Source organism: Carassius auratus, chromosome 41 (assembly GCF_003368295.1).
Source record: "Carassius auratus strain Wakin chromosome 41, ASM336829v1, whole genome shotgun sequence".
Lineage (NCBI taxonomy): Eukaryota > Metazoa > Chordata > Actinopteri > Cypriniformes > Cyprinidae > Carassius > Carassius auratus.
The window spans coordinates 23,424,060-23,541,385 of record NC_039283.1 but is presented as its reverse complement, the minus strand read 5'-3'; the positions used below and the strand labels follow the sequence as shown (position 1 = coordinate 23,541,385).

Genomic DNA, 117,326 nt, shown 5'->3' with positions numbered 1-117,326 from the left:
CACCATCTTTTCCCTGTCATAATAAATAAATCTTGCAGTCAGTGTTTGTTAAACTACCATTGTTAATGCCATTGTTAAACTACATTCAAGAACAAAACAGCATTCTGAAATTGCTATGTGATGATGGGTAATGCCTGACATTGCAGAGTTTTGGTAGCTTATAAAAAAGAAAGAAAAGTAACCGGCAGTCCTCTGGGGCCTAGAGGTCCGAGATCTCCCTGATCTCCAGGATCACCTGGCTGGCCCTGTAAGGCAAAAGCAAAATGAGCAGGTTTAATATTAAAAAGCTTACATTTATAAATGAAGAGGATGATTCTAAATGAGGTCACTCACCTTCTGTCCCCTGGACCCAGTGCTTCCTTTAAATCCTGCCTTTCCTAAAAAGCCAGGAGATCCCTGTGGAAAAGAGATCAACACAGTATCAATGGCTGTATGTGGTTTATTTGATATTAATGCCAACAGTAACCGAACAAAATGGTCAGTGCATTGTTTTTCAATATGCACCTGAGGTCCAGGAAGACCAATATATCCTTTCTGCCCAACTGGACCAGATGGACCGATAGCACCCTGAACAGAAAGAAAGACTCAATCCCAAACTCAAACATATATACATCCAATTTGGCATCTTTTGTTACTGTTAATAAACTGGCAAACAAATCAGCTACAGCTCTACATTTTTTTATCATTATGGGGTCCACCTTGTATTTATTGATAGTTTAAAAAAGGATTAGGATCAATTTGCACATTACCAGTGGACCTGTGGCCCCAGGGAGCCCTGGTAGTCCTGGTGCTCCTGCAGGCCCTCTGGGACCCTGAATTCACAGGCAATAATGTCATTTGGTATAACTTTTGTCGTGACCTAAATATTATGTATACAATTCTTTACCAGAGGACCTGATGTGCCTCTTCTACCATTAGGGCCCTAAAAATGGAGATAAAAATAAAAAAATAGAAATCAGGCTTTTATTAATGCTTCTGTACTATAATTACAAAATATAATTTTTAATTAATTAATTAATTTACTGGTCTGCCTTTATCACCAATTTTGCCTGAAAGACCATCTGGACCTGGTTCACCCTTTTAAGCACACGAAGAAAGAATGATAAGAAAATAAGATATTGATATTTGTTGTTAAAGCATTCACTCCATAAACTGTATATATATATATATATATATATATATATATATATATATATATATATATATATATATATATATATATATATATATATATATATATATATAAATGTTGTAGTCCTAATATTTCTATTAATACAATTAGACAAGTAAATGTAAAATGGCACTGTTAATGGTCAGTTGTTACTAAATAATCTCCCCATACCTGAATGCCTGGGCCACCGATGTCACCTTTAGGACCGCGGGAGTTGTTGTCTCGTCCTGGATTTCCCTGATTATAATTAAATGGTTTAACAAGGGTCAAAATTCAGCCAAACACTACTGGAAAATCTGCTGCTCTATTCGCTGTCCTTGCACCTGGTATTATTTCCCACCAATGCCCCAAAATTCCCTATTTTGCTTCAATAATCTAGGGACATTCTTTGCGACAAGAAACAATGTTAACCACAAACTATTCCTTTGGAACAGAGGGAGCTGGGCAATTTACTTTATGCAATCTATATGAATCAGTAGATCAATGGAAATTAAAAATCACCATTCTAATGATAGTATGAATAGTGTTTTGTTACATGAAATGATCATTTATTAAGATTATAATGTATCTCCTAACCGGATCTCCTCTCAGGCCTTGCTGTCCTTGGTTTCCAGGGTTTCCTTTGACACCTTTTGTACCCTGCGATTAAAGAACAGTGAAGATCATTGAAATCAGAGCACTTAAGAAAGAATATACAAAGAATATATTTGATGGATTTTACTGGGCTGCCTGGATCTCCTCGCTCCCCTGGGCTTCCTGCTGCTCCAGTCATGCCCTGAGGAGAACAAACAGATTTTTTTAATCAACCATGACTAAAGTTTTATGTTTTTTTTTTTTAGGTTTTTATAGATGTTTGCTTGGCAGTTACTTGGTCCTGTAAATGATAACTACATAACTACGTGTTACATAAATAAGTTTATTAATCATTATAATAGTGGAACACATCCATTTTACAGACAAGACAGGACAAATAACTGAACAAAACGAGGGAACTTATGAGATTAATTATTGAACACAGGTGGAAACGAATGACACCAGGGGAACTAGGTCATAGGAAAACATAGGACCATACATGTAACATGTATTATATATTTTAGATAACTTTTATTTATTTTATTTTGGATCATATCTGTCCTGGATTACTCACTGGATGTTAGAAGTACACCATCATTTTCTTACCTGAACACCATTTACCCCATCAAAACCATCTTCTCCATCATATCCCTATTAAAAAATAAAATTAAAGGAAACTTATGATATCAATAAGAACGCAGATTACATTACTTTCATTAAGAAGCCAAATGAAAGTGAAGGAGACAGGAGCACAATTTATATGCAACCTCATAAAAACAAGAATAAATAAACCACAGGCTATAACAAACCTTTCCAAATGGCAATCAAAACAGTTGTAAAACAACAATAACCATAGGCTACAAAAAAACTTTCCAGATGGCAATCAAAGACTGTAAACCAAACACCAATGCCAGATAGTAACTGCTGTCTGGTTATTATTAGGTAGACACTTGACAGCTTTCTCTCCAGAGCTTATTAAACGAATATGTGAACTTTATATGTCTGAGTAAAAATCCTTGTGGATGTACTCACATTGTCACCTCTGTAGCCTCTGCCCCCCTGAAGAAAAACAAATAACATCGGAAAATAAATATTGCAGTGTTTCAGCACTATAAGCCACATTTAAAACTTACTATTTAAACATATAGCACTACATGTTACCTTTATGCCTCTTCTTCCAATGCATCCCTGATGTCCTTGAGATCCATTCAAACCAGGAAGCCCTCTCTCACCCTGTAACACACATGTATAGCACATGAAAGTCATAGGACTTTAGTATTTTAGTATATTCAGTATATATTCCGGTATTAAAAGCGTTACAGTGTTTTGTTTTGTTTTTTGGGCAAAAATAAATAGTACCTTAAAACTAATGCAGTACCATTCAAACGGTAAGGTTCTTATGCTTGCCAAGGTTACATTTATTTGATAAAAAATACAGTAAAAAAACGTATATTGTGAAATATTATTACAGTTTAAAATTACTATTTATATTTTAATATATAATTTATTTCTGTGACAGCAAAGCTGAACTTTAGGCATCAGTTATACCAGTCTTCAATGTCACATCATGATCCTTCAGGAATCATTCTAATATGCTGATGAATTTCCTTTTTTCTCTCGTAATTTTTTTTTACATTTTCTTCTGTGAAGCTGAACAATAAGTACTGTAAACGTGCTATAAAATAAAACAGAAAATTATGTTTTTGCAATGGCTTAAAAAAGTTATTGATGACAGTTTTTAAGGATGATACATCCAGAGTAACAGTTTTACATTATTACAACAAACTGTGTTACCACTTAAAAATGTTAAGGATCCAAACACTAAAAACACAATGAGGTCTAAGGGCAGAGTAATGTAGCTTGCTTATCGCATGATAGTCAAACATTTAAACAAATAAAAATACATTTAAATTGAATAACTTACAGTTTCTCCTCCTTCTCCAGGGAAACCAGGATGTCCCTTTGGTCCAGGTGACCCCTGATAAGCAATACAGTGACAAATTAAACACTTATCTCCATTTTCAACTATTGTTCAGTAAATCTTGAGTCATAAATCTAATGACCTTAATCCCTGGAGGACCATAACTTCCACGTGCTCCCTCATGGCCTGTGCATTTACACATCACTTTACAGCACTCCCTTGAGGCAACAGTATCCTGAGGATTGGGAAAAAAAAGTGAGAAAGTGAGAAACACTTGAAGGAAGAAATTTTATGTTATGGAGATTACTGTTGACACATTGAACCAAACACTTGACATCCTGACATATTTCTTAAGTGCTCTTTAATAATTTACAGCTGTTTCTCTTCCTCTTAGAGTGCCTCACACTCCCTCCCACAGGAAGCCATTTATGTACACAGCGGTCAACACACTGTTGTAATAACTAAGGGAAACCATTTGGCTGCTAATATACTAAACCTGCAATGTACTTGCATGTGACAAATAAGGCCTGAATATTTTCAAAGCACCAAAATTATGAAATATAGATTGCCTCATTGCCATGATCAGATTTTCTCAGTTTCATCCTTTTGTCTATGATTTGGTGATGTAAATCAACTTACAATTTCTTTCTGCATGGCACTGGCCACATTCTGCATGCTGATAGAGAGAAGCTGCCTGTACTGCATCCCTCGACCAAACTCCAGCCTCTGCAGGTCAGCAGTGTTTTTAAATCCTTCTAGAGCCACAGTCATCAGCGCGTTTACACCTGTGAATGTCACAAAAGGAGTCTTACTAAACGCATATTTAACTGCCTTTGATTTGAAGCAGGCACATCTGTAACTGTAACTGCATAGTATGAAGTTGCTTTTGTTGAAAAGATATTGAACAGAGTGCAGGTTTTTAAGATTTTTGTTGTTTAGTCTTTGTACCACTCGTCCGGAGGCTGTTGACGGCAAGCAGTAGGTCCTCAACAGGTTCATCCAGCCCGTCTGTAAAGATGATCAGCACCTAAGAAGAGAAATCAAGGAAAAAAAGTTTAGGCCAACATGAATAGTTGAAGGTTCATGCTGATTTATGGCGGTCATTGCTGGTTTGATGGCGGTCTAACTGGTGGATAAGCATAGCAAATAAAATCATGTATTTTTCAGATGGGGCTGGTCTGGTAACTGCTATTCTCACCTTTACACCCGAATTTGAAGCTTTAAACTTTTCTTGAAAAGAGCGTAGAAGTTGGGAGTTGAATTTCAGAGACTGTGAAGTCCGAAGTGCCATAACTTTTTCCACCACACCTTCATCATACTCTCTGAAGGAAAAGTCATACAGCAAATTTCCATTAGCATCAACCAGTCGAAGGTCTACATTGGTACTGAGGGTTGGGCTGCTTAAACAGCACAGGTTGTGCACAACTGAAATGTAGCGGATGATCTCTGGCAGGTAGGACTGCAGCCTTTTCTGGTCTCTAAATATTGACAGAGAACTTGAACTGCTGCGCGAGTTATCAAATCCAATGCCAATGTCAATAGAGCAACCTAAGTAAAGAGAAACAGAATTTAAATGTGATAAATTAAATGCTGTCAGTGTTCTAATCACAACAATAATTATATGCATATATGAATAATTATTTTCATGATAAAGATAATAAATAGCTGATACTTAAAATTTATCCCATTTTGCCTAACATAATTTAAAAGAAAAACATCATTTTAAATGCTACAATTTAATTAAGGCATCAGAACATTTTAATGTGAAATATAAAAAATCTACATTTAGAGATTTGCTAGATTGCTAGATTTAACTTGACAGTAAATAATTAGTTAAATTATTAATGTTATGGTTAATAAAGATTAACTTTAAGTGGGTGTTAGATGATGGGTAAAATCTGGGAAATTAACAATTAATTATAACAATTAAGAATCCAATATCAAACAACCTGATAAATACAAAATAAATAAATAGATAAAAAACAGTGGCCAATAACCAATGTGGTACAAATATACTGTGGATTCCTAATTACTCTTAAAGGGATACTCCTGCCCAAAATACATTTTTTGTCATAAATCACTTACCGTAATGTTGTTCCAAACCTGAAAAAAGCTTTGTTCATCTTCAGAACATAATTTAAGATATTTTGGATGAAAACCAGGAGGCTTATGACTGTCCCATAGACTGCCATTCACAAGCCTCATGGTTTTTGTCCAAAATGTCTTATACTGAGTTCTGAAGATTTCAATTTGGGTAGGAGTATCCCTTTAAAGGTATTTAACTTTATTTTCAGTTCTTCAATTTAATATCACATAAAAATGGTACTTCAACTTACTTTTTGGAAAACAGAGGGCATCAACAAATATTTCTGTTGTCAGATTAAGGTAGTTGAAGTCTTGCACTTTGAATAACCTATCTGGTGACCCGGCAATATAGCTGAGCTGTTGCATCGAGACATCTCCAATTCCAATCACAAAAATTTCAATTTGCAGACCTCTGAGATAATCGGCTGCTTCGTTCACGCAGTCTGATGAAACACCATCAGTGATAAGTACAAGATTTTGTGGTACGCCGCTCTGTTTGCGACTCCCCTTGCTCTCATCGAAGAATTCCGCAACCTCATGCAGAGCTTTTCCAATTTTTGTCCCTTCTTTAATTTGCGTGAATTGCCGAATTGCTCTTTTCACATCATTCGCATTGTTGTACTTATTTAAGTAGAACTCCTTCTGATATACACTGCTGAACTGGGCTATACCAATTCTGTAAAGTTCTGGAGAAATACGGAGCTGGTTCACAACATTTTGCAAGAAATCAATCATGGTTCTCCATGACTCCTTGCTGATGCTTTCAGATCCATCGATCAGAAACACCAGGTCGGCTACCTCTTTCTGGCATTCTGCAAGACAGAACAATCAAACTGAGTCAAGCCAATTCTGATCATGTTAGATCTAAATCAAGAATTCATTCTGAAGCAAAATCTTTTACCTGGTTTGGTTGCATTGCAAAGCACTTTGGAGATGTTCGTCTGCAGTGATTGAAGACCCGCGTAATTATCAACGTAGAAGATTTTGGTTTTGTTCTGGATAATTATCTCCAGCTCACTCTCTTGTGCTCTGGCCACTCCAATTCCATACACATTTATATTTTTGGCTGCAAACCCATCAGCCCGTGCACGTAAGTTTACTTGGTCTGTAGCATTACCATCTGTAATTATGAACAGCATTTGAGGAGTGCCCCATTTCTGGCGCCCACCATACTCTTCACTGAAGTAATTGAGCGAGTATCCTAGAGCCTCAGCCGTGTTGTCATTTCCAGGTGGGGACTTCAAGGTTTTTATGGCTTCCACTACCTGACGTTTATTTTTGTACTGGTTTAAAGAGAATTGATTTGGAGTGCCTGAGTAGACAATGACGCCAATGCGAATTAGATTGTCAGCAACCTGTGTGCTGTTCACCACTGAAATTAAAAAGGTTTTAATGTTTTCAAACTCCTGAATACCAATCCGGCTGGTGCACTGCACCAAGAAGATCACATCAGCCACCTGTGTGCCTGGACAACCTACAAGTACAATGATAAAAAGGATTATTAAAAATCCATTAAATAAAATCATGTAACCCAAGACTAGATTAAAAGCAGCCCAAAAATCCCAGGCTGTTGTAAGATGGTTTATTCTAGTGCTTGCTTGAGTCTGGTTATATTAATGTTGTTCACTTGCAAAACTTTGTAGTCAAACAACTGGGTTTAAAAAGGGGTCTAAAAGGGTACGGAATTTTTCAATTCAACTAAAATAAGTGTATAATTTTTACCTAATTTTGACAATCTCTTAAAGCAAAATTGTTTCAAAACTGACCTATATAAATGTACATTTAAATTTACCAAGGGTGAAAACCCCTTCATTTCAGAATGCCAATACCTGTTGAATTTATTGAAAATATAAATCAATAAATTCAAACTTTCTGCAGAATTCACATTTCAACTCTTTAAACTAAAGAGAGAACATTTCAACATTTTGCCAAACTCTAAATAAACGTGGCATTCAGGAACATTTTAGGAATGTTTATGATTCACCTGTATCAGTGCTGCAGAGCTTGAATTTGAGGTTTTTGTCAATGGACTGAAGTGCATCAAAATCCCTCTCCACATATACTTTATCTCGAGTTCCACTGATCTCCAACAGCTGTGTGGTGTTTACACTGCCCACACCAACTGAGAAGATGGTGACACCCTTGTCTCTAATGTCCTTGGCGGGCGCAGCGACAGCATCATGAGCTTCACCATCTGTGATAACTACAAGGAACTGTGGAACATCAGGCCGACCGCCATTGGATTTGTCAAAATATTTAGAAATTAATTTGAGCGCCTTCCCTGTGTATGTGTTTCCTGTTAGCTGTTTAATGTTTTTGATCGCTTCCTCTACTTCATGTTTGTTGTAGGACGTATTCAGTGGAAACTGTATCTGTGGATTATCGCTGAACTGGACCACCCCAATGTGCACATGATCTTTTCCAATGACGGTACCATTCACAACTTTGGTAATAAATGTCTTCATTGATGTAAAGTCTGGACGATAAATGCTAGAAGAACCATCAATCAAAAACATGACATCTGCCACTTTGTTCTTGCAGGCTATAGAAAGCAGAAAAAAATCCAGTAAATATATCTAACATTTAAATAAATAAAATTGTGATATGTGGTTGATAGGATTTTTAAAATGTATTTATTTTTTATGTTTTTGAGTCTTCAGTTTTACAAGATACTTCAGAAATCAAATCAAGGAAACTATCATTTGTTTCCCCTAGATTCTTTGATGTACAGAAGGTTCAAAAGAACAGCATGTATTTGAAAAATTATTATTTTGTAATATTATAAATGTTACTGTCACACCAATTTACTGAGTCCTTGTTGAATAAAAGTATTGATTTCTATCAAAAAAGAAAACAAAAAAAGCTTACTGACCTCAAACTTTTGAATGGTAGTATATTTTTAACTGGCTTTTTAATGTGTCTCATTTTAAACCAGGCAAAAACATGCAATTTTTTGCAGTATATGTATGATTGATTAGTCTTACCCTCTTGTGAACAGATATCTGTGACAATTTCATCCTTGAGGGCATTCAGAGCATCATAGTCGCTCACATAGAACTGCCTAGTTGCATCAGCCGTCATTTTCAAGAGCTCATCCTTGTTAGCGTCCCCTACTCCAATGGCATAGACTGAAACACCTAGATTACTCAGTTCTGCCGCTGGTCCGCTCACGTCATCCAGGGATTTCTTATCAGTAATGACAATGAGAATCTCCTGCACCTTAGCTGAACGGGATGCTATTACCTGACTAAAGAGACTAGCCACATAAGTTAATGCTTTGCCTGTCTCTGTACCTCCATAGGGCTGATTAATGTTCTTCACAGCTGCTTCTAAAGAGACTCTGTTTTTATGCTCTGTCAGGCTGAACTGTAGAGTCGGATCATGCTCAACTTTCACAACTCCCACACGAACTTGATTGGGTCCAATGTTAAATAACTGCAGGAAGTCTAGGATAAATTTCTTCACGTCTTCAAAGTCGGTGCGAGTGCAGCTAGAGTGGTGCAACAGGAAATATATATCGGCTTCTTCTGTGTTCACACACCCTAAAAGTGAGAATTGAATTACAATAAATTATAAAGGAAAACCAAAGACATACTTGTAACATACTTATTAAACCATATAAAGATATTCAGCACAAGCTAAGGTTAAGTGTTTTATGTTATTAATTATATCATTATTTTATTTCTCTGAATCACCTTTAACCAGATATTTCTATCAAAAATTATGAGATAAAAAAAATCACGCTGACTTTAACTATTCTTTTTACCTAATTTATCTAACGTATCAATCAATTACTTTAGTATGTAATCCCTCAACATTGTAGGAAGTTAATGATACTTTTTAAACTCTTTTAACTCATTGACTACATGCTTTGTTTCTTTTACCTTGTTTTAGGATGAATCTATTGTTCTTGTCAAACCTCTTTCGACCACGACCTTACAAAGGCTCTTTCTGAGGCTTTTCTCCAGCGATGTAAGCATCTGAAAACTGTCCACGTTGAACACAAACTGCCGTTCAGGGTAAGATCCTATTTTTTTGAGCTCCTTGACACTAGCATTCTTCAGCCCTAGGGCATATACAGTGACCCCTGAGCGCCTCAGCTCAGCAGCAGGGCCAGTGACATCATCTTGTGACTTGCCATCAGTGATGACAACAGCAATCTGCTTAACACCTAAATCTTTCCTGCTGCCCCTCGTCTTAGTAAAGATGTTGTCCTTAACAAACTTCAGGGCTGCACCAGTTGAGGTTCCTCCACCTCTGTATGGTATGATTTTAATATAGTTCAAAATATCACTCTTGGTAATGAAAGTGTCCAAATAGATTTCAGCTCTGGGTTTGTCATTGTAAAGAATCATTCCAACCCTTCACGCTTTCAGAATTCACCTCGAGCCCACTAATTGTGCGGTGGAGGAATTGTTTCACTAGATCAAAGTTGCTTGTGGTTATACTACTTGATTCGTCCACAATAAACACAATATCTGCCACTTGGGCTGAACTGCAATCTGTTCAAAGAAAAATAAAAATACATTAATATAGATTAACAAGTGGAAAATAGTGTCGTGAAATTTAACAGTAACAGAAAAGTAATATATATACTATCACAAAATTATAAATAATATTAAAGTTATATTTTTATATTACAGTGTACACTGCTAGTTTTTAATCAAATAAGGTACTATTGGATTTCATTCAACTGGCTCTCCACAAGACAACAATACTACGCTCTCTGCTGCCCCCGTCAGCTCTGGAGTACAAATGGTGTTCGTGAGATGACTAATATGCTACATATGTTAAAGGGGATTTATTTGCTATTCATTTAATGTATTTGTTATTGAATGTTCAAATGCGGAGTTTTGCATGTCACGTGTGTGTGTATGTGTGCTCACGCATGTGTGACAGAGAGAGAGGGTCACACAGTGGAGTCAACTGTCTTAACCGTACGTGGCTTGTGTACTGCAAACATATACGAGCTTCTTTACTGTGTCTGTCACGCGACCCTGTTCCCCTTTTGAGCTTGAACTGAAGGTAAATCTAAGGACATTATTAACTTTCTTTACATTTATTTTGAAAGTTGAGGCTCGCGATTATGGAAAGGGGCATTACATTTATGACGAGTGCTTCCGGTATTCAACCAACCACAATGCAATGGTTCAGTTGGCCAATCAGGGCAGATAGTTGGAAAAAAGGACTTTGTAGAAAACTACAGTGTTTGAGAAAGGCGGGGCATAGAGGACCTACAAAATGTACAGTATTTGAAAAATAATGTGTTTTTTGAACATTAAAGCATGTCAACATATTCTGTTACACCAAATACACAAGATAAAGATCTTTAAAAAAAGCAATCATATGAAAATTTCTAAAAAATTATGTTTATTATTTGGTTAAACTGCAAAACATGGCTTGTCAACATGAGCCACCATGAGAGGGGAGGACCCACCTTACACAGAATAAAACAGCTTCACTGATATGACGGAGTCTTGGTCTCATTTTAATCAAAAACACTTAATTTTGTGTGTGTCAAACATACTTAATGCACCTTAAAGAAAATAACTTATAATGTGCTGTTATGTCAGCACTGATTTAGTTATAATAAGGCAAACTAACCTCCTGTAACACTGAAAACTTCTTTTTCCTGAATGATTTGCGTGATGTCTGCAGCAACATCAACGATATTCTGGTCAACCTGGAAAGTCCGTAGCAAAGGTGAAAGGTAGTGTAAATTTTCTTCCAATCTGATATCAATAACAGTCACATCCTCATTCTCGATTGTTCGTATGGCCCTCAGAGTGGAGTCAGAAGAGTTCCCTGTTCTCAGCACCAGCAGATACTGTTTGTAGCCTTTAGCAATTCTGCTGCCTGATGCGGTGTTCAGTAATTGAGTGCGAACATAATCTATGGTCTTTCCTAATTTTCGCTCTCCATTGGGCCTGGGCTCAAACCGGTTTATGTACCCTCTGGCTTTTTCTCTTACTTTGTAGTCATTGAACAGGAACTCCTTGACAACGTTCTCACCAAATTGAGCCAGTGCGATCTTATGAGATCCGTCACCCACATTGAGGTGCTCAGCCAGTAGGTTGAGGAGTTCCCTTATCTGCTGTGTTTTCCCCTGGGCCAAACTATCCACCAGGATAAAAACATCTGCAAACTTAGGGGCAATGGCTGAAACGAACACAAAATGGAAATGCACATATAAATACTTTAATATTCAATATATTACACAGTCACTGCTAAGAAATCATCCATTGATGATCTTTTCCTCAAAGTTAAGATAAAAGTCTATAACACAGAATGCTTTTAAAAACACAAAACAGGACAGAACTTCTTTCAACTTGAGCATCACATTTTTAGGATACTGGGTCATACTGTGCAAAACACTGCAAATATGAGATATGAGCACAACAAACATAATTAGTTTTTTTTGCCTTTTTATATATGTGTATAGCCCAATACGCCACAGCTCTGTCTAAAAAAGCATATATACATGCTTATGTATATACTTAATTGACTTGATGATTCTTCAACATGTTCGATATAAATTTCAATTCTTTCTTTTCATTTTGTATTTATTTACTGCTTTTGTGGGTATGTGTATTACCAATATAAAATAACACACAGTGAGGTGATATCACTGACTTAAAATATATAGTCATAATATCAGAGAGAGAGACCCATCACACTTGATCACAGGAGACACATTTGAGACGTGGGTTACTGCCAGGTCAATAAAGTTAATATTCTTAACTAAAACTAAAAATATTTTGGTAACTGAAAAAAAAAATAGCTTAAATTAAATCAAATATAAATATTAGATGAAAAACATATACTTATTTTAGCCTCTAATTTCTAGTTTTCTTTTTTAGGTTAAAGTAGTTAAGTTACTAAAAATAAAACTGAAAAAAAATAAATAAATAAAAAATAAAACTTAACTAAAATTAAAATGAAACCTTAAAGACAAATTAAAAGCTAATTCAAAATATTTATATTAAATATAACTGCACATAAATAGTACTAAAATAACACATAACAATAATCTTGCTTGACCACTTGTGATTGGATCACCAGAAACAGATTCAGATATCAGGTGTGTACAGGCTTGTGGACTTATGAACAAAGTTTTAAAAACTCAGTTTACCTTTCCCCTGATCCCTCATTAAGATGCACACTGTCTCCTTCATGGTTGTTGTCAGATCTTGCAGTGCTTGGTAATTGTCTATATTAACCACAAAACGCTCAGGTGGGCTGTTGGCGATGGCCTTTAACTCTGTCATATTGGTTGGACCAACACCAATAGCAAAGATGAGAATACCCATCTGTCGCAGATCTCCAGCAGGGCCCTTTATATCATCGGCTGAGTCTCCATCTGTGATCACCACAACAATCTGAGGCACTTTTTCATTGATACGGCTTCCACCCACACTCGTGAAATAGTTGTCCTTAAGGAAATTCATTGCTTTTCCCATGTATGTGCCTCCTGTTCGGTATGGAAGGTTATCTATTTTCTTAAACAGCTCCGCTTTGTTTGCATAGTCCCCGATCAGAAACTCTTTGTGGGGATCGTTGTTGAACTGAGCAATGCCAACTTGTACCTTTTTCATGTCGATATCCAAACCATCCACAAAAGTGTGCATGAACATTTTAACCTCCTGGAAGTCTTGAGTACTGATGTTGCTAGAACTATCCACGAGGAATACAATGTCATATGGCGGGTTTTCATCCAGGCATCCTATCATTGAGTATATAATAGACAACATGTGACAATCAATACATAAGGGACATAAATGACAGAAATATAAACTACTCTTAAATTTTTTTGTTTATGTTGTTTGATGTCTCTTATGACATCATGGCTGCATTTCTCTTTTCCAAGAGTTCATTTTATAATAACTGCTTTCTATTTTAATATAATTTTTATGCAGATTAGTCCTGTGATGGCAAAGCTGAATTTTCAGCATTCATAACTTCAGTCTTCAGTTTCAAATAATCCATCAGAAATCATTTTAATATGCTTTTTAGATATTCACATAACATTTCTTATTATAAATGTTGAAAAGAGCTTTGCTGCTTAATATTTTAGTAGGAAACATGATTAGATTTTTCAGAATTTTTGATGAATTGAAAGTATAAAAAATAATATATATTTATTTGAAATATATATATTTTTTGTAACAATGTAAGTCTGAACTGTCACTTTTGATGCATTCACCTAGCTGAATATTAATTTTGGGGTGGGGAGGGCCAAACTTTTGAATGTAACTTTTGAAAAACCACGATACAAACTACTACATAAATAAAATAGAAAATTAAATAGTTGTTGGTCAAAAACACTAAACATATCAATAGTATCAATAACTTTCATTTCATCTGTGGGATTTGGGTCATGTTAAAATAAAATTCCATATATTATTCAGTCAATTATTCATAGTCAGTAAACGGGTCATGTCAAGTATTTGTCTGGGAAGTCTTTACCTGTTTGCTGTGCAGTGCTTACAAGGAAACATGATATAATGATTAAACCAGAAAGAAACGCCCGTGTCTTCCCCATTGTCTGAGTATGTCCCGAAGACCTTTACAGAAAAAAAGCAGAAATAATTTTAGTATGAGAATTCTAATAAATTTAGTATCACCTGATACTAAACCTAACTTGACCCCTAACTTAACCAAATATAAAAATGTGGAATAAGGACATGTGGATGTGGATAGAAAAGCAATTATTCCTTAAAATACATATTTTGAAAACAAGGAACAATACAAAAATACAATAACATTAGTTAAGAATGATTATACTTATAGGTAATTATGAATAATATGTTTAAATGTGATTTGATTTATGGGTTGAATAAATATTATGTGATACATACTCACAGATCACTAATGAAGACAAATTCTTCTGATTCTCAAAATGATTCAGGGGACCTGTTACAACAACTTAAAATGGTTCACCATTCACACCTCCTGCATCCACCCTCTCCCCCACACCTGCAATTCAGATAAGCGAGGATGCGGTGCGCCAGGTCTTCCGGAGGCAGAAAAGGAAAAAAGCACCAGGCCCAGATTGTGTTACACCAGCCTGTCTGAAATCCTGTGCTGACCAGCTGGACCCCAACTTCACACAGATCTTCAACAGATCGCTGGAACTGTGAGAAGTCCCTTCATGCTTCAAACGCTCCAACATCATCCCAAGACATCACTGGACCCTTGCTAGATCCTCTTCAGTTTGCCTACAGAGCAACAGGTCTGTGTACGATGCAGTAAACATCGGACTGCATTATGTTCTGCAACACCTAGACAGACCGGGGTCTTATGTGAGGATCCTGTTTGTGGACTTCAGCTCGGCCTTCAACACGATCATCCCACACCTCCTCCTGCCCAAACTAACTCAGCTCTCCGTGCCCACCTCTGTCTGTCAGTGGATCAACAGCTTCCTGACAGGCAGCAGCTAGTGAGGCTGGGAAAATACACATCCAGCACCCGTACAATCTGCACCGGAGCTCCCCAGGGCTGCGTTCTCTCCCCACTGCTCTTCTCCCTGTACACTAACGATTGCACATCCAAGGACCCTTCTGTCAAGCTCCTGAAGTTTGCAGATGACACCACACTCATCGGCCTCATTCAGGATGGTGACGAGTCTGCTTACAGACAGGAGGTTAAAGAGCTGGCTGTCTGGTGCACTCTCAACAACCTGGAGCTTAACACGCTCAAAACAGTGGAGATGATCGTGGACTTCAGGAGAAACACCCCTGCACTTCCCCCACTCACCATCATGAACAGCACTTTGACTGCAGTGGAGACATTCAGGTTCCTGGGCACCACTATCTCTCAGGACCTGAAGTGGGACAATCACATTGACTCCATTGTGAAAAAGGCCCAGTAGAGGTTGTACTTCCTTCGCCAGCTGAGGAAGTTTAACCTGCCACAGGAGCTGCTGAAACAGTTCTACTCCACCATCATCGAAACCATCCTCTGCACTTCAGTAACTGTCTGGTTCAGCTCAGCTTCTAAATCTGACCTCAGAAGACTACAGAGGGTAGTCCGGACTGCTGAGAGAATCAACGGTACAACCTTCCCTTCTATTCAAGAACTGTACTTATCCAGAGTGAGCAAAAGGGCTGTTAAAATCACTCTGGACCCCTCACATCCAGCACACTCTCTCCTTGAACTGTTGCCATCTGGTCGACGCTACAGAGCACTGAGCACTAGAACGACCAGACACAGGACCAGTTTCTTCCCTCAGGCAATCCATCTTATGAACAGCTGATAATAACTGTGGAACACACTACACTATTTATATTTATATACACATACACTTATTTATCTAACACACATACTTAGCGTACACTTACATTTTTTGCACATAATATACATGTACATACATAAATGCTCATTGTAATATACCTGCCATACATTGTCAATTTGTATATTGTCATTCCTTACCCACCTATTTGTATTTTTTATTCCTTATTGTGTTTTTTGTTCTGTCACTGTTAACGTTGCACTGCGGAGCTTCTGTCACAAAAAAAAATTCTCGTATGTGTGAACATACCTGGCAATAAAGCTCATTCTGATTCTTCTGATTCTGATTCTGATTAAAAATGTAATTAAACCTTTTAGTTACAAACAATATTTTGTTGAGTTCATTTGACATAATAATGTTGCTTAATGCTTGACATGCTTAATGTTGCTTAACTTATGTTGCTTAACTAATGTTGTGCGTAATTGAAACTTAAATTTCATTAAAAATTAAGTTGTCATAACTCAATAAAATTGCCTTGTTAACTTTGGAAATTTGGTTCCCAGCATGCTTTGCATAAGACTGGATAAGGAGAGTAAATGTTGAAATTAAACGTTATTTTTCTTTTTTTGTTTTTTAGTGAAGGGAACTGTTTATGATTGACATGCTGAAGTTTTTGTGGTTACCATTGTGCTGAAGAAAAGAAGGTAAACATTAATTCTATTAGCGATAAGTTTGTGTTACAATGTGTAATGTGTTTATGTAAATTATTAAGTTCTTCTAACTCAGTGTAGTTTGCTGATTGAACTTAATTTCATTAGAAGTTTTCAAACTGTCGCATTAATATTTTTTGTTGAGCTAACACATTATTTTTTAGAGTGTTGAATAAACCCCACAATTATTGATGTTCAGATAAAAATTTACCAAAACTATAGCAATTTAATAAATGTGGTAAAATGAGTCTGCCTGTCTGTTAGTCTGATATACAGATGAAGTAAAAACACAACAATGTCCTAATAAATGATCTACTAGTGAAGCAAACAAAAGTGTTTATTTTTTCCTGTTATATTCTAAAACTATTCTAGTTTAATCGCTGTTAAAATGAAGAATATATTTTGTATGCGAGGAGTTTAGTCATGTTCCTCAGGAACTGTTGCAACAAATCTTTAAACCCCCCCTCCCTCCCCCAATTTCCAAATCAGAACAGGCCCCTACCTGACTGGCGACACTCCTTCGGGACTGAAGGAAATTCCTGCTAATGTGATGGTGTATTTCAGGCCATCTCTGAACAGGCAACAAATCTACCACATTCAAGTATGGAGAAAAAGACATTGCACCACATTAAACAAATGCTTACAACAGGCTTATCCACTCAAAGTTCAAGTGTCAGCGTCCGGTCTGTGTTCCCTGGGTGTCCACTAGTGGTCTCACTTCCCCATAGTCACCCCACTGCAGACACTACAGTTTCCTACAAGCCTTTGTCCCATTCATCACTGTTAATTGCACACCTGTTATTTCACTCAGCTTTCTCCACTTTCATCGTTTTCACCAGTCCATATATACCAGCCTGTCTCATTCTGTTTCATGGACTCCTTGTTTTCCGTCACCCCGGCTTTCTCGTGTTCCCTTGTGTTTTTCTTGTTTTGGACTAAATGTGTGGCCTCTTTCCTGTTTTTTGGATGTGATTTTGGATGCCCCATTAAATACTGCGATTGGATCTCTCGTTTCCTGTGTGCATTCGTGACAGAAGGACTCCATCAATGCCCAGATCCAGCAGTGTGGGATTTTCTGTCTGTTCGCCAGCAAGCATGGAGGAGTGGATGGGGAGATTCCTAAATTTGATCGCCCTCCATCAAGAGGGAAGTGAGGTGGGTGGTTTGGCACAAGTATTCTGGACCCTGGCGGTAGGATTGGGATACAATGAATAAGCACTTAAAGACCTTTTTAATGCTTGCTTGAATAACTCTGTGCCTGAGTGGTAGATGAAGGAGCTGGAGATCCTGGATTTTTGGGGGTTCATCATGTACCTACAACATCGGTCTAAGTGGGATACCCCAGCCACACCTGTCTCTCCAGGTGTGATGGGCGACTCTAGACCTGTGTCTCCAGACAGGAGGACCGCCAGCCCAGCGCCACTGCGCAAGGTGGCCGCCGGCCCAGCGCCACTGCTCAAGATAGACAGCCACAGGTGAACGTCCAGAGTTAAGTCAGGTCCCCACTGACCAGGTCCTCGTTGACCCTCCAGAGTTGAGTCAGGTCCCCGGTGACCCTCCAGAGTCAAGTCAGGTCCCCGTAGAGCTTAGATTCTCTGCCCGAGCCCGAGCTCGGGCTGGGCCGGGCCAATATTTCCCGCCACTGTCCTCGGGCCGGGTCGGGTCGGGCCCTTGATAAAGCACGTCACGTGTCATGCGCAGCGTCTCGTCGACTCGCAGTCTCGCATGCGTGACGCATCACACCTGCTGTGTGCGCTGTAGCCTACTATTCAGTAGATTAAGTGCAACATGGAGCTTGAAGAAGCAAAGAAAAAAAACAGGAGAATTAACTTTGAGCAAGTTTGGAGGAAACTTGAAGGTATGGAAACATTTTAAAATAGTCGTGGGGAGTGACAACATGTGTTGGCTTTGTCTCATGCATTAAATGCGGCACGCATATATATATAGCTCCCCCGTAGCACAGCAGCACCTGCGGTAAAAAAAAAAACAAAAAAAACAAAAAAAAATCTGGCGCTGCCCCTGGTTATAACGGCCCATATATTTAAAATGGTTGGGTTTAAATCGGGCTCGGGCTCATAATTACAGTGAACGTGTCGGGTCGGGTCGGGCCGGGCCGGGCTCGGACACAACGTGCTCGGGCTCGGGTAGGGTCGTGCTTGATTTGTTGGGCCCGATCTAAGCTCTAGGTCCCTGTTGACCCTCCAGAGTAGAGTCCGGTCAAGTCACCATTAACACTCGTGAGTCAAGCACTACCACAGTTAGACCTCAGGTCTATGGCCATGGAGGCCGTCCAGGAACTCACCGCCTGCCCTGTCATGGCCATGGAGACCATCTACCATCTCATCAGGGCCACGGAGGCCACCCTTAACTTGTTCATGTTCTCTATTTCAGGCTTACCTAACCAGACTTGCTCTCCTGTGCCATCGATCCCACTGTGGTGGTCTTCTGTGTCGCCCTGGTGGGCTTCTGTCTCGATCACACGGCTACGGTGGTCCTCTGCGCCGCCCTGGTGGGCTTCTGTCTCGACCACACGGCTACGGTGGTCCTCTGCGCCGCCCTGGTGGGCTTCTGTCTCGACCACACGGCTACGGTGGTCCTCTGCGCCGCCCTGGTGGGCTTCTGTCTCGACCACACGGCTGTGGTGGTCTTCTGCACCGCCCTAGTGGGCCTCTGTCTTGACCACACGGAGGTGGTGGTCCTCTGCGCTGCCCTGGTGGACATCTGTCTTGTCTGCTCGGCTGTGGTGGCCCTTCTGTGCTGCCTTGGTGAGCCTCTGTCTCGACCACAAGGCGGTGGTGGTTCTCTGCACCGACCTGTTGGGCGTCAGTCCCGTCTCCTCGGCTGTGGTGGGCTCCAGTTCCACCTGTGCCACCCTGGATTCCTGGTCTGTCAGCTCTGCCCTGGGCCCTTGAACTTTCCGTTACCTCCTGGCCTCTTTGTTTTGTTTTTGTTTTTCTCTGTTTCCCACTATGGACCTGGCCCTCCGTCACTCCCCCTTATCCTCCAACAATCCACCTCCCTCCTTGTCTCTGTGTACCTCGGTCTGTTCTTGTGTTCGGTGGAGCATCTGGTAGCTGCTCCTAAGAGGGGGGGTATTGTCACAGTGTCTGATCTGTGTTCCCTGGGTGTCCACTGGTGGTGTCCATTAGTGATTTTGGATGCCCCATTAAATACTGCGATTGGATCTCTCGTTTCCTGTGAGCATTCATGACAACAACGTATGCTTTAGCAGCTTTAAGTAGTATTTTCTCAATTAATGTTTAAGAAAATATTTATTTTTATTAGATAATGTATGAAACGACGACTAAACTCTCATATACACCATCTGGTTGCAAGAAGCTTTCTTCAGTGACGACCATAGGAAAGTTGCTCTGTAAACGTAATGTAAATATTTCATTATATTATGGTAGCCTATAATAACAGTACTATTATTTTTTTGTGAATATACTCTTTTTTTCCGCTTCTCTATACTACTACTCACGTCATATAACAAGATCGTAGCTTTGCACAGACCTCAAAAAAAAAAAAAAACCTACAATAATATCACGAAATAACTGCTATTTATATATATGACTTGAAAAAGTACATTACATAATAAAATACTAAAATTTAAGTCAGAATATGTGCATAACTTGCATCTATGTGAAAGGAGACGTTTAACTGCTAAACAATATCTCTATAATCATTATAAAAGTATAACCCTAATTCCCGAAAAATTAATTAACACATTTTTAAATACCGTTTTACATAAAATGTAGAGAGAGCTTTGGTATAAACCCGTTTCCAAATAGTTAATCAAACTCTCTTATTTCTAGCAGTGCTTATAACCCTCTCCAAACACTTTTCACCCACGACAACCCATCATATCTTATTATTTAAAAAAAACAATTTCTATAAACAATGCAAGCAATGCCTCTGCATGAAATAGTGAAGCGCGTGCACTTACTTTACAGCTGTCGGAGCGCAACACAACAATCCCACTGCACGAGCGAGTCTGTAAAATAGTCAGTGCGACACTCATCACTGAACCACACCCCCTCCGTTTCTTCATTCTTTTCATGTTTTTTGTTAATATCTACACCAAGTTTTGAATATAGTTCAGAGCATTTGGAAGATTGTATCAAAACAATGTTCGTTTTATAGGGCTTATTAAAAGAACAACGATCTTGTTTAGTTTAGTTTAGTTGAGTTTATTTGTTTACAGGGACAATGCACATTAATGAACATAACTGTAAATGTGCCAGAATTTGCCAAAAAAGGCTATTTTTCATCTGTAGTCCCTTGACAGAATGTTAAAAGGTCCCCCAAAACAAAGACAAAGCATCATTACACATATACACATCAAATGAGAAAATTACAAATACATAAATGCAGAGGAGAGAGAGAGAGAGAGAGAGAGATGGCAACAGGATAAGGCAACATAGACAAGAGCAATTAGTACAAAGAACTCTATTGTCAAGAATAAAATAGTAACCATTTTTAAAATGAAACTGAAAAGATCCTAAAGTATGTAATATTCTAATTACTGATGGGATGGAATTCCATTCCCTTGCAGTTTTGATTGAAAATACAGACTGACTGAATTTACATCTTTTAAGTGGTATAATATAGCTCCCTATAGCAGTTCTAATATTAACAAACTGTTTTAGTGGTGAGGTTGGGCTGACAGTAGACAAATATGTACATAATTGATCAAGTTATCCCAACTTAGCAAATAATATATTTTTTAATATTGAACAACGATGAAACTGAACTGATTTCCGATAAAGATTTTTTAGTGATTGTTTATACAAAGACTCTAATGGTTTCAGAGTAGTAGTACTAGCATGCGACCAAGCAATTAAACAATAAGTAATATGAGAAATAATCATGGAATGCACATACATCAAAGTGGCCTCGGATGACATGTAATCACGAATAAATCAAAAAATTGATAGACTAAATCTGACCCAGTAACAGATCTTTTTTACCTGAGCCTTAAGTGAAAGTTTGGAATCAATCAAAATACTGAGGTATTTGTATTCAGATACAACTTGTAATTTGTCCCCTGATACAAATACATCTGGCACTACACTTAAACTATTATATTTGGTAAAGAACATACTCACTGTTTTAGATATGTTTAACTGTAAACAGCATTTTCCTAGCCAAGCTGTGACATTAACCAGAGATTGTGTAAGTTAATTTGCAACTTGTGACACACTACTTCTGTGTATATAAATAACAGTGTCATCTGCATACATTTGAATGTTAGTGTAACGACAGACGGATGAAAGATCATTGATTTTCAATGTAAAGAGTAGTGGACCCAAAATAGAACCTTGTAGAACACCAGTGGATATACTGTATAATTCTGTATACTAACATACTGTGTGCGACCTGACAAATATGATTCAATCCATCAAAGTATGTGGAGAAAAATGTAAACTTAAAAATTTTGACATAAAAATTCTGTGGTTTAGAGTGTCAAAGGCCTTCCTGAGGTCAAAAAACACAGCCCCAACAACCCCTACTTTATCTAAAAGAGACTTTACTTTTTCAGTGAAGTAACAATTTGCCATCTCAGTTTAATAATTTGCCAGTTAGTCAGCTTCCTATTTACCATCAATTCAACTGATGACCTATCTTTTCCTTTTAAGTAGTTCAACTGATTCCAGATTGTTTTAGAATTACCTCTTGCCTCTTCAATTATTCTCATGAAAAAATCTGCCTTTGCTCTTCTCAGGGTCTTTACCACTTTTTTCCGTAATGTAACAAAATTTAGTCTATCAAGACTTAACTTTGATCTATTAGCAGTTTTTAAAGCAAGATCCCGTTTTTTCATTAGATCTAAAATACCAGAATTAATCCAAGGGACAGTATTTTTATTTTATTTTTAGGATTAAATTTACAACTTAAATCTTTAATAGGGATCTCTAATTTTTTGGAGAATATTCGACTGTCATCCTACTGATCTTGATCCCATTTAATCTTCTAATATACTTCTAATATTCACTTTTTATTTTATTGGGCGATAAAAAAAAAAAAATTGCTGTTACTCTATTCTCTAAGTTGGGTTGAGAGCTGGGTCTATACTTGGCGAGCAATGGTGACTTTCACCTTGATATTTTAGCGCAGATGTATGCCTAACCAAATTGCACTGTAGGGTGCGAAAAAGAGTCTTCGAACCTGTGTGTATGCCTATAGTGAAATTACCACATAAAGTGCTAGTATGGATGCAGCTGAAGCTGCCAGGTTTTTTTTTTTTAAGAAGCTTCTCAATGGAAACCTTGACAAGACACACGCCTGTTTCACACATACTTAGGGTGACCATATGCGCCGTTCATATGGGACACGTCCCAGCCAGGATTTTTATATTTCCTAAAATATCCAGGTTTTGGCTTTTTGCACTGTGCAGGTTGATCGTTGTGTAACATTCATGAGATCTATAAAGATCAGAGCATATGGCTCCTTATGCTTTCGAATCGCTTTCACATGTTCGTTCATTTGACTAGAAGCATTGTGGCGCACTTTGTGTTTGCGTGTTTGCAGTCCGCTACTCAGTAGGTACACGATCGCTGCACTGCTGCAGACGCACCGCTCCTGGAACGCACTGATGGACCGCAACCACGTGAACGCTGGAATCCATTAACATGGGTGCGTAAAAAAATACGAAACGCATACGCGCTGCAGGCGGATTATGTGTGAAACAGGCGTAAGGCGTAACATTGTTAAGAATATCATTAATCCTCTTGACCTGTGACAAAATCCTGTTTTGCATGTTACTTGCACAGATGAATGGAATTAATATAATGTCTAGTGACACAATAATAAATGGATGATCTGGTCTCCAGGGACCACATTTCGTTAAATGAGAACACAGCCTTACCTGTCACACTCCACATTTTAAGCCATATATCTTGGAAACAATCCCAGATAGCCACACATGGGCCATCACCTCAAGCTGTGCTGGCTTTAGTCATCTCCCAAAATATCTTGAATCATTGTTGAGTTAAACACTGGTGTGACTAGATAAAAAAAGTGCATCCATCCCTCATGAAGGATGCCAAAATGACCTATCTGATTTTAATTAGTAATTTTGGCCACACATTAATTTAACATTGCATGAGCAGTTGATGTAAACATGCTAGAAAACTATAAAAACATTAAATACATGTGTGCAAACCCATTTTACTATCCCATTTGTTAAAACAGCTATCTTCACTTTGAACATGTACTCTTTCTGTAAGGTGAAAAGAGACAACTCTTGAAGATGGTTTTTGCTAACACCTCTAGGCAACTGATGTGCAAATGCAGCTGCCAGCCCATACAAACCCCTGAGGCTACAAGCCCATTGAATGAGGCCCCCAGCCTGTGGTGGAGGCATCCATGTAAACCACAGCATGCCTGAAGATCTGTTCTAGGGGCAACCCTGCCTGGAGGAACATAAGCTCTGACCACGGTGTGAGGGTTTGGTGACAGGCCAGTGTAACCTGGAGCCGGTGAGTGCAGTGCTTCCATGCCCACCTCGGGACTTAGCCATAAAGCCAGTGCTGGAGCGGTCTTAAATTTAACAGGCCAAGCGATGTAAGTGCCGCTGCGGCCGCCATATGCCCCAGGAGGCTCTGAAAATGGTTGGACCACCATCCTGCCCTTGAATGTATTCAAGCAGGCTAGCTTTGACTGTCTTTTCAGCCGAATCCAACTCCATACCATGAAAAGAGATCCTCTGCATAGGTGAGAGTTGGCTTTTTTCCCAGTTGACTTGAAGGCCAAACAGGCTGAGATGCCAGAGCACCATGTCCCTGTGCTCACACAACTGATCCTGAGATTGTGCTAGTATCAGCCAATCTTCCAGATAGTTGAGAATGCGAACATCCATCTCTCTGAGGGGAACAAGAGCCGCCTCCGCAACTTTCATGACGACACAGGGAGACAGGGACAGCTCGAAGGGCAGGACCTTGTACTGATATGCCTGTCCTTCCAACACAAACCGCAGAAAAGGTCTGTGGTGTGGAAGGATCGAGATATGAAAGAATGCGTCCTTCAGGTCAATCGTTGTAAACCAATCTTGTGGACAGACACACCCAAAGAGGCGTTTTCTTGTCAACATTGAACGGTAGCAGAAGAAGGGCCCAGTTTAAAACCCGCAGATCCGAGATCGGTCATAACTCACAGCCTTTCTTGGGTGCAATGATGTAAGGACTGCAAAACCCCGTCCTCATATCAGCTGAAGGGACCGGCTCTATCATGTCCTTTTCCAGTAGAGCTGCAATCTCTACCCGCAGAACTGCCAAGGAGGAGGATGAGTGTGGTCCAGTGCTTGGCTGTCCACAACTCTCCGTACCCTCCTGGGACCCCACATTCTCCACCCAGCCCTCCTTCAGGGGATGGAGAGGTGCCTTCACCATCCTCCAGAAAGCAGTTACCTCTCTCTGGGTCGCCCATTCCGGGGCCTCACTGTCACTTGCTGGAGGCTGCTGTGGATGCGCCGCCGTGCAGAAGGTTGGACTGCTTCAGTCTGCTCCCGTGCACCTGAGTACTGCTGGGCCAGGTTATCATCTGTGTCGCTGAAGAGGCCTGTCTGGGACACAGGGGCATTAAGGAACTGATCTTTGTCGGCGTCCCTCATTTCAACCAGACTCATACAGAGATGGCACTTCTGGACCACAAGTGTGGACATTGCACGACCCAAAGAATGCGAGGTGACCTTTGTCGCTTGGAGCGCAAGGTCAGTGGTGGTTTGGAGTTCTTTCAGAACTTTCAGTTCATGACCACCCTCGTGCTGGTCCTTCAGTGCCTTGGCCTGGTGCACCTGCAGTAACGCCATAGTGTGTAAGGCAGAAGCAGCTTCCCCATATAGGCAAGCCATATAGGCACTGCCAGTTAGACCAGACAAATGCCTATAGGAACGGTAAGGAAGCACTGGGTCTCCCCGCCAGAAGGAGGCAGACTAAGGACACAATTGCGTCGCTACTGCCCACTCCACTGGATGAATCACTGAATACCCCTTCGCTGCACCACCTTTGAATCTTCATCGGACCACTCTCCCCCCAATGCTGATTTCGACATGTGGTCGAAAGGTTACTGGATACCGCTGGTAGGCTATTTGAAGGGGTTTGCCACCACTGTAATCCTCAAACCACCCACGCTACTGCTGGAAGTGGTTCTTATCTGTAGGCCACCGGAATGAGTCCCTGATTGCAGCAACGGCAATGGGACTCTGCCCCCTGAAGTTAGCGGAGCCTGGTTCCTAGCTCCGAGATGGTCATCTTTCCGCAGTGGGAACATGACTCATCCACGCACACCTCATCAGATATCAGAGATCAGTTAGATCCTCACTATCCATGTTGAAACCTAGATCATTCACCATTTTAAGTGAAAGTTAACGTGCCTATCATTACAGGACCTCTATGGGTTGTGTGTGAGTGCACGCACATATTCCGAAATATCACTGGCAGTGTGAAAGGAGCAAAATCTAACAACCTGGACAATTGCCAGGACACATTTTCCGGAATCGCAGTGTGAAAAAGGGGCTAGTGTTTAGTTTTAAGGCAGCATGAACACTTTTGTTTTAAGTTGAAAGAACCATTTTTTTTACGGTTCAGAATTCTGAAAAATAAGGATGATTAAATTCTGTTTGTGTGAATGAAAAATTGTATTTCAAGTTTCAACTAGTAAAAAGGAAGAGATTATTGTCTCCTTTAACTGAGGCTCTACAGCAATCTGTCATGACACAAGAGCCACAAAACTATGAATTATTATTTTTTTCTTTAAATTTGAAATCATGTCTGTTGCGAGTTGTCATTATGCTCTTTTTATCTATGATGTAACCTAACAATTTATCACCATGTGAAGCAATGGCTACCATTGGAACCATTGGAACATTAGCCCATTGATGTGTGGCATAAGAGCACCATGGCTGGTACCTAATAGGTACCGAAAACTTGTCAGATGTAGCAACAGTAACTAACTCTTTGCGAAGGTCTTTGCTAAGGGTCAATTGGTTTTAATGTCTAACAAAAACAGGTTAAACCAAATGTTATTTATTAATGAATAAAAATTAGTGCAGCCCTGGTTTTCCTCAAGCCAGATCTTAACCACTATTGTAAAAAACTTTATATTATATCAGACAGGACCACTTTGTCATGTTACATGAATTTATCCATCAGCTTGGAAATACATGACAATTAAGACTTTTAATAATGTCTTTAAAAGCGAACAGTGGTAATCGTGTAGATGTGGCAGTGAGACGTCTATACTGTAGCTTGGTTATGAGGATGAGTCCCTCTCAGCAGTGAGGTCCATGCCAACCAGGACATGAAAGCCTTAGTGATCTAAAACAAAGAAGACGGTAATCAAAAGGTGCACGCTGATATCCTCAAGCTTATAATGGGGAGGGATGGAGGGTTGCGAGTAGTTTGAGCATACTTACTGAGCAGTGGTGCCACGTATATATGTCCCGTGTCTAATAGGCTGAATGGTAGTGATTGGAGATTTGACAGCTGACCACTTCAGCTGGTAACATCACTATGTCTCCATGGCCTGACTGAATTAATGCTGTGCTCGATTTATTACTTAATAGCTGTAACGGTTTTAAAATAGACCTCATGTCTGACAGTGGATTTCCTCTAGTCCCATAAAAAGAAATTGTAGCTCTCACGCAGATATGGAAACATCTGAGGCAGATGATCCTAGAAATGTTTCTGATTTAAGAGTAAGTGTCACTTCAGTTACGGCATCAAAAAGAATGACGTCTTCGACAAATGTGTAATATAATGCTTTACCAGCTCCCTATACAGCTCATAAATACATCACTCAAATCAAATGATTTATGGCTTCCAGAGAAGAGTTTTTCTGTGTGGCATGAGGCGTTGCATTATCGTAAAGGGCAAAAGAATAAGATGTCATAAATAAATGTTATGAAAATCAATGCACTAGTTTTCTCTCCTTTCTTGTCTCCAGCCCTTGTCAGTTTAGCTTGTTGTAGACTGTTATTCATGGTCTTTCTTTCTTTCTCAGCCAGTGCTTGCTGAGCATTTCCTGGAAATGTAACTTTGGCTTATTAATTTTTCTTTGTTTGTCCATAATTTATAACGGCGTTTAAAAGAACGGCGTTAGGTAACGACGTTATTTTTTCAGTAACGCGGTAATCTAACTAATTACTTTTCCCGTCGTTACAACGCAGTTAACGTTACTGAACGTTAAATGCGGTGCGTTACTATACATTGATTTAATAAACTATGCAATCCGAACGCACCCCTGGCTCACACAGCGAGTGAGCAGGTGGGTTAATGACGAGATAAGCGGTTGTGATTGGCTAAGGCAGAGTCATGTGTTTCATGGTAGCCAATCAGAGCCAGTGTTTTTACACACATGCCGGCACACGCGGCTGCGCCAGCTGCGCCAAACACACACACACACGCACCAGCTACACAGAGATTCGCAGCAGAGATAACGAGTGAGGAGCAATCCGATGAAAAGTTGGCATTTTCAAGGTGAAGATATTAGCACTACTTCAAATTCATTGTGGTCAAAGGCAAGAACGTGCATGTAATGTGTACATGTAATGTGTGATACGCATCTACAAAGCTAGTGGCCAAAAACACCATTTTCTTACAAAGATAATACTTGAAGTGCAGGATAAAACTCTTAAAAAATATTGAAAGTTATGTACTTGTCTATTCTACTCATTTCAATAGACTTGTGAAAACTGCAACTTTTTTTTTTTTTTTTTTTTTTTTTACAGTAACGCAAATAGTTACTTTCCCTGGTAACGAGTTACTTTTATTATAGAGTAATTCAGTTACTAACTCAGTTACTTTTTGGAACAAGTAGTGAGTAACTATAACTAATTACTTTTTTAAAGTAAAGTTCCCAACACTGTTTATAGATTATCTCAAGCCACCCCAATGACTTAATATTACAAATGTGTCTGATTGGAGAGTGTTAATCACTCAAAGTCTTACACTGAGCAGTTGGTTGCTGAAGGATAACAGTTCTTTTGATGATCCTTAGAATGTGCTGTTATTTACTATACTGTTACAACACAGTGGATATTACAGCAGCAAAAATAACTATTTCTTCAATGTTCCTTGGCAAAAGATACTACAGAAAACTTTTTTCTTCAAAGCTGGTCCTGTTTAAACACTGTTTTTCATGGCTCAGCTGAGAGACTGCTTTCTAGATCACAGATATTATATTAACTCTCTGGTTTTGCTATTGAAATTTGTATGGTATTTGTAGATTTCCAGGTTTTTTTTTTTGTAGAGAATAACTAAAGTTAATATCTAATGCAAGTGATGTTTGTCTGTACTTGTGGTGACCGATAGGACATAAAGGTTTTGGCTCAAGGCCCAGGTTTTATACTGTCCTAAAATTATTTATCACGCAAAAACAAACAGTTACTTTTTTTCTGATGATTTCAATGTCAAACATGCCTTGTTCAATGTTTAGTTTCTAAATGTTTGTTGGTGGGTTGTTTTCTTAGACTTTTGACTTTTGATGTCATTCTCTCGGCTGCCAATAGCTCACTGCACAAAACAAATTGTGGACCATGTTTATTTTTGTCACAAATTAATCTGCATTTAATGTAGGCAATAGCTTTTCTTTTAACTTGTGTTATGGTTGTGGTTATTATTAACTTGTTTTGCAGACTTACAATATGCTGTTTGAGAACCACTTTTCTAGATCTTTACACAAGATGTTATGGTTTCTTCTAGGACATTCTAAACCCAAGTAGGTAGTGCCTTTACAAAATGTGCATGAGAAGTCACTGAATGAATAAACAGCTAGCCTTTTAGTGCCAGGGTGAAAGCAGCAGATGCCAAGGGAAAAAGTGAAATGAATGTCCCTTTGGCCAGTTGGATCTTGTTTCAGTTGCTTTTGGTTATATGCCTTATTTCTTGGGCTCGATGTCAGCTGTCCTGTTGCATTTATTTACTTGTCTCACACAACTGAGACTTTGTATAATGGCCAAAGCACAGTGATAGGTGAATATCTATGGCCAGCAACTCACTGTAGCCCCTTTCACACTTCACATTGGTCATGAAAAATTGCCAGGTAGCCTTCTGTGTGAACACAAACATGTCCTGGGATTGATTCCGGATCAATCCCGGGTCGGGAACCTGGTAACATTCAGTCACGTCTCACCCCCAGAGCCATAGCGAGAGTTGCGACAAACTCTGTCAAAAGGAGAATGAACAGGCCTGTAATAAAAACAAAGCATTTCAAAATGGTATTCTTTTTTGTTGTTGTTGTTTATAAAGTTTTATGGCCTTATTTGCCTTATCTCAATAAAATGATCATGGTTATAAAGTTAAATATATATTTAACCACATTCCAAATTGGTTCAAACTAAGCAGCTAACTAATCTGGATTACAAGTCATGATTCCAAAACAGGGTCAGATAATTCATTTTAGAACAAACAGATTAACAGGGGCCAGATTTATATTGCCAAAAACAAAACAATACAAAGGGTATAAATAGAACAGATGAAAGGTAAATGGCCAAAATATAAGTTAAAAAGTAATTTGTTCCTGTGAAATCCTGTTGTTGTTTTTTTTGTTTTTGATTTTTTAGCAGCCATCAGGCTTCAGTGTTACATGACTTCAGAAATCATTCTAATATGCTGAATGTGTGCTTAAGGAACATTTCTGAAGCAGCAGTTGTGCTGCTTCATTCTTTTGTGGGAACTCTTCAGGTGTCCACTTTAATTTTCTTTTTTGTTAAATGTATTATGTGTATTCATTCAGTCTCTCTAGTAGAGGGTAACATGCAAGTGAATTTTCAAATCTGTCCCACTCCCGCAAAAAAAAAATAAAAAAAAAATAATAATAATAAAATGTCATCCTGTCCCAGTCCCACGGAAAAACTGGGGGAAAATCCTGTCCCGTCCCAAAACCACAAGAATGATTCACGTTCCCGCCCACTGCCGGATTGTATTTTTTGGCTGGAATCTGTCAGTTACAGTAAAAGAAAGAAAATACACTCACAGATCACAGCATGCCAACTTTAGTAAAATAATAATAAAATAATAATAATAACAACAGGAGAGTTTCAAAGTGGCTTAGGCTATTGTGTGCAAACTTTTTTTATCCTTCCCACACGCCAAACTATTGTCTGCATTAAAAGGTATAATTGCTGCATTCTGCTCTGAAAATTTTGTTTGTGATGAAAATAACACTACACTTTCGTCATTTATTTTTATCTATAGATCGATGCATTTCTTACAGATTTCTGCTTATTCAAATTCAGAGACAGATGAAGTAACACTGGAAGTTAACTTTTTTAAATGCATTACTGGGAAAGCGACTGCGTATAAATGTGCTGAATCTGTTTTAACCCGAAAATATTAAGTGAAAGGAACAGAGTAAGACAAACTCCTTGAGAACTGGCCTGTAACTTCCCGCTCGGTTATTGCCGTCATTTTAACCTTCTGATCGGAGAGATCCAATTGTACTCGTGATGAAGCGGTCTTGGAGCGAGTGAGAACCACAACACTCCGACTTTAAAAAAAAATCTGCTCCTGGCTCAAGTCAGAATCACACCGCTCCTCTCAAACACTGTTGTCGGGTGAATGCAGCGCTCAGAAAAAGCACAGGTCAAAGCAGCGCGAGGACGAAACATTTACACATGTAGCACATGTAAATGAGAAAGTAACTCTAGCGCTGAGCTAACACTGCTGTGAATGAAGTCGAGGTGTTCAGTAGCTATATGATGGAGAAGCCAGAACTGCAGCTGCAGCACGATACTACAGTTCTTCAAAAGCAGATAGAGACATCGTCCACGATCAAAAATCTTCACATCGCACACCCCTAGTTTATAGTTAAATTATATAAAAGGTAGGCTATATTTGTGTATAAAAATGGGGATCCAAGTGTATTCCCGGTCCTGCACTCCTGCTGACATTTTTTCCCGTCCCAATCCCGTGATTAATAGTGATTTTGTTCCCAATCACGCGGTTTTCTCTTAAAAATGTCAGCCTCTACTTTAGTACATTTAAATGTCAACCAGTGAGTGCATGTTAACAGAAATGATCCATGATAGGGCTGTAAATTTTCCTATATTAGGAGAGGCACTGACTGGACATATTCCTCTCTATCTCACTCTTGATTAACTATGTGCTATCTTTCTGTTGTTACTGAAAAATTCACCAGGGTGTAGGCATGAAGTGATTTTCATGACTAACCAACAAGTTGTGATTTATATGTTGCAAACAAGCTTTTTTATGTTTCTCACACAGTTAAATATGGCTTTTTGTTTGGCAGCAACTTTTTATCAATAAACAGGCAAAATATTTATATTCATATTTATATTTCCCATCAAATACACAGATGCCTTTTTTTTTTTTTTGCCAATTTTACTTTGAGTTCAAATAAAAACCGCAATGTTTAGAAATGTTTAAATGTCAAATTATTTTTGTGCCTCTTTAGTCAGAGGAAAAATGTAGACAAGCATTTTTTCTCAGTAACATGTTTACAGTCTTTAGAAAAGTCACTTTTTACAGTCTTCATTTAATGGACTATAGACTTTAATTAAACTTTTATCAAGATTTATACAGTCTATTATCTAGCTGTAATGGTCATCTAATGTCTTATCTGAAATAGGCTTCAGGAGATTAAAGACTAACTGGTTCCATCTGCTGTGGATATGTGTAGCCTACGGTGCCCTGCAGAACAGTTTGACTCAATCTGCAGTATATAAAAAAAATCAATAGTATTAAAAAAACAAGATATAGTCTTAGAGTTAAGTTATTTTGTTATTTTATTAATTTCTTTTTCACCATAAGCAATAAAGTCACACAAAGTTTTCAATTTCTAACCTCTAAAACAACATTTTATGGGCAACAGCATTGCGTATTCCATTTACATGAATCAGACTGGGTGGATTTTCCAAAAGCATGGTAACGAGGGAACTTAGGGGAGAGCAGGGGCGAAAGTTCCATTTTTCAGAAAAACAACATTAAAAAAAAAAAAAAGTTGTAGACAGAAATATATTTCTGCTGTGGCCAGTAACTCATGGTCTATCAATACAAGGTGGTATTTTGTAGAAATGTAGAAAGACTTCAGTATAATTTCACTTAGAACATAAGTTGCACGTTACTTTCGTCCCCATCAGTTGGGACGAAAGAAACACAACAATATAAGATAGATTTTTTTCTGTTACTCTTATGATTAACCTTGTTAATATGTAACAGCAAACATATTTTGTCTCTTAGCTTTGCAAAAAAATATATATTAAATGACATTTTCATATTTTCATTTTAAATTTAAGTTTCATCCGATGTCTCAAAACCTGACTGTATTTTTTTAATTGTCAATTTCAATATACAATATAAAAATTTAATTACATTAGCATAATAAAAGAACTCTAAACATAATGTAACAGTAGGTCTATTTATGTTTCAATCCAGTTGTTTTTATTCATAAATTGAAAATTAGCATTAAAACATCTGGAAACACTGCAAATTCATAGGTGGAGGTGTAAAGGCTAAGATATGACTAAATATAAATGCGACGTAGCAGCTGCCCAGAGAGTGATGTTCCTCTATGTCCAGAAACGCTCTCTTAAAAAGATCTGGATAAAACCACGTTTTTATCGTCACGTAGCCTACAAGCAAAGAACATAAAGGGTGAACCGAGGATAGTTGCAACTTTTTGGTATCGAGTTAATATTCAAATTAATGATAATTAGGTAGGTTCAAATGTCCCTGTCTAGGAAGATCATCCTTACTAATATAATTTAATAAAAAAAAAAAAAAAAAATCTACGTTGCATCTAGTTATAGATCGGTGCATGAGGCTTTACTGGAACATATAATAGAGATAGGCTTGTGGGGCACAGCGTAATAAATGAAATAAAAACCACTTAATTGCTTTTTGTTTTTATACAGTCTATGTTTTGAACCGGTTCTTTTACCTCAACTATTTCAAGGAACCGATTCGCGGAAAAGAAATGACGTGTGGTGACAACATCAGTCCACGCCCACCGCACCCGGAAGTACTGCGGGTTTGAGGATTTGTTTTGATGTCATCATAACAAGTTAAATCGTTGTTTTTTTCACATCTTATTTAGAGTCACTACGTTTGAATGCTCCTTGGATGCAATATTTTTCAGTCACGCCTTATTTTATTTCGAAATTCGAGATCGGGAAGTTCACGTTACGAGTACAACTTAAGAAAGAAACGCAAATCCTCGGAGGAACTGCTAACCACAATGAATAACTGGTTAAAATGATTTGCCATATAACTTACCCGTTAAGCTGAACTCAGTTTTCAGCATTTAAACCTCAGTCATGGATTGTACAGCTCTTGAACTCGATGCTATTAAATTTGCCAAATCAGCTGTACTGCATGATCAGAAGGGGAAATACAATGAAGCTGTTTTCTACTATAAGGTAAGGTTATCCTATGTGACATTTAAAGCTAGTTTACCTTAAACATTCATAGTATTTCCTGAAAAGGGTTAATTCTTCAATGGAATTGTCAGCTTGTTCCATCTTATGGCAAATAAGATATATTTGAATGAAACTCATATTTTATATATTTTGTTATGGGTTCTGAATTAGGAGGCTGCCCAGGCTCTCATCTATGCAGGCATGGCTGGATCCAATCTAGAGAGCATCCAAGATAAGGTGAACGAGTACCTGGACAGAGTACAGACCCTGCTCAGTGCCGGTCAGTGTACATTAACTAATAACAATTTGACCTCATCAAAAAGCTGTTTTCATCTATTGATACTTCTTTTAAGTTAGTTTATTAGGGCTGAATTTTTTCCACCATTCTCTGTGGTCAACAAACCTGAAACCTCCTCATTGATGTAGATGGAAGAAATTGTTAATATTTTCCACGGCCCAACCTTCAAAAAACTTACATAGATCATAAATCATTTGAAAGTGGTGTGTCTTTTGCAGCATTTGGGAAACACAAATAAATGCTGTCAGATTTTCTAGTTCACAGTTAAATTTTATTCTCTTCCTTGTTCTCTCATCTTATGTACTGTACTTTGAGAACAGCATTACATTTTAGTAGTCTACAATAATGTTCTCTCATTGATTACTCACCTTTAGGTCACTCATTACAAAAATGTAATGAATTTCTCCTTTGCAACACAAAATTGTATTGGTTGCTCTTTTTAACTATGATTGGGTACTGAAGTTTGAAGCCTCAAAACCATAAAAGTATAATGAAAGGGACCTATACAACTAATGTGCTGTATTTGCGGAATTATCTTCCTTGCATGGGTTGTGCTCTGGCACGGCTCCAGCGCGGATGAATTTATAGATATTAAGCTAAAAAAGACATCGATTTTTGTGAATTGATGTATAAGTACTTACTGTGTTAGGATCCCTCAGTTTCCTGACTGAATCCCTGTAATTAGTTCAAGCACAGAGCACTGACCCGCTGAAGAGTAAGCATCAGCTGGATCTGGAGAGAGCGTACTTCCTGGTGACACAGGCTTTTGAAGAAGATGAGAAGGAAAACACAGATGAGGCCATTGAGCTCTATACACAGGCTGTGGAGTTGTGTATTCAAGCGGTGAGTCATCACATAAGGGGAAGTGCTTTGAGTTTTAATATACTCTCTTGTTCAAAAGGGTCAATAAAGAGGCTTTTTTAATTATTTATTAAAGAATTCTAAAATAATGCATCATGTTTCCCCACAAAAATATTAAGAAATCACAATTAATAGCTTTTCAGCTTTGCCATCACAGGAGTACATTAATTACGTTAAAATATATTTAAATATAAGCCATTTATTTTAAATTGTTATAGTTTTTTTATTAAACATATTGCTGTTTTTACTGTATTTTATATCAAATAAATGCAGCTTTGATGAGCATGATACATCTTTCAAAAACATTAACCCCAAACATTTGAACAGTAGTGTATATAACGAACTATATAATTTCATTATAACCACACATGTAGACTAAGATACTAGCAGCAGTTCTGAAGTAATGTCAGTCTTTGGAACATTGTTCTGGTCTCGTATCTCTCATTGCCGGTTATATGGGCTCCTCTGTAACTAGAAACTGAGCCAAGCCTTGAGATCTGTGAACTCTTTCTCTCTCCCACACAGTCCAATGAGACGTCAGATCAAGCACTGCAGGGGAAACTGAAGCAGCTTGCTCGGCAGGCTCTGGACAGGTGCTTCACTGTTTACTCTAATACTAAAATACTAATAGTCCATTGTATTATGCATATTATGGGTGAAATACAACAAAATCAACAGAGACGTCGACAGCAGTTGTGGTATATCAACGATTACCATAAAATATTATTAAATTCACTACTAACACACATTTCAAAATATAACAATGCACATTTGACTCTTGATCCTTTGTTTCCATCTCCTTTTTTTCTTTTTTTCAGGGCAGAGGGACTGAAAGACTCTCTTAGTAAACAGGCAAATCAGGACAAGCCCGTCTTCTCAGCATCCAAAGGCCCTGCTCAGGTGAGGCAGTTCTTTCCACTAGGCCCAGACTTCTCTCTTCATGACAAATCGCAGCCGGTCCGAGCAGTGCAGTCCAGTGAGCCAGGGGGTCAACGCTACACAGCGGAGGAAATTGAGGTGCTCAGGTAGGCTCAGAGCAAGGATGATGTCTGATATTTAATAATTTTTTCTCAGTTCCCCATGTGGATTTCGATCATTGTTAATCTCACACTCACTACAGTTAATCTTACAAAAGTGCTGAGAATTTTATTATACTATCAAATCTATCTTTTTTTAAAGCTCAAAATGAAAATTTTCATTTTTAGATGGTCAAATCGACGTTGTGTCAAAGTTCTGACACTAGGGGTCACACCACATACCTCTGACATCATTGAGAAAGGCCGATGAAATTGGTGAGCAAAATTGGCCTAGCAGGCCACCCTATGGTTATTTGGGTATAAATAGGTTCTTCTCATGCTTTGTGTTATCTAGTCGAGCTTCCGGATGAGTTTGAGAGCTTGTCTCAGGATGAGGTCAATCTTTCATTCTGAGCTTGCAGTGAGAATTAGAGCTCAAGATCTTTGCCCGAACCCGATGGGACCTGATGGGACCCTACGGGTTCGGTCGGGTTCGAGCTTAATTTATATCATCTTACGCGGGCTCGGGTCGGGCTCAGGCTTGCGCTCCGGTTTGCGAGGTAAACAAGCGGTCATGTGATGTGTTTCGATTAGCGCGAGAAAGATGCGAAAATGGATGCTGAGCAGGTGTAACGGAGGCTTGCCTCTGGCGATTACGTTTTGGTTGCACCAGCAACTAAAGCAAAGTCTGAGGTGTGGAAAAGTTTTGACCATGTTTATAATGAGAATAATGAGTGAATAATGACGCATAATCAGTGAGCGCAGGAACACGCAGAAGACATCTACAGTGGATTCAATCATTTTTCAATCTTAATTTCAAATTTATTTAATTTAAGATGTCACAGAGGACTTATTTTATTTATTTATTCCAACTTCCAAGTGGTGTAGTCTATGTTAGTTATGAATAAATTATGTTAAAACATGTATAAATGACTCATTCTTGGTAAAAGAGCTGTGTGTGTTCACACATTTTAATAATGTCAGGCTGTAAATGGGTTTGGGCTTTTAAAAAGCTGTCAGTCCTTTCGGACCTAACTTTTATGGCCCAATTACAGCTCTAGTGAGCAAAAGTTGTCAATTTCAGCATCTGAGTGTGGGCTGGAACCATCCAAAGTTGACAATTAAATGACTTCAGTCTGAGGCGAATGCTGAGATGGCAGCTGTGCTTGCCCTGGCAGCCAAGAGCATCAAGCTTGAGTGGACTCCTCCACCCTGCCCTGAACGCTCGTGGCTGCCACTGCTACACTGCCATGACCAACTCCAGTTCCTTTTTTCATCCACCCTGCCAGTTCATGCCGATCCTGAAGCTCTTCCAAGCCGAGGTGTTGAAAGTGCTGCACGAGGGTGGTCCCAACCCAGAGGTTCTGCAAGAACTACGCTCACAACCGTCTATGCCTTCCAGGCTAAGAGGGTCACCATGCAGGCTTTAGAGAGTACGATACCTTCCACGATTTCGTCAACTACTGTTGGACCAGAACCCAAGCTGTAGGGATGTACCAATGCACCACGAGCAGATTGAATGTGATAGTCAATATAAATCTGTCTCTGAGGGGAACTGTCTTTTAGAAAAATGTAGATTATATTTTCTGTTCATTTCGACTCTGTATAATAGATATTAAAGCAGCATTCATCAGTAGGGTCAAGCGCTGTGCTGCTTTGTTTACAGTGGAAACCAAGGAAATCCTATATCGCGGCGGTCTCAAATCTCTTTTTTTTTTTTTAAAGTTATGAGAGAATCGAATCAAGAACTCAGTGAACTGCCATGTTTATTTGTTGTTATTAATTTACCTCAACGCTGAAGGCTTTTAAATATAGTCTTGGTCGAGTTGCATTGGCACCGTGTAAACCAATCGGTGTATGACACCAAAGTACCGCAAGAGCAATTCAAAAGCATAAAGAGTCATCTGCTCTCCAATTGCTCTTGCCCACTAATGTTTGAACTTTGACACAACGTCTCCATTCCCTCCATCAGGCAACGAGGGTTACCATACATAACCAAGTCGTTTTTTCAGTGTCGCCATGTGTAATGTTGTGAGTGCCTAAATTGACTTGTGGCATTTACAAGAATTATTTTACATTTTTTATTGTACTTTTTTTTTGTAAATTGTACTGAATATTATATAATATTAATATGGGTTTTAATTTGTTCATTGTCAGCCATAACCAAATGTATATTAAAATACAAGTATATTTTTTACGTAAATTTTTTTTCAGCATGTTTTTAACATATATATAATATGTAACATATATAATTATAATCTTGAAATTATATTCTTAATTTTTGTTTGTGTGTGTGTGTTTGTGTGTGTGCTGTAGGAAGACCTCGAAGATAAATGGAATCGAATATGTTCCATTCATGAGTGTTGACCTGAGGGAACGTTTTGCTTTTCCTGTTCCATTCTCGTGAGTATTTTATGTACAAGTGTAATTTATACTATATATAGTGCAAGTTTCACTTATATTCACTGGTATTTTTGTACACTGCAACAACTGTATTTTGCTTTTACTCACTCATTCAGCTATGCCATCACAGGAATAGTTTACATTTTAAAATATGTTGAAAGAGATTCCATTTTTTTTTTAATTAAAATAAGAGACTTCTTTGAAATAGATTTGAAAAAATCTTACCCATCCCAAACTTTTAATAGTATATTTAAAAGTAGTAGTCCTATAACACTGTGAAGTGGTACACTGTCAAAAGATTTGTGTCACATTTTTACAAAGGGACAAATGTGGAAAACTGGCTCTGTCGCCAAAGCAGAAAGCCATATTCTCACGCTGGGTTCGACCTGATGACATCTGCAATAATCCCACCATGATCTACACTGTGTCCAGCTTCAGCATCAAGCAGGTTATGCAACTTAACCAGTAATAAATTTTATTTTTATTTAAAGCAGTTTTACCATTCACAGTGCTCTGTTGTTAATGTGAATTTTTAGCTTATGTAATGTTCCTTTGTTTGCAGACGGTTGTGTCAGATTGTTCCTTCATTGCCTCATTGGCCATCAGTGCAGCATATGAGAGACGCTACAACAAAAAGTTAATCACAAGGTACAGCGGGTGTGCTTGACCTCACACTAATAGTTTGACTCATGTGTAACCCTTGGATTATGAGGCTGAGAATGTCTAGTGAAATGTAAAAAATTACTGAACAAGCACACTCACTGTTTTACTCTCCTTTTAATTAATAACGATTATATAACAAGAATAATAGAAGTCAATGGGAGTTTCCCACAATGATAAAATGTTTATTTCCGTGTTTGTATTTAGCATCATCTACCCACAGAACAGAAAAGGAGAGCCAGAGTATAACCCTTGTGGGAAGTACATGGTGAAACTGCACATTAACGGCGTCCCGAGAAAGGTGCTCAACCTCTCTAAGCCCACGTCCTCAAATAAACTGCAGTTTTTTTCTGTCGTCGTCTTCATTGTTTGAAGACGTTATAGTTGTATTGTTATAGTTCAGGTGTGTGTTTCTCTGTCAGGTGATTATTGATGATTTCCTCCCGGTGGATCGCAATGGCGAGCTGCTTTGCTCCTACTCCAGTAATCGCAATGAACTTTGGGTGTCGCTCATTGAGAAGGCTTACATGAAGGTCATGGGAGGATACGATTTCCCAGGCTCCAATTCTGTGAGTGCTGCTCTAAACAAGACATTTCTGTCACCAAACTTAATATCACTTTTATAGAAAAATAAGAAGGGATGCACAGATATTACATATTACTGACTTAATTTCATGTTATTACTGATGCTTAATGAATAAAATCTAAAAAAAAATAATAATTCTGGATTCTTTAATGTATGTTAAATTCAATAGAACAGTGTTTATTTGAAATAATAGAAATCTATTAATTTGTTCAGTTGTCCTGACCCCAAACTTTTGAACAGTAGTGTATACTATGGTGACACTTTCATGTTTTCTATGTAGAATATTGATTTGCACGCTCTCACTGGCTGGATCCCAGAACGTATCGCTATGCACTCAGACAATCAATCCTTTAACAAAGATGACACTTTCCGCATGCTTTACCAGAGGTAAGCACACATTCACAGTACAAACACAGTCCACTGGTGTTTATTGATTTCTGACCACTGTAAGGTCACATGGCTCTTTTGAGTCAGTGGTATGGAGCTGCTTCAATATTTTACCTGCCTTATTCCACTTGCCTGTCTTGATTCTGGTCATGAATAGTTTTTGTGCAGTGTTATTTTAGATATATTGTTTTTATAGTTTCAGTTGTCATTTTCATTTTGTGTAATTTTGTTATATACTGTTGTCAGTTTAACTTTAATTTGTATTTATTTCTGTTTTAGATTTATCAGTTTTAGTATTTCAGATTAAGCTTGTTTTATTTCAGATAGTTGACAAGGCAACCTTTCTCTTTCCTTTTTAAATAGTTTTTTTAAGTTTAAGTTTTTATTTCAGTTGCCATTTAAAAAAATAATAGTTAAAGGTGCAGTGTGTAATACCTACAACGATCTATTTACAGAAATGCAATATTATATATATAACTATGTTTTCAGAAGTGTATAAAGATCTTTCTTAATGAACCGTTATGTTTTTATTACATTAGATTGAGCTATTTATATCTACATACACCGCGGTTCCTCTTACATGGAAGTCGCCACCTTGTTTCTACAGTAGACCTAAATGGACAAACTGCTCTACAGAGCGTGTTTCATCACTTTGCTGTTTTAGCAAATAAAACACTGACACAATTATGAACAAGTACATTAACATTCGCAATAACATTGATTTATTGAATAATTAAGTAAATATAATTCCTTGATTTACCTTTTGTAAAGAAATCTCAATGCTCTCTGTTGTCTTTACTGATGGCATCTTTACCTGTGTCAGCCAGCTTAGCTCCTCTAAAGGGAGGGGTGAGCGGGGGACTGAACAGTTGGTTGCAGTTCGCAACCTCACCGCTAGATGCCGCTAAAAATTACACTGTGCACCTTTAACATTAACAATACTGGTGTTTTGTTGATCCTTCCTGGCAGGTTTCACAGAGGAGATGTTCTCATCACCACAGCGACGGGGGTCATGACTGAGGAGGAGGGGGAGAAGTGGGGTTTAGTGCCCACCCATGCATACGCTGTCCTAGACATCAGGGAACACAAGGTGAAACTCACGCCCCCTGGTCTGTGTTAAACATTTCTTACATAGTGAAGCCTCATGAGCCTATAACAACAGCAGCATCATCTCCTCCTTGTTCCCTCAGGGTAAACGCTTCCTCCAGCTGAAGAACCCATGGAGCCATCTCAGGTGGAAAGGACGATATAGCGAACGTGACGAGAAGAACTGGACACCAGATCTTCTCAAATACCTCAATTTTGACCCCAAAACGGCACAGAAGTTTGACAATGGTACGTCAGTGCTAAAGTAGCAATGCCACAAGACCAATTTTGTAAAATAAGTTGTTTTTATTGATTTGTGTTATGTTCTTTAAGGTGTATTTTGGATCATCTGGGAAGACTTGTGCCAGTATTACGACGTCATCTATTTGAGCTGGAGTCCAGCACTGTTTAAAGAATCCTCATGCATTCACAGGTCCGTCTCATTTTCATTACATCTATATAAATGTCTCTATGACGTCTAATTATTATCAGATAATTAGAAAATGTATGTGCATTATGCTATTGCAGTAGCTGGGACGGGAAACAGGGACCAGTGAAAGATGCCTACAGCTTGGCCAATAATCCTCAGTACAAGCTGGAAGTGCAGTGTCCTCAAGGGGGCGCTGCAGTATGGGTCCTACTCACCAGACACATCACTGACAAGGTACTGCAACAGATTATTGTGCAGTTTACTACATACAAATGGATTGAGAAGACGCAGTAAAAAGATCACGTTTTTTTCACAGAAAAAATAAATGGCAGCTGTGGTTTCCTAAATCATTTAGAACATATTTACAAAACAACCTTTAATTTACAAGAAAATTACATTTAAAAAAAATGCTGAATTAGCAAGGCCACAGTGCTACTGCTACTTTGAGTGCTTATGATTTTCTTTTCCATTCACTCTCAAGGATGACTTTGCTCAAAACCGGGAGTTTATTACATTAGTAGTTTACAAGACCAATGGAAAGAAAGTCTATTATCCAGGTAAGTGAGCACATAATTCAAGAAGTCAAATACATTCACTCGTGTATATCTTTATTCTTTATAGTTTCTAATTTAATTTATATGCTCGGTGTCCGATTTTTTTTCTGAAGCTGAACCTCCTCCCTACATTGATGGTATCAGGATCAACAGTCCTCACTACTTAACCAAGATCAAGCTGACTGGTCCAGGAACTCACGCCTTCACACTGGTGGTCTCTCAGTATGAGAAACAAAACACCATCAACTACACATTAAGGGTAAAAACACAATCCAGTGCGATGGATGCTTTTTATTTTTATAGTATTTTAATCATATTAACTGTTCTAATGAATATTCCCTTTCCAGGTGTACTCGGTATGCAAGTTTAATTTCTCCAAAATCCCAACACCCTTCACCCAGACCAAAAGAGTGAGTTCACACCTCTGCTTTCACTGTTAGCGGTTGTTTTGGTGGAAACTATTTCCAGATGGTTTAACATGTCTCTCTCTCTATGTGTAGATAAATGGGCAGTGGAAGGGGGCCAGTGCTGGAGGTTGTGGAAACTATAGAGATACCTTCAAGAACAACCCCATATACCAGTTCAACATGGACAAAGCAGGTCCTCTGCTAATCGAACTCCGTGGCTCCAGGTCAGACTGCTTGTTGTTTTCTTTGGTTTCATTACATTTCAAAGGTTTCAGTTGGTATTAGAGATTGACTGACATGGGTTTTTCTATAGCCGATGCCGATGTTTAGAGGTCAGGGTCAGCCGATATGTGCTGCCGATTTTTAGGGCCGATATCTTGAAGTTTTCCCCTTCATTTGCATGCTAAAATGTCACACTAATAATAAGTGGATGCACAACATTTCTAAACTTATCATCATTTATTGAGCACTGACTTGAACCATCTCTCGAATCTTAATTTCAATCAATCATTTACATAAAAGTTTTGAACATAAATGTAAACTTAAATATACAATTAAATTAAAATAAATAACATTTTATAAATAAAAAATAAATTAAACTGAAAAATATATAAAAATGAATTATATAAAAAATAAATAATATTAGTGCTGCAAACACACTAATAACTAGCAACATTTGTGTTTGGTTTAAATGACACAAAACATCTAAAGTGCATTCTAATTTCAAACTTACATCCCAGTCTGTTCATTATTAAAATAAAGTACAGTCAACCAAACATATAAAAGGTTACACTGGTCAATTTAAATAGACCTTAGTACACCGGTCCACTCTGCTGTTATGCCAAGGACGTTTTTGCTCATGTGAAGAAGATGATCTTTTCCGTCTAGTTTACATAAAAAAAAAATATGTGGATATGTGCAGAACGAGACGTGAGCAATAACCTCCAAATACATCTAGTCAAACCCGCGCTTGCTTGTCCTCGTACACAAGCACGCATGCACTTTCACGATCTAATGCACTGTCAATGCCAGATTTTTTTTACACAAATAGGCCTAGCGGAATGCAAAAATTCAAAATCGAACATTTTGCAGAACAGTATCAAATAAAGTACTGGTCATAATACTTGCATAAAATGTTTGATGTGAAAAAAGCAGTTCACTGACTGCGCAGCACAGCCATGTTTAGGATGATTTTATTTTTAATACTATAGTATCATTTGAAAACATTGCAATTGCGTTTTAAAATAGAACAACGAGCACCACGAGACCATTTAAAGAGGCGCATTCAGGGGTCTCCTTGATGGGAAACAGTCAACACAGTAAAATTATCTCCAACATATGGCGCGCTCTCTTCATTTTATCAAATGATCATAATCACATATACCGTATTTTTCAGACTATAAGTCGCACCTGAGTATAAGTCGCATCAGTCCTAAAATACGTCATGACGAGGAAAAAAACATATATAAGTCGCATTTATTTAGACCCAAGAACCAAGAGAAAACATTACCGTCTACAGCCACGAGAGGGCGCTATATGCTGCTTAGTGTAGACAACAGGAGCAGTGAACAGCATAGAGCGCCCTCTCGCGGCTGTAGACGGTAATGTTTTCTGTTAGTTCATTTCTCTTGGTTCATGTCAAATTAATTTTGATAAATAAGTCGCACCTGACTATAAGTCGCAGAACCAGCCAAACTATGAAAAAAAGTGTGACCTATAGTCCGAAAAATACAGTATTTATTTTACAGTCCTGCTACTACCACTTTATTCAGACTAAAACCTGTTTAATTTGGGTGAGAAAGCTCTTTTTCCAAGTGGCTTTTGCACATAATAATAATAATACCGTTATTGCATTTCCCTTGACTTCAAGGCAGGGTCATCCTGAGCAACTACCCCATTTTGGACGAAACGCCTACACGCATTCAGATCCTTTCTGTCATTCTCTCTCTCTTTTCACTGTAGCGTGATGCATGTGAATATAAAGGAGTTTGGCTTTCTCTCTGCAGGCAGTACAGCGTGGGCTTTGAGGTGGTGACCGTATCTACTGCAGGGGAATCTGGATCATCAGAAAAAAGAGGGAGTGGAGATTACAGGTAAAGTAATAGTCTCTTTGTGATGAAGAAAACTAGATAGAATGTAATGCAGAGCCCAACCCTGTGTTGGCTTCCGTTCTTTTAACTGAAACACATTGACAATGTCTGTGATGGGATGCTAGTGTACTGCTTTTTGCATACTGCGTATTATACATTGCAAAACATGTAAATACTACAGGATGCTTTTGAAATTATTATGTGCATAATGCTTGCATATTGTTACACAATCAGAGCTACTAGTATACTAAATGTCATAATTACACAACCTCAATGTTTAATTCTGTTAATAGCATCTAGTTACCTATAAAATAAAAATGGTTATTTGGCTAATTATTTGGTTATTTGGTTATTTTTTAAAAGTTTCATGTAAAAACATTTTCCATTTTGAGTCTTAAAATTAGTGTAAATAATTTTCAAAAAATTCAAGAATAATAATAAAAAAAAAAGGTTGATATTACATAGAACTTCTATTTCGCAATGTCACAAGTGAGCGAACCACAAGCATTATGGGATACAGTATATAATGCAGTGTACTTTGTTGTATAATGCAAATTTTAAATGGTAAATCCCCCAAAATATGATTAACCATTTTTTAAGGACCCCTCTTTTCAAAAGTTTGGGGTCGATAGCATTATTTCATATTTTATAAAATATTATTGTAATTTAAAATAACTGTTTTGTATTTTACTATATATTACAATTTTATGTATTCCTTTATTTTCAGCCATTACTCTGTTCTTCAGTGCCACATGATCCTACATAAATAATTCTGTTCTGATTTGAGCATTCTTTGATGAATAGAAAGTTTATATTGTATTTTATATTATATTGTTAGTTAATATTGTACAAATATAAAAGTCTTTCAAATGCATCCTTGCTCATTAAAATATTATTGTCTTTCAAAAAAAACTGAGCCCCAATATTTAAACCGTAGTGTATGTATTTTCAAAGACGCATATAAGATTTCAAAAATAACTTGAGTAATATGGTAGCATGAGCATGATATTCTGAATATAATCTTGTGGATTTTTATAACAGTCAGCTGGCCTGTGTTCCAGTTTAACATAAGCTTGCAAATGCTTGAAACACACAGCCTTTTCTCGCAAAGAAATCTAGGTCAAAGATAGTTGATCATTTACATTATAGTCATATAACAAAATATGTTTGAGAAAAATGTTTCATGGTCTCATCCTGCAGCAGCATGGTTGACTTATCTAAATCGATGGTCTGCAATAGTTCAAAGATTTAAGCGTTTTCATTGTTATACTACCTTATATAATGGAATTTGATCTCTTTATCCTCAGATGCGGTTTCTGTTACATGGAGGTTGAGAACTTGCCTGCCGGGATTTACAATGTCATCCCCTCTACCTTCCTGCCCAAACAGGAAGGCCCGTTCTTCCTGGACTTCAGCAGTGCCACTCCACTGCGGGTCTCTCAGCTGCAATAACAGTCCCATTGCATCGGCCCGCCGGATTGTTCTGCAGCTATGAGACACTGAAGAAGCTTTATACTCTCCTCTTAGTTCTGCAGTCCACATTCAAAGATGACAGTGTGTATGTCCACTTGACCTGAAATGACTGTTTTTCACTCAGGAGACTGCAATAAAACAGGGATGTATATTAATGATGTCTGATGATAGATCAGAGTGATCTATTTCTGTCTCCACACTAAGGGCTCTTCCTCTGGTTTGTTCGCTGGTGTCCAAGTAGAAAGACCTCCAAGTTACTGGGCTTCTGTCTTCAGCAGGCACAGAATGAGTGCACTTTTATCAAAAAAAAATTGCACAGATCTAAAGCATTGCTTTTTATGTCTTTATACTTTTTCCCCCATCATGTGCATAAAATGTCAACTCTATTTACCAGCACAGAGTACTGCTCGCTCACAGAACTCACATTGTCCTGAATTTTCAAACATCATAATCTTCTGACTGAAGGTGATGTTCTGTAATGGGGATTGTTCAAGTTGATTCGAATTTGCTCTGACGTATTTATTTGCAAATTAAAAGGTGTACATGTTGTCAGACATGATCACATCTTTCTAACAGATTTACCTCAGGAACTCCTTACAGTAAGAAACTGTATATCAACAATGATATAACAATGAATATCTGTTATAACTGTATGTAACAATGAATATCACCATGACTTTTTTTTTTTTTTTAGCATTTATTGTTCTTGGTTAATTTTCATATTTACATTTATCAGGTGCTTGGTTTATATTTTGGCTGCATGTGTATCGCCATGAGCTTGGTAGCTGTATATACAGAGCCTTTTCACAAGTTTGGGGTCAGAGAGTATTTTTCTCCCCTTGTTCTTTAGTTTTTCCACCTTTTCTTAATGAAGTCATTAAGTTGATCAAAAGTGACATCAGAATAATGCCACAAAAGATTAATATTTTCAAATAAATGCTGTTATTTTAAACCGAAGACCAGAATAATAGCTGCTGAAGATTCAGCCTTGCCATCAAAGGAATAAATTATAATGAAAAAATATATTAAAAAAATAAATCAAATAACAGTAATATTCTGTGACGTAAACTACTCGAAACTTCGCAATTTTAAAGTGCAACGAAGCAAACATTTTGCTGTTTGTGTTTTCAGCATGCACACATTCAAGCATTTGTAGGCTTGTTTTATAATAATGCGTCAGATATCATTTCAGGTATCATTTTATTTCAGTCTGAAAACAATTACACAAGCTTGTTGTAAACAACAAATGACTAAACGCCATAAATCACTTTAATACTGCTACAAGTTTTCTTTCCTCACCGTCGGTTCTCCAATCGACAATAACCAATGAACTAACAGAACAAACAGATGGAGATTGTTTGGAAAGCCAAAAAAAAAAAAAGATGAGACACAAAGTCACTCAAAAACACCACACAGCCTACTTGTTAGACCTGAAGCTGTGCCATCTGTAACAAAATCAGTGGCTGCTGGATGGAACATTCAGTTATCGTCCTCTTCATCAGTGTAGCTCTGCAGGTCCTCCACCGAGACCCATCAAATCATTTCCATAAGCTTTCTGCCCCCTATCAGTTCAACAGTTGCAAGAACAGCATTCCAGCGTTCTATGCTACTTGTCTTGAACCATTGTCTTGCACAAAAACATAGTGAATCTGAATCTATTGCTGTCTTTCTATTTATATTGAAAACAAAAATTGTTCTTTACATGAAGAGAGAAATGAGTGGTATGCAGTGTATTTGGAGGAAGGTGAAGAAGCTTCCAGTGACCAGTATGGATCAACCTGTAGCTGCTCAGGTCCCTGGATAACATTGAGGTCCTGACCTGGGATGCAGGTGGTTGGCTTCATTCCTTGTAAGTCACCGTTACAGCGCAGAAGCACCTCTGAAGGTTTTGAGTACTTTTTGTATGTGCAGGCGAGTCTGTTGAGCACCAGGCTGAAGCGAAATCATGCACCGATGTCCTGGATATAGAAGAACTCAGTAATGACTGTAACATTTTACTGCCACACAAATTAAATTCTCCATGACACGGTTACAAAGACAATCAGTGGCATAAATTAGAGTATAATGAATCTCATTTGCATTTTATAAGTAAAAAGTGAAGTGCTAACGCCATCCTTACGTGTCTCGAGTCTCTCTCGATCTGGAACGTTAATTGTGTTTTACAGAGATGCTTGTCTTCCTTTCAAAGCTTAACTCGGTTATATGCCCCCAATGGCAGATATGTCTCCTCACCACACTGTGTCACAGTTTGCCTTTCTCACACCCGTGAGATTGAGTGAAAGTTTAGTCTGAAAGTTGGTGGAACATTCTAGACAGTGAGAACAATGGGCTGCGATGACATACTGGTGAAGTGGAGGACGGTAACTGCCAGTGCTTCTCGCACAGAATGTGAATGAATGCATCAGGTACGTTGATGTAGCAGGCACTGTAGTCACATCCCATCCAGCAGGACTGTGGCTGGGGCGGTGTGCTGAGCCTGACCCAGGGGGTCTCCGCCAACGCTTTTTCTGCTTTCATTTCGGCTAAGTTTTAGAGACAGCAGGCGGAAACGGCTATCTAGGCCAAAGGTTGTTTTGGTGTTGCTATTGTTACTGAAAACGTTGTCCAATACAGCCTCAGCACCTTCTGCTCTGTCACCTGTATGTAAAGATTAAGCCAATTAATCAAACACATTAATAACGAAGCAATTAATATTAATAACTGAAATTGTATACATGACATATACATACATACTCATATATTGTACTATAATAGTCATATTTTATGTTAAATGTTCAAATGTTAAAATATCAATATTAATCAACATTATAGAAATGTTTCGATTTTTTTTTTTTACATTTTTAATAATTCTACAAATATACACCATACAAATTATAATAATTATGTTACTGTATTATAAAATATAATGTAATTTTTTTTTATAAAAACTATGCATATACATTTTTAGAATAGTTTTCATAAATTTGTATTTTTGACATTAGTGATATTATATAATGTTATATATTTGTATAATTATACTAAATGCAGTCTTTATGTAATATTAATTTAAAATATAAATATGAGTGATGCACGATTTTGGATTTTTGCCTATACACTATACCCCGAAATTTTTCAACTCTTTTTTGCCGATAGTCGATGCTGATATATTTGCTTTTTGTTTGGAAACGCCAAGTCTCTCCTGTGTGGAAATTATAAGCAAATTATTTTTAATTTTGGTTAATTTTGAACGATAACTTATTTGTTAGAATTAAATATACAATAATTAAGTAATTTTATAATGACAGTACATTGAAGCTTTGAAAATAACTTTTTTTTTTTTTCCAGAAAGATGCAATAGTAACCTTAACATTTTATATTAAGGTTTAACATTTGTAGATTGTCTTAAGCAAAAGAGTTTAGACATTTTGTAAAGATTTTATAGCTCATAATTTGTTTAAAAAGATATTACACACATATTAATAAATCAGTATAGGCTAAATTATTAAATTTACAAGTGTCATGTTTGTGATTATTTTTTTATTATTATGTTTTTGATTTAAAGGTCAGAAGCTATAGCGTACATATGTACGCTATAGCTTCTGACCTTTAAATCAAAAACATACTCATGATTTTGTGACATCAATTACTGAATTATGATTTTGTGACATCAATTACTGCATTTCTAAATAATATTTCATAATTATTCTTGATTTTTTTTTTTTATATGTAAATTAATGTGTTAAATGAACAGCCCACAAACACAAACAACACAAACATATCTAAGAATCTCTCACCTCTCTCTATGTCACACTCAGGGGAGGAGGCGCCGCTGCATTCGCTGCGTGGGCCAAGGATGGGAGACATCAGGCTAAAGTCAGACAAAGAGACGGTGCTGGGCAGGTTCAGACTGCAGGGGCGAGAGGAGCAGGTCGGGGAGGAGGAGGTCGGAGATCCAGAGGAAGAGGAGGAGGAGGAGAAAGGACAGGGCAAGTCCAGCGGGCTGTTCGGCCCAGAACTGAAGCTACTATTGGATTGAGTCTCTGAGTCTTCCATGGACATGGCACTGGTGCTGCAGTTTTCATCCTCGTAGGACCCAGATGCCACTTCAGAAGAGGAAAGGAAAGATCAGACAAGGTGACACAGGCTCTGAAACATCCTTAAGCATTTTTAATGGAAAAATTTGATTTTTTAAAAATAATTGTTTGGGGACTTTGGTTGCGGGGGGGGTGGGGGTTCATCGGTGTATCTATATATTGTATTATAAACAAGACAGACAGCTCGAATGTGTTATGTACAGAGTTACTACATATAGCTCTGCTTGAATAAAAATATAAGCACAAGATAACTGGTACTCACATGAAATTCCATCAGATTCGAATTTGAAGCCAGACAAGTCTTCACCAATGACACCATCACCCTCTGCCCCTACGCCTCTCTCCCGTGGGCCTATGCCTGAGGAGCGTCTGCGCTCATGGATCTCATCAGAGATCATCTCCAGGTTTCTCAGGGCTGACTTATATTCCCCTTTAGCCTGCGTCAGCTTGGTCTGGAGGTCATCCACATTCTTCTTCAGTTGCTTAAGAGGCAAGGACAGAAAACAATTAAGCTAATGTTGAAAACAGTTCATGGAAACATGGTCTAAAAATAGAAAAAACAAAAAGGCAAATAGATATTGCTATAGAATTGCTAAATGGTTTTTAATCCAGTGGCAATGTTTTTCTAGTTTAAAGCATAAAACTTTAAATTAAATTTAAACTAAATTTCTTTAAATGTATTCTTAAAATAAGATAAAAACTATTTGCCAACAGGATAAAGAAAATAAACTTAGAAACCGTTTAAAAAACAGTTGATGGTAGCAACAAATGATTGGTTACCAACATTCTTCAAAAATACCTAGTTTTGTGTTCAGCAGTCATACAGCTTTGGGACAACTTGAGTAAGTGATGACAATTTTCGTTTTTGGGTTAAATGTTTTCTGAGAATGTGTTGAATTAAAGGGACAAGTTTTATTTCATTGTGAAATTTTGTAACTGTTTGAAGAATTAAGGAATTAAGTAAAGTATTTTTTAATAAGAGAAGCTATTTAGATGGTGGAAAACAAGAAAGTACTGATACTATTTTTTGCACTGTGTTTATCATGTATTATTTAAAGGTGGTGTATGTAAGTTTTTGACTCTACTAAAGCACAGAAACACCATAACTTGTTTGCAGACATTTAAGAAACATGCTAAGGTAACGATATCTGGAAGAAAAAAAAACTCCACTCTGAGTCAATCCTACAAACAGCACCTTTAAATCTAAATTTCCATAAGTGCAGCTTAAGTACCTCAAGCTGCAAGTAATATTTGGCCTTCATTTCAAAGTAGGGCCTGTAAAGGAGAGAGGGAGAAAAAGCGATTAGAGCTACTGCAAAGACCTATAAACAGCATTGTACAAAGCACCATGGTAACTCTTCACATATGCTGACACATTAGGCAAATGCGGAGTGAGATGATAAGTAGGGTTGAGCTCCTCTATGATCCTGCTGAGTCACTATCACTGGTGAGAAACCCACCCCCAGCTGAAGTTCCCCTCAGATATTCATGGGTTTAACATAAGCCTAGCCTCACGGATGCTTGACTCTCAGCATAAACCAATTATAGACAAAAACGACCTAGTTATCTGCTGAAATTGCTAGTAATTAAATATAACCACATCAACAGCAAAAAATAATAATAATAATAACAAATACTACAGTTCCCATTAACATATAACCTAACCACCTTCCATTTTATGATTCAGTTTCTTGGTGCCGTTTTGTGTGAGATATGCATCAGATATGTTAAGCAAAGACTATTATTAGCTTAAATGGTTTTACTGAATGTTTGTGTGTTTAACAGATTAATCTGTACATACTTAGACTTGTTGATGGAGCGTTTGAGATTCTTCTCCAGCTGTTTCATACAACTAATGGCGGCAGTGTATTTAGCAGCAGTTTCCTTGTGCAGTAGCTCACTGCGTGTTTTTATCTGCTCGGCCTCCATCACCTACAAACCAAAGCATGGATTTTTGAGTGTTTTCTTGTAGAACCCAATCTACCATCCCGCTCCTCTGCATCACTCACTCGCTGTGTTGCATGGTTGAGCATCTCCTGCCAGGCTGAGTCAAACTGCCCCTTATCATCCTCCAACAGCCTCTGTTCAGCCAGGGCGATGGTCTCTTTGGCTGCCCGCAGTACTTCCGTGGCCCTCTGGAAGTCTTGTGTGGATCTCTGTGCTTCAAGCTGAGTCTGTGGGACACAGGTAGAGGGCAGGAGCGTCAACCAGTGTATATATATATATAAAATGAACATTTAGTTTTCATAAAAATCTGTACGATCTTACATGGCCTTTGGAAAATCTATGAAGCAATCAGTGCTAGAGATGGAGAAACTTTAATCATACACAGAGATTCCTGTATGGTGACATATTAAAGCCACCCTTGAACTTTCTGTATGGTAAATTAAAGCCAGCGGTGCTAAAGCTGTGCAATCATAATCCTTTCCGATTCCTTCACTTTTTAACTTTAATCTCCAAGTTACTCCCACTGACAGAAAAGCCAGCCAAAACCTCTTAACTGCTTATCCAAACAAAACTGGATCAAATTTCCAATTCCAAACAAAAGGCAAGACGACAGTTTTATACTTTATAGTGTAGAGAAAATCAAATAAATTGAGAAAATTCATACAAGGTTGATCTTCTGCATTAAAGCGAAATATTACTATGATATTACCTACCTATCGATCTATACAAACATATATAGAGGTATATTAAGCATTATAAAGTGCCTTTTAAACTAAAATTAAACTGATTATATTGGAAAAGAGCAGCATGAATATTCTATCAAATGAAGAAAGTCATACAGGCTAGTCATAGCAAATAGGGTGACTTTCACAATAAAACTGAACAGTTCAGATATGTTTGTGATTTACATCTCTACTATAAGATGAAAAACTGAAAATGTACAGTTACAGTATCAGACACTGTTAATGGCAATCCCATGGATATCCAATAATCCCAGGGATAATCCTCTATTTTTCCTCCAATCTGTCCTATCATTGGCTTTCATTCTTCATTTGAGACAGCTCAATCCATTTACTTTTTCTTTCCCAATTCCTCCATTCCCTTCTTCACTCACACACACAAGCTATTTTTAGCTCAGGCTTCAGAGTTGTGGATGTGTTGCTGCCGCATTGCCACGGAGAACTGACAGCAGGGGATCACTGCAGATGGCAGGACAGAACTCCAATCCAATCAGTAAAGGATACAGATGGATGGAAAGGCTGAAGTGGGAAGTTGAAAAATAAAATAAAATAATTAAAAAAAGAGAGTGTATTTTAGCATTTTACCCAAATTAACTGGAGAAAAAAGGACTTCTCCATTAATAAAAAGCCCTCTTAAATCAAAGCTTTATCTGCTTTGTCTCCAGCTTGAATCACATTTTGACCAAAAATAATGCAGAGGCAGTCTCAAAATGAGATGTTTAGGGTCGAGAATGACCTAGCTGACATGCTGTTTTGATGTTAACATGTTAAACAATCATCCTGGTTCTGACATAACAATAAAGTCGATTATTTTACGATGCTTTTATGCATCTTGTTTAACATGGAATAACTAAATAAGGTCATTGTGGCTCTTTCTGACCTAGAGATCTTTATTGTTTAAAGATTATTGACTGAAGGCGGAAGGCAGTGGAGATGTTATGACACACAAACTGATTGCAATAATGTGTGTTCACCATTATAACGGTTTACCACTAAGAAAGCACACATTCAGTCAACCAAGCATACATTACAGTCCAATTCCCCAGTCCACAGCAGAGGTCATGAGGGCTTCTGTAAATTGACACAATTTTCTCTCTAATTCCTCTGAGTACTGTGGTTTCTCAACTTCCTGCCAACACATATGCCATGTGAGAATGGGTACAGGAAAAATAATCAATCAGAAAAAAACAAGGAAAGATGACAGGTAGCCACGGATGAGATCAAGGCATTTCCAACCATCCCTACAGTCTTACAGCCAAACATTACAGAGTATTATCTGAGGGGTTTCACTGTACTGCCTCAATATGACTCAATGTTTGACTGCCAAAATGATGTTATAAAACAGATTTTCTCCACATAACTGAGCAACACAGAACAGAATTTTGCACTCTTGCCACCAGCTTTTCAGAGCGATTAAGTCTTAAAGTTTAAAGAGGGACTGAACCATCCAAGAAAGGCTTATTGTGGTTAGAAGTTGAATTAAAGGTCTGGTTTAAGCCTATTCGATGCTGCAAATTAATTTGGGATCGTTAGGGGAGAGAAAATATACATTTTATGCATATATACACGCACACATATACATACATACAAATCAAAATATGTGAAAAATTATGTTATAAATGTTGCAATGATCCGGTTTGTATGAAAGCAACACTTTCCTGTAGTTTAGGAAACATCTGTCTTTATCATGGCATTAGGAGAACACAAGGTCACATTTAGGGCATCCGAGCTAGTCTTAAAGTGAAGGAATTTACATTGAAACTACACGTTTTTATGAGAAGGCAGAAATGCTGCAGTGGCACTCTGAGAGAGTTCATTGACACTCGCACATAGCTGCAGGTGTTTTACCTGTGCTGCCCATCTGACAAGAGCAGTGCCCACTTCTCAAACTCAAGTGCTGAGTGAGGCCACTGAAATCATTATTTGCAGCATAAATGTCCTTCCCGGTGTTCAAGTGCGCTCTGAAGACACATCACGGCTCTTCTAAAGCAGAGGAGTTCAGTGTTATATGTAGACAGAGTCTAATGTTCACACCATAAGCGTTTCCACACCCTACATTGTGGTTATATAATGATTAGCTAAACACGAGGATGGCTAATTATTATGCAAGTTATTTACATGCAGAAGTCTCAAAAGGTACAATAGCAAAAACAGCCTGTTTAAGATTAAGACTTTTTTTTGGACATATATATATATATATATAATTTCTAACAAATGCAGTTCATTTGAACCTTGAACCCTGAACAAAGAATCCTGAACAAAATTTATCACGGTTTCCACAAACATCAAGCAGCATACATTTTTTGAGAACTGATAACAGTAAGAAAACTGTGAATAAATTATGACAATATTACAATACTTTTTGTATAAACTCTTCCATTAGTAATATCAAAATAATTGCAGTTAACCATTTAACTTCAAAATTGTATTCACCTATATAACAAGGCTCTTGAATAAAGCTAAGGTTTTCACAGATCCATCCTAGCAAAATCATATTTTACAAGTATTCTGAAAGAGCGTCAAACAGTAGCTGGAAAATATATGCGAAGGAACGCGTGTGTGTTATTCAGAAGGGCTATTAATGAGAAATATTTTCTGAATTATTAATATGGAGAATAGTGCTTGAAAATCTTTCCACCTTGAATCAGCAGACCAGTCATACACGGTGATGTTACAGTTTCCTGCATTCATTACACCTCATCACTGACTCCGTCTAAACTCAACAGTCTTCAACTGCTTTCAAAGCAGAAATATACTGACAACTTCTGCAGAGGCCTTGTGATCCATGCATTTTTTGTAAAGAACACTGATGGACACTTGACGATCGTACAAGTGTAAACTAAACTTTAAAGTGGGCCAATCTAAACATTAAAGCACAAATAAGAAATCATATTCATAAGAGAAAATATACCAGGCTCTTGCGTGATAAACAAGCTGTTTTAATCTCTGAAAGTTATAGTACAGTTTTATGGTACGTCAGACTGTCCCCTTTAAAAACAAGACTTTTTATTCAAAGAGACACTGGAATGTATCAGATCTACAAAATGTTGTAGTCTAAAACTGCTTCTCTAAAGATAGCATAGTGTAACATCTGATAAGGGAAGTGATAAAACAAGAACTAGCTCAGAAGAAAATAAATTAACTGCAAGTATTGTATCATTTAAGTAAGGGGGGATTTCCACTGATGCTTGCAACAAAAACTGGCAACCAAGGCCATAAGTGGTTATTGGAAATGCTTAAACATACTGGAGGAAATTTAGGGGGAGACTGTCAGCGAGAGACAGTGCAGGGGTGGGGGAAAGAAAGACTTGGCAAACCACAGAGACAGACAACAGTCAAGCTCACTGCAGAGAGACACTAAAGAGGAGAGTAGAGAGAGACTGGTGGGACTAAGCATGTAGAGTATAGACAAGCCTCACATCTATTTTATACATATGAAAACCATATACAATTTCCTAATTTCTGTAAAAGACCCATAAAATCACATCAGGAGAACGTTCAGGTTTTTAATCCATGTTTTTAGCTTTGTTGCCATCTTCATGATAGTTTAATTTATCGTTTAAATGTTACAGTCTTGCTTGAAACGGTTTCAAATTAGAATAATACCAGTCAGTATAAAAGCACATCCTTCAACAGAATGAAGACAGTTTAAACCAGTTCAAATGAATTACCACCACATCTTTTATAATAAATGACTTTGGCAACCCAGACGGGATCGAGTTCCATAAAAACAGTACAGTTTGTCCCGGAGGAAAACAATAACTTCTCAGGACACATCGCTCTCTTTCACAACCAAGGAAACTGCCTAAAAAAATAATAATAAAGCGCTTTGTCAGGGAAAATGAATAGGCCATATATAATTCTTCCCTCATGGAGTGAAAAATGCAACACTCGAAACAATCTTGCCCCAGTTTCAGAGCAGGTCAACGTAACTCATTCAGTCAATTAAAGTTTACAAAGTGTTGTATAAAAATAAGACGAACTTTGCTTTTATAAAGGAAGTCAAAGCAAATGTATCTTTTACACCCCTTTCTCACCCCCTGCTTCAACACCCCAGCGTTAAAAGGACTAACTGAGATAAACTGATAATTCTGTTCTTAAAACAGCACAGGCCCTTCAAAAAAAGAGAACTTTGAGAAATTTGAGCATTTAAACATTCACTCTTTTTAAGCAAAGTGCTTAACGAAGCCAAGCACTGGTGTTAATGCTAATGTGCCATCCGGCTTATAGCAGATAACAATATGATAGCACAGTAATCTCCAGAGAGGGATAAAAGAAAACACACCACAGACAAAACGGAGGTGTGCCAACTAAAAACAGACATTGTAAGATGATATCGAGTTCTTGTTTTGATTTTTTTGGCCTCACCTGCCGTGCCACCCGCCGGGCCTCCCAGTATGGTTTCGATTCCTCCACCGATTTCCCAATCTTCTTCACCAGGTCGTCTAACTTCAGAGTGGCTTCCACCAGCACCGAGCGAAACTTTTGCCTGGCATCCTATGGACAGACCAAAAATAATCAATCAAATGAAAATTTTACGTAAATTCTGTATAATGCTGACCACATCTGAAATTAACCGAGTTATTGGAAACACAGGGAATGTTATGCAACTACATAAATATTAAACCCACTAAGAATTTATGATAAGAAAAGGTTTCAACTTGTCATGGCATTCGTGTCAACTGCTTTGCTCATAAAAAGTGCTTCACATGAAAAGGGAGTAAAATCTGTTTATTTGTAATCCAGTTTGCAAGAAGATCTGTGAAGCAAACAGAAAATATTCTTTCCACTTGCGTTGTCAACAAGCTTTTTCTTAAAGGTAATTCAATCATTATTTTATACTTATTGCCCAAGACAAAGTAATGAGATTAAATTCCATTCGTCAGAACACAGATTGATTATTTGCAATGGACAAATATTCCAGGAAAAAATTAAACACCAAGAGTTAAATCTTTGAAGTGCAACATGGCCATTGACGCAAAAGCAACACTAATTTGGTTGACAACCAAATAGCTCAATTATGGGATTCTCAGAACAGTCAGTTGGATTCATGAAACGGCATAAACAGAGATAAATATTTCTACAGCAAGAACTATTGTCATTTTCTTAACTTTTTGTGTGTGTAAAACAACCTACAATCTTACCTTAATGTCTTAAGATGGTTAGAAGTCTATAAAAACCTTAATCTTCCCTCACTAAATTTCACATATAGTTCACATAGACTCTATCACTTATACTTTATTCATTTCAACTGCAGGAAAAAACTTGCTCTTGTTCAGTGTGGAAGGCTGTGTTTGTGCTGATGTTTCAATATGAAGGACAAAATAAGAGTCCTGTTTAAGCCAATTAAACAATAAAACTGAACTGCCAGAGAAATCAGCAAGCAGGAGAGTATTTCTCCTTCAGTATGTTTTTGCCTCACAATCAGACTACAGACTAGCTAAGTCATTTTATTAAATTATTACATTAGGACATGCCCAAACAATGAACTCCGTGGCATTGGGACAATTTAGTGTGACCAGAGTGACCACATGACTGAGCCTGAAAAGTGTGTTTTTGTCTTAACAAAAAAATGTCCTTGTTTTTGGTGTACAGACAGTGCGTCTGGAAATGCTTTTTAATTGGGGAAAAAGGAACCAAAGAGGTATAGAAAAACAAAATGACAAATTCCTGGTCATTTTGTGGGATAAATTAAAGCTATTCAAATGTGAATTTCTATTTTCGTAAAGCACACAAATATATATTTTACTGGATACAAGTTCCAGTCATTTATGGTGCTCCGAGAACCCTTGAGCTATTGCATAATCCTGACATTATAACACATTCTGTTACTTGATGTGCCATGGTACAAAATCCAAACAAAGATTAACAATTCACCAGCTGATGTATGGCATTTTCCTATTAGAAAAAGTTAAAACTGACAAAATTCTTGTCTTTAGGAAAAACATATTTTGGATATTTGTACAATCATACCTCCAGCTCAGTTTCACATCTGTTGATGTCATCCGTGGACTGATTCAGCTTCTCAAGCTCTCCCTATAAAGAAAATTCAGAGTCAGAAATCTGAAACAGAGACATATTCCACTGATGTCGGTTTTTCATAGACTGCAGTAGCACAGAGAAGAGAGAGATAAGTTGATTAATGCTTCATATATTTTGATACGGGTGTCCTGTGGAGAACTCCAAGCAGCTGGGCTTTAAAATGTGACAATTAATGCAGTGCTGCCATGTTCATTTATTGTAAGCAGCTATACAAATTATAAACTTGCTAAATTCGCAGGCTCTTTATTATTATTTCCACAATTGCTAGTTCATGACATCCATAGTAGCCTATAAAGAAGCTTGATCCACCAGTAATTGCAGTTATCACTATATATTGTGCTGACCAGCTGGCTCCTATCTTCACACAGATCACAGGAGCTGTGCAAAGTCTCTTCCTGCTTCAAACGCTCCACCATCATCCCCATCCCAAAGAAACCCAAAATTACAGGACTTCATGACTACAGACCTGTGGCATTAGCATCTGTGGTCATGAAGTCATTTGAAAGACTGGCCCACCTGAAAAACATCCCTGGACCCTTGCTGGAACCCCTGCAGTTTGCTTATCGAGCAAACAAGTCTGTGGATGATGCAGTCGACATGGGACTACTACACTACATCTGTTAACTCATCAATTAACTCAGCTCTCTGTGCCCACCTCCATCCGTCAGTGGATCGCCAGCTCCCTGACAGGAAGTCCAACCTGCAGTCACTAAATCCATCCTCTGCACTTCTATAACTGTCTGGTTCTGCTGTGGTGCATTATAGAGCACCAAAACGGCCAGGAATAAGAAGTTTTTCCCTCAGGCGATCCACCTCATGAACAGTTAACCTGGCAATTTCTTTCAAACACATACTTCTTATTTACATTTCTTTACATTTGTAGATAACACAGCTGTACACAATTACCATTTATTTTGTATATTGTGAATTAAAAAAAAAATCTTATATATTATGTCCTATTCACTTATCCCATTTTTATTATGTGTGGTTTGTCTTGTAACTGTCATTCTGTTTGTGCAGTGGAAGCTTTTGTCGCTAAAACAAATTCCTTGTATGTGTATAAAGCTCTTTCTGATTCTGATAATAGCTATTTTTGTTTCGCCATTTCATTCCTGTTTCTTGTTTTATTTTTGTTTTTGTTTTTTTTTGGTTACCATCCAAATTCCGCATTTTTATAGTAAGTTTATTCTACAAACGTTACATCAATGGAATACGCATATTTTCACTGCGATACAAACCCTAGGGTCGCTTCTTTCAGGCGTATTGTTTGTTTTGTGAGAGCAGGAGGCTCGTTTTTCCATTGAGATCTGGCAACACTGAATTGGGGCATCGGCGCACTCAGTGCCGCAGACGAGCCGTCAATAAAAAGCAAGTTGCGGCGAATTAATCAATAATACCCCAAAGGATCATTGAGCTAATATAGCGATTAACATGTAATACGTCCGATAAGCAAAATTTGATATGAACTAATCAATTAAATAAACGTGTAAATGTAATAAGTGCATTTGAAATGATCGCTCCTTTTATCTCATTCGATAGATTGAAATGCATTTAATTAGACATATCAGTGGCAGTCTACCTGGATTCTCGGGTCCACCTCTTCTTCCTCGGGTGAGTCAAATTCTTCATCTGACCTGTTTTCCTTGTCTGAACTGTCCATTTTATTTTATTATGTTGCTAAAGAAATTAAAGGAATTCCCTCCTGTGAGGTGAATGCTAAGTATATGCGTCCGTTAGAGATTATTACACTTGAATCACCGAAATCAGTCCCCTCTGGATTCGTCTATTAAAGAGAGAGATGCAGAGAAGCACGCGCGTGTCCGGATCCACGCACTCACGCACACACACAGCTGTGCCGTTACCGTAAGGGAGCCGTGAAGACAACGTGAAGTCTGACCCCGCCCCCTTCGCCTCTCTCTCTCTCTCTCTCTCTCTCTCTCTCTCTCTCTCTCTCTCTCTCTTTCCCAACACCAATACTTCAGGCAGTGAGTGAATTTTAAATTGTTGACAATAACAAAAACGCTTTGTCTAAAGAGAGAGAGAGAGCACTAGGCTTCCAGTATTTAACCTGATTAGTGTACAGGTGTCACGCCACACAAAATGTTGCTAATCAATATATAAACTAAAAAATACAAACTATACAAATGCTTCACATAAACACTGTATCTATACACAAGTAACCTACTGACATATTTTACTATAAATATATATAAAGATTTGCCAATACATAAACTACAAATGCTTGGAGTTTTAGAGGAGGGCGGGGTGATTTGAGTTCAGGGCTCTCACAGCATGGGGGGAAAAGCTGTTGTTCTGATGCTCCGGTACCATCTTCCTGGAGCTGGAAGAGACTGTGGGAGGGATGGGTGGGGTCATGATACTGTTGGCTTTGCTGGAGCATTGTGTAAGGAAAGTGTTCAGGATGGAGGGGAGAGGGGTTCCGATGATTTTTGTAGCTGTGTTCACTGTTTGCTAGAGGGTCTTGCAGTCTGCTGCACTAAGGTTCCCGTACCAGACATTATGTAGCTGGTCAGCACACTCTCTATGGTTCCCCTGTAGAATGTGGTGAGGATGGGTGGAGGGAGACTTGCTCTTTTCAGCCGGGGGAGAAAGTGTGGCGCTGTTGTGCCTTTTTGGAGAGTGACATGGTGTTTGTGGCACAGGTGAGATCCTCTGTGATGTGCATCAATTCTACATCCTTTTCTCAGAGACCCCATAAATCAGTGCACTGAAAGATTTCTAAAAACACTACACCTCTTTCACTCTTTCTCTCTCTTTGTTCCTACTGTTCGCTTTATTGTGTTTTCTTTTAATTAATTAATTCATTCATTAATTCATTCATTCATTCATTAATATACAGTAGGCCTATATCTTTTGTGATTTAAGGTAGAAGAATGATCTTTTTTATATTAAAGTTCAATTGTAATAATATTAATGGAATTTGAATGGGAAATAACACAAAGAAAATACATTTCAACAGAACATTGTGCCTAAAAAATTATGATACTATATATATGTAGGCTATCTCTCTCTGAAAGTACAAGTGTGCAGCGTCCTGGCCTTCTAATGACAGAAGGACAGATAAAAGTATTAGATAATGATAGAACTGTACAGTCATTGTTCTGGTCCTTTTCTAGGTCATAAAGCGAAAAACGCTTTGTTCTCAGTGCAGTGTTACTGGAAACGAAGGCTACATCGATTAAATCGTCACTCGATTGGTTGAACTTTCTGTGCATATTACTAATGTCTGTTTAAAGCCATCTTTTACTGTCTATGGTTTAAAGGTGGCGGCTTAATGTTATTAAAAATAGGCCAGTGAGCGTTGTGGATGTTCTGGGGAAGGGTTTAAGGGACAATCAGATATATAGGGCTGTTTTAACCTTTATGGAGGTTACAGGTCTATGCTACAGGATATAGAAATATAGGGTCTGAGGGTGAGATGTATGATGCCTCTGCCTCCCTTAAAGGCTGAAGAGCCCAGTGTGGAAGTTGGAGGAACTGAACACGCAGCGTCAGCTGAAGCCTGGGCTCTGATCCTTTGGGGTGGGTGGGGTATCCACCTCCCTTCAATTTGTTTTTTTTGAAAACAATACAGATTCATCACCCAGGTGGATAAAATATTCAGTAGGTGGCGGTAATGCTCCTATGGAGTGAACGGCCAAACAACTGAAAGAAGAAGAAGAAGATGGCGGCTTACATGAACTGAAGGGGCATATGCGTTCTGCGAGAGTATATACAAATTAAAGGCGATTCCTATATATAATCATAATGGTTTTAATAAACATTTTTCGATCTACAGTGTTGGGCTTACGGACATGGAGTGTATTTTTAAGCGCAAGGAAGTGCAATACTGTCTTACCTACCTTCAAGCCGTCTCGATGCAGATTTTATGCGAACTCGACGTTAAACGGTATTTGTATACGTAAGTATTACATTTTTGACATTTGAGCTCTGACTCAACGACCAATAGACTGCTTCAGCATGCTGTCTTATATGCACATATTCACAGACACATGAGACTGTTATAGTTATTGTGATTGATGGGTTCTTTCAACACTTATCCCGTTTTTGTTTTAATTCACAGACACAATTAAGCATTATCTCTAACTTTGAGGTTGAGTTTTCATCAAGTTAACCCAGATGGGTTTCTTATTATGGCTTTGTGTTTATATTTTCTACAGTATTTACCCCTAGGGGGCTCCAAAAGCCCAGTCACATCATCAGTGTTTGTCTAATGAGCTTTGTTTAGTCATGTCCACATATTTTTAAAAGCTAGAATTTATCCTATATGATCCTATAATACCTGTCTATTTTTTCAATTGTGTCATTAATCATTTGTTTGGCTCTGTCTTCTTTTGTTTTGTATTTTACAATAATTTTCTATGGACCAGGTAGAACATTAGTGACCAGTTAAGACCATTTAGCCTTTTTGAATCATGTCACTTTTGTGTGTTGTGTGTCTTCACATAGCAAGAGCCAAAAACATGACCAAGTGTCGTACCATTCTACCAAAGTAAAAAAAAAAGCACAATTTCTCAATATTCTAGGCTAAAATTACTGAAGACCAGTTGAAGGGGAAAAAGCAAAAGATGGTTGTCATGTAGTGAGTAGCTTTATGACTAAGTGTGAATTGGCATCTCAGCAATGTGAGAAAATTAATGATTGTGGGTCTACTTTGATGTTGCAGTCTTGTTGGGGGGGGGGCAGGTGTACATTTGCTATTTGAGTCATGATTCCTGCAGTAATATTATAATAATATTTTCATTATCTACTACTAATGCATCAAGAATTAATTGTTTTATGCTTCGTAAAAGCACTGCAGTTATTTGTACTGCACATTTTGCTTTACCTGCAATACTTGATTGTATTGCTCATCCATATTGTTCTTATTAATAAACTAGTCTTTATAGTCTTGCTTTTTAGTCTTTAGTTGCTCTCTCAATAAAATGACAAGCACCTTACGGTATGTCCTTTGCTAAGGCTGCATGTATTGTGTAGGATGATAGATGGGGTTATGAAGTAGCCATTATCTTAAGAGATCTTAATCTATGTTTCCCTTGTGGGTTTTTACTATTAACTGTCCTTTTACTGATGATTTCTTATTCAAAGTGACATAAGGTACACTTAATACATGGAAAGTCCCTCTGGAATAAACTGGGGTCACTGCTGAGTGATGGCTCATGAATTGTCCTTCTCTTTTTGTGTGTGTTTTGAAACATATGGGTTATTGACCTTGATCTGTAACTGAGCTTGATCTTTAACACTACCCCTAAAGAAAAATTTAATCTGGCAACGCACTCAGGTCCTGAGCTTTGAAAGAGATGTTGCCACTATATTTCACACGGGTTACACCTCTGTTTCCCGCACATGTTTTCTTGTATTTGGGGAAAATGTAATGTGTGGGGGAAATGCTTTGAATTACCAGTTCCTGCAAGACTTCTGAGCTATGAAGGAGTGGGTGTATAGGGTATTTAACACCCTTAAAAGTTTATTGGTTTGATTTGTGAAACCAAACTTAAGAGATTTCCCCATGTATTGAATTTATAACTCACACATTTGCATAGAAATGCATCAGCAAATCACTTACCCATTTTTTTTTGTGCCTGTAAGTCTTTTTCTTAGTAATCTGAGTTAACTAGGTCAATGTTCAGCCTTCTTTGACACTTTGCTAATTTAGTAGTACAAGTATGCTTAGCTGACTCGTTTAACCCAAAATTTAAGTGCTGTTATCATTTATTCACTCTTATGTTGTTGTTCCAAAGCTCTATGACTTCCTTTTCCTCTAATATAGATATTTTTTTTGTCTATCCAATGGAAGTCCATGGTAAACTAAACTGTTGTCTAATGCAGAAGAAAGTCATTCAGGTCAATTTTTGAATGACACGAGGATGAGTAAATGATGACAGAATTAAATTTTTAGGTGAATGATCAGTTAAAAGTTATTTATTTATTTAATTTATTTCGGGGGACATATTTATTCACTATTAAAGGGATAGTTCACCCATAAAGGAAAATTATGTCATTGATGACTCGCCCCTCATGTCGTCCCAAACCCGTAAGACCTCCGTTCATCTTCGGAACACAGTTTAAGATATTTTAGATTTAGTCCGAGAGCTCTCAGTCCCTCCAAAGAAACCAAAGAAAAGTTTTCCATAACATATTCATATTTACTAACAAATTCTGCTTTAGCTTTTTTTATGATGTTACTGTACTTGACATCATTTGATGTGCTAAATGCATTTCTAGCTGCAATATTACCATTTAACCATTAGGGGGTAAAGAGGATGAGATCAGCTACAGATACACAGTTTACACTCTCCCCAAGTTTGCTTGCAAACCACTAAAGCTATTAAACTCTAAATAGAGCCTTTTTTGCTTCATGGGTTCATCAGTAATTTTCTAAAACATATTTATTTTAAGCACTTAAAATTTGAGAAACCGCTTAAAATATATAGTAAATGTAAAACTGTGTTCAGTTTCGTTTGAATCCAGTGCTTGTCATTTTATAGTTACCTTTTTATAGTTACCTGATATGACAATGCAAGAGTAATAAACAGTGTAAGAACATTTCACAAGTTTGTCTTATTTTACCTTTTTTTGATAAGTGGCATCATGGCAGTCTCACAGACGTGTCTTTTCCTTGAGTGGGTGTGTGGGAAGGATGTGGCCGACCAAATCACCCCCACCCTTAGTGACACTTTGTCACTACTGACGTGTTTTAAATGTTGTTTAGCTGGAGAGGAGAGTGACTAAAGCGTTGACTTTGGCTAGTGATCTAATACTTTTAAACACCTCCTTTTCAAAGGGTTCAACATAATTTATAATTATTAAAGCAGACGTGCAATAATGGACTTGTGCACTTATGGATTATTCTTTTTTTTAATAAGCATTTTAAAGTGACTCAGGAAATATATATTAACTTTACTGTTCATTATAGGTTGTGAAACCCTCCTAAACCAACCAGTGAGGCAGTATGCTTGGCCCTCTAGAAAGAAACAAGGTATAAGAGAAAATAATTAAACCTCTACATATACAGTCAGTTTGTTAGCATGTCTGTTTGATATCAATTTCTGATAGGACTCATTAACTGTTTGCTTTATTTTCTTCATAGAGTTCCCAAGTCAGCATTCAGGACCTTCATCCATCCTTGCTGAAGCATGAATATGCATCTGTCCCACTTGCACAGTCGTATGGTCTTGTTTTTGTACTTTCCATTATTGCATTGAGCCACTCATACTTGTATAACACTGATTGCATGCTTGGGATTAGGAAGTACATGATTTCTTCAGACTTCCTTTATGTGCGTGAATGCAGAATGGTAGCAGTATTATGTCATATCTTTGCAGGGTGGATGATGTGGTGAAGAAACTGCTTACGCTGGAGCTTTCAAATCATGTATGGGTTTTCATTTAGTTTTGGTTCTTTATTTAATATTTACATAATTCAAAATATGGTGGAATAACCTCAGCTGCAGTATATTTAAAGTAACTTTTCATTTTCTAAGTCACAATAAATGGATGTTTTCACAGTCAGGGCTTTAGTCTAAGCAAGGCTTAGGCCATAGTTCAATTAGGATATTTAAGTATCTGTTTAAACATTCCTTAAAAAAAAAACATTACTGGAGTGCATCTTCAGACAAAACAATGGCACTGATACATTTTAGGAGTTTCTTTTAGTAAAACATATTTTAACTTGATTATCTGTCATAATGTGTTCCTTTTAGAGTGAAAACTTTGTTTGAAAGAGGAACAGCTTATTGCCAAGGTGCAGAGGGATAGGAACGACCGCAGCTCAACAGAAGTCAAGGGCAAGTTCTCTTTTTTTTTTTAAGTTGACAATCAGTGCTTTAACCTTACTGGAATCTCAGAAAATAACTCAATCATGTGGAATGTCCTTGTTTGCATTACAGTGGCGATTTTGACAGCGCGTATTCGCAACTTCCAGGAGCACTTGCACAAGCACCCTAAGGTAAACACAGCTTTTTCAGAAGCGTGACTTTTTTTAGGCCTTTTGTAAAGGTGTCAGAACATTTGTCACCACTCAACTTGATTAACACCCACAGACACAAACAGGATATCCTGTGCATATGATTGAAGCATAAGCACCCGTTCAGAAGTTTGGGATCAGTACATTTTATTTGAAGAGTTTTATTCAGCAAAGACACATTAAATCAATCAAAAGCAGTGCTGTTCTTTTGAACTTCCTACTCATCAAAGAATCCTGATCAAGTGCATCACAGTTTACCATACTGATAATAATAATAAATGTTTCTTAAGCACAAAATCATCATTATAAAATGTTTTCTGGCGGATAATGTTACACTGAAGACACTGAAGTAATTGCTGCTGAAAATTCAGGTATAATAAACATTCAAATGGAACAATTATTTTGAATTCTAATGATATTTTACAATATTACTGTTTTTACTGTATAAATAAATGCAGCCTCATTGAGCATGGGGGGGGAGTTAAAAATGAAGACAAACTATTTATATTCTAGTCGTCTCTTTCTGGTCATATTTCTTTATTGAAAATGTTCATAATTATTTTGATAAACTCTGCTTGAAAAACTGAGCTTTACAGGAACCCGATGGCAAAATGTTATTGCAAAAATAGCTGAAATAAGGAAGTTAGCCGTGGGAAAAGCTTTAGAATCTGTTTGCTGAACTCACTTTATTTCATATTATGTTTAAGGATATAAATCATTGCATGTGCTAGTTTATATGAATAATTGTAAACATGCTCATGTCATAAGGCATAGTTTTATATATAATATAATAGTTTTATAATTTTATATATAAGTCCATGCAACCAAAAGCAATCACGTCTCTCTTCAGAAGACTTGCACTTAACTGCTTGTTTCATTTGTATTACTTTTACAATGGATTACTTTTTGTACTTTTTAATGCGTCAAGTTTTTGGTTGGGTGGACTTTCAATGAATGGACAAAAAGGATGAGAGAATAGTCAAAATATTTTCAGTTGTGTTCCTGAAGATTAACAAAAAAAAAAAGACAGAATTTTCATTTCAGAGAGACAAAGCATAACAGCATAACTCTTTTGTTATATTACATCAGGATAAAGCTAACAAAAGATGGATGCTCATGGCCATCGACCGCAGGAAGAAGTTGAAGTTTCTTTGAAGGACCCAATATGATTCCTTCGGGAATGTGTGTCGAGAGCTTGGAATCACGTACACGTTCCCTCCTGAATATTATCGGCGGGTCACCCGACGTTGGCTGGCAAAAAAGGCCTTCTGCAATAAGGTAACATTCTCAGCTCAGCCAAAATGTCCCAGTAATTTTTTTTTTATTTTTTTATGTTGTTTACATAGTATTTTCTTCCACTCAGGTCTTTCAAGAAGTCCAGAAACAAAGGGCAAAGCAGAGAGAAAAACAGAGAGCAGCGGAGCCTATGGGAAAGGAGCCAACATCCTCTACAGAACCACAAGGAACTGCGGCATAGAGTTCAGACAGCTGACAAGACGTGCTGAAAAGTCCAGAAAAACAATCTGATGCATCCTCTTTTGATTCATACGTGACTTTCAAAGAAAAACTAAACAGAACCATCATGCTCCTCATCAAATTAACTGCATTTTGTCATTTATTTTCCCTTTTCAATGGTAAATCACTTATTTCTCTGAATCTTTTTTTACCTGCATCTAATAAAAGATCTTAAAATTCATTGTTTGGTCATCATTCCTCAACATACTGCTAAAAAAAAAAAAATTCTTATAATTATATCAGAATTACTTCACAGAAATCCTTTATTAGTTTCTCATACTCATTAGTTTTGAATTGGCAACTGATGAAGACCTGTGTCATATGCAAGAGACTGATGCATTGTGGTTGTGTGGCTAGTGCAAATGGTTTGGCTGCTCTCAGTTCCCTGAACTCTGTCATTTTACAAGAAATGCATGACAATCAGGTGAATGATCTGAGGTCAAACTATCAGTCCTTTACTCATGTGAGATTATATATTGATTGTTAAGAATTTTGGTAGGTCACATTTCCTATTACATCTCAGACCTCCCCCTTTTGCTTTGTGTGAAGCTTATATGCGTAAAATCGGAAACACTGCATACGAGAGTAGCAAACGCGGTGTGTTGGTGTGTCTCAACTTCCTTTTCAGCTGCAAACCCCAGATCAAGAGGCTCAGCAGAACACAAGGTACTTTTTAATAGTCTACTATTTTATGTTATAGTTTTTTTAAGATAACAGTTTTCAAAGCTATTAGTTTCTTATATCATGTTGTTATCAGCCATATTTATTTATTTATTTATTTAATTGTTAAATGTTGGTGGGATATAGACTATAAATATCTGTTAAAATAACCAGAGTAATAAGATCTGATCCAGATTTATTTTTATTGTATCTTTTTACATATTCAAATTTGTATGGGAATGTAAAATATTCTGTCCTGCAAGATTTTCTTTTTACGGTGGAGCACAAAAGAAGATTTTTTTTTAATAAAAGCATTTCAGCTGCTTTACACTCACACTAAACGTCAGATAGGTCAAAAATAATTTTGGACACCACTGACTTTCATTGTATAGGGGGTCCGAAGGATTTGTTTGTACACATGAAATAACAGTACAAATTTGGAATGAAATGTGGGAGAGTAAATTATGGCTTTTTTAATTTTGGGGTTAATTATTCCTTTATTAGCACAAAACACCCAAAAAGGCTTTATTATGAAATAAATATTTTCTTTCTAAAATGGTGACTAAGTGGTAGTTTGGAAGTGTCGTTTTTGTGTAACAATTGACAGATATGCATTTGTCACTCTTCTTACGAATCATCTAGGAAGGAAACCCTCTCGAGCCATATTCTCATTTTGCTGGACTGCTCATTTTGACTGACATGTCAAACCCAGTCATCACTCAGCCCGGTGCTGGATCATACGGTACAAATGTGCAGACTGGAGAGTGGAGCACCGGTCTTTGTTCTTGCTGCAGTGACCTACTTGTCTGTAAGTTCTGAGAGCAGTCAGCAAATCATCTGAATATGCAACCAACTTCAAAGATACCATTTTATTGGCACATTTTAGCTGTGGTTTAATATTTAGCCGAGGAGGATTCATAATGTTAGACAGCTTACTGCTTTTATCAGTGGCAGTCACGTTGTTTCCAATAAAATGCATGATCTTTGAGCATTTCTCTGCATTTTTCCATTGTCTAGGTGGCCTTGGCTTCATCTGTCCGATAGCTCTCAGCTGTTACACAGCAAACAAGTACGGTGAGAATGTATGTCTAGCATGTGTACCTGGAGGAATGGCTGCAATGAGGACACACATGCGACTGACCTATGGCATACAGGTAATTTATACCACAAATTAAGGACTGGATTTCCCATGTTGCATGTTTAAGAATTATCATCCATTGCTGTCGCCACTCGTTTTGTGCATATTATACAACATCTTTCTTTTTTCCTCTGCAGGGCACAATATGCAATGATGCTTTGATGACCTGTTGCTGTGGAATATTTGAAACATGTCGAATGGCCAGAGAAATCCGTATCAGGAATGGAGAGACCTAGTGGATCCATTTTACTAATTTCAGTCTTAAGATTCTTTTATAATTTTTAAAAAGCCAAATTGTCATTTAAATCAATGTGTCATTTATTAATATATTTATTGATTATTAAAGCCAGGAGAATTCAAACCAGTACAGCATTCATAAACATACATTTTTGGAAATACAAAAGCCTGACCAATACTGTTTACTTAGTCATAAAGTAGAGTGTTACATAAACGCATCTTAAAAGTCTTGAATTTGTGTTAATTCTTGCAATATTCATTTATACATTGTATGTGCTAACAATTTTCCTGTGATGCTCGAATTGTGTCAATCTGCAGCATTAATATGTTACTGTACAGGAACTGTGTGTCATATTTAACAACTACCCAAACACAGTAGGCTGTAAATGGAAATATTAATTCATACAACCAATCATAAAATAAAAAACAATAACAAAGCACATCTTTTCAAGCTGGTTACTGTTTTAACTCGCTTGCTGTCGATTCTAATATTAGTTTTGTTTCACAAACGACAATACAAATCATATAACTACTTTTACGTCAACACATAACATATAATCGTACAAATATGTTAACGTTACCTGATTTTCGTGTTGCATCATCGTGGCGCAGTACGAGCGCCTCTGATTGGCTGTTGTTGGCGGTGACCTGGCAACAGAGAGAGGCTTTACAGACGCTTATTTGTTCCGCAGGATCTTCAGTGAGCGCAGATAGCGTCTTTTTGTTGACAACCTGTGATTGCTTACCGATACTAGCTGCTCTTCATCCATCTCCAGAGAGGATGTCGACGCGAACGCTCCCTCTGCTCTTCATTAATCTGGGTGGAGAGATGCTTTACATCCTGGATCAGCGCCTGCGGGCTCAGAATATCCCAGCAGATAAAGCCAAGAAAGGTAGATGGCAGCTAATATACCAGGGAGTTGATAAAGCAAGTCATGTAACTTAATACTTGTATTTAAGATCATGGTTTATGATCTTTCTAAAGAAGCTGCTCGTTCGTCTGCTGTTGCTGTGCATAATTAGCCAGTTAGCCTGTGTGTGAATGCAGTGTGATGGCCCAGCTCAGTTACAGCTTGATGCATGAAACATGACTTTTATGAAATGTCATTATTTGTAAACAACATTTTTGTTGATGCCCTTGTTAATTTTGAGATTTTGGGCTATTTGGCTTTTCGTAATGGGTCGTTTCAGACTAGTCATAACTAGTCTAACATCCAAAAACACTTTGAAATGTTTATTGTAGTACTCCTATTGTAGTTAGGAGTTTTTTTTATTATGAAAATCTCTGTAGTTACACACTTGCACATCTATATTCTGAAGGCTTTTACAGCAGGGTTTGTACATAAACAATTTACCAGGTTTTATAAAAATAAAAAAATATTCCGAAAAACATGGTAAGAATGTCTTTTTTCTGGCTGTTAACAGTATTTTCTGATTTATGGAGTTCTAAAAATCTTTGACTCTTAATAGGTTTACAAAATAAAGTAACAGTAATGTCATCAATCACCTCGGGAAATATGGGGTATTTATTAGTTAATTGTCTTGCCGTGAATAATTTTCCTTTTTTTTTTTTCTTTTTTTAATTATGCAATAGATTGGATATAGAGTGGCCCTCCTTAAAATATTGTCATAAAATAAACTGTCATTTTGCATTGTTGACAAACTGTTTTCCTAATGAATGTTTTCAGTTGCTTTGACGCAATGTATTTTGTTTAAAGCGCTATATAAATAAAGGTGACTTGACATGTTACTTCTATTGCTGGCAACACTGTGGCTCAATTACAAACTCAACAGCTTGTCAGTATCATGGTTTCCTGTCTAATACACGGTCCTGTATCAGGGTTTCCTGTGTTTTTTGTTTGTTTGTTTTTTTTGCATTCTGAAATATTTTTAATTAACTTCAACTTAACTTTGCAGTTATGCCAACATTACACTTTGTTATCAGATGCCACAGAGGTCAAAAACTGAACCTGCAGATGTTCAGAATCTTGCAGATGTGATATACATGTATACATGTAGCCTATGCTGCTCCTGCTTTTTAGTTAAGTTCCTCCTAGGAACCTTTTAAATATATCCTTTTTAGTTTGCAACCTTTGTTGCAACTGTAGCAGATTGGCTAGAAGAGGACAGAAAAAGAGGTATTGTTAACATGCTGCTTGCTTTGCTGCTGGCCGTAGAGTAAAGTAGCGTGCGTGTGAACATACTACTGTAGCTCTCATAGACACTCGCTGTGTAGAGGGAGTTGGGGTTTCTGTGCAGTTTTAATTGTAATTTTCAATTTGTATTGTTTTTGCATGAAAGAGAGAAAATAGTTTTGTAGAATAAGAACCCCAAAGATTCAAAAAGCCTGCACAGTTATTTTTTTAAGTACTGAGATATAAATGAAATCCTCCATATGACAGTACATACGTTTCTAGCACTTGTGTTTTCCACAGTCAACATTTGATGACATGCCGTTTCTTTGTGAAACATCTGCCAAGACATTAAAGATTGTTTATTTTAAACTACATTTTGATTTATGTTATTTATGTTTATCAATCTTTCTTGGCAAACACTTCAGGACAGACTGCAATTCTGCTTGCTTGGTTTTCAGCTTCATATTTGCACAGAATAGCTTTTGACTCCCTGCCACTCTCTCTGTGTGTTTGTGTTGTGATAGTTATGAATGATATCATTACCACCATGTTCAATAAGAAGTTCCTGGAGGAGCTGTTCAAACCACAGGAGCTGTACTCCAAGAAGGCCCTGAGGACAGTGTTCGACCGACTGGCTCATGCCTCCATCATGAGACTCAACCAAGCTAGTATGGACAAGGTGAAAACTAATGCCAAGCATGCATCAACATTTTCCTGAATGAATTGTTTGCGAATATTTGAGTGCGATCCTTGCACATTTTTCAAGCGAGATCTTTTTACAAACATCTTTACCTCTTATGAATCGTTTTTTTCCTGTACTTTTGAATTATGCCAAAGTTATATAGTAACTTCTGTTCACTGAAATTATTGTAGTTGGAGCTTTGCTTTAAAATTCTCTTTAAATATTAGTGTTATAACAAGCCAAATAGTGTTGAATGGCTCCCTCTGGTGTTTAAAATGATTAAATGCTGTGCTCTTTTTATGCCAAGCTCTATGATTTGATGACCATGGCATTCAAGTATCAAGTCCTGCTGTGTCCTCGCCCTAAAGACCTCCTCCTCGTGTCCTTCAACCATATGGATGCCATCAGGGACTTTGTGAAAGACACTCCCAGCATCCTCAGCCAAGTGGATGAAACAAACAAGCAACTCATAGAGGTAGCTAGGGTCATATAGATTTTCAGGTTATTTTCATTGTCAAACTTTTAATTGTATTGTTTATATTTAAATTATGTGATTCATATTATTATTATATGTTTCCATTGATAGGAGTACATGGAATAATGTATTATAATATTATTATTTAATATTTGAACATGATATGTTAATTTTCTGTTTTATGTTCAATATTAATATTATTATTAAGCAATTATTTTTGCTGTCATCAGCTCCACTCTGGCTTTGAAAGTGTCTTCTTTTTTTGTTATTGTAACTCCTAGATATATACCCCTTTATCTGGTGGAGAGTTTCAGCTGCTTAGACAAACACTCCTCATCTTCTTTCAAGATATGCATATTAGAGTAAGTCTTTTCTTTATTCTAATATGTATGTTAATACAGAATTCTACTTAAAAAATGAATAAATTAAAAGTCCATGAAGGTGAAGAAAATAATAATTTTGACAAAGCTACCACATATTTCAATATGATATGAAACTTGTTTTTTAGGTATCAATTTTCCTGAAAGACAAAGTCCAGAACTCTAATGGGCGATTTGTCCTCCCGACATCAGGCCCTGTTCCGTATGGGATGCACATCCCAGGACTCATAAGGTTAGCAGGATCGGAAAAAACATTTTTCAAGTATTGAGGTGACTAAAGCGTTTAAAAGGATGAGAATGGCAGGATTTGATTGAAATGTTAGAAATAAATAGCCTCTAAATTTATAGTTGAAATTGTGCATATTTTGCTCTGAAATCATCTTCTTCAGTTAGAACTGACAGAGTCTGACGGTAAGTGTTTATAGTTAATTGCATTATCAAGACACTTGGACATTTTCTAAATATAGCAGGGTCTGTGTTTAGACTGTGACAGAAAGCAGTTAGCAGAGGTTAAGGTAGTTGAGATATAAGATTTTTCACATCACAATTTAGATTAAAAATGTATTTATGTATTCTGTAATTGGTCACCATTTGTTTTCTTTTAAATACATTATAAAAGTAAATATTTTGCATCTCACAAAGAATAGACATAAGGTCATATAACTTCATGAACAATAATTATATATATATTTATATATATATTTTATTATTATTATTATTTTTTTTCACAACTGTGTTTAATTCCCAGGATGTTCATCTGTAGTGGTGAGGAGCTGAGAAGGATGCAGTTCCGGGACGGTGGCAATTACAGCGCCACTCTCCGTGAGGGTTCTTTTGAAATGTATGGTGATCGAGTAATCAAACTGGGCACAAACATGTGAGCATCAACCGCTTCTCTCATAACACTCACTTCTACTAATATTCAATAGTGGAATCATACTTCTGTGTATCTTTAAATACTGCTGTGTAATTCATCATCTAATTATTATGTGAATAATTTAGCTGCAAAAATGAGCAAGGTAGCGTTTCACTGGAGCAACAGCTGTACAATTGTCCTATTTGTTCTTTCAGGTACAGTGTGAGCCGGCCTGTTGAGACGCACATGTCTGGAACCTCCAAAAACTCCTCACAGCACACCAAGGTAGGATTACGAAATTGCTCTTATTGTGAAAAGTTTAAAAAAAATTTTAATCTAGTTGACATTGATAAGTTGTGTCCTTTTCTTATATGCAGGTCTCTTTCAAAATATTTTGGAATGTTGGTTTATTAAATAGATTATAAATACTTATAAAAAAAAATGCATGAAAATGTGTAATGCTGATGTAACTAGCATGCATATTTTACAAAACTCATGCACTTCTGAAGGTCAACACAACTCCGAATCCTTTGGCAAAAGAAGAGCTGAACCTTCTTGCTAGACTAATGGGAGGTCTGGAGGTGCAGAAATCAGCTAACACTGACTCTGGCTTTCGTGTGAACCTTTTTGCCACAGATGAGGAGGAAGAGTGAGTCTTTATTTGAGTTTTGATACTTTTTTCTAAAGTCAAAATAGAATCTATCTAGTCTCACTAATAGATTTAAGACTGTGTCTCATTGGAACAAGGTGTGGTATTTCACCCCCAAAAAAAGCAAATATTATGGCATTTAATAATAGTAAGTAATAATTCTCATAACTGTAATACAGTGATTTTTTTTTGTAATTATTAAATTGATTTAACATTGTATATATTACCGTTTGGGTAAGATTTTTATTTCTTTTTAATTAATACTTTTTTTCAGCAGGGATACGTTAAATTAGTCAAAAGTGAAATCAAAGACATTTATAATGATAAAAAAAATTATATTCAAATAAATGATATACTTTTAAATTTCTATTCATCAAAGAATCCTATAAATGTATCACAGTTTCCACAAAAATATTTAGCAACACAGCTGTTTTCAATATTGATAATAATATGACAATCAGCATATTAGAATTATTTCCGAAGGATCATGTGACTCTGAAAACTGGAGTAATGGTGCTGAAAATTTGGATTTATTTCTGTAAGTTCAAAACTGCATTGTAAAATATATCACTTATTTAAAATTGTAATAACATTAAGCAATATTAATATTTTTATGTGTTTTTATCAAATAAATGGATACTTGTTCAGAACAAGAGACATGCTTTAAAAAACAAAACAAATCTATGATCTTAAAAATCTTAAATGTTCCAAACATTTGACCAACAGTGTCTATATGCAGTTTAATATATGCATGTATGTATACATAAAATTTTTTAACACTCTTTATGTAAAATAGAATTTATTACTTTTTATTGTGGAGTAAAATGGGACTCTGCCATGTTGAGGTTTCATACAAATATTGAAATCCAGCTTATCCCCACAGGGAAGCTTTAATATCAAGACCGGATGAGCTTTCCTATGAAGTTATCAATATACAGGCAACAAAGGTAAGGCTTAATGTTTGGATGCTTGGACAGTAATACACTTGAAGCTGTTTGATCCTTGGCCTCAGAAAACATTGTAATGCCTGATTACCATTGATCCACCCACACTGACACAGAGCTCTCAGCTTGTCTAATTGGTTTTTGACAGGCTAAAGATTCTCAGTCTTAACTTTAAACTACTGGAGGACCTTGAGTGTAAAGAAACGCCTCTGACTGGTTCATTTCAGGACAAACAGACCAATGCGGCACTGGCTAAGATCATGGGGGAGTTTGGAGAGACGGGTGAACCCGCCCCCAGTTCCAGCAGCAAGGGTGACGACCTCCTGGCAATGATGGATGGACTGTGACTTAAACTTGATGTTCCCTTTGAGTGAGCAAAGTAACTGAGCTGTTAAGCGATAAAGTGCTACAATGTCTCACTCAGCAACGAGGCCTTTTGTCTGGAGCTACAGAGACAACCGTATATATTTAGAACGACAGCTAAGCTCAATGAGAAATTTTCTCTTTGAGAATTTCACACAAGTTTTTGTCTCCCACCCAGGATGAGAAATGCAAATAGCAGGTGTAGAAATATTATTTGCATCTTGCTTTGGGACCGTATTCACTTTTTAAAATCCATTCAGTTTAGTTAATTTGGATCTACTGTGGCGGCAGTGGCATAGTCCATATCATCACATACTCCAGCAAATGGTTTGATATTGGTCTTCACAGAAACGTCTGCAAGGCTTTGTTGTCACAGACACTTCTGTAACATTTAGATCAGTGGACAGAATAAAATGCCTTTTCTGGACTGTCTTAGTTATCTAAGAGGAGAATCCGTGCACATGGAATTCATTTAAATCAGTTTGATGTGCAACCAAGAGATGCAGGATATGCATTCAAACAACAAGCACTGATTAAGACAGGGTAATGAAGGAAACCGAAGTGCACTTGCAGTAAATATTTACTGTAGATCCCAAAACTGGTTTACAGGAATCCCCAGGACAATTGGTGTGTGTATGTTTTTGTCTTTATTTAAAGGGAGTGCCACAAAGTCAGGTATTTCAAGCTCAAGAAATTAAAATTAGAGTGTGCAATTGCTGCATTATGTAAAGGGACAGTGTAAACACGAAACCACCTTTCCATGGAAAGAAAGAAAGCAATGCAATATGAATTGTGGATGAAATTGTTTATTTTTCATAACCATAATAGAGCTTATTTATTGAGGTTAATGTACTGAATGTTCATTTGTGTCTGTTTACTGTTTCATTATATTGAAACAGATCTGAATGTGAAATAAAATCTTTTTGCAAATAATGACTTGCCAATATACCAAAGGTTCATATTTGTTTTTAAATAATACTTACTTGTAGTAGTTCACACAAAAAATTAAAATTTACTTTGACATTTAGCATTACATCACTTGCTCACCAATGGATGAATGGGTGCCGTCAGAATGAGAGTCCAAACAGCTGATTTCAACATCACAATAATCCACAAGTATTCCACATGACTTGAAAAGTGAAAACCTGTCGGTTTTTTAAGAAACAAATCCATCAATAAGGAATTTTACTTTAAACCCTCGTTTCTGACACAAATATGTGTCCACAATCTATAATTATAGACGCTAATAAACAGTGTTTCATTGTGCATATTTCTCTTCTTGTTTCAAACTAGAAAGTAATATTCCTATTAGATATAGACGACTCGTATTTAGGTTGGAAGCAAAGTTAAAACGTGATGGATTTGTTTCTTACAAACACGCAGCTTTTCACTTAAGAATTTTAATAGATGGACTGGAGACTTGTGGATTATTGTGATGTTGAAATCAAATGATTTCAAAGAAGAAAAACTCATCTTCATTTTGGATAGCCTGAGATTAGTATATTGGAAGGGACATTTTTGCTGAACTATTCCTCTTAGGTGAACATAAAAATGAAAAGCCTTCAACTTCAAACGTTCATAAATTAAAAACTTCAGTCACACAAACTCTAATTTAGTGATTATTTGTGAACACTAGATGGCGCAATGTATTTTTTTTTTTTATTTATTTATTTTTTTTTTTTTGCACAGGAATGATTATAGAAACAACTTAGAAGTCATTAAGAAGTAGTCACTTCATTGTAATCTTGTGGCGTTTGAGCTAGAGTTTTAGTGTACACCGACATTTTGAACACACTGCACAGAATTTTGAAAGAAATCTGATTGTGGTTTTATGTGAAGGGAATGTAAACTTTATGAAATAAATCTCTTGTTGTTGCATTTTCCCCCTAACCCTCTAAGTCTCTCTCTGGCACATGCTGTTTAAGCACTTTATCTGTTATGACTTTTCCAGACAAGCTACACTGAAAACCCCTGTGTTCATTTGAATAGTCGTGGGAGACGAATTTCTCACCCACACAGTTATGAATGAATCGCTGTCAGTTGTTCCTCCATGGGAAAAAACTTATAATATTCATTAACTGTGCTTTTTTAAATCCCACAGCACAAAATATTTAGACTTGATGTGACTGTGTGCACAGCTGCATTTGTGGGACACTTGATCTTACAGAACATCATGAATATTATTAAAAAACAACAACAGATTTATTTTCATTCAAGTCTTGTCACATATGCACTACTATATATATATTTTTATAGATAGATAGATCTATAAATAATATTAAAATAAAACAAATTATAGAATAATAGATATTAATTTGACACATTTTTTATTATAACCTATTCCAGTTTAGCCCTTATTCCAAGAACATGAGATGGTTATTTGAAGGAAAGTAAAGAAATAGAGGTATTGAGACAGACTATAAATGCTATGTCCAGATGTTATAGTAACGTGTGCACTCATGAAATTGTCCTTGCAGCCTTTTTCAAATCCACTACCTCTTTATTAGACAAGTGCACTAAAATATGATGCAGTTTCCTCCCCACACACCGTGGGTTGGCAAATGTTTAGCCACAGGCTTATAAAAGTGTGTTTTAAAGCAAAGGCCATGCTGAGTCAAGACAAGAAGACAGCAAAGCCTTAAATCAGCTATTGCCCTTTAAAACATTCTCTGTTTGACATGCAGCTCTGCACCAGCCCACTGAATTGAAACCTGCTGTTGTGGGTGAAGCTGGTTAGTGTTGGGGGATCTAAATTTGGATATGATTTCAAAGGTCTTGTGCATGCAAGAAACCCCAGAGGTTTGCTGCATTCTCATGAACAGAGGTAGATTATTTTTTTAATCCATTTATTTACTCTTTAACCTTGGGTGTAATCCATATGTCATGTTTATTTCACACTATTGACACTTGATTCTTGAGTCACGTCCCACTGCAGAATTTAAAGGACCAGCGTTTCAAAGAAGATTCCTTAACACAAATGCTACTTATTTTTTTATAGATTTTCTTTATTTTAGCAAAATGAAGACATATGGCCTAATATGACTCATAACCTTTAAACCCACCTGTCCTCAGTCAACTCAGAACTTTAATATTATATTAATACACATGCATATTTTAAAGAAACATTACTGTGACGGAGCTGAAAAAACCTTTGGCATCAAAACATTATTCACTGAATAATATAAATGTGTCTATCATGTTTCATTAGTACTGCTTAGAGTCAGTTTTTATTTCTTATTTTCGTTTATGGCGACTGATTTCCATTGTAATTCTTCTTCTTATTATTATTTTTTTAAACAAAACTGCACATTTATCAAAACTTAAAAAAAAAGTTATGCAGTACTAGCAGCCTACTCTACTGCTCATTTACACAGTGCGTACGTTTATCATTCCACACTAAGCGAAGAATGCCAATCTCAAGAACGCACGTAAAGGGGCGGGAACACCAAACATAATTTTCTATTGGACGCGCCGATCCGTCACTCACAGCATGTGCGTCATTTCCGTTGTCAGGTGGTGCTGCTATGGAAAGATGTGATCAGTTGTCCTAAGAAGGCTTTTCCCTCAAAACCCCTGTCGGTAATCGTGAAATTTCTCCAGTTCGCTTGAAACAAACCGCTTCGTGGTGGAGTCTAAATGTCGGTGCAGCCCTGCTGAACATTTAATCGGCCCGAAATGAGTGGAAATTAGTGTACGACAGAGGATTCCCTCGGCGGTTTGGTAAGTTGTTAAATGGCCCGACGTTCGACTGAGGAGATTTTCACTGTCCGTTAAAGGGACACAGTGAACTCATTGGCCTTCTGGGCTTTCATTTCGTCTTGAAATTCAAATAAACGCGCTTTTGCAACGATTAAATTGTCGTATTTTAAATATATTGCGATATAGACTGTATATGCAAGAATACAAAGAAAAATAAGCAGGTTTTCGCTTGCAAATGCTAGACCAATTGATTAGGCTCGTTGTATTAATAAGAGCGCGAACTTTGTTTCTTACACACGCGTATTAAAGTCAAATATATTAGTGATCATTGTTATAATTTTACTTGTAACGTTAGCTGGTTGGCAATGTACGTTACGCCGTGTACTGTTATCATCACATTGAAGTGTTCCTGTCTCTATTCCCTCTGCTGTCATTTTAGCTATAAATGGAAGCATTAGTCACTTGTTTTTACACACCAAAAATCTTAGACATCCAAATATCAAACGATACGTGTGCAAAAACGCGCATCTGATAGGGGTTGCATCAAGCTGCCAGTCGGCGCTCGGAGGTTGCCAGGTTCTCAAGTTTGCGTGCAGTGACAGCTAGCATATTGTTAGATCTAATAAAATATTAAAATGTTCTGCTACTGAGTGGATCAGAGCGTTTAAATCATGCAGAGGTGATATTTCGCTTCTCTGATGACTTTGATGTTTGTATAATGCCATGGTCCTCACAGTGCATCCATTCTGTCTGATGAATGCAAAGCAGTATGAGTAATCCTTCGTATAACACGATTTCATCATCATCGTGTTGTTGTTAAAGAGATGGTTCACCAAAAAAAAGAAGGTTTGGTCATCAGTTAATTATTGTTTTAAAAACTTATTTAATTTTCATTAGTTCAATTGAACACAAAAGAATATGTTAATATTAGAGATGTATTGCGTATTAGCAACGTTTTCTCGCTCTCTCTCAATTACAGAGGAAGTGAATGTTTACTTGCACCGTCTAGCATCTCCTTTTCTGTTCCACAGAAAAACATCTTGTTTGAGTCAAGATAATTTTTTGTTTGTTTGTTTCCTTTGAGGTTGCAGGTCACATTCTCATTCTTGGTTGAGCCAATGCAGAGACGTGGTCTTTGCAACAAGCCATGGTGCTTTAAAGATGTCAGATCTCCAATAATGCATGTCAAAAGGGTTGATGAGAAGGCAATCACGTCTCTCACCCCCGTCTGTCACATTGTCAACAGTCTGGGTCCAGAAAGACAAAAAAAAAACTAAACGTGTGAAATGATCTGCGATAACTGCCAACTGTACCCCCTCCTACGTCCTCGAGTCAAGCTGTGTGATCTGTTGCAGAATTACATTTCAATGTCTGTTTCATTCAGAATTACTGTGCGACCAAGCTTATAGCTTAAAAGTGAATCACAACTCTCTGTAATTCAAAATTCGGATGCCATTTGAGTCCTAATTTGCATGTATTTGCTATTAGAGCACATTGATTGTCATTGTATGAATGGGATTTCATGCCCAGTCTCTGTATTGTCCCTTAATTTAAACAGAGTTGAGATTGATTTTGAAGAGCTCAAGGGGTGCAGAACTGTCCGCGACACTAAATGCACTCTCTCACCCCCCGCTTGCATTGTGATATGACGTCTGGAGGCTGCTTTTGTCACACTGCCATTGGTGTCAAACAGCAGCATTTCATATTTCTGACAAATTGTCACCAGTGCAAACTCCAGGGCTTGTGTGAATCATGCTGTATCCATCCGTAGCAGCAAATGCCTTTCTGTAGAACCACAGAAACGATAATCAGATTCTAGAAGAACCAAACACAACAAGCAGGCGTTCTCTGAAATAAGCCCTTCATCCTGAATGTTTGACCATAACTAATGCACTTCTTGTGATATCTGAATGTGTTTTCTTTCAAAGCAGTTCTTGTTGCAGGCCAGTCAGTATTGCAATCTTGTAATATGCAGATTACGCCATAGAGATTTGCAGATAAACCCATGCAGATTGAGGAACGGAAGGATTACAAATAGTAAAGGGGGAAAACACGAATTGCAACAGCAGATTAAATTGCAGTTCAAGATTCATTGGTTATTTAATTAATTTGAGATCAATTGGTGCTGAACAGTTGCCTTTCTTGAGTGAGTTGTGGTTGGTGGCGCTGTTTGTGAATGGGACGCGATCATGGAAGTCACATCATCAAATCACACCTGCTGTTTTTTGCTCATGCAAACGGCACCTGATGTGTTGTCATTCATACAGGGGCAGAGGTGTTAATGGCGCCTGACTGTTATCTGACCTAGGTGATCTCTTGCTAGATCCCCTTCCACCACCTGTTATTTGCTCACTTTATAACAAACACTTTGGTGGTGGTGTAAACTGAAAGATCTCATTGGATTGGCTATTGTCCCTCAAGGCAACAATGGAATGCGTGTCATGGGTTTCTTTGTTTGGATGCGTTTAAGATTTTAGTCAAAAAGTCACATTTGTCTGGTTGCAAGTCAGGTTGTTTTATCAATCGAGTATTAACACTTTCTCAACCCTTTTTCAGATCTGCAGAATGTCTAAACGCCGTGCTTCGGACCGAGGGGCCGGAGAGTCTTCCGGCAGACCCAGCAAGCTCCTTTGTCCTGGGATATCTGGCAATGCTAAAAGAGTCGGTCCCTTTGTTTTAGGTAAGCTGCCTAGGGTAATGCAAGTGAACCTTCAACACTAGCCCTATGTTTTTGTGTTTCAATGCAGACGAGAGGGAGGAGGAGGAGGTAGTATAAGCTCCGTTCTGAGGCCTCTGTTCGAAAAGAATTACAGAGACGTTTTAGATTGACAGCTTCACATCTGAATCCGCAGGTCTTTCCCTGTATACCTCTATCACACTGCCATCTTGTCTTTGAAATGCATCCGTCGCAGTTGGAAATAGCAGTGTGACGTGGTAGTGCAGGGTGCTGTGATAACAGTGTTTATGATTGGCCTCAAAGGGAATTGCTGTGCTCTGTACTGAGAACACCTTTTGCATTTGTTCACACATCTTTTTTTTTATTCCTCCCCATCTCAACAGGTCCACGGCTGGGAAACTCTCCTGTGCAGAGTATAGTGCAGTGTCTAGCCAGAAAAGATGGGACAGATGATTTCTACCAGCTAAAAGTGAGTACTTTTTTTAGACCTTGTTTACATGGGTGTTAACATCTTGGGGGAGCACAAGTGGTCAGGCGAGATAGATCACCATTTATATCTGCCCCCAAATTCATGTCCTGTGACACAATGTGATCAGATTGCATGGGGAAGGGGGGTGTATGATAGATTATACTGTAATAAAACTTTGGAGCTGAATCAGTTATTAAAAAGATACAAAGTTTTTTTTAGATTTTTTTTTTTCATCTATTCTCACCGAGACTGCATTTATTTGATAAGATTAATGTTTTTTTTTATTATTTCAGTAACTGTTTTCTGTTTCAATATATGTTCAAATGTAGTGTATGCCGTTATTTATTTTTGTGGAAATTTTCAGGATTTTTTCGATGAACAGATCAATTCAAAAGAACAGCATTTTTTTATGCATTTTATTAAAAATGTTCAAATTTTAATGACAAGTTGATGTTTATTCAGTAACTGCTATGATGAATTCAGTGAAGGATCAGTGAGACTTTTTAAAGATCTTCATTATTGGAAATTATTATTATTTTTTTGTCCCCTTTTAAAATTTTGGGGGATATTTGATTAGCCAAAGTGCCATTTAAAACCCGATGTGAGGTGATACAGAAGGAAACGGTTTTCAAAACCCCTCCCATGTGATTCAAACATGTCCTGACCAGGGAAGTGAGACTGCTTCTGAACACAAAAGCCCCTGTGTGTCTCTCACTGTTTGCATGAACCTTTGACCTGCCTCAACAAATCTTCACAATATTGTCCAATTCATGACCAACTATGGTTCAGAGATGACCATCAGACATCTTTGTTTATGCACCAGCCTGTTAGTGGTGGGGCTTGAAAGAAAGGTGCTTGTCAACCTGGAGTCTAACCTTTTAACCCCACTCCATGTCTAGTGTCCCTCGGATGGTTGTCCAGATGTGTTGAAGGATATGTGAGGGACTTATCTTTGTCCCCTCTGTAGATAAAGTCTTTAATGGACCTTCTGTATTGCCTCAAGATCATTGATAGCTCAGTATGTCATCACAGTGAAGATAAGAGACTCCCAGAATCTAGTGGTGTGGTGTCTTCTTACCTTCGACCTTTGTTGTAGATTCTCACCCTGGAAGAACGTGGGGACACAGCAGGAGAGACACAGGAAGAAAGGCAAGGGAAAATGCTCCTGCATACAGAGTATTCTTTATTGTCACTGCTCTCAAACCAAGAAGGAGTGGTGCACCATCACGGCCTCTTCCAGGTAAGACCAATTATGAGTAGCTTATGTGTACAATGTGTCATTACAGTTTCTTAATGTCAGTCACAATGCTTTAATTGGAATTGTTTGGCATCTTGAACATCATTGATGCGTCATGATTCTTTCTCATGCTTCTGGTTTGAGCCACACAAATTGATAATATTTATGAATTATTAATAATTATGAAAAAAAAAAACAATTCTCCACTCTTACACAGGACAGTGTCACACAATTGAAAACGGATCATAGAAACTAAATGACAAAATTAAGGTGGTTAAATGAATAGTTCACATAAAATTTATTTCTTCTGCTGAATAAAATAAAAATATATTGAAGAATGCGTGTAACCAAAATTTGAACTATTCCTATAGTCTAACAGAGCATTTCATTTTTTACATCATCTAGGTTATTATATCAGTTATTTTTCTTTTCATTAGCAGATCAGAGTACACATCTGTCCACAATCCACCTTAACTCGTCAAAGATTTGTCTTTCAAAATTGAAATGCACAATTGACTTGTTTTGGAATCTGGCTATGCCTCATTAAATCAAAATTGAATCGATTTGTAAGATGCCTAAAGATTCCCTCCCGTACTGTACATTCTCATTCCCACAACTTAATTTGTTCTATCATTGTTCCTTCAGTTGTTTTTCTTTTCATCACAAAGGGCTCGCAGTGACTCACCACTTACTTTCTCTTTGAGCAAGACACTTTCTTTTTCACTCTTACAGTTTTTAATCTATATCTAGACCTCTCCTTTCTTTCCTGATGGAAATCGGCTCCAGAACAAGCTGTTCTGTGCTGTCAGGGCCATTCATTGAAGCTTGCAGTATTGATTGGCTTATTATAGCTTCTCTCTAGAGTGGGCCAGTTAATTATGGATCGCCTCTTGTGTTCAAAGGCGCAGTCAATGCAAACAGAAACCACACTGCCGATCGATTCATGGCCCTCTTTTGACCCCAGTCTCAGGTGACTGAAGGAGGGCTTTCATCATTCAAGCTGTTGCACATGGCGAGGCATACAGGAGAACCGCTGCTGTGTTTTCTGTACTACCAGTCCATTACCGTCATCTTGTTCTTTAAACCCTGTATTTTCTTCTTTAGCTCCATTCAAAAGCTTAATCGTTCGGTTTGCTTTGTTACACATTGTTAAATGCACCGCTGGGCTGTCTGAGGTAAAGTTTTTTATGCTGTCCCATTATTCTCTGCAAAAATCTTTTCTAAGGCATTTTCTATTCCACATCTCCATCTCAGGACCGCTCCTGTGAGATTGTCGAGGACATGGAGGCCAACAAAGTGCGAAAGATGAAGAGACGAATCTGTCTGGCGCTTGACTGCCTCTGTGCCCACGACTTCAGCGACAAGACTGCCGACCTCATCAACCTGCAGCATTACGTCATCAAAGAGAAGCGACTGAGCGAACGCGAGGCCATCGTTATTTTCTATGATGTAGTGAGAGTGGTGGAGGCATTGCATAAGGTGAGCTGCGAACTGCTTTTAAAGTCTGAGTTTTGTAGTAAATAATCAAATGAGTTTTGCTCATCTGAAATTAAAAATATTTTTCTTGACAACTTTCTTCATGGCACTAGAAATAACAAGGTCAGGAGTTTGTATTCCAAGGAATACAGGAACTGACAAAATATCAGTTAAAGGCACAGGTTGTAGGACCTGCCACTAGAGGGCGTAGTACCAAAACAATAACAATCGTGTGATTTGATGATGCTAAGAAAGAGCGTGGAATGATGGGATTTGTTGTCTTCTACCCAACCGTTGACGGCCATCAATCAGACGATATGAAAACGAAACTATTCTTGTTCAACAAATATATGCACTCATGTACATTCAGACACAATAATTGGTCGTACATGACAAGCGCGAGTTCAATGATTTGCGCAAGTAGATTACATACAAAGTCAATGCAAAGACGCGATCAGACTATGGATAAGATGCATCCTCGCGTGGGTCTAGAGACGCGATGCCCCGTGTTTGGCGTGTTTGCCCCATAATACTAATCTTGTTGATCGTTATTATAGCGTAAAAATACAGATCAACTCTATCGAGTAAAACACTAGCAAGATCGGCATCTCTTTCTAGTTGAAGTTTGTCGCGAAGCTCTCTCCATCTAGAAAATGCAAGACCGATATTGATCCTCGCTCTTCCTCTCCTCTTGTCCCAAACTCTTCTTGGGTCGTTTGGTTGACCCGTACGCTTACGTTTACGGGAGCAGTCTTTGTTGACAGAACCAGCGGCAGACGGTAAACAGTAATTATGTTCCATAAATAAGGAACACAATCCACCATAAAATGTGCAAGAAGTAGTAAATAAGGAACTGCTTGAAGCAAGCTAGTGGTTTGCTGTACGCTAGACACTACTTCCACATTTGTCCACGGCACTGCCCCGTGTCACTGTTTAGAATGGGAATTTTCTCATGATTTACAAGTAGTTGAAAACATTAGAGATATTGTTAGTAATCAGCTGGACAAAATATATAACACTAGCCTAGTGGTTTTTGGAGATTTTACTGCAAATATCTTACAAATTGTACCTTTAATATGTATACATTGTTGTTATTTTAGTAGTATTTATATACTATTATTATTTTTAATTATTTTAAGTTTTAGTAGTTTTATGTTTTTGTATTTTTTTTTTTTTCATATAGATTTAAATTCAGTTTTATTTCAGGTTTAGTTTTACAAATTTTAGTAGTACTTCAACATTTATTTCAGTTAGTTACCATGGCAACATTTTGATGTAATTTTCAGTCACCAAAAATATTTTTAGTAGTTTTAGTTAACAAAAGCACTTGAATCAAATGTCATTTTTAGATTTTTATTTTTATTTGTTTTTATTTTTTGGCTCATTGCTACCAAACTCCTTCACTTGCAACTACCTGCTGTGGTTTCCCCTTGATAAAATGAAGTCATGCTATTTTTTTTCTAATTTAATATTTTGCTTTATTTGGAACTTTGTCGTATTCCAGAAGTAACATTGTTGCACATGATATTTTATGTTTACTGTGTGATTCATACTGTTGAAAGTGTAGCCCATATCTTTAGGTAAATATAGTAACCGTTCACTGTTTTTGCCTTTGTAGAAGAACATCGTGCATAGAGACTTGAAGCTTGGAAACATGGTGCTTAATAAAAGGTAAGACTTCTTCCTCCATTTTTCTTTTACCTGCTGTGCTGGTGGAGTTTTCTGTGTGCTCAGCCCTCTGTTGGGGTCTCATGAAACACCATCTGGCTTTATTGACCTCTCTCCGTTTGAGCACTTAGTGAGAGTGGGATTCATCCCCACAGGATGAAAAGGGAGGGGTAGGGAGCAGTGGGAAGCTATCCCAGTTAAAACGAGTAGGCATGGAACGTGCCCCTGTTTCATTCCCTGGAAAAAAAAAGGAGAGAATGATGGAGCCAGGGAATGAGGGCGGGTGGGTGATGAAACCGCACATGCTGGCTTGAAGGCATCCGAGGTCGGCAAGCATTGTGAATTGGATAGACCTAGTGGAATTCCCAATCCCTCATCCATAAAGACCCTTCTCCAAACACCATATGCGCCACGTGTGTTTTCTGCTGCTTGTGGAACGGGTACGCTTTCCAAAGTTCTGTTGTCTTTGTCATTTCAAATGTCCCCAGGAATGAGAGACTCACTGACTAATTGAAAATCCTCAGTTCTGCCTGTCACATTTGCCAGCATGTGCTGCTCACTGCTGAGTTCTCACATATTGTAGTTCGGTCACATAAGTGCACAGCTTGTCTAATTATGAAACCTGTCACACCATATAAGCTCAGTGGCTTGTGTAGTGAGAGGAGGAGTGGAGCCTGTTTTTTTTCATCTTCACAACCTTTTCTCGTCTCTTTACGGTTAACTGTACTTCTTACGTCCTGGCTTATTGAAGGTATGCATCATGCACCATTTTTTATTTTGCCATTAACCGCTTCATCGAGTATTTTTGATCAAATGAGCATAAGCAAATTGATTTTTTTTAATGGTTTTTACAAGTAGGCATTAAAGGAAGAGCATGTGTCATTGTGGTTATTTCTGTGGTTTTTGCTTCAGAAATTCACCTGGTAACTTGGTGGGCAGAATTTAGAGTTTATTTATAGATGTATATGCCCACAAATTCCTAAAGCTGGGTTTTGCACTTAGAATGTTAAAAGGTAAATGTCAGAGCTGTGTCGGTGCAGTCTTGCTTGAGGAGAGATTGTTATTTCCCATCCCGCTTCCTTTCTCTTCTAGTCCTGTTAATTTAAAAAGTGACAGGAAAGCAAAAATAAAATGATACAAATTTAGCTAGGCTAAAAATAAAATAGCTTGGTAAACTACCAAGAAGCGATGTAACATTTTCTCAGAAAGGTGTTGGGAAATCTGAAAATTGAGTAACACATAGTTTCAGATCATTCGTGCGTTTTTTTTTTATTTGTTTTGTTTTTTATCTTTATTTTGCATGTGCTATTGAGTCGAGCATTTTATGCCTGTTCCACGGGAGTCAATTAACAGGATAGGCATGGACTGGTATATCATTGCTGAACGAAAAAAGAAAACATCCACACATACCCTCATTTGTCACTGGACCCTGTGGTGATGAAACCAAGCAGTCTGGTCTGTCTGCTTTAGTTCAGCAAGAAAGCAGAACACCGTGTCCCAGCTGGAGATAATAAAGCCCTCTGCCAAAGGATCCATAGCTCAGAGCTGAGTCACACTCGTGTAATGCTGGCAGAGCTCTTGCTCTTTCATTCTGCAAATACCCGTCTGATTCTACTGTTTGTGCGACCCTGCCCAGCCGGCAGAGTGTTGGCTTTATGTAGAATGGAAAGTTCTTGGTATTAGTCATAGTGTGTGTGTGTGTGTGTGTGTGTGTTTTGTTGACAAGACACTCAGGCTTTCAAAACTGACTGTCGAATCTGGTAGTTCAAGCATTTTTTATCCTCAGCATTTTGTCAGTAACTACCTGTAGTGCAGAATCTTCTCTCATATTTCACAAGCATGTGTTCCCATTACTTCATACTAGTTTTCCCTCCTTCACAGCTTACACACTCCGCTCTTCAGGGAGCACCATATGGCTGTCACCATCAAGACTCTATAAAAGTGAACAAATTGCCTGATCTGTACATTTGCTGTCACCATTAGCTTTGTTCCTCTTGCAACACTGCTTGCCCAAGCAGAGGAACTCAAATACCAGACAATTGCATCAAAATCCCACATTTCGGCATCAAGACTTCCTCATGCGTTGAAACTATTTTTCCCATAAACAGGCTAATTTTAGCAGGAGTGAGAGACTGGGAGGCTTCTGGTCTCTTCACATGTGCGGGAAGAGGAGAGTGAGCAATGAGAATTTCCTGAGGAGAAATGCTTGCTGACTCTTATTGCTTGGGAACCAAGGCACATGGTCATGATGAAGCCAGACAAAAGCTTATATTAAGGCTAAAACTATTGCAATGATGAAAACTAGCTTGAGATTGACGCAAATGCTTAGACATTAGGAGCAGTAACATTAGAAGTTGTTGACGCCACGTGAAACTAGAGTGCAAAAAAGGTGCAGTTATGCAATACAAGAGAAAACCAATGAAATTTGATTAGTTTGCTTCATGTAACCATCATTAAACAAAACTTTTGAATTGATTACGTAGTTAAATGCCTTGAACCACATAAACTTTACAGAATCATCAACGATTTATCCTTTAGTGTGATGCATCTGGAGCTTAGCAGATCCAGTTCATGCATGAAAATATTGTTGCATTTGATTTGTTGTGTTTGATAAATTGGCTGTTAATGCAACATTAAAAGTAAACTGAATTTGAAAACTACAAACATTCGCAACTGGTAAAGATGCAATGTAAGATGGAAAGACTAAACATTATTTCCACATAGTCCATTGTGATTAACAATGTTTTTTTTTTCTTCTAATCTAATTTAATCATGACCCTCCTTTTTAAATGAAGATGATAATCAGCTTTCGATCAGTGAGAAACTCTGCTGAGAAAAATCTTCAGCTTCAGGAACGGGCCTGTTTCTAACTGTTAAGCATAAGTGTGACAGGGTGTGAAAGTGAGAGTGTAACTGGGGAAGCATGGGAAAAGAGGATGTAGCTGTAGTGGTGTTTTTTTTTTTTTTTTTTTTTTTTTTCCAGCTGTGACTGTGTGAAATCTCACATTGAAAGGTCCCCAAGTTCAGCTCTGTCAGCTGACGTGTTAGTTTTGCTCATTGTAAATGTGAATGCATTTTTTACGTGAAAGTGTTTCTATGTGTGTTAGAGTGCTTGTTTTCATTGCATGCCTGTCACTGAAAAAAAGAAGTGTAGTTCTTTCCTTTCTGAGGTGCAAAGATTAGTCATCTACAAGCTTGTGAGAAGCCACAGGTGACTCACTTGTTTGTCAAGTGCAGTCACGGTGTGTTCTGTCATGTTAGGTTCTGCTTTCTGAAAGGCAGAATGGCTCCCTGCCACAGATTAGATTTAATGACATAGACAAAAATATCAGAGGCATGTTTGCGCAGATACAAACTCGACTCACCTAACAGTTAGAGTTTCGTTTTGATATGGATGTATAGTGTAAAAGTTTTTTCTATGTATACACACAGGTATATATCTCTTGTATTTCACTAATCCAACCAGTAGGAATGAATTGAATATCAAAGTCATAACAGATTTCAAGGAACAATATTTTTGATGTCGTCAGATGTTACCAGACTCCTTCCCCTCTAACCATCAGCTCTGTATTTTTATTTTAATTCAGAGAGAATGTATGCCTTTTCTTAAGGACAAGCTAGGTTACAATGTCCTTTACGTAGTTGTTTGACGTTATTGGTGTTTTGTGTGCTGCAGGACCCATCGGATCACCATCACAAACTTTTGCCTTGGCAAGCATTTGGTGAGTGAGGAAGATCTGTTAAAGGACCAGCGAGGCAGTCCAGCCTACATCAGCCCAGATGTCCTGAGTGGTGAGGATTGTGTGTGTGTGTGTCTGTGTGATTCACATGACTCACCCTCCATGTCACCACTGTAATCAAAGCTCATAAACACAACCACCTACACAGCCCTAATCAGGACAGCAGTCACAAACCCTCAGCATGGATGAGCAATAGACAGGTTTATTAAAGTCATTACTTGTGTTGTGTGCCGCAAGACTTGGCCTGTTAGCTCATCAACGTGCAAAACTCTTCCCTTAAGCTCGTTGTCATGGCCTCGAGCAGATCTCAGCAGTGAGACGGATCAAATAAACAGCGGTTGTATCACGAGATGTATCTTTCCAAACAATCTCTCTCTTTCTGTGCGGAATTGAAGTTCACTCAAGTGATGTAATTTCATTACAAGGGACTAAGTGTTTATCTTGTGTGTCAAACGTTTATGTAGCATGGTCCAGTTACTGAATAGTCAACACGCTAAAAGTATTTTGACCTTTTTTGGTTTCACAAACTTAAAAGTGGCTTGTCTGTATTATTTTTTGGAGATTAAAAAAAAATTGGCATGCTACAGTTGCTGTCCATTAAGATTAAGATTAGCTTGAATTTGAACCTAAAATATTCCTTAATATCATATTATATTAAAATTAAGGGGTAATTTTTTTTTGTACTGTTCTCTGATGTCTACTTATAATGATATCAAGATTTGTACATAAACAAATATCATGATTTAAAAATAATAGACTATGTTCTGTCCTATTTTCTGTTTCTCGGAACACAATAGTTTTAAAACTTACATCCTGTTTTTCTAATACAATGACCTCTTATCTGAAAAAGATTAGGGGAATTTCTCAGGTCATTACCTCTTTAAGTATAATTAAAATATAATGTAACTTTATGCCTCTCCTTATATTTTTTGCATTGCAAATGGATTGGGATGAGGTATAAAGTATGTAAATACATGTATATGGTTAAAAAAACTGTGCATAAAGGCATCACTGGTGTCCGTCTGAAACGCTTAGTATTTTGCTTAATTCAAAGACACCATCAGCTCAGTGAAAAATGTAAACGAAACAATGTGACGTTGGTTTGTATAATTCATTCAATAATATTGTGTGCAGAGTGCTGTTTGTACTGTATGATACAAAGTTGAAGATCCCTGCTGTTAAATCGTGTTTGTTTAGTTGACTAGCTAAAATATCAAACACCACCACCTTTCCAGAACTGTCTTTCATGTGTTTTCGGGGTTTTTCCAAGACCTCTATGGATAGAGGCTCTGGTAAGATGGTGCATTCCGAGCATGAATGTTAAATCGAGGTGCAGTCGAGCTGTTGTTTGCGGTCTCCATTCACAGTAAAATGACAGAAAGAAACCGGGAGTAAATCGGCCGAATATGACAGCAGAACAAAGGGAGAGCTGCTTTAGTGAGTCATCACAATGAGTCATGCAGAGAGGAACTACACTTCCTGCTCTCTCTCCCTCTCTCTCTCTCCCTCTCTCTCCCTCCCTCTCACTATTTTTCCATCACTCACACACTTTTTTTCACTTTCTCATGCGTAGGGTCAAAGTAGAAGCAGAGAAAATGTGTACCTTACAGAAAAATATACCATACAAATCACACTGTTTACCAAACAGAAACTACCTAATTAACCCCTCTTTTTAAAGCTCCCATGACTCATTTTTACTCTTCTGGCACATTGCGTTCTGCCCATTTATGGTGGTAAACAAAGTAGTATTGAGAGTGTTAACAGGTTTTGGGGGACTTGAAAAACTTTTGAAACTATTGGTAGCATATGTTTTATATGCACACTTACATTCGTTTGATTGAGATTAGATGGATTTGATTAAAAGTGACAGAAAAGACATTTACAAAGATGCTGAAGGCTGAAATAATGGCTGTTAAAATTTAGACAAGTTGCAGTAGTTTGCACTATGCTTTTTAATTGTGCGTAAGCCCATCAATTACCAGAAAAATGGGTCCTGTTTTGATTGCACAGACACTTAAATGTAAATCAGTCCGGATTCATATGTACATTCTTGTGTAGGTTTTGTTTCTAGTCTGATTGAATATGCAAACTGTTATAGAGCTGCTTGTTAAAATTGCACTTTGTGTTTCCATGTAGGTCGTCCATACCGTGGTAAACCCAGTGATATGTGGGCGCTTGGTGTGGTGCTGTTCACCATGCTCTATGGCCAGTTCCCATTCTACGACAGTATACCTCAAGAGCTCTTCCGAAAGATCAAGGCAGCAGAGTACTCCATCCCTGAGTGAGTCTCTCTATTATCTCTCTGTGCTTCAATTTTATCTTTTTTATTTTGTTTGGGGAGCTATTCTTTTAACTGAAGACTAAAAAAAGTATTTTTGCAGATGGAAATGCTTATGTGTCTTTGCGCCTGTTTTATTTGTGCAGGGATGGGCGGGTATCAGAAAGTACAGTGTGTTTGATCAGGAAGCTTCTGATGCTTGACCCCCAGCAGAGGCTTACTGCCACTGAGGTGCTCGAGTCTCTGAGCGCCATCATCGCATCCTGGTGCGTCTCATCTCTCATCTGAACTGAGATCAGCTTTATAGTTCCATTTTTAGCCCAGACGTCTTGTAAGAGTTTACAGAACATCTTAGGAATCCATGTGGTGGGGTGATGTCATTTTGGGTCAGCGATGTTGTCTCGCCACATTTTTGCAATTTTGCAGAAGGTGTCTGTAGATCTGAAAGTTCCCATTTGTCATTGACAGATTTATTTATTTATTATTATTTTTTTAATCTTTAAACAGGCAATCTGTGTCCTCGCTGAGTGGCCCTCTACAAGTGGTGCCGGACATAGATGATCAGCTTAACCACCCCGAACATCTTCAGGAGGTCAGTACCATTTTTAGGTGTTACAATAATATGAAAGGCATTTTTTTATGAAATGTAAGCTGAATTAATATGTAAATCATTCTTTAAACTAGTGGTTTCAGTTTTATTTGGTATGTGTTTATATATACATTCAAACCTTTTTATTTTGATTTTTTATGTTTTAAAGACACTGCTTAAATATTGTTGCGTAAAATGTTGCATTAAAACCATTGCGGCCAATTATGTATGAACTGGCTTATTAACTTGTTCATGTTAATTGTATCTTATAAATATGTCATCATGGACTACAATAGAAACTTCCTCTTCAAACTGCATTAACATGAGGTACTTTCTGGCACTGAAACAGTCTCTCTCTGTCCCCCCCAGGCGAAAGTGACAGAGGAGTCGTCTCAATACGAATTTGAGAACTACATGAGGCAACAGCTCTTGTTGGCGGAAGAGAAGAACACTATCCACGAGACCAAGAACTTCCTCAGCAAGAGGCATTTCGGTAACGTGCCTCCGGTAAGGCGCCTCGGCCACGATGCTCAGCCAATCAGCCCTCTTGATGCCGCAATACTGGCCCAGCGCTTCCTCCGGAAGTAGCACGGCCATTCTGCCCACAGGCGGGGGTCACTTGGAGTGGAGTGAGCCATTGGAACTGGGCGCACACTTTTATGTACACTTGCATGTGAGAGTGTGTATGTGTGAGCATCCAGCCTGAGTCTTGCAGTCACAAACACAGGCCAAGGAACCGCTCAGCACTCTGTTGCTCCATTCATTGGCCTAGGACACAAACTCTACCTAAGGACGGCACACAATGAGACACCAACATCATCTCCACCATGCCAAGCCTTGCCTAAATCTGACACACACACACACTCTGTCTCTCTCTCTCTCTCTCTCTCTCTCTCTCACACGCACAGACACACACATTTTCAGCAATACCCCAACAGAATCATGTAGCAGATCACAGACAACCACCCTTTTCCCATCCACATCTCCCCCAGCACTTTTTACAGAAACGCCTCGGATCACATGATCAACCCTTTTGTTCTGGTCCCCTCAACCAGTTCGTCTGTTCCGCTCCCATCTGTATCTATGACTGCAAATCTACCTCTTACCGTTTTTTCAATCTCTCCATTTCCTCCTTTCTTAGTCAGTTTTTAACAATGCTGTTCATTCTTATGAAACCAGGACTAATTATATTGAGGGGAGACAAGCACAGGCTCAAGAGCATTAGCATTGTGGTTGTGTAACCATTCTGTTTCAAAACCAGTGATTTTATTTGTATTTTTTTCTCACAATCTAAATAAGCTTCCCCCTCCTCTCCTTCTAAAATGGTAGCATTTTAAGTAAGATTACTGTCTTCTTTTTCCATTTGAAGATGTTAAGTATCACAAGTTAGAAAGCTAAAAACCTCATATTACTGAAATCATAGCGCATGTTTCTCCTTCCTCTATTTGAATGGGTTTCTGTTGGCAGCTAGCATCTATGTCTGGATGCATACAACCAAAAGCATAACTTGGCATCCCAACCAGTGGATATGGTACGTTTTTTCCCCCCTCTTGCTATCGGCCAATCAGTAGGCAGCAGAAAGTGCAAAATCACCATTTCCTGTGTATTCGACCAAATGGAAATGCACATTTAACCATGTGATATGCCACTACAGCGGACTCCTGAGAGCTGAGCTAGGTGGTACTTTTGTTGATTTTGGTGTGTGTCATGCAGGAACTCATCACAGGGCTGTGCTTAGAAAAAGATGAGATACGGGACAGCTGGTGATGGGATGAAACTGTCAGGAAGCGAGGCAGCTGATCCGGCAGTCATGCGGAAGTCTAAGCCAAGATAAGCCCTGTAAGCACAGCCCTTAAGCCCTCCTTTCCTTTTGTGTCCCTCCATCAAGAGCACTCACCCTCTGATAGCATGCCAAGTCATCAAAGTGCATCTTCTGCCATGTTCTGTATCTCCGGTGCTTTCGTTCCCCACACAGATTTCAGCTGCAGCTCAGGGATTGAAGATTGGCCGCTAGGGAACGTTTTTGGCCACAGTGATACAAAGAAACCAGTTGCATAGGGAATTGTTTCTTTTAGGTTTTTCTTTTTATTCTCTTACCTACCACTCATTTCCATCTCTGATTATTGAATGCTTCATGATCATCAGCAAGGAAATGCCATGAAACCCACTCCTCTCAATCTGTTTATTGTGTGAGAATATTACAAGGAGTTGTATTCTTAATGTCATTTGACTTTTTTCAGACCTGTTTTAAGCTACCCCATGTGTATAAAGCATAACTGTGGGATATCTTGCCTTAGATTATCAACAGATTTTCAACTCAACCGTGAGCAGTGAATATGTACTTTTGATGCTAGAATATATCTTAGTATGATAGGCGATTGGCTTACATCGACCTGTGGCTTAGTTTGCAATGCCTTTATGTTTGGCTCCACTCGTGTCATTAGGTGAAAATGTCATTCAGTACTGTAGATCTCTGAGCTTATGACTAGCTGCTTGGCTTGTCCTTTTAATCTCCACTTTAATTTCATCTTTTGAAGACGTACAGCCTGGTAGTATATCTGTACCTTTCGGTTTTCATTTTAATTTATTTGCTGTTTTCAATTCATCTGCCATGGTAAATGTAGAGATCATGTATCACTCAAAAGCATTGCTGTGATCTCTCACGTTTTTTCTTCTATCTTCAGTGAAGGTTTTGCTTTATTGTCTATCTTTTCCTTTTTTTTTTTTTTATTCTTGAATAATTATTGCAACAATCCTGTCGGTATATTAAGCTACACTAATTAGGTGACTGACTTTGCATAGCTCTATTTTAAGTCAACTAAATTATCGTGCACATTAGCATGACATGTAGAATCGATGTAGAGTTTATCTTGCTAGATAAGGATGATACCGCACTCTGGCCAGTGTGAAAGACATTGTAATGGCGAATAGGCGTCAATAGTGCAAACCCCAGTGCAGGGTATTATTTGAAATAATTGCACCAATGTTTCTACACAAGCCACGATTGAAAGCATTAGTTTTTCCCAACTCAATGTGAATATATTTGGTTGTAAAGCAGTATCGTAGTGGATAATAGGCGTGACTTGATGGAGAGGAGCTTTTTGTGAGCAAATCAAAGTCCTTATATTAAAAAAGGAGTGCCTCAAGGCTATATGCTAGGTCCATGTAGAGTTCTCACGAAAGCCATTATATCATAGCAAATTTGTACAGTTGCAATATGGCTGCTGTTGATGTGGTTGTGTAGTCTGTACCCAAAACCTAGATAAAAGAAATTAGTAAATTTTTGTTTAATATGCCCCCTACGTTAGTTTACTGCAACCCCCTTGCATAGACAGTTTCATGATGTCCAAATTCTATCTGCAGCATGAAAAGTGTAAGTTTTTTTTTTTTGAAACTCTGTATACAATTTCAAAGCAATTAGTGCATGATTCTAATTAGCAAGACATGCCACAAGATGCAGCAGAAATTGGAGTGGATGTGGGTATTGTGCAAATTATGAATACACCCAAAAAACGAAAAAAAAAAAAAAAAACAGAGACACTGCAAGGGAAGATACTGAAAGTTAAGTTTGGCTTAGATTTTCTTTTCTTTTTAGGCCACTTTGTGCAGATGTTTCACAAATTGGGAGATTTCTCTTTAGAATTGTTACTTTTTTTTTTTGCATCTTTTGCTAAAACTGGAAAATCTAAATCTGGTGTAAAACAAAACATGATTAAACAGGTCAAAAGCCTGAACATTTGATGTTGTAAGCTGCTCGGTTAGAATGGTGTCAAAGAAAAAAAAACTGGGTAAATGTACAGAGATGAAAAACAAATTTGTATAAAAGACATATTTTTGTACTTCATCAAATCTCTACATGCATGTCAGCAATAAACTTTGATATGGAAAATCTTTGTATCTCTTGTGTTTGAAGTATGTAAGATTTTAATTCAAGTTTGCTTTTAAAAGCATTATTTAAAAGCACTTAAAAAAAAACAATGCATCTTTTTGATGATATCAGTTTCATTCAAATAATTAAGATTTTTTTTTTTTTTTACAATTCTCAGTAGTGTTTAATTTTAGGTGAAGTTTTCAGTTTTTTTTTTTTTTTTTTTTCAGTCAGCAATTTTAGGTTTGCATTTTAGGTCTACATTTTAGGTGCAGTTCTGCCCTCTTGTGGTAAACCTATGGAATGAAATGCAAAACGCTTTTTCAGATGCCCAGACAAATTTGATCTCTCATCTCAATATAAATTCAGTAGATTTGTTTGGATGATGTGATGAGTGCAATTCTAAAGTGTTTTGTTGCAATATCATCCTGACTAACCCTTAAGCTATAAACTTTTTTCGTAAGCTTAAAAAGACAAATTTATTGATTTGTGTGCTCGCTTCATCAGTTGCTCATTGAGTATCAACAATTCCCCTTTTACAGAAGTCTTTTACTCCAGTACGTTGTGTATTTTTGCTCCTTAATCATCTGAATCCCTGTGTTGAGGTTTGAACTCCGAGCGGTTGCTTGTCATTATTCACCTCTCTCTCCTGAATTTAAGATGTCTTCCAGTTTGCCAGAATAAGCTCCAGTGTGAACCAAACTTTATTAATCAAGGCCTTGACATGTAGTACTAGTTTGAAGCAAACATTGTAAGTCCAACACATTCAAATACATCTCCCAAGAGTTGGAAAACCAACTTTAGAGTAGTTTACAAGCCGCTTATCTGTTGAAAGCATATTTTGATAGAAATCACTCCTTTAACATATTCAACTCATTAATCCTCTGTTGTTGAGCGATTTTTGACCAGCAAAAACATTCACATGATGCACACAAGGCATCCATATGAGCTGTTGAATAAAACCGCTCGCAAAGCAAATTCCTCAGCTGTTTGTTTTCATTTCGCTGTGCCGGTCCGTAGTGTGCTCAAAACAACACATGGGATTTACATGCAAGATGCAGAGCACTGTTTGGACATCCTTTATCGATGATCTGATTTCCTGTTAAAACATCATCAGAATGCAAAATGTTTTGGCCCTGTTCTTTTATAAGACTCTTGTAACTGTCCTCCTGTGGTTAATGTAGCAAATTTGAAGTGTTTGATAAATTGCTACCCTGGGGTTCAGCACTAGTTTTATGACTCCGAATCATCATTAAATGTGTGAACCACTATGCCTCAATGGCCATATTGAAAACAGAAAACCGTGCAGGCTAACTCAAGACACTGGGGTTAAATTGGAGACATTTGTAGTGAATGCTTTGGTGTGGGTTGTGAAGCTGTTGCGTACTGCATTCATTAAAGTTTCCATTCTTATGATAAACATTCTAGTCTTATGAAGCTCAGTTAGTAGTGGTTCACATTTCATTTTATTTGGTTAAATTTTGGTTACATGTTTTAATTGATTTATATCACATATATTTAAATTTATATTTATAAATGTATATTAAATGTATATTTATTTTAAATGTTATATATATATATATGTAATAATATATTAACTGTATATATATATAGTTTGTGTGTGTGTGTGTGTAAGGGCAGATTTTTTTTAAAGCATATTTCATAAATGTATTGCATTCTGAAGCACAATATAAACAAACTTAAATGAGATATTTAAAACTAGAACTGATCAAAATTAGACAACACTTCCAGATACCTAAATGGTGTTATTCTGACACCTGGTCCTAATTTCTCTAATTATATGACAAACCCTGTTTAACTGGCAGCATTTTTCTAATCTCCACTTTCAACCATTGCAAGAGAAGTTGGTCATTCCAAATCTGTGATTTCTTGAATATTGCAGCTTTAGAAATGACAATCATTCAAATTGCCAAAAAGGCTGTTCGTCCATACATGCATGAAAAGAAAAGATAATGCAAAGACTCTCAATAGGGAATCGGTTCAACACTGCAGTTGGAATTGCTTGCAAGTTCCGTGCTGAACAGAGTAAGGATATGTCTTGGTATGTTTAAGTGAAGTTGGACAGAAAGTGCACTGTGCAGTGACCAAACCTCTCATCAACAGAAAGAATCAAAAGACTAGGCTCACCCAGGAGTATGTTGTGAGGACAGAGGAGAACTGGTCCAAAGTTCACTTGTGATTAGAGCAAGTTTAATTTATTTGGGTCTGATGGGAAACATTTTGTTCGGTGTCAGACCATAAAGAAGTCAGTGAAAGATGGAGGAGGAAGTGTCATGCTTTGGTGGATCTTTCTAAGAGTTGGGCCTCTAATACAGATTCATGGCAACATGAGGTTCCTTTCCTACAAGCATCTCTCAATCACCCTCTAATTTTCATACAAGACTATGTCCCCGTCACGCTGCAAATGGGGTAAAGCAGTTCCTTGAAGCTAAAATCACTGAAATAATGAAATGGCTGGCCCAGAGTCCTGATCAAAACCAGATTTAAAAAAAGATCACACCAGCGCAGTGTGAGAAACTAGTGATATCCTGCAGCCGCAGCGCCGAAGTCATTCAAAGCCACGGCCTCTACACTTCCTACTCATTTATGACAGCTGTAACCCTCCAGAAGCTGTAATCTTCTTTCGTGTAACAGTGGTTACTGTTCTCTAATTTTGATCACTGTGTTTTCCACAGAATAATGTTTCGTTGTTGTCGTTGTTGTTGAAATTCTCTGGTTATTTTGTAAAACAAGTAGGTAGAACAGTGGTAATCCTTTACATTTTGAGTGTTGAATATTAACAATATTTCAGAATTTTTTTTAGTATTTATGGATTGTTCTCTAATTTTGATCTCCACTGTATACACACACTCTCACACACAATGTATAATTATTATTTCTTATTTTAATTTGATTACCTTTTTAAAAAATACATAATTAAAATTTTAGATACACATGTATATACACATACATACACTGCATAAAAGTATTGGAAATTAATAAAAATAAATGTAACCTAATATATATATATATATATATATACATATATATATATATATATATATATATATATATATATATATATATATATATATATATATATAATATATATATATATATATATATATATATATATATATATTTCTGTTAGTTCAATTCTCTCGGTTTGTCAAATTAATTTTGATAAGTCGCACCTGACTATAAGTCGCAGGATCAGCCAAACTATGAAAAAAAGTGTGACTTTTATTATATGTATATATATATATATATATATATATATATAAGGTTACATTTATTTTGGTTACATTTATATATACACAAATGCATTCTTCTCTTACATAATTGTTTTATTTTTTTATCTCTCTGTCTGGTATGAACATTGCTCCATGTAAGATATCCGACCTAGTCAGACAGGTCAAGGTTCTTTAGTATTGCCATAAAACACACCTGATTGTTAAGTTACCAGGAATTAATGAAGAAATAAGGAATTTGGAGGAGTTCTTAAGGAGCGGCTGAATCCCATTTTCCCCTCTAACTTGTCTAAACTACATTATGCAAAGATAGCACCTCCACTGCTTTTCTGGATTTCAGTGTGCTGAGGAGTCCTCTGTCACAAGAATTTCTGATAAGTGGGAAAAAAATCCATACTGTTCATGCCTGACTGTTGGCTTTTAATGTAAACATGATAAATCTTTAAAATGTCTTACAGGTTTGGAATGTGAGGGTGAGTACATGATGTCATTTATTTTTGGGTGAACTCTCTATTTATCTTTCATTCCTCTTGAACACATAGCTTTGGCTTTGACAGGATGCAGGGGATTCATGACAGGATACACTTGTTTCCGCCTCTCAGCAGCAGTGGAGTTTTGTGTTGTGTAACTCCCTAAATATTGCAAGTCCGTCTCAGCGACAGCTGAACATGTGTGTTGTCTCTCGGGTGAAGTCTGACATCTGAAGGCCTTTTTGATTTCTCTCAGACCATTTCTGTACCCCTGTTAATTGCATATGATGACATCACTCACAGTCCATGATCCCCAATTTTTTAGTGTAAAAGAGAACATTCTCCTAAAGTAATTGTTTTCTTGTTCTGTTGAATCAGGAAGGTCGCCAAGCTGTAATTGAAGTTGTGATTCTCCAGAGAGGATCGTCTTTGTTCATTTCATTCTCGGATTTTTTCCCCCTTCAGTACCCCATTCTGGGAGCAGTATCCTCCATTTGACCCGAGAGCCCCATTGATTCCATTATCCGCTGGATGAGATCCAGACTCTGTCAGTTAAAGCCTTCTGCTGTAGTGGAGGACGTGCTGAGTGACCCGCTGTATCTCTTTCTCAGAGGCCCTTGTATCCTTGACCTTGAGCGTATGAGATATGACCGCTCTCACTGCTTTCCCAAAAGACTTGACACTAATTTATCTGCCACCCTGCAAGGACTAAGCCTGTATCTGCCAGAGCCCAGGGCCCACGATTTTCTTACAGGTTTGTTTCTGTATTAAAAAAATAAATAATACAGCATCTGTATGTAATTTTGTGTATTCTTTGCAACTCAGTAGAGCCCCCTACTGTTAAATGAGTGGAATTCACGGTCGTAAATATATATCGCAGTTGTAATTACAGTCGATAGTTGTAGGTACACTTGTGAATGTGTGGTTGCTGTAAAGCTATCTGCCTTTTTACGTGGAATTTTGTACCTATTTTTATTTATTGATGTGTAACTTTTAATGCTTAATCACACTAATCAGAGCTATTTTGTATTTAGATGCCTCAATTTATAGTAACAAGCTTTAAAAAAAAATACAAGCATCATGTAAATTTAAACTCACATGATTTAGACAACCAACAATTTTGAATGTTTTTTTTTTTTTTTTTTTTACACTCTATTTGTGTAAAGTGCCATATTTCTGTACAAAGTGTATCTTTCTGAACTCTTCACAGGCCAAGTACACTCTTTCTCCCATTCCCTTCATTTTTTCTTGTCACGTCTGCTTATTTCATGTGTCTCTGTGTATTTGAGAAATTGAAAACAGGCTGAGAGTGAGGCTGTCTTTCAGCACTTGCCTGCTTTCTGTGAACATCTGGTTTTAGGGAGAGGGGTGACCTCTTCAGTGGGAGCCCTTGTCTCCTCTGTCGGCACTGAGGGGTGCCAGAGCTGAGAGATGGACAGGGATGCCTATAGGAATACCATGAGCATTCCCTTTGTTTTGTTTTTAAGGACTCACTGGGAATTTTCAAAAAATTCTGGGCAATCTCAGAAACATATAACCAGTCAAAAGATTATGTGCTTGAGTTGTTTTAATGCATGAAACAGGATTAGGGTGATATATCATAATTGTGTAGTTATGTATAATAATAATTATATGATATATGTATATATTAGGTCTTTTCATGTCCACAGCATAAACTGTAAGGGACGAGTATTTCTGAAAATCTGTTTAGGGTTAGATTTTTTCTCCAAATGTCCAGATTGAAGATTAATACTGTACAGTAGTAACCTGGTCATTTTTCCTGTTGAACTAATTGAAATTCATCAGCGTTTACAAAGCGGCTAACGTGTGTGTATGTGTATATATATATATATGTACATTGAGAGAGCGTGATTACGACTGTTACAGCTGTCCTTCCTCATACAGGAACATCTCTGTGGAGAGAGACTTGTGTTCAGCTTTCAAGACGAGTGGAGAAAAAAATCACAGCTGGGAGTCAAAACAAACTTTGGCAAAACACAGCACTGACATTCCTTTCGAACTGAAGGCAGGCAAGCGCTGGTGTGCAATAATGTTTTTGCCATAAGATGTGTTGAAAACAATGTTCCGCCACACCCCAGTCATTTCATATGCTGCCAACCGATTGAACCGATGTCCTGTTGTTGTCATTGGCATTGGCTCCTGCGCAAAGGCAACTGCTGATTTAAACTGCTGGAAGACTGAATTTTCTCATTTAAAGGGAGAAAACACATTTGGTAAAACCATTACATCAAGGAAGCTGTGTTGAAAGAAACATGATTTTTCTTTCTTTTTAATCATTCATCTGTTCCACAGGTTACCAACGATGTCTTTTTGTTTTGGGACAAATGTGCAGCAAGTAATGCTAGACAAAATGTGTTATGTGGACAATAGAACATTTTGTTATGTAGTTGCTGAGGTGTTTCAAAATGTTTTTAGCATGCTGCTCTGCTGTTCAAGATGTTAAGGCATTCTGAAAGTTTCTTATGGTATTGTAAAGTCACATAGCAATACCCTGGCAACCACCTGGGACACCTTAATGGCATTCTAAGAACCTTAGTAAACATCTTAGCAACCACCCAGAACACCTTAGCAACATTCTAAAAACTTTTCTTTTTTTGTAAGTTTGTAATGTGTTGTTGTAGTGTCCTGGGTGGTTTCTAGGGTGTTGCTATGTGGTTGATAATGTGTTTTGAGAGGTTCTTAGTGTATTGATAAAGTGTTCTAAGTGCATTCAAGGGGAACACACTAAGAATCTTACCAATAACCCTGACGACTCCCCAGAACAAATTAACAGTGAGAACCCAACTAACTACAGTTCTGAAAACTAAAAACACGCTAGGTCAAAAGAGCCCTTGTTTCTGTGACATTCTATTCCTTTAACATTCCTTTGATCTCTCTTACAATGTGCAAGCAAGTTTGAATGCAAATTTTGTTAATGAAATGCATTATAAAAAAAATTTTATAGCGTAGAATAAGATGCAAAATTTTACGTCTTGTAGCATAACCCCTAACCCCATTAATATAATATAGTATTAAGTGAAGGATGATTTGCTGTCTTGATCTTTCATCTGTCCTGCAGGTTTCCAATTATGTCTTTTTGTTTTGGGACAAATTGATGTGCAATAATGCCGAACCATTAGCTAAAATATAAACTCAAGTCCTGCTGTGTGGCCATTAATGTCATGGTAAGCTTAAGAATTTCCAGTCCTCTGCTTTTCCACGTACTTGCTTCCTGCTCTCCCCGGTCTCTCCTGAGAGATGAGGGGGGCATTATTTGAGTTTCCTCTGTATCTTAAGAGAGCTTTGGTGTGGGTGGCTGGAAAAGTCTCCCTCGACATGCTATAATCAGAAAGCTAATCTTCAGAGAACCTAATAATCTTAGAAAAGCCCATCTTCATACGACAGGAGAAATGTTCAGATGTTAACACATCAGATGTTGACGAAAGCTATGTGTGCGTGTGCATGTGTGTGTGTGTGTGTGTGTGTGTTCCAGTATTGGCACTGCTCTGACTTATCAAACAACTCTTCCAGTCTTTATGAGTAAAACTTCCTGTTCTGAAGCACAGTGTGGTGAATATTGTTCTCATTTGAACTAAGTTGTTGCTGTTTGAATGTTTGTTGCCTCTCATGTACTTTATAAAGTATGACTCTCACTTTCCTGGAATCCTTTTCACTCAGGATCGTGAAAGAGAGAGTGTTTGGTATTATACACACAAGCCAGAAGGCAACTTATGAAGCTTTGTGGTAAATGGCTATTTTTACTAAGCTTTTCCTCCGGCCTCTCAGTGAAGGATACTGCTACATGCTCATCATGGTCTTATGGGGGAAATGCTAAAGTCATGGAAGTCGTGGCCTCGTGGTTAGAGAGTTTGACTCCTAACCCTAGGGTTCGAGTCGGGCTGGCAATACCATGACTTAGGTGGCCTTGAGCAAGGCATCGAACCCCAACTGTTCCCCGGGCGCCGCAGCATAAATAGCTGCCCACTGCACCGAGTGTGTGTTCACGGTGTGTGTGTGTGTTCACTGCTCTGTGTGTGTGCACTTTGGATGGGTTAAATACAGAGCACAAGTTCTGAGTATGGGTCACCATACTTGGCTGAATGTCACTTTCACTTCACTTAAATAGTGATGGGAGCTGTCTGGATTTGGCCAAACCACATAGAGTGACAAACTGCCTTACAGGGTGCAATTGGCCCTCTTCTAGCCTCACCGCTATGAAACCAGGGTGGAGTACCGATGGCTTCTTTTGTCACAGTTTATGAGCAGAGATGCCAGTGTGAACTACTTTTTGCCAACCACCAAGGAGATAAATTTAGAGTCCATTCCGGTGGTCTGGCTCACAGAACTGATGTCTACTAAGCCTGGAGAAACAAACCTCTGCAGAATAATAAAAAATACATTACATATAGGTAGTTGACAAGGCGTTATGTGGTAGCTTGATTTGGGTGTATACAAAGGAGAAATGTGGTGGCTATGGTGTTTTAGGTAGTTGCCAATGTGTTTCGATGTGGTTGTTAAGAAAGGGATGTTCTTAGAATTCTTAGAATGTTGCTTAACATTGCTTTTAAGTGTGGTTACCAGGGAATTTTGGGGTTTTTATTTTTATTTTATTTATTTATTGGGTGTTTTATTGTTCACCTAACAAAAATGGTTGATTATGAAAATAATAGCAAGGAGATTTATGGTGTCATTCATATTTCTATGATAAATAGTAGTGATGCTTGTTAAAGCATGTGAAAAGAAATCTAATTTATGTACATAAAGCATATATGAGAGAGTTGGAGCACTGAAAGAAAGGAAAAAGCACAAGCTGTTGATGATTGCAGGCCAAGTTTTATTCTCTAAAGGTTGTATATATATATATATACTCTCAATAGCAGCATTTGTGTAATGTGAGAGTGTTTGGGAGAAGCCAGAACTATTTTCTGGGTGAGATATATGAAACACAATAAACGGCCATCTGCTGAAAGGGCTTGGACGGGATTTTATATGGTGTAATATTATATGCTGTAAAAAATAACTGTTAAGAATTTAACAGTATGTTACAGAAGTGGCGGGTGGATATTGATACCAAATTCTACTCTCTAATTCACTCACTTCTTTGAAGCCTCTATTACGTTAAACTAATCCTTGTCCCATCTCAGAGACACACAAAGTTCAGTGAAATCATTGTCTTTGGGGAAATAGGCAATCGTTTAGAAATCCTGTGAAATCAGTAGAAATGAAATCCAGTTCTTATGATGAAATAGCAGTAACCATAACACAATAGGACTTCATAAGTGTCCCCTTAAGCACTCAGAGAGCTTCAAAGTGTCCAGTCATAATCATGTTTTCTCTGGGGTCATCCTCGTGCTTTGCCATGAGTCATTGGGAGCATGTCTGCATGATGATGTTTTGGAGCCTAGGGGACCTTTTTACAGTGTGTGTGTGTGTGTGTGTGTGTGTGTGTGTGTGTGTGTGCGCGCACGCACATCTTTAAATGAGGAGAGTAAGGAGAGTAAGATATATATATAAAGTGAGTTAATTTCACATAAATTAAAACTTCTCATAAATTACTGTTCTAATACACAAACCCATTTCAAAATCTTAAAGTGCAGAACAAATTAACCATTTTTAATATGTTGTAATATTAATTGAATTTGTAATAGTGTTAGCTGAAGCTTTGACACAGTTTTCCCCAGAACATCTAGAATTTGGGGAAAATGCATAATTTATTAATTAGTGGCTGTTTTTCAGCCAAATAATTAGATTTTAAAAAATATTATTACTGACACATCTTACCCCAGTCTGCCATTATTATACTTGTTCTTGTGGAATAAATGTATATTGCCATTTTTGCTGTAGAAATGTACCTATAGTACGATTTTTATACATTTATTTTGGACTTCTGTTTTTGTTTAGCCAGAATGCTGACTGTGGCATGTGATTTTGCACAGAAAATGAAGATTTTGGAGGTACCTACTTCGAAGAAAAAGGTATGTTTGTTTTGCACGCTTGGTGTTTTTATTATATGCAAACATAAGATTCCAGTGGAAACATTATGGTTATTAAAATACTGAATGAAAGTGTGTTTTAATAACCTCTGTGGATGGTGTTTTATTTTCAAAAGCCAGAAGCTACTGTACGTTCATTTGTAAAAGATCCCCTCCATTTCCTGTCATAATGCATGCATTTGAAATATGTGACAGCAGCTGTATATCTGTAGGGTTTTATGGAAGCTTTGCAGACGGTTCAGATGAATAAGTCTGAAATAACAAAAACAGAGAAACTGTTTCTGAAGTCCATAAAATTAATGTTAATTCCATTCAGCTACCAAAACAGGGTGGATTTGTTTTGGATTGCATGGAACGGCATAGCACTTTTGAAATATTTTATTTGGATTACAAAGCCAGAGATTGCAATACAGTGGAAAGTTCAACTATCTCTAGTATGAATATGTGATTTATATGAAGCTGGACTGAATATGCAAACAATTTTCATTGCATAATGAAGAAATTTGCAGAAGAGCAACCCCATGAGACTTTTGGGAGAAGGAATGGAAACACATGACCTCTCTAAAAGGAAGGCATGCAGTGAACTCTTTGCATTAGCCAAAGTCACAATTATTTTACCTTCTTCTCTTTTGGAATGTTTTTGTCACTTGGCACCAGCCCTGGACTTGAATTGCTCAGCCTGGGCTTTGGTGCTGAAAACCTTTGTCGTATTAATGAACTGTAAAGGATGAAAGTGTTGCTTCTGTTATATATTAGCTGCCCCACATGCCTCAATCTACTTCTCTTCATGGCCACCAGCTCAATATACTGCAACATATGGGCATTTTAGCAACAGGAGGAGCATTTCAAAATCCTGAAACCAGTGAATTCAGAGCATATTAGACCAGTAGGTCCCATAAATAGTTCCCAATAAGACCAGGAACATCCACTAAGAAAGTAAACTTTCAATTCATCAAGTGGAGGAATGGAGGAAGTTTGGTTGTTTGTTTCATTTGAACTGTTGCATCGTTTGAAATGATTCCAAGCATATAGCTCAGTTTGTTTATGTCTGCTGCATGTATAGTTTCCCCTCAGACGTAGTTGTTTACAGCTTGTTCTAAGTCAGTGGAGCCCAGACAGGTGGAAGGAAGTTATTTTTTTACGCTTTAGCATCAGCTGTGTTTACACTTGAACTCATAAATAGGCCCCACACCCCTCTGGAGGTCTGGATGAACATAAACCCTGTAATATCTCCCAGAATCAGTATGACATGTTTCTTTTTAAGGGTGCATATCGTGCTTTTTTGTTTTTACCTTAGTTAATCTCTCCAACAGAAAACACTGCCTGAAACACTTTGTTTGTAATTCCATTCCCAGCCCGACCGATCTTTTTTAAATTAGTATGGGCGCATAGTAGGCCACACTCAGAAGAATTGTAATGGCCATAATTGATCAAATTCCACACATCTTCTCACCCATGTGTGTTCGTGTTAAATATTTTGGCTAATAGGATTATGCTTTCAGATTCTAAACTTAACTGTAGTACTCTTTTCAACACATATGTACTATTTCTGCAGAATTCCACAGATTTTGTCCACAAAATGCGAGAATGCTATTTGGGCCTATACTGATGGGTTTTAAATGTGTAATAAAGCTAGCTTCATGCAAACTTTGTCATGGTGATTGAATGAGGCTGCTCAGTGTAGCCTGTGAGCTGAACCATCTGCTTCATTCCACAGTGTGTAGAGAGATAAATCTGCTATCCATCACGGAGCTGCCTGATCCATCTAACCTCTGAACCACAGCTGTGTGACTGGAATGAGCTGTGAATGAAGATGTGTCTGTCATGACTTTTTGGAGAATTTCAGGTTTGGAATCATAAAAGTAGTATAGAGTTGAAATGTCTCATTTGCATCTCTTGTTCATGACCATAGAAAGCAAACAGCATATGACTGAAAAACCTATGGTTGATAAATGGTATGTTGATTTTTTCCCCCTGTGAGATATAAACAGCCTGACAGAGTAAATGCAGATTACAAGCCAAGAAGATAAGTTAACTTGGCAGCATTACTTTACCTAAAAAAATAATGCTCCACTATATGTACAACATGTCTTTTAAGCATGTTTGGCAGGCTTGAGCAAATATCTACTTTGTTTGGGACGAAAGGGCCCTTCAGAATATGAACACACTCTTCCAAATTTTGTAGTCTGTAAGATTTTTGAAATATTTTTAAAAGAATTGTCTTATGCTTATATCAAGGCTGAATTTATTTGACCAAAATACAGTGAATTTTTAAATATTATTTAAAATAAAAAAATTAAAACATCAGTTTGATGTTGAAATCTGAAGGATGAAATTTCAATTTGTTTGTCTATGCAAAGTTATTATGTTGCTTCAGAAGACACAGTACACCAGTCTTTTGTATGGATTCATTTATGACCTTTTTGAAAGTTCTTTTGACTTTGATAATATAAAAAAAAAAACAGTTCTTCAAAACATCTCATGCATTCTACAACAGAGAGAAAGAGATAAGTTTGGAATGATGTTAGGGTGAGAAAATAACGAGAGTATCTTCATTTGTAATGAACTATCCCTTGAAAATCTCACTTTTCATTGCTTCAAACTCTTAATTCTTCAGATGTGTTTTTCTAATGGTGACATGGTTAAAACAAGCATTTCAGCGTAAAACAGAAGCTGTGGAAAAGTCAGCTGTGCATGTTTGTTCTTGCTGAGTAGCTGTTTCAGATGGAAGGGGGAATAATGATTAGTCATTTCATATTACAGTGGTGTTTAAGGTGTCCTAACCTGTGTGAAAGGAGAAAGGAAAGCGTTTGACTGATGTTTATGCCATAGACAGATGTGCAGACAAATGGCACCCTTTCAAAAGAAACAGATCCATCTAGGTGTGTGCAGGTAATCACAGACTACATTTGTATTTTAACCAACACGATATGCACAGTGGCGGCTCCAGACAATTTTGATTGGGGGGGCAATGGGGGGGTCCTAGTCTTTTCAAGGGGGGTCTCATGAAAACCAACAAAAAATACAGTGGACATGGCTAATAACTGCATTTTCTGCTACTAAACAACAAAAACACCTTTGCAATGTAAACAAATGACAGGCTATATTTGTTATTCATATCCTTCACACTGCACTTTCATGTCAGGTATATTATGCATTTTTATTGACATTGATATTTTTACATTTATTTCCAGATAGATATTATTGAGTTTACAGGCTAAAGTGGTCTTGCTGTTGTAAACACTGTTGCTTTTGTAGAAAAAATATTTGCATCACATTTAAAATATAATTATATTTTAATTCATTTCTGAATTGTTTTTATTTTTATAATGATAATTCAGAGAATGAGAAAATCTGAATAAGCCTTACCAGTGTTGTGATAATTATTTTTACGTGTTAAAAATAAATAAGTACTGTAATATAATAAAAGTTTATTCAAATAACATAAAAAAGACCAGACCCCTCGATGCATGTGAAACTTTTCTCCCTCAAACAGCACGCTAGTGTTACTTCTACACTACAGGCTACACACAGCAATATAAACAACGTATCTGCATGTTCTCACATCACATCGTTCTTGTAAAATAATAATAAGTAAATAAACACCAAAATCACTTCGCTGAGAATGAAACACCACTTACCAGCTGCCACGATGTTGAAAATATCCTCTAGCAATTAAAAAATGCGCGTGCAGCATGAGGAATCTTCCTGGTTGGATGAGGTCGTAGTCAGGTGAACGGTCATCATGTTGGTCATTTTATTTACGGCTAAATTATTATTAATAAATTGTACTAATATTATGATTGGGCGTGGGCAGGCATTCACAAAAGTTTATGTTATTACAAAAAAAAAAATGAGGAAATTTTGCTTTGACAAAAGGGCACTTAAGGGGCAAAGGAGCAGGTGCTCAAGTGAACCGGTTCTTTCGGACAATTCGATCAAATAAACCAGCTGAAAAAAAATGGTTCACCGGTTCTTTTGCGCTCGATGTAATGCCGTCATTGGCGATGATTGCCCTTCATTCAAGCCTTTGGTTTACCCGCGCTTATAACATTAGTACAGAATCAGTTCAGAATCAATCACCAAAAGAATCAGTTCGGTTCAGATGCGCTCTGTGTCAGTCTGCTTCACGCTGAATCACGCATGCGCAGTTATCATCAGCTCATCGGTTCTCGAATCGGACGCGTCCGACAGAAACGGTTCTCGGTTCAGTGTATGAATAAATGTCGAAATAATTATTATTTATTATTGTTCTGCGTAGTTTGAAGAGAAACATGTTTGGATCTTTATCCCGCATATATATCTTTTTAATCAGGAAGAGGCTGGGGGGTCAAATGGGGGGTCAAGGCATTTTTTTGGCAGGGTCTTGAGACCCCCCAAGACCCCCCTGGCGCCGCCGGTGGATATGCATGTATCATTCAGGAACCTCATAAAAAGATTAATCATTGTAAACGCAACCTGACACAGCCATTGTTTTATAGTAATGTGACATTTCAGGGTGAGACATAATATAGGATTAAAAAAAATATATGGTGGGACTCGATTGTAAAAAGGGTCTCTGTATGACAGGAGGATGAAGAAAAAGACGATAAAATAAGTTAAGAGCTAAAGCAGATAATTGCACAAAATTATCAATTTAAACACGTTATTTCTTTGGAATGTTGTGCACCAAGAAATCATCCACAATGACATTTGAAACTAGTAGGGGAAAAATACAGGTTTTCCATTTTAGCTCATATCTATGGTTTTCTTTTGATGCAGATTAGATAAAGAAAATGAAACAGGCCTTTGTGTGACAATACGTTCGGTTTTAATAATAGAAAGACTCCTGGGAATACTTAACCATGAGATAAACTAACTAACTGGCAGTGGCTAATGATCGTGGGTTTGCTGTGTGGTTACTGCAATCCCAGAGTCCTGTGGTCTAGCTCAGATTGTTTATTTTAATGTTGATGAGTCACTTGTAAAGAAAGTGGAGGGCATGGCAGTGGTTTGACTGCATCATGACACATGTTCCTGTTGTGAGTAGCAGGAACTTATTGTGTGGATATGTTTGAATTTGCATTAGTTTTGTATGAACCATCACCAGTTCATCTTGAAATGAAAGTTTGAGGTCAATATAAAGTCCATTTTTATGTATGTGTTTTTTTAAACTACAAGATATGGAAGCTGTTTTGGCTACAGAGTAAAAATAAATAAAGAAGGTAATTGTGTCTTTTTGTATCACAATTCTTAGTTTATATTTCACAATTTGGAAACATTTCCCAAATTTCTCACAATTTACACATTGCAATTATTTTTGTTGTCTTCTTGCAGTTTCACGTTTATATCTCAATTCTGACTTGAATTTTCTGAATTCTCAGTTTATTAATTCCCATCAGTGTGTTTTGTGTCAGATGTTGGGCTTTACTGGCCCTCGGGCAGTGTGTGAGTAGCACTAACCTAATGCTAACCTGCAGTAAAGCTGCCAGCCTGGCTCCTCTTGACTTGCCTCATCAGCACACCCCTGTAATATCGCAAAAGAACATCATTCACACACTGACTGCCCTCTGCCTGCCCTTGATTACCCATAAATCTGCAGTGCTGCTTGTATTTTATAGTGCTGCTGCTGCTCAAGACTAAACATGCCACATGCACAGGATTTTGCTTAAAACACCTTCTGTTCTTACTTTCTGAAGCTCTAATGTTTCCTTTTTTAAGAAAACAAATAATAAGAAAATAAGTGACATTCTGAACAATTTTTTTATTTTTTTTGGTAATTGACATTATATAAGAATTTTCGTCAGTTGAGTTTAACTTGTACTGAAGCAGGATTACTTCTTTAATTTTATGTGGGGGGTATTATGATTTTTGTGCTCCAAGAATGTGTCTTCTCACATCATGAGAAATGAGAATTAATAAAAGAGAATTGAACCTGCCAGGTATACAATTACATTCTGCATCTGCAAGACCGCTCTTTGGGTGACAGGAGTCAGACAGTAAGTCTATCTTCTTGTATACAGTGCACTATAGCACAAAGAAAAGGATTGTGAGTTTTTACAATGAGAATGTCTGTGAGGCCAGGCATCCTTTGGGAGGACAGAGGAACCAGGAAGCAAAGCAGCAGAGCAGCAGAGCGTGGAGTTCGAGGGTGATTGGTGATGAAAATCTGCTAGCCAGGCTGTGTCCCATGAGGGTAACCATCAAGATTTGGGGGTTTGAGTCACCCAAAAATAATAATTCTGTTCTTATTTACCTATCTCAGGAAAAGGCCTCCTTTGATTCCACATTAACTACTATGATATAATCATCAGGAAAAATACTGAAAGTCATTCACAATGTTTGATAGATTCTTTTTGCTTCTAATACACAAAAACTTATTTTTAAATAATTGTGCCAATTATCTCCAGTCATCAAACATTTGAATATATAATATATTACATTTTAAAATAAGAAATTGAAAATTACTCAAAGCAAACATTAAATTGTACTTATTGAAATAAAAATGTCATGATTTCGTGACTTTTATAGAAAGTTTATAATTAGATTTAGTCCCGTTCATACCTGTTATGTTAGACCAGTTACAAATTTTGATGTAAAAATATTGTTTTGATTTTACTGACATCATATTTGATGAAGCGACACTGTCTTTTTGGTTAACGGGAGTTTTTTCTCCATTTTATTTTCATTGATAAACTGCTTTGATTTGCAAGTGAAGGCCATTACACTGACCTTTTTTTATTATATATATATATGACAATTTTTCCCCTTGACTTTTCCTGAGACTGTGCCTCATAATAAAACCTATTTAGCAGATATAAAACTGCAACAAAACAATAAAATGCATAATGAGTTTCTGCAGAATGGCTGCCTTGATAAAGCCAGAAGCTGATAAACTGGCACATTACCCTAGAACCTAGAGCTCAGTGCAGCGATTGTTCCTGTCACTTCCTTTAGGGGGGTAGTAGGGGGGGGGTCTGCAAGAACTAGACATAACCAGTGATTTCAAACTGTCTTGGACTGGTTTCTTGTTGACAAATTAACTTGTTTACTCTTTAACCAAATTACAGCCCAGAATGCCACAAGGCATCCGCAAATAGTGTTTCCCTCGGAGTAGAGACTTAGCTGTGGCATTTTTATTTTGATTTTTTTTTGGCAAGATTCATTTTAGGTTCTGTACATCTCTAACAGTGCAGTATCACGCAGATATAACTATGTATACTGTAACAGTATAACTCTCAGAGAATGGAGCTTTTTCTCCGGTCCTGCTCAGCAATGAAATCTGCCCCAGTGCTTGCTAGTGAGCACTATAGAAACATCTTGTTTGTTGTTAGTGGTATTTAATTAATCTTGTGGCAAATATGACCTTCTGGTGAAGATATTTAGATACATTATGTTCATTTGTCTTTGAGTTTCTCTTATTGGATTTTACCCATTTATTGTATTTTGTTTGCATGGCTGAAACTATTAATTTTGACTAAGGCATAGCTTTTTAATACAGGGTTGGACAAAGTCACTAATGCAAACGCTGTGGGAGATGTGGGAGAAGTAAAAATTCTACCCTATAATTTCAAGCCTATGTTGCCTGTTTTTTTTCTTAAATAAAGTTTATTATTGTTTATATTATTGCGACTGGTATTATCAAGAAAAATGAAAGTTGTGTGGGTGCGTCCTAAAGCCGGCAGGTTCATAATATATTCTAGTATCCAGTATGTTTAATTGCTTTCTATTTTGTACTAAGATTTCTTTTTCTCACGATGCAGCACACATTTTTATATTTTTAAGATGGCAGTTCTTTTACCAGAGATCTTTTGAAATAAAGCACAGATGTGTCTATATCACGAGAAGTTGTTAAACAGAAAGACACCTCTCTTAGCAGTCTCTCATGTCACCGGCCTCCGGCTCCTCACAAGATCTTCAGAGAAAGTTGCTCTAGATGAGGATGGAGTCACATGGCTGGCTGCCAGAGGCTAGTGTTAGTATTAGCCCTCTGTCTCTTGAGACTAGTAGAGTTAATATAGTCTCAATATTTATTACCGGCAGAAGTAACACAGCACAGAAGCATAGTTGAGGTCTCCCCTGTACCCTTTTGCATCTCATAGAGAGAACAGAAACAATAAAGAAATGTTTTAGCAAGCTTATTCATGAAAAATAAAACCGGTATTTCTGAAACTTACCCTCTTGAAAAATGTGAACATTAATGATTCATTTCTAAAGACTGCAGTCTTGCAGTATATACTCAGCTGCCTTTCATTCACTGCTGGCATAATTACAGGTTTAGCCTTGTGATTTTGTGACACCAGAGCCCCATTAAGTGCTGATGATGGCAGCCCCAGCGTTCCTACAGCTGGAGCCTCAAGGCTGACTGGAGAACTGGAGAACTACACAAGTCAAGTCAAATTAAGTCAACCTTTACGCTTTATACAGTACTAATTGTGTCAAAGCAGCTTTACAGTGTCAAACAAGAAAATAGTTTGTCAATAATGTAAGAAGACAATAACAAAGAGTCATTTTTCCAGATAAAGTCAGTTCCTTGACAAATCAATGTTCAGTGTTGTGATCATTCAGTTCAGCTCTCTTCCAGTAGTGTTTGTGCAATCAGTCAAGCGTCCCCAACTAAGCAAGCCAAAGGCGATGGTGGCAAGAAACCAAAACAAAAAGGGAGAAACCAGGCTCATTCAGGGGGCCAGTTCTCCTCTGGCCAGACGACACACAACTATTACCATTACATTTGTAGTGTTTTTGTGTGTTTTGTGAAATGTACAGTATCTCTTAGGTCGCTTTTTTTTTC

General features: G+C 37.5%; 6 protein-coding genes and 1 pseudogene across 9 annotated transcripts in view; 5 read left to right on the top strand and 2 right to left on the bottom strand.

Moving 5' to 3' along the window:
• Positions 1–19,115, bottom strand: part of LOC113059332 (collagen alpha-6(VI) chain-like) — a 21,739-nt gene extending 2,624 nt beyond the window's left edge. The window contains 29 exon segments of the mRNA XM_026227759.1: positions 1–13; positions 183–245; positions 334–396; positions 505–567; positions 750–812; positions 887–922; positions 1,024–1,077; positions 1,343–1,408; positions 1,748–1,810; positions 1,893–1,946; positions 2,351–2,395; positions 2,777–2,803; positions 2,906–2,977; positions 3,669–3,722; positions 3,808–3,900; positions 4,305–4,450; positions 4,614–4,692; positions 4,864–5,213; positions 6,002–6,562; positions 6,652–7,224; positions 7,735–8,292; positions 8,735–9,292; positions 9,635–9,676; positions 9,679–10,114; positions 10,116–10,252; positions 11,355–11,909; positions 12,883–13,473; positions 14,217–14,314; positions 19,089–19,115. The exon segment at positions 1–13 is cut by the window's left edge and continues 38 nt beyond it. Of these exon segments, the coding sequence (XP_026083544.1) occupies positions 1–13; positions 183–245; positions 334–396; positions 505–567; positions 750–812; positions 887–922; positions 1,024–1,077; positions 1,343–1,408; positions 1,748–1,810; positions 1,893–1,946; positions 2,351–2,395; positions 2,777–2,803; positions 2,906–2,977; positions 3,669–3,722; positions 3,808–3,900; positions 4,305–4,450; positions 4,614–4,692; positions 4,864–5,213; positions 6,002–6,562; positions 6,652–7,224; positions 7,735–8,292; positions 8,735–9,292; positions 9,635–9,676; positions 9,679–10,114; positions 10,116–10,252; positions 11,355–11,909; positions 12,883–13,473; positions 14,217–14,292 (5,491 nt within the window). The 5' untranslated portion in view covers positions 14,293–14,314; positions 19,089–19,115.
• Positions 19,116–33,642: 14,527 nt separating this feature from the next.
• On the top strand, positions 33,643–47,700 carry LOC113059330 (calpain-7-like). The gene is made up of 21 exons (XM_026227757.1): positions 33,643–34,068; positions 34,240–34,348; positions 35,052–35,209; positions 35,753–35,820; positions 36,046–36,252; positions 38,560–38,646; positions 38,968–39,094; positions 39,209–39,294; positions 39,514–39,607; positions 39,729–39,875; positions 40,173–40,279; positions 41,249–41,369; positions 41,470–41,614; positions 41,699–41,798; positions 41,894–42,029; positions 42,277–42,352; positions 42,463–42,608; positions 42,697–42,759; positions 42,850–42,980; positions 44,763–44,849; positions 46,154–47,700. The coding sequence occupies exons 1-21, from the start codon at positions 33,967–33,969 to the stop codon at positions 46,296–46,298; spliced, it is 2,442 nt and encodes an 813-aa protein (XP_026083542.1). The 5' UTR covers positions 33,643–33,966; the 3' UTR covers positions 46,299–47,700.
• LOC113059331 (SH3 domain-binding protein 5-like) lies at positions 47,503–60,988 on the bottom strand. 3 transcript variants are annotated; one of them, XR_003278080.1, is made up of 10 exons: positions 60,701–60,988; positions 59,053–59,115; positions 57,448–57,576; positions 52,402–52,566; positions 52,194–52,324; positions 51,625–51,667; positions 50,655–50,874; positions 50,093–50,401; positions 48,439–48,956; positions 47,503–48,316 (listed from the first exon to the last, which is right to left on the bottom strand). XR_003278080.1 is itself a non-coding variant. In XM_026227758.1 (9 exons), the coding sequence occupies exons 1-9, from the start codon at positions 60,779–60,781 to the stop codon at positions 48,751–48,753; spliced, it is 1,347 nt and encodes a 448-aa protein (XP_026083543.1). In that variant the 5' UTR covers positions 60,782–60,988; the 3' UTR covers positions 47,503–48,750. The 3 variants fall into 3 exon arrangements, 1 of the variants encoding a protein (XP_026083543.1); XR_003278081.1 differs by having other exon boundaries at positions 47,503–48,277; XM_026227758.1 differs by having other exon boundaries at positions 47,503–48,956.
• A 1,051-nt stretch (positions 60,989–62,039) lies between these two features.
• LOC113059329 (28S ribosomal protein S15, mitochondrial-like) lies at positions 62,040–68,803 on the top strand (annotated as a pseudogene).
• Positions 68,804–69,134: 331 nt separating this feature from the next.
• LOC113059328 (PLAC8-like protein 1) lies at positions 69,135–71,095 on the top strand. The gene is made up of 4 exons (XM_026227756.1): positions 69,135–69,288; positions 69,925–70,090; positions 70,300–70,436; positions 70,558–71,095. Exons 2-4 carry the CDS (start codon positions 69,982–69,984, stop codon positions 70,654–70,656), a joined length of 345 nt encoding a protein of 114 aa, XP_026083541.1. The 5' UTR covers positions 69,135–69,288; positions 69,925–69,981; the 3' UTR covers positions 70,657–71,095.
• Positions 71,096–71,201: 106 nt separating this feature from the next.
• Positions 71,202–77,798, top strand: LOC113059327 (protein OSCP1-like). 2 transcript variants are annotated; one of them, XM_026227754.1, is made up of 10 exons: positions 71,202–71,550; positions 73,317–73,471; positions 73,782–73,949; positions 74,231–74,311; positions 74,458–74,561; positions 75,078–75,206; positions 75,401–75,470; positions 75,695–75,834; positions 76,718–76,781; positions 77,006–77,798. In XM_026227754.1, exons 1-10 carry the CDS (start codon positions 71,226–71,228, stop codon positions 77,123–77,125), a joined length of 1,356 nt encoding a protein of 451 aa, XP_026083539.1. In that variant the 5' UTR covers positions 71,202–71,225; the 3' UTR covers positions 77,126–77,798. The 2 variants fall into 2 exon arrangements, with proteins under 2 accessions (XP_026083539.1, XP_026083540.1); XM_026227755.1 differs by having other exon boundaries at positions 76,927–77,061.
• Positions 77,799–80,627: 2,829 nt separating this feature from the next.
• LOC113059326 (serine/threonine-protein kinase 40-like) lies at positions 80,628–98,864 on the top strand. The gene is made up of 11 exons (XM_026227752.1): positions 80,628–80,861; positions 83,397–83,520; positions 83,901–83,986; positions 85,083–85,226; positions 86,478–86,702; positions 88,318–88,370; positions 92,044–92,159; positions 94,244–94,388; positions 94,532–94,651; positions 94,893–94,977; positions 95,344–98,864. Exons 2-11 carry the CDS (start codon positions 83,406–83,408, stop codon positions 95,560–95,562), a joined length of 1,308 nt encoding a protein of 435 aa, XP_026083537.1. The 5' UTR covers positions 80,628–80,861; positions 83,397–83,405; the 3' UTR covers positions 95,563–98,864.
• The last annotated feature ends 18,462 nt before the right edge of the window (positions 98,865–117,326 follow it).

Bases quoted from the DNA above. Each gene is read 5' to 3' on its own strand.
- LOC113059330 (XM_026227757.1), top strand. From the start codon at position 33,967: ATGGATTGTACAGCTCTTGAACTCGATGCTATTAAATTTGCCAAATCA. The intron at 39,095-39,208 runs GTTATGCAACTT...CTTTGTTTGCAG, and splicing joins CCAGCTTCAGCATCAAGCAG to ACGGTTGTGTCAGATTGTTC. The intron at 39,295-39,513 runs GTACAGCGGGTG...GTTTGTATTTAG, and splicing joins AACAAAAAGTTAATCACAAG to CATCATCTACCCACAGAACA.
- LOC113059331 (XM_026227758.1), bottom strand. From the start codon at position 60,781: ATGGACAGTTCAGACAAGGAAAACAGGTCAGATGAAGAATTTGACTCA. The intron at 57,577-59,052 runs GTATGATTGTAC...GTCTGTCCATAG, and splicing joins GATGTGAAACTGAGCTGGAG to GATGCCAGGCAAAAGTTTCG. The intron at 50,402-50,654 runs GTGAGTACCAGT...CCTCTTCTGAAG, and splicing joins CGAATCTGATGGAATTTCAT to TGGCATCTGGGTCCTACGAG.
- LOC113059328 (XM_026227756.1), top strand. From the start codon at position 69,982: ATGTCAAACCCAGTCATCACTCAGCCCGGTGCTGGATCATACGGTACA. The intron at 70,091-70,299 runs GTAAGTTCTGAG...TCCATTGTCTAG, and splicing joins CTGCAGTGACCTACTTGTCT to GTGGCCTTGGCTTCATCTGT. The intron at 70,437-70,557 runs GTAATTTATACC...TTTCCTCTGCAG, and splicing joins GACTGACCTATGGCATACAG to GGCACAATATGCAATGATGC.
- LOC113059327 (XM_026227754.1), top strand. From the start codon at position 71,226: ATGTTAACGTTACCTGATTTTCGTGTTGCATCATCGTGGCGCAGTACG. The intron at 74,562-75,077 runs GTTAGCAGGATC...TTTAATTCCCAG, and splicing joins CACATCCCAGGACTCATAAG to GATGTTCATCTGTAGTGGTG. The intron at 76,782-77,005 runs GTAAGGCTTAAT...GGTTCATTTCAG, and splicing joins TCAATATACAGGCAACAAAG to GACAAACAGACCAATGCGGC.
- LOC113059326 (XM_026227752.1), top strand. From the start codon at position 83,406: ATGTCTAAACGCCGTGCTTCGGACCGAGGGGCCGGAGAGTCTTCCGGC. The intron at 83,521-83,900 runs GTAAGCTGCCTA...CCATCTCAACAG, and splicing joins AGTCGGTCCCTTTGTTTTAG to GTCCACGGCTGGGAAACTCT. The intron at 94,978-95,343 runs GTCAGTACCATT...TGTCCCCCCCAG, and splicing joins ACCCCGAACATCTTCAGGAG to GCGAAAGTGACAGAGGAGTC.